The following is a 144179-nucleotide window of genomic DNA, read 5'->3' as shown; positions in this document are numbered from 1 at the left end:
GTTTTTAATAATCTTATGGTTATTGTTATTCCAAAACAACTGCATATATAACAGATAAATCAAGTAAGCAGCTAAAAAAATCTGAATAACAAAACTTTGAAAAAATTTCTGTCTTTTAAAAAGATCTGGAGGGGCGCCTGGGTGGCTCAGTGGGTTAAAGCCTCTGCCTTTGGCTCAGGTCATTATCCCAGGGTCCTGGGATGGAGCCCTGCATGGCATGGGGCTTTCTGCTCAGCAGGGAGCCTGCTTCCCCCTCTCTCTCTGCCTGCCTCTCTGCCTACTTGTGATCTCTGTCAAATAAATAAATAAAATCTTAAAAAAAAAAAAAAAAGATCTGGAAACAATTTCCAGTCTAGAAACATGACTATCTGGAGCCCTGAGATTGTGGCCTAAACCTATGGCTTCCCACGTCAAAATGGGCTTCTTGGACAAATAGCTGATTCCAAGCTGAACCTTGAAAGTTGTCAGATGAACCTGAAACATCATGCAGTACCAGAAAACAAGGACTCTAACAAAAACAGCTGGGGTTGTGTCACAAGGACTCAGGACCCTGGAAAAGTCTTGCACTAGACAAAAAGGGGACAATTTAAGGTATTAATGAGAATAATAACTACAACAAAATATCCTCCCTCCTATGAAATTTGAAAGTAAAATATTACCACCTCCTAAAACAAAAATCAAACTGACAGGTCAAGTCCCTAGATTTATCTACCAGTTTACAGAGAATTCAAAGGCAGAGGAATACACTAAATGACATCACAGGGAAGGAATCGGTAAATTCTAGAATGAAGGCAACCCTATAGTTGCCTACCTTTTTGTCCCTCCCTACCCTTTTGTCCTACAAGACAAAAGACTAAGATTCTTAAAAAAATAAATTGAAGGGGCGCCTGGGTGGCTGAGTGGGTTAAGCCTCTGCCTTCGGCTCGGGTCATGATCTCAGGGTCCTGGGATCGAGCCCTGTGTGGGGCTCTCTGCTCGACGAGGAGCCTGCTTCCTCTCTCTCTGCCTTTCTCTCTGCCTGCTTGTGATCTCTCTCTGTCAAATAAATAAATAAAAATCTTAAAAATAAATAAATAAATTGGAAAAAAAAGGCTGGAGAGTAAAATGGATTTAGGAATACATACCAATGAAGTGAAAATTGTGGACCTTGTTTGAATTCCAGTTTGAACAAAGCAACTGTGAAAATAATATGTAACGGGCAAACTTGGATGAAGTTGGAACACCGACTGCATATTTAATGTCAATAAGGAGTTATGGGGGATTTTTTTGGTGTAGATAATGGTATTGTGATTGTTTAAGAAAGTTAATAATGAAATCTGAAATATATATGAATGAAATGACGCATCTGAGATTTGCTTCAAGATCATCGAGTGAAGGGAGAAATGGGAAGTTACAGATGAAATGAAAGTTGATTGCTAGAGCTCGGGGATAGAAACGAGGGGATTATTGCACTGTTCTCTCTACCTTTGTATAAGTTGAAATCATCCATAACAAAATGTTAAAAAAGAGAGACAGTACCATTAAAATGCTCCTTTTCCTCATGCTGCCAGATTATGTAAATCTGATGACTGTATTTTAGGATTATTCCAAATACACTAGCAGACCACAAAGTGACAGGATGGCTTGAAGCTCAAACTGACTTAAATGCTACAAAATGATAAGATGGTTCAAATGTCTGTGAAGCTTCAAATGTTACTGGATTTTGTAGAAGCATCTTCAGTGTCTTTTATGAGCCCTGTTTAACATGACAAGTCAATGTGATATAATTTACAAGAATTTGAGAATTCTTGCCACTGGGTCTCTGCTATCAAGACAAAGGGGACAGGGCACCTGGGTGGCTCAGTGGGTTAAGCCGCTGCCTTCGGCTCAGGTCATGATCTCAGGGTCCTGGGATCGAGCCCCGCATCGGGCTCTCTGCTCAGCAGGGAGCCTGCTTCCTCCTCTCTCTACCTGCCTCTCTGCCTGCTTGTGATCTCTCTCTGTCAAATAAATAAATAAAATCTTAAAAAAAAAAAAAGACAAAGGGGACAGGTGACACTCACCCAGTGAGATTAATAATAAAAATACTAATAATACCATTAGTTAATTAATTATTGATTCAGGGAAGTACCATGATGGTGTGGTTAAGAGCAAAGGCTTTGGAGTTTGGTTATCCACCATTCATCATTCACTACGGCTATTCAATATCTAGGTGAGTTCCCTATCAGGTTCCTCACCCCAAAATTATGGCTAATATTGCTTACCTCATAGGGGGGATGTGAGGACAATGATGGAGCTTACCCAGCACCTGGTAAATATGAAGGTGCTCAATTGCTGCAATAATTAATTTCATTGGTGGATGACGATTATTGTTTGAGAAGCTGAAGCAGAATCCCAAGCTCAACAAAAGAAAGCAGAGGAAGATTGAACATTCTCTATGGAAGGCATGTAAGTTTTGGGTTATCAATAACAAATGAAGTTTGTTTTTTTTTTTTTTGTGCCCATCTGGAGAAACTCCAAATTTCTTCTCTTCCAAGCGGCTTGTACGTCCCAGGTAGGACATCTTGGAACCTGAGCAGATGACTGTCTGAGGAAGACATAATTTTGATGAAAATAGACAGCTTGCAGGGCAGCAGGTCTTAAATATTGGCCGTGAAAGGCCTCTCCTATTGCCAAAACTCTAACCATGTATTCTTTGATTAAAGATGTCACTGGTAAGGAAATCTGACAACCCAGTATTTGTGAAACTTCCCTTGCTTTATACATAGGGACATAGGGATACATAAAACATATTTTAAGTATATATAAAGAAAGAGAAGACAATATTAGCAGATGGGATCAGGGGTCATTTCACAAAAGAGATAATCTAGAAGGATGAGAGTCATGATTATAGTAGTGATTTAGAGAGATTCCTGATGGCCATCTGGGTAAAGGATGCACATGAATTCTAAAAGAATAAAATCAGGGAGGCAAATTAGATGATGTTTACAACATTCCAGAAGAGAAATTTTATGTATTTTATATATAAAATATATATACATATATTATATATAAAATATATCTTATATATTATATATATAATTTATATATATATAATTTTATGTATTTATATATATATAATTTTTATATATTTTATATATAACTGGTAGCTGTGGTGAGATAGATAGTGACCAATTCAAATTGAAGAGATACTTGGGAGTACAGATAGGACTTGGGTATAATTCATATAATTATACTCTCTAAAAATTATATTGTCTGAAAGTAATATGTATTTAACAGAGACTTAGATTTATTTCTGCTTTACTCTTTTGAGCTTGGGATTCTGCTTCAGTTTCTCAGACAAGAATTGATAAGACTTGAATATAATTCATAAAAGTGAAAAAACTTATAATTTGAAGTGAGTGAACATTATATCGAGATGGAGCAGGAGTGGGAAAGCAGATACTTTGATAGTAGACGTGTTGATTTTGATGTACACATACGTTCCTTATTGCCCTAAGTGTCATGACCTCACTCACTGGTAGGCTGGACATTGGAAACAGAGTGGGAAAGGGTTAGGTTGGAGACTGACCTATCGTGTGCAAGTGGGGGTTAGAGGAAACAAACCAAGAAATTGCAAGGAGTGGCACAGAAGGGTGGGATTTGAAATGCACAGAATGCCATATCCAAGAGCACAAATCATGATTACATGGATCAAACTTATTCCTAATCATGGCTGCAGTAATAAGTATTCTGGGAAAGGCATGTTTGCTATTATTAGGTACTATCTGAATTCATAGAAAGCATCTATATGAGGAAATATAAGAGATTCTTAGTAGAAAATCAAGGTCAAGTTAGAGGCACTGAGGCTATGAGCCAAGGAGGCCCAAGTCTACTTCCTGAAGTTCCTTTTTGTATTCCATTCTTTAGAAGTGCTGATGGAAACACTGAGTTCAATGATTGGAAGACAGGCCAATGTTCACCCGATCTCACCCAAAGGGAGTCAGGTAGGGGCACATACTCACCAGTTCACAGACCTCACCATACTGCATTCACAATCGAGGAGACACAGGCATAGGCTAATTCCCAACCTTGCTGGTTAGTGTGTGAGAACCACTAATATATCCTGACAGGCTCAGGTCTGACTTGTTTTTATTATTATTACAGCGACTAAGTAACTCAGATGGATTGAAGGGGAGAGTTGGCAGAAGGAAGAAATTGGAATCACAACAGAAATCAGGTGGTTTCCAGGTTCTGAAGAATCTCTTATTCTACCCTAAGGAGCTCTGATGATATATTTTAGTCAATGGACCTTGTTGAAGATTTTGGTCATGAGTATTCTGGTATTTCTTAGAGCATATGTTTAATAAATTATTGCTGAAGTAATATGAGATTGCAGATAGTGCTAGCTAAACTCTCCAAAGAAGATTCTGAAGTAATGCAACACACCTATGGACTGTTGAGAGATCTGCGCAGCTGCAAATCAAGCTAGCAACAAAAGGTCTGAGCAAAGCTGTTTGTAGAGCCAAGGGCAAAATTGCAATCAATGACAAGTCCTATAAGCAGAGGCCAAGGCGAGGAAATGACTACAGGTTATAGACTGATATCTTGAGCTCATTGAAAGAAATTGCCTGGAGCCTGTATATGCAACATGACCTTGGGGCATGTACCATGAGACCATTTTTGGTAAAACTGACTTATAAGGAGATCTTTGGTATTTAATTAATTGCATCATCTTCTTGGAACTAGTCCAGGCTTGCAGAGGAATTTTTCAGGAGTGGGCAGTGTTATAGTGAGGTTCTAGAAATGTGTCTCTTTCAAAAAAAAAAAAAATGTGTACTAAATATATCCTTTGTGTGTTCTAATGTTGAGAAGACCTTGACCATAGAGCATACAGCACTGACTGCCTCAGATCATGAAGAATAGGAAAACTGAAGGTGTAAATAATCCCCAGGTTTTATTTTCCTTCAATATTTTCAGCATTATAGAACTTTGCTAGAACACCAATATTATTTATAATAGAGTTTCTTACCCTCTCTGGGAATACTAACAATCAGAGAAACAGAGGAAGAGGCAGGCAAGATGAAGAACAGAAGCAGGTTAGGAACTAGAGCATAAACTGAATGACCAGTACATTGCTCCAGAATGAAAACACATGGAAGGAGGTACTTTAATCTGTAACTCACTGTTGTCAGATCATTTACTCTTCTGTAGACTTGGCTTCTGTCCATGCAATAGACAAGTCCAAGTGTAAAAGTGACGTAGTAATGAGCAAGGAGATGGGTGCCAGGAACTCTTAGGCTGATGTTAGGGTCACCCTTTTGACTTGAATGTCCTAGCCTCTATATAAAATTCTAATAAGGTATTGAGACCTAAACACATTTTCAGACTACTTGAGGCAAATGACTCAATGATGAGAATCTATAACAGAGAAAGTAAGAAGCACATACTCTAAGAAACCATTAGAGTGAAAATGCAAGGGAGCAACAGGCATTTGTCCAATGTTGTGTTATAGACAAAATGACTACAAGATATTTAGGGTTATAAAAATTAGAGAATTACTGTTCATGGAGGAAGAATACTATACAGTCAATAAATAATTGTAACTGTAGTTCCTCTTGGCTTCTATTGACCTTTCAGTCAGGGAAATGAAAGTACTTTAACTAAACTTAAGATCTTCATCAGTTTGTTTAATTCTTTTGGAAGAGTTATTTGGCTAATATATCTAGAACTCCCATTGTCATTTGTGGCAGATCTGCCACTTTAAGGACAGAAAGAATAGAAAAAACACATAATTAGAGACAACCTATCCTGTTGGAAATCATTGCAAAAGTACAGTCATTACTTTAAGGCTTTATATACAATGATAGGCCTTAAAATCCACCTGCCAAGGGTTCAAAAACAGGCGAAACTTACTTGATTTTTCAGAGCCTCTATTAGCTCATCTGTAAAAAGGAGATGATGTTGCCTCTTAGGATGGCTTCGAGGATGAAGAAAATACACGTGACATGTTTAGAAGCATGCCTGGCATGTGGGGAGATCCCCATATGTGTTAACTATTATAATTGTTGTATGATAATAGTAATTCTAAGTTAGGGTGGGCATGGTTTAGAGAACGGATGAGAAGCACAGATAAGGTGTATTTGCCAATGCTATGGTGCAATACTGGCCAATGAGCCATTTTTCTCATGTATACAAGTAACCAAAGAATGATTTGATTTCATCAAATTCATTAAGCAGAGATTTTCCAATGTTACAACAGTGAAGATAAAAAAGTATGTGAGTCTGGAAGGAATGTAAGACAAATGTAAGACCAGGCTGAATCAGACACCCCCTAAAGAAGACTTCTGTGGGATGGCTCAAGCAGCATCTCATAGGAGTGAGAAAACTTTCATCTGCGCCCTCTAGGCTAGATGATCTCTGATATTAGGCATCATGTCTTACTCCAGAAAGAATCTTCCATGTCTACTGCAGTGTCCAATTCATACTAAGCACTCAATAATTGATAAACAACAAATAAGCAAACCAGACATTTAATCTTATGCAAATCCCAATTTATATGAATCCTGGTTTGGATATTCTTTCTCTTATTCTTGAAATAATGGGGTTGTACTAGCAATCTTTAAAGTTCCACAAGCTCTTCCATAGTAAATATCTTAAATAGAAAAAAAAAATGAGAAATTTCCTGAGAAAACTAGAGTCCTTGTATAGAGCAATGTGTCTCAAACTTTAATATTTCTACAACTCGCTTGGTGGTCTTGTGAAACACAGTCTCATTTGGTAGGTCTGGGAGAGACTTGAAATTCTGAGTTCCTAAAAAACTCCCATGTAATGCTAATGCTTTAGTTTTATGGACCACACAAATAAAATAGCAAAACTTTAGATGATTGTCGTGGATCTCCTCTCTTAGGTTACCAGAGAGAAGAAAGAACGTCTTTAGACAGGTACAAAGACATTACTATTTGGGTTCAGAGGAGAAACAGAGGATCCGTGTTATTTAAAAGGCTTTGTGAAAGACATGATATTTGGCCTTCAGCTGGAGGTTTGTGTAGGATTCGTGACATTACTTTACAATTTGCAAATGACTTTTCAATGCATACTTCAATGATTATTTACAGAAGTCTTCTAGACTCTTTGAAATCTCACAGTGATCCAAAGAGAAGTGGACATGGATTTTGAGTTCCATTTTACAGAACAGGAATAAAGACTCAGAGAGGCTGGTGATTTTCCTAGCTGGCGAATAGCAATTCTGAGGCTAATGCGGGCCTCCTGAATCATACTCATTGTTTTCGTTCAAGCACATCACATTTTCTAAGTAGATGAGGCTTACGACCATGATCCTATGAACTTGGCACTCACGAAATTTGACATTGCTCACCAGGACCTGAATAGTGAGGAAGCCCTAATGAACAGCATCACCATATGATACAATGAAGCTAGGGGAAAAAAAAGAGCTATTTCTCTTCTCACTTACCAGCTATTTTCAAGATTCAAAGCCTCAGCTCAGAAATTCTCATTAGGATTAAAAGGGACACAATCAACAACAAGGCTTTGATAACATCAATTTTTTTTCCTATGGAATAGGATCCACAGAAATATTGAGGTATATAACCAAGATCTACGCAACCCAGAGTTTGTGAACCGATTTGGTCTCTAGTCCTTATTCTCTTAGTCTATACTAATTCTCAGGCCGTTGTTTTAAAACTTCAAAGAGGTTTTGAATTGCACTATCAGATGTTTTTCCCTCTGAGTATTCATGAAGGTCAAAGGTATAAAGATAAATATGTCTGAGAAAACATCAAACATTAACAACATATTAGTAAACCATCATAGCTCAAGTATTTAGGCGTTACTTAAATTTTAGTAAATGCTTTCTTCAAAATCCTTTGTTCAGCTCTGATTGATCTTAAACAGCTTTGTCTCCGTAGAGATTTACCAGTAGAGTGAGGAAAATGTAAATTTATGTTTTAATTTTTCCCTGTGGTTCCAGGTAATATTTTCTTCGACCATGAGAACAATTGCATTTGCTCTTACAGAGGCAAAACAATTCCCACGTCCTTCGCCTAGTCCTAATTTTGGTTCATCGAGTTGCCCATAGAAGCTGTCTCTGAAAAATAGCATATTCAGCAAGACCTACCCATTAAAAATTGCCAGGGTGGAAGTGACAGGATTCTGTGTTCTTGGTATAGTGGCCCATACCACTCAAACACATGTTCTCCATCCTAACTTCTAATTGTCTGGTACTTTTCATTTGTACCACTTCCACTTTTGTGGGCTTGCCTGTAAAAAATAATGCAAGCAGCTTCTTCAGAAGTTGAGAAAAATCTCCTATCCTTACAAATGCTCTCTCAAGCAACAGGGATGGTACCACAGGCTTTGAGACAGATGGTAGCCAATCCAAATTCAGTATGGTAAGCAGGCGCCCCTCAATAAAACTTTAATTGCTGCATATGGTATCTGCTAACTTGTTTAGAAAATGGATATGCGGCATTAGCTCAAAGCATTTAAATGGCCTCATAGCACTGGACAGCATGTTGGGCTGCCACCTGGAAGACCCAAATTTCATAGCAGATGTAACAGTAGAAGAATAAAGCTGGTGGTTGATAGTCCTGGAATGGAGATGACATAGTCAGCACCCAGCTGTTCCCCCCACCCGCGCGGACTCCTATTGCTTTGGTGTCACCTCCACCACTTCTTGAAATCACTCATGTATTGTATTCTCCTCCCAAGGAGAGACACAGAGAGAAAAAAGACAAAAACAAAAACAAAAACACGCACTAAGCTATACCATAAGGCTGAAATGGGAAGGGGTCCGTGTCCCTGCTACACCCTGGGAAACATGGAAGATGCTTTAGAATGCAGTTCAGGGAGGGAAAAAAAAAAAAAAAAAGGATAAAGATCTGGATGGAGAATGCCCGACATATGTGCAAATTTGTGCCAAAAGATGGGAGCCAAGACAGAAGAGAAGGTTCCTTCTGAGAGTGCTGAAGAGATCTTTGCAATTTATCATTTGCATTTGTCTTGCCTGGCAAACAATAAATAACACTTCACACTTGCTGAGGAGGTCAGCTTATCGGACTGCTGACTTCAGAGACTGATAAGGAGTGAAACTTATCATTTCTCAAAACCGGGTCTCCTTAATCCCCTCCCCAGTCAGGTAACAGTAATGAGTATAAAAGAATAAGAATCTCAAGATCTCAGTCTATTTAAAGACAAGGATATTAAAGGAAGGAACAAAACTAATTGTTTTTCAGAAAGATCACAGAGCAATATTCACTTTTGAACATTAGTGCTTTGCGCCACCCCACCCTAATCTAAATTAAGAAAACCCACAAATGCACTTCCCAGACACACTATTGATTTCTGACCTGTAAATTACTCTCCATCAAAAAGGTTTTGGTGCAGACTAGGGGTTTGGAGTAGCCTGGGTACTTCTCAGCTGCAATCTGCATAATGTTTAGTATTCAGTGAGTTAAAGCAGGCAATGAAAGGGAACTGTCAACGCAATCTAGAAGATATAAAGAAATGAAGGGGGGGGGGAGCCGTATGCTAATAATCCACTCAGTAATTAAGTGAAGATCGCTGCCAAGCGCCACTGCCACTTTCAAAGGGTAATTTGTACAGGAAATCATAGAGTCATTGTCAAATCATTTCAGGATAAAAGGAAAGTCATCAACTGAGATAAGATAAATGCTGGGTGTCTGGCAGCATGTGCCCTAGGAAATGCCTTTGCTTTTTAAATCCCCCCCCCCCCAAAAAAAAAACCCAGGAAAAAAAACCTTGTAGAAGTGGGGCTAGAAAAACTTGACAGGTTGAAATGTACATTTACTATTAATAATAGGGGCAATCTATGCATGGATGAGTTTTTAAATAGGTTACTTGAACAAAAAATGGTAAAATAAATCAGTTAAGAGGACTTAACTTGTAACTAGTATCCTGCCTGTGATTTTTCCTCTTCCTCTCCCTTCTTTTACCATGCAGAAGTTTTCAATCATTTCCCCTTTGTTTCCCTATTTTAGCTAAATTATAGTATTTCAAAAGTGGTATTAAGCATCCCATTCTCTAAGGAAGACAACACTTTCATCTCTGGAAAACTAAAAAAAAAAAAAATTTTTTTTCAAGGAAATCTGAGGTTGGAAAAAAATCATGTTGCTCCTACTGCTTCCCTTTTATGCTGTTTGGATCTTGCTTTATCTCACAAGAAATCCTGCAGAATTAATGCATGAAGTTTGTGAGGCAGCTATAGTCTTTGTGTAGAAGTGGAGATTGTTTTTCTAAATATTGTTTTTCTAAATATTATCCTTCTGGAAAAATCTCAACAAAATGAGACATGTATTCTGTTTGTCATTCAAATTTACATGCTCCCTCATTGACTTATTCTGACTTAACCTGTGTTAGACAAATGTCTCCAAAAAGAATAAATGGATGCATGCATTTGCGGGTAGTTATTTCTACACAGCTAAATTGATTCCTTGGATGAAATGTTTCACCCAAATATTTCCTTAAAACTGATGTCTTCTGTCATCCTGAAAGAAAAGTTTGTTTGCTCTGGGGAGCAAAATGTCGCAATGTTTGAGACTCGCTCCTAAAGGACTTCCCCATTCTGGCGCTGCTCCATCCACAGAAGCATGGACGGGGAATTCAAGATAACAGAGCTTCATGGGGTCCTAAAGCATCAGCCATATGTGAAGTTTGTTCTTTACATAAGAACTGTGTCAAATGTTTTTTTAGATTGCTTGACAAACCTTTTTCAGATGAAACCATACGTTTTATAATACGTGCTTAATAAAGTTATCTTTTGAACGAACATATGAAGAGTAACTTCCTTCATGCCAGGCGTTATATGAAGACGTTGACCCCACTAGCAAAGAGTTTCTAATGAGAGAAGCAAACAAACAAATAACTAATTAATGTGTGTATCTTTCGTTCTTATTTATCATCACAGGATTTTGTGTTTGGTTCTTAACTTAAAAGGACTTTTGGTTAATTTTGTGTAGACTTGTACATGATTCTTTAGAACAATTATGAACGTGTACATTTGTCCTTTCTCCTCCTTTCCTTTCTCTTTCTCTCTTTCTTCTTGCTTTCCTTCCTTTCTCTGCCCCTCTTTCTCTTCCTTCTGTTTATCTACCATTCACCAGCTACTGTTACCCATCTCTCTTTCCAATTCTACAGCAGCTCCTCTGTGATACGTATTATGATATATGACGGAATACAAAAGCATTTGTGCCTTTGCAGTTACAAATTAATGATTGAGCGGTGGGAAAGAGAATATAAAATTAAAGTAAACAACTGTCATAAAACATCAGGATTTTGTTCTGTGGGTTAGACAACTACGGCCTGGGCAGAATTTATAGAAGTATTTTGAGGATAAAATTGAAGTTACTGATTTAACAAAATTGATCATTGGATTCCCCTGTAAATCTTGTCTCTTTACTTAAATTTTAGTAATTCCAGGAAGCAACTGAAGAGGAAGCCCATCTATCTGTATATCTATATGTCTAACTATATCTTCTGCGTTAAAGTGAGATATATAGGTACAGATATAGATATAGATATACCTCAACTATTAAAGCATAGTAGTCTGGGACCTATTAGTCTAAGAGCATACAGTTCTACACAGTGCATTAAAATTTGTTAGAAGAATACAAGAATTGATGTTCTAAGCAATGACCACGAGTTCTTATGAACCTCTTAAAATATATAAGATTTCATTGGTAATTTAGTATAAGCTTAAGTTTATTGGGTATCTCCAAATTGAACTGTTACTGTTAAGCAAAATCAAACTGTCCTCAAAGCGCAGAGACCATCCAGGCATACCTCATTTTACTGTACTTCACTTTACTGGGCTTTACATGAAATGCATTTTTTTTTTTTTTTTTTTTTTTTTACAAATTCAAGGTTTGTGGAAACCCTGTGTAGAATGAGTCTGTGGGCACCATTTTTCCAACAACATTTGCTCCCTACCTGTCTCTATGCCACATTTTGGTAATTCTCACAATATTTCAATGTTTTTCATGATTATTGTATTTGTTAGGGCGGTCTGCGACCAGTGCTCTTTGATGTTGCTATTGCAATTGTTTTTGGGGTACCATGAGCTGTGCCCATACAATATGGTGAACTTAATTAATGTGTGTGTCCTGACTGCTCCACGGACTGGCTATTTTCCTGTGTTAGGCCTTCTCTTCCCTCTCTATGGGCCTCCCTATTCCCTAAGGTACAATTTTGAAATAAGGCAGTTGGGAACCATACAATGTCCCCTGAGTGTTCGTGTGAAAGAAAGAGTCTCCTATCTCTCGTTTTAAATCAAAAGCTGGAAAAGATTAAGCTTACTGAGGAAGACATGTAGAAAGTTGAGAGAGGCTGAAATCTAGGCCTCTTGCATGAAACTGTTGGGCAACTTGGGAATGCAAAGGAAGAGTTCCTGAAGGAAACTAAAAGTGCTACTCAAGGAACACATACGTGATAAGAAAGAGAAACAGCCTATTTTGCTGACAGGGAGAAAGAGTGGTCTAGATAGAAGTCAAACCAGCCACAACACTCCATTAAGCCAAAGCCTAATCTGGAGCAAGACCCTAACCCTCTTCAATTCTCTGGAGGCTGACAGAGGTGAGGAAGCTGCAGAAGGAAAGTGTGAAGCTAGCAGAGGTTGGTTCATGAGGACTTAAGGAGAGAAGCCATCTCCACAACAGAAAGTACAAGGTAATCAGCAAGTGCTGATACAGAAGCTGCAACAAGTTCTTCAGAAGGTCTATGATCATTAATGAAGAGGACTACACTTAACAACGGATTTTTGATGTAGATGAAACAGTTATATATTGGAAAAAGATGTCATCTAGGACTTTCATAGCTAAAGAGAAGTCAATGCCTGGCTTCGAAAGGTGGGCTGACTCTCTTGTTAGGGTCTAATGCAGTTAGTGACTTGAACTTAAAGCCAGCGCTCATTGTCCATTCCAAAAAATCCTAGGGCTGAAAATCCTTATGAATTATGCTAAATCTACTCTGCCTGTACTTTATAAATGGAATAACAAGGCCTGGATGACAGCACATCTATTTGCAACATGGTTTACTGAATATTTTAAACCCATTTTTCAGACCCACTGCTCAGAAAAAAAGATTCCTTTCAAAATGTGGTTGTACCTGGTCACCCAAGAACTCTGATGGAGAAGCATCATGAGGTTAATGCTGTTTTTATGCCTACTTATATAGCATCCATTCTGCAACATGTGGATCCAGGAGTAATTTTGACTTTCAAGTCTTATTATTTAAGAAATATATTTTGTAAGGCTATCACTGCCTTACTGTATATAGTGATTCTTCTGGAGTATCTGGACAAAGTAAATGAAAACCTGGAAAGGATTCATCACTCTAGATGTCATCAAGAGCATTCATGATTTATAGGAAGAAGTCGATATAGCAACATGAACAGGAATTTGGAAGAAGTAGATTCTAGCCTTAATGGATGACTTTGAGAGTTTCAAGACTTCCATGTAGGAAGTATCTGCAGACATAGGAAATAGCAAGAGAACTAGAATCAGAAGTGGAGCCTGAAGATGGCCATGAATCACCTCCCTCTGATGATACAACTTTAATGGATTGGGAATTGCTTCTTACCGGTGAACAAAGCAAGTGGTTTCTTGGGATAGAATCTACTCCTGATAAAGATGCTGTGAAGTTCATTGAAATGATAACAAAGGATTTAGAATATTATATAAACTTAGTTGGTAAAACAATGGCAGGGTTTGAGAGGACTGACTTGAATTTTGAGAGAAGTTCTACTGTGGGTAAAATTCTATCAAATAGCATCACATACTACAGAGAAATGGTTTATGGAAGAAAAAGTCAATCTATGTGGCAAACTTCACTGTTCTCTTATTTTGAGAAATTGCCACAGCTGCCCAAACCTTCAGCAACCACCACCCTGATCAGTCAGCAGCCATCAACCTCGAAGCAAGAACCTCCACCAGCAAAAAGATTATGACTTGCTGAAAGCTCAAATGATGGTTAGCATTTTTTAGCAATAAAATACTTTATAATTAAGGTATGTATATTTTTTAGACATAATGCTATTGCACAATTAATAGACAATAGTGTAGTGTACACATAACTTATATGCACTGGGAAACCAAAAAGTTCATTTAACTCACATTATTGCAAAATTTGCTTTATTGTGCTGGTCTGGAGCTGAAGCTACAATATATCTGAGGTAATATCTCCGTGTACAGTGGGTTGATAATTTTCAATCTCATGATTTGGTTAAACTATTATATATTTAGATTTTACAAAAGGTTGTAGTAATGGTGAATTAAAAAGCTTAAGGATATTTTCAATTTTACATGAAATATTCTGTATCCTTTCATATATATTATTATTCTCTAAGAGACACTTAGGAGCATATAATATTTCTCAAGTATATTTGATCATAATACCTTTTTATTTTTTTAAAGATTTATTTATTTGAGAGAGATAGAGAGAGAGAGAGAGCTCATGCTTATGTGAACACGAGCAGTGGGAAGTGCAGGGGGGGGAATCTTCAAGCAAACTCCCCACTGAGCATGAAGCCCAACTGGGGGTGGGGGAGTGAGTTCATGATCTGAGCCAAAAGCAAGAGCTTTGGCTCTTGAATGAGCCACCCAGGCACCCCAATAATAACCCCTTTGGGGAGACCTGTGATCAGGAACATATCCATTCCAATGAAAAATAAAATTTATCAAAGCTCTTATTTTCTTGAGGTTCAGAAAAGTTGAAACAATCATCTTTTAAAGATCCACATATTTGACAAGCAAACCAATTAAAAATAGGTCATTTTTTTCAAAACTCTTGACTTGAAAGAGTTTAATATTAAAAGCTACCACTAGGTGAGGGTTATGTCTACTGACTGAGCTAAGAATTTCACAGATACCATCTTTTGATCCTTCCCACATGCCTGCATAGTAGGTGAGCACATCTTCATTCTAAAAATGAAAAAAAAACCATTAACCTTATAACTGGTCAAAGGAAAATTTAAACACAAATCAGTCTAGTGTCAAAGAAATACTCTCTTCTATGGTTGCATTTATTTGAAGAAGCACCAAAAATTGTTTCAGAGGAGAACTTGTAAACAAATCATTTATTTATTAATGTATTTAGAAAATGTATTTTGAACCTAACCTGTGTAATATGTTCTGAGATTTCACTGACTAGACCTAATGCTAGAATAATAAGTTTCAAATCTGTATTTTTGAGAAATAATGAGAACAGGATGAGGTCAAGTATGTTTTTAGAAAACAAATGCACTCTGGTCTTATCAACCCACACAATGAACAGTCTTAGAGAAGAATGTGTTTTGCAACATGAAACATCTTGTAAAGTTGATAATTTAAAAAAGCCATTAAGAAATATAGATAGAGGGGCGCCTGGGTGGCTCAGTGGGTTAAGCCGCTGCCTTCGGCTCAGGTCATGATCTCGGGGTCCTGGGATCAGGTCCCGCATCGGGCTCTCTGCTCGGCAGGGAGCCTGCTTCCCTCCCTCTCTCTGCCTGCCTCTCCGTCTACTTGTGATCTTTCTCTGTCAAATAGATAAATAAAATCTTTAAAAAAAAATTAAAAAAAAAGGAAATATAGATAGATATGTATAAAGGGACCAAAATTTACTAAATAAAGCAGATTTTTTTTTAGCTCATCTTTCTCTGTGACAGGTAACTAATGAAATTAAGGAAATCAGTTTTATTTTGTGTGGCTGAAATATTTTCTCATCTTGATCAAATTAACAATGGTTTCTTAGGAGGTGTGGAGATGATTTCTAAAGTTGTCTTCCATTAATTTGTCCCTTCCCTATATGTGCAGGCCGTGCTTCTCATTTGGGTAGAATATTTCTCCTCTTGAATCAGGGATGGCTTTTAGAATTGCTTTGCTAAACAGAATGTACCAAAAGTGACGCTGGGGCAGGTCTGGGTCTAACCTCTAAGAGGACTGACAACATCTTTCTGGGGAATTCAACCACCATGATACAAAGAAAGTTGAGGGGCACCTGGGTGGCTCAGTGGGTTAAAGCCTCTGCCTTCGGCTCAGGTCATGGTCCCAGGGTCCTGGGATAGAGCCCCACATCGGGCTCTCTGCTCAGCGGGCTTGGCGGGGAGCCTGCTTCCCCCTCTCTCCCTGCCTGCCTCTCTGCCTACTTGTGATCTCTGTCAAATAAATAAATGAAATCTTAAAAAAAAAAAAAAAGAAGAGCAAAACTACTGAATGAAGAAATATTACACAGGGTGGGGGGACAAGTAAGTGAGCAATGAAATGCCAGTGTGAGTGAAGCCTTCTTAGATGTTTCAACTCAGCCCAGTGGCAGCTAAAAGCCAGCTGAGTGAGTGACCTCAGTTAATGGCAGATAGAGCAGAAGAACTGAGTCCTGCCCAAATTCTGGACCCACAGAATCACAAGAAAGAATCCATTGTTATTGTCTAAAGCCTCTAGGTTTTGGCATGAATTACAAAGTCATAGATAATTGGGGGGGGAAAAAAGGCCAAATTAAAAGAATTAAAGAATATAGAATGATTTAAATTCTTAACTACATTCTGCAGATCTGTATATGTATTTAAGATCCTCAAAGAGATTAAAATACAATTTATCAAAATTCAGGTTACCAAAGGTGTTACCTGCTTCTCAAATTAGTTTTTAATTCCCTGCTTTTATCCAAAAATGGAAGTTTAGATTAAAAAAAAATTATAGGAAAAGACTGGACTTTAATAGAAAGTAAAGAGTGAAATCTGAGAAAACATTAGAAATACTTATTAAAATGTTAATTTTTTTTTGCAACATTTAAAAAATAGACTATGAACTTTAACGTTCAGGGCAAAATAATCAGGTTTTAGATTGAGTTTGTAAAATGTTATCCTTGGTATAAAAATGTTTACTTAATTCATAATTCATTAAGAGAATTTCCATTAAAAAAATCTCTGCACTCTATTATTTCAAAAAGATTTTCCAAAAGTCTTAAAGGAAGAAATTTAATTTGAATTTATTATGACCAATTTGCTTATTCAACTGAATGGATAAGCAGTCAGCTCTTTGAAGAATGGGTGTTTAGAGGATGACAAGCATATTTGAGAAGAGTGATTTTTAGGAAGCAAAAAATCCCAAGTAACTGCGCTATTTAGAACCAATTGCCATAGTGTTCCTGAGCAATAACCAGTTTTCCCAGCAGAGAATTTTATTTAGTATGGATGGTTTGTAATAGCTGGAAGTTCAACTTGCAATGTGACTTGCATTTTTCCATAGGCAGGTCATGACCCAAATCACGGACGGGGAAAAAAAAAAAAGAAAGAAAAAAGAAAAGACTCTCTATTTTTCTAAACTTCCTGAGACTCACAGACTTCTTAATACATGGAAATAGCTTGGAAAGCCTGACTGTATGAGTGGTCCAATCACAGCCTCTCATTTTCTCCTTTGGAAATGAAGGTGATATTCACAACCCTATTGGAAAATCTCAAACACAAGCTAGTCCTGAACATATTAGAAAATATTAGTTAGTCCAGCATTTTCCTTTGTTTAAGTAATAATTGGTGTGAAAATTATTTGGCTTAACACTAATTAATATTAAATAGGAGTGGGTTTAAAATAGCACCTTTTTCTCCTCAAGGTATCACAGAAGAGATTTACAAAGTAATGAGTTAAAATACTGGGAGCAGCGTGACTCTGCTGGCAAATGGATCAGCCATTATGTGCCCAACAATAGCTCACACACGTATAAGTAATTAATGTCCTTCAGATGTACTTTATCATACTTACTTTTCACAGTGTTAAATTATTACCCTAATTTTTATTCCAAAGACTTTCTTATTTATCTGGTATTGAATTATTTTATTGAGCATATTACCATTTATTTTAAAAAATCACTATCATTTCTATTATTTTTGAAGGAGCTTTCTGGTTCATTGCTTTGCATATAATCTCATGTGCCACTTCTTGGGTATAATAAAAAATTAAAAATAAGAATGGTATAAAAATTAAAAACCCAGCTAGACGGAAACCTATTAATTTCTTTGTTTCTCTATGTGTAGCTACAAAGGTAAAATGAATAGATCTCGCTTTTCAAGTTTGTTTAGGGCAAATGTATATAATTTTGCGTGGATGTGAAATATGTTTGTGATTCTTTTTACTATTCTTTTATTAAGCAAAAATAGATAAGTCTATTTTATTACATTAAGTATTGGATAAACAGTATTTTGTAAAAGATATGTAAATCAAATAGTGTGTTTTGTTCAAGTATTTTTCATGAATGAAATATCAGACTAGTTTGGAGGTTAGCCACTGATGTTAATGATTCATCTTTCAAAATGAATGCCATGGTTTTATGCAATCAGTGAATGGCCAAGATTCCACAAAGGGTGATCACTGAATGCACAAAGTTGAAAACAAACCCCAATACACAGAACAATAAATGCTGTGGCAGTGAATAATTATTGGTCTTATAAATCCTAATCGTTTTATGGTTTATCTTAATAGCAGCTAAATATGTTCTTTGAATTCCTTTATCTGTAACAATATTTAGATTTTTTTTTTTCAGGCTTCTGTTGGTGATATTTTCCAAATCAAGTAAAGGAAAAGAAAACTCAGTCATTATAAAACATAAAGCAATCTGTAAAATTATAAAGCTTTTTCCTTCCTCTCCCCCATTCTCCTTCCCACATCAAATGTAGACCATATGCCAAGGCTACTCCTTAACTATAACTGACTGTTGTTACTGTAGTAATCAGTCTCTGTCAGAGCAATTACTTAAAATCATCCGTCCTGGTTGTTTTTCACAATCCACAGCACACTGAGCAGAACAATGCAGCTGACAATCCCAATGGCACAGATGGAATTATCATACCTCACACCCCGCCTGACTGACAGTTACCTGCAGGAAGGGGGAAGGACCCTATCATCTGGAGGGGCAGCTTTCTTGTTGCCAAAGAAGGAGAGAGAAAGCCCTTGCTGCACCTTTGTCATCTAGGGAATCAGCAGAGACTTCCTCCTGGCATGTGCAAAACAAACAATGACATTATTCTTCTGGAGAGCGGCGGGGCAGGCATTATCCGTGTTGAGGCACTGGCTTTAAGATATTAAACAGGTTAATCGATAGGTGTTCCAGCCTTCACAAGACCCTAATTAGCAGACCATATGGATTGAAATTCATTAGCCTCTCCAGCCTTTTGCCAGATCAATATTTCCGGGAACTGTCCCAAAGTACATTGTTTAGAAATATGTTCGTTTCTTAGATCTCCGGACCAATGGTTGTTGGGGTGTCTGTGTGCGTGTGCGCCTGTGTGACAAAGACAGTTTCAGGGCAAGGACTGGGAACCTTGATAGAGTCTGACCCAATTGCTTCAAGTGGTACAACCACCATTATATTGGGAGGAGCAAGTTTTTGAACAAAGATCCTTTTAACTAAGCAAATAGTATCCTTTCTCATCCTGCCTTTTGTTCCAAACAAAAAAACAGACACAAAGATAAAAAGGAAAGTCTTCAGAGCTGGGGGGTGGAGGGGGTGGGAGAGGCGGAGGTGGGATTTTACTAGGATAGAAAAGTGAATTAAACAAAACAATTTTTGCTGAACTGCTGATCCCCAAAAGACCTGAGTCTCTCCGAGTGGGGCCAGCTTCAATCAGGTGGCTTGGAAGCTGCAGAGTCGAGCTGCTAGGGTGAGAGCCTCTGCCCTAATGAAAGTCCTGGCGAGACGAGCTGTAGGCGCCTTCATAATACAACACGCTGGAAAGGAATTCCTATTCCATCTTGGTGGACAGCTCCAAATAATTAGAGGAAGAAAGAGGGGGAGAACTTCTGGGTTTCCCTCTTTTAGTCTTGAACCATCTATGCCTAAGGAAACATGGGTCACGGGAGCATAAGGGGGGTACATTTGCGTGATATAGACATTAAGAATGTACATGGACCCATAGACGTGTATATTCTTTCTCTGACATTTTTGGACTGGTACTATTCAAAACACTAACAGGGAAGGAATTCATTTAATTCAGTAAGGAAAAATGGAAGAGCTGAATCCTTATAGTGTGCTGATGAAGAGACCTAGATTAATCATAAACCTCGCTGGGCCACCAACAGGCTTTATTGAATCATGCTGAACCCATTGTGTGACTCTGTGACTACCCTTCTGCTAGACTTATTGAAAGTCTGGCTTTATTTGGAGTTGGAATGTTGAAGTTATAGGATACTCCTGGGTAACCAGAATTGATTACATTGCCATTAAGAAAATTGCCCAAGATAGAGATTGCAAGAGAGGCACCACCAAATACAGGCCTTGTGGTGTTATTTGTTTCTAGGACATCAGGGGATTTTGATGGTAAGCAGGTACGGCTATTTTAATTTTGCTTTCAGTTAAATGTGGGCACTCTGGTCTGGGAAGTGCTTCATCCATAAAATCTGGGAAGACCTGTTCTACAAGGGCTGGGGGCTACTCTCCAACTGTAGGTTTGGGAAGGGGGTATGTGACAATGAAGACTCTCCACATTGACTAGGAGTCAATGGCTTTTTTGAAAATGGAAGGAAAGGAGAGGAGGTAACCTGAACTCCGTCCTTCCACCTGAGCTAACCAAGACAGTGGCCACCAGTCACGTGTGGCTAGCACCTAAAACATGGCTTTTTTGAACTGAGAAATGCTGTAATTGCAAAGTACATACTATATTTTGAAAACTTAAATAGAAAAAACAATACAGAATATCTCATGAATAATTTTTGATATTAATGATATGTTGAAATGATAACATTTTTGATATATTGGGCTAAATACACTGTGCTATGGGTTGGGTCTCTGCCTTCGGCTCGGGTCATGGTCTCAGAGTCCTGGGATCGAGCCCTGCATGAGGCTCTTTGCTCAGTGGGGAGCCTGCTTCCCCCTCTCTCTCTCTGCCTGCCTCTCTGCCTACTTGTGACCTCTCTTTCTCTGTCAAATGAATAAATAAAAAATAAAATCTTTAAAATAATTGTTACTTGTTTCTTTCTCCTTTTTTTAAATGTAATCACTGGACAATTTAAAATTATCTATGTGCCTCACATTATATTTCTACGGGATAGCGTGAGCCTACCCAATCCATACCCTATGTTAGTCCTTTCACAAGTGTTTTTTCTTTATATTTTTATAGCAACTTGATGAGGTAGTTAGGACTATTCCCTCTTTATTGACAAGAGCCACGCATCACACACATCAGGGAACTTGCTTAATACATACAGGTACCAGGGAGAAAAACTGTACATAGAGCAGATTGGTTTCATTCCAAAGGCCCTCTTCCCAGAAGATCTTATGTCTTCCATGTCCTATTACTGATCCCTATGAAGTGGAATGAAAATAAGGGTTTTTTTTTTTTTTTTTTTAAAGATCCTATTTATTTGACAGAGAGAAATCACAAGTAGGCAGAGAGGCAGGCAGAGAGAGAGGAGGAAGCAGGCTCCCTGCTGAGCAGAAAGCCCGATGTGGGGCTCGAACCCAGGACCTGGGATCATGACCTGAGCCGAAGGCAGCGGCCCAACCCACTGAGCCACCCAGGCGCCCCGAAAATAAGGGTTTTGACTTTGAATGCCCCTGTGGTCACCTCTGCCTAATCTAGTGTTTCTTGAGGGAGATGCTATTGTCATTAGGGTGGGGAAAATTCTAGCTCAGGTGAGGCTGTCCCAGGATCTGCACAGGATCTTCAGGGTCCCTGGCCAGAATCTACTAATTGCCAGTAGCTCTTTCTGAGCTCCTACGACTGTAATAATCAAAAACGCTCCCCTCCATTTTCAAATAACCCCTTGGGAGATGGCACCAGGCTGTGTTTGGAGACATTGATCTATAGACTAGGAGGTCTGCAAACGAGAACCCCAAAGCCACATCCTGTTTTTGTAAATAAAGTTTTCTTGTAACATCGCCATGCCCATTTGTTTACATATTGTTCATGGCTGCTTTTGCACTGCAAAAACAGAGTTGAACAGTTAAGATGGAGACTGTACTGGGTGCAAAGCTGAAAATATTTACAATCTGGTTCTTTACAGAAAAAGACTGTGGGCCCATCTCCATCCATCTTCATATATCATTCTGCCTATCAATTAACACTCTTGCTTTAGGATTTGCGTTTTAGGGCTCGTTTCTTTTTGATTCGGATTTCTTGCATTTCCCACCTCTTGGGTGCGCTATTCCCACTTCGCCATACACATAAGTTCTAAAATTTGGTTTGCTACTTCCAGCTCTTTCTGTAGTGGTATTGTGGTTAGAACGCCGAAATTCCATTCTGGGTCCTGCCACCTACTAATTGTGTGGCCTTGAGCCAGACTGTCCTTAACTTTTTTGAGGCTCCTTTTGCCCATCTGTTTCGGAAGGCTAATCATTCTTCCTTCTTAAGATTTAGAGTGACTTGGGGCACCTGAGTGGCTCAGTGGGTTAGGCCTCTGCCTTCAGCTCAGGTCACGATCCCAGGGTCCTGGGATGGAGCCCCGCGTCGGGCTCTCTGCTTAGCAGGGAGCCTACTTCCCCCTCTCTCTCTGGCTGCCTCTCTGCCCACTTGTGATCTCTCTCTGTCAAAAAAAAAAAAAAAAAAAAAAAAAAAAAGACTTGTAGTGACTAGCAAAGGATCTAAATGGTAATAGGGCACCTATAATAATACCTGGAAAGTAACAGGTGTCTCTTCTTTCCCTCAGCAGGGTCCAGCACCAAGACTGCCTGGTTCTCTTCTCATACTCGTGGATGACCACACCACCACAGCAGGTTTCCCCTCATGGGTTCTAGCTTTACTTCAAATGTTGCTTCTACAAGCCTCAACACCTTCATGTTGAGAGGATTTCTCTCACTAGCGCTTGTTTTTCAAGCAAGCCGGTCAATGAACCACTCATACCAGGATCTAATGAGAAGGGTCGCCAAAATAGACTGTTGAAGCAAAGAAGAGGGCACTGAATTCAATTTGTAGTTGACCAGATGCTTAGAAATCAAAGAGGTGTCATGTTGTCTTAATGCTTAAAGCAAGTAAATAACCTTGCAAAGAAGTTCAGAATTAATTGGAGTTGAAATAATTATAGCCGATGATAAGCCAACTACCAGAGAAATGCAATAGTCAAGCTGTGTGGTAACAAATGCATTGATTAACATATGTCAGGACAGCACTGAGTGTAGCTGAGAAACACAGAATTATGAAGGTGAAAAAAAAATCACCGGCTTCCACAACAGTTTTTAGTGATCGCTCAGTTCTCTACTTGTGAGATCAGAGAGACTTCATTCTTTAAAAAAAAAGAAAAAGAAAAAGAAAAAAAAAAAAGCCATTCCAGTGAGAGAGACGATTAGTCTGGAAGGCCAGCCTGCCATATGACGAGCAAAGCCACGGATTTAGCATAAGCAAATGTATGTTAAGATGCATTTTGTGATCCACCGATGAGTGGATCGTCCCCTACTCCTGCAGTTTGAACAAGGCTCGAGAGGGTCATCTCCCCGCCAACGAGGACCTCCGTGCCACTTGAAGCAAAAAGTGACCTATTAAAAAGCTGAAATGTCTTTGGCTGGAGAACTTCAGAGAAACCACTTCACCTAAAACGAGACTGGTGAATACAAAGGGACTGGCGTATGACCCATTTCTAGCCCGCAAACTGAAAAGGAATCCTGGAATAACGCATTATTGGTGCGGCTCTGGAATTTTCAAAGCGCTTTTATGTCCATGAACCCGTATGTGAAATGACCAGGTCGACTAACTTACCGAGAGAAAACAAGATTGCTCTTTGCAGATAGAAACCTCCTCCCACCCTCCTGATTTTTTTTTTTTTTTCACAGAATTTAGGACATGACTCAGTTTCTTAACACATTGGGGGAAAATTTCTTCAAAGAATGGAGTGATGTGTGAAATTAAGAAACAGAAGGAGCATAAGGAAGACAATATGGTAACACACAGTTAAGTTTCCAAGACTTGAGAATATATCTCTTGCAAAATATCCCTGTATGCTAAAGTGCATTCTGTTTATTCTAGCTCAGAGGCTCAGCTGGTCATGTAATATGTTAGCAACTGGCAGACTGAAAATGTAGAGCGAGGTTGGACGATCAGGGCTTTCATCAAGAGGAAACTCTGGGGCTTGGTGTTAGTTTGAAGAGTTGAGGGGGGCTTCGCAGAATGATGAAAAAACGCTAGATGGGGAGAAAAGGAAATGAAAAATAAAGAGAATGATCTAAGAGATTAAGTCCCCTCAGACTCAGGCAATGGCTGGCATCCACAGCCCCTCACAGACTCTTCCATATTAGCAAAACATAAATATATCCTCAGGATTGCAGCTTAATTGGGGCTCCTATTATCGGAGCCAATACGGGCTCACCCTAGAAGAGAAGTGTCACAGTAATTGAACCTTTTTCGTTTGGTTTCAGACTCTGCTAGTTGAAGGGAGGATGCTGTTCAACACACAGTGTTTTCAGGGAAGAGAATACCACTTGGCCGGAGAGCTTTCCCCAGAACTGAGCAAGCCACATCATTTTATAGCAAGTGAGTCCTTGCTAGGGAAGTGGTTACCAACATTTTATATTTTGCAAAAAGCCTTATAAGCATTTGAGGGAAGGTGCCCTCATCCACACTCCTGTTGTTTTTAACCTTCATTTATAGATTAGGAAACTGAGGTTCAGTGGCTTGGAGAGGCTTGCCAGGGTCACCTGGTAATTCAACAGCTAGGTCTCATAATATCGCACAATCATAATAACAGAAGATTTTATTTTATTTTATTTTTTTTATTTTTTTTAAGATTTTATTTATTTATTTGACAGAGAGAGATCACAAGTAGACGGAGAGGCAGGCAGAGAGAGAGAGAGAGAGAGGGAAGCAGGCTCCCTGCTGAGCAGAGAGCCCGATGCGGGACTCGATCCCAGGACCCTGAGATTATGACCTGAGCCGAAGGCAGCGGCTTAACCCACTGAGCCACCCAGGCGCCCGTAACAGAAGATTTTAAAAATAACATTTCATTTACAGAATGAATTGTACCTACTGGCTTCTTTTTGGCTTGAAAATAGACATGTCTCCCTACCTCCTTTATGCTGATCTCTTTATACTTTAAAGATGATAGACTTTTCAGGGAAAAATATTTCATGCTATTCACAAAGAGGCAATTTCCATTACGCAACCCCATAGAAACAAGCAGAGCATATTGTATATATTTTAATTAATATTCTTATGTCCATAAATATTTTACTTTCCTTTTTCTGTTTAGGTACATTGGCCAGGGTTTATTTTCAGAATTGTCATAAAAGGTCACATTCACCTACCACATCCTCTGTATCAGAAAGAGAAGACTGTGGGGACACCTGGGTGGTGTGGTCGGTTAAGCGGCCAATTCTTGGTTTTGGCTCAGGCCCTGATCTCAGGGTCATGAGGTCGAGTCCCACAGCCCAGCAAGGAGACTGCTTCAGATTCTCCCTCTCCCTTTGCCTTCCTGCTTATGCTCTCTCTTTCCTTAAAATAAATACATAATCTTTAGAAAAAGATGATTGATTGCTAATTGTTTCCTTCAGATCCGCAAAGACAAATGCTCCATAGTCTCCTGGAACTCTCTCTCCATTGGATGTGTTTTTTTTTTTTTAAAAGATTTTATTTATTTATTTAATAGACAGAGATCACAAGTAGGCAGAGAGGCAAGCAGAGACAGAGAGAGGAGGAAGCTGTCTCCCCGCTGAGCAGAGAGCCCCATGTGGGGCTCGATCCCAGGACCCTGGGATCATGACCTGAGCCGAAGGCAGAGGCTTTAACCCAGTAAGCCACCCAGGTGCCCCAAGGATGTGTTTTAATACCATGAGATATGTTTCAAATTTCCCAAGGACTTTTGAAAAATCAAAATCAACCTCCAACATCTTAGCATTGTGGATCATCTGCTAACCAAATAGACTCTGTTTATCTAACTCCCCCTAATTTTGACAAGCCTAGAAAGAACTCTTATAACTCTAGACTCAGTGTATTTGTGCCAATAACTACTGAACCACAAATCATCTGATGTGATGAACCATACCAGATATCTATTGTTAGATATCTGAATTCTTAAATTACACATGTCAAGACCCTTAAGTTCTTATTCTTTCTTGGTAGAAGGGGTCTTCACTTATATGAAGAGTTAATCAAGTTTTTGGAACTCTACTCTCAACAAAAACAATAAAATTTAAAACTAAACTCAACTGACTAGGCCAGGCAAGGTTATTTCTATGTTTCAGTTCACAAAGAGAAAAAAGAATTACTGGAAAGGAAGAGTATGAATTACCAGATCTCTATTAGTATGCAATATCCTAGAATTTTTTTTTTTGGGGGGGGGGACAATTTTAATACCCTCATGATGAAGTTTTTTATTTTTTTAATCTCTGATATCTCCCAATATAAATCATCTTGAAAACTGGGGATGGACTAGTCTCTCATTTTGCTCTCATTTGTCCTTCTCTGAATCCTCAGTAGTTTCCAGGTTCTTACAGGCAATCAAATTTCTGAGGAGGTTACTACTTAAGACCCTTCACTTCCTGGTTCCTTTCTAGAAGAACCATTTTTATGATAGCTTGACTGTTCCCAGAACTGTTCCCAGAATATATCAACAGCTTCTCAACTTATCTTTTGTGTAAAAGGCTCCTCCACTCTTCTGCCAAGTCCTCCCTCTTCTTGGAAGTACTGCATGGGTCCTACCTTTTCTCTGAGACCACTCACTGAACACTCTACTTTAATAATTGCTTCCTCCATGGCAGTCCTGTAATTTCCTTTACCTCTAATAATCATTTCTTACCTAGTACATGCCGTACCATATTATTATATGCCTTAACCACTGGGCTTCCATGTTCTTTGTATGTCACATATGTTGTGTCCCTAGAACCCTATACACTGTAACGTCAGGTGGCATTGATGATGATTGCTAACACCGAATGCCATGTGCCAGGTAAACAAAGTGGTCTAAGCACCTTATAATTATTAACTCATTTAATTCTCACAGTAATCTGAGAGGTAGGGGCCATTATTATATCTGTTTAAAAGATGACAAAACTGAGGCAGAGAGCAGTAAGTGACTCACCTTGTGCCACCCACATCATAAATGTTGGAGTTGAGATTTGAACCCAGGTGATTTGACTCCCTTCCATTTAAGTAATACACAATGCTGATGATTACTGAAGAAAAGGGCATACAATTTTATAATTATGAGCTGAATATTTTTTGCAGGATGAGAAGATGAGCCACTCTAAAATAGGTCAGACTTAAGTCAAAAAAGGCATTTCTTCATGGATAAAATTTTAGGGATGAGAATCATTTTGTTTTCTTAAAAGAATAAAGATGCATCTATTTGTATAAAATTTTATCTGGACTTGAACCAATATCCAGATGACTCCAGTACCTAAGCATCACTGCTTACCTTAGCCCTCCAACCCCTCCATAAAAGTGCACTCTTGTTTTGTCCTCCATGCTCAGCTCTGTGCTGCTTGAGGAGAAACACAAGAAAACTGAAGTTTTTTTTTTTTTACATCTTGAAACAATTGACTTTATTGAATGTGTCTAATATATCTCTCCAAAATGATAAGTATGCCTTCATAGAAATACAACAGTTTAATGATGAGATATGGCAAGTCTTTGTTCTTTATTTTTTTCTAATCTTTCAAGGGACTCCAAGCAACCAACTTATTGGACATATTGTATGTATTGGACATATTATATTAACCTGGGCCATCCATGGGTATGAGATCTCTTATTTAAGATGAAAGCTGTCACTCACGAGGTATTTTATTGGGATGCAAATTGGAGGACTATTTGAAATTTTCTGTAAATTTGGTATCTAGGGATTCCTTACTGCACAAACTACTAAATTACATCTGTTAACATTTACTATTTATTATATTTAGTATAGATTTTATAATCAATATTTTCATTAAAATTTAATCATGTAAATTAGTAGCTACCACAGTTTGTTTGAAAAGGCTTAAAACATTTATACCTTATGACCATTAATTCCACTTATAGGAATCTATCATTAGGAAATAATAAGAATTGCAAAAGAAAAAATTGGAAGCAAGATTGTTTATTGCAGAATTATTTATGCAGTGAAAAATAAAATCTCCTTAAATATCCTGAATTGGAGGAAGTAAATTATGGTACAGTTGCACAATGGAATATTTATGTAGTAATTAAAAATGAAGAGTGCTTTAATGACATGAAAATGCTTTTAATAATCAGTAACGTTAAGCAACATGCAGCACACAAGATTGTATGTACAGTGTGATTATAAATATTAAAAGAAGAATAGATGGGAAAGAAATCAGAAGACATGCTGCCATATAAATAGCAAAAGAAGAAACCTGGAGAAAAAAGACAAGAAGTAATTATGAAACAACATTTATAAGGGTATCGCTATGCAGTGCTATTGTGGGTGACCCATTCTTTCTTCTTTATGCATTTTTACAATTTACAAATTTTTAAATGTGGGTTTACTCCTTTTATCATCATAAAAAACCTTTAGTGTAAATAAGTGAATTGCAATTTCAATAAATGGTTAGAGAAAGATGATAAAATATGAGTTCTGACATTTTATTTTTTGAAATGATTACTGGTGTTATTGATGGTCACAACAATAGTATTCAGATATATGGCCAAGCAAAACCCTGAAAGATGAATCCATTCAATGGAAAATAGAAGCTATATGTAGGTAACCTCTGGGTCTTTTGGGTGTCCTGCTTATTATAACCTTCTTCAAGGAGATTTCTAGTATATATTTACCAACAATTAGGAATTGTGTAAAAGTTCCTTCTTAACATGTGTTTATTACTTTGTGCAATTGTTTTGTGAATAAATGTCATCAGATCCTTTCTGAATATTAACTATGAAGCAGGGACATACATATTTAACCACTTATAAAAATACACTTGAGCCTCTGTAGTATTTGCTTCCAGCCTAATTTAATTTACTCAGGGTATTTATTCAGTGGATATGGATATAAATATATATATATATATATAAATATATATATTTATATATATGTATGTATATTCAAAAACTATTTTCACATAGTTATAGAATCCAATGTATTTGTCATCGGCTCTGCTCAGAACACAATTCTTTCCAAATATTATGTTTTGGTCCAAGACTTATTTTGTCATCTTGAAAAATCCAGAGAGAGTAAAACAGACAAGGGGACGGGCTGGCTTCTATCCTTCGGGCATCTGAGTGAGCACAGGCTGAGATAAAATATGTCTTACATGTGATAGGTCCTCCTCTAAATAATTATTATACATGAAATCTACTTGTAATTCATACTGTCTTTTTCCATTTCTAATATGTTTTTAATAATATTCATTCCAAAGAGTAGTAGTGAAAATAGATTTTTTACATAAGACTTTGTAACTGCCCCTCATGCTTGTCATTACATGGAAATATATGGAAATGCAAGCTAAAAATTTGTGGGAAAGATGTTCTTTGCTGTATTGTTTATAAGATTTAAAAAGAAGAATCATTCTAAATACTCAGAGTTGGAAAAGGGAGAGTCCATAAAGACTTTAAGTCATCGTTAGAAAATATTATGAAGATATTTTGTTGACATGGGAGAGTAATTTTAGTAAGTAGAAATGTAAAGACCCAAACCAGCATATAAAATTATTGGGAGTGGTTAATTAATAAGTGAATTCTCAGATCTCCCAGTCTCTCATTATTCTTTAATAGAAAAGCAGATTTAACTTTGTTTAAAGGAAACAGTCTTAACTCTGGTTGCACTCCAAAGTCTTAATGGCTGATATGTTTCAGACTACATTTCTCAATATTGAAATGACCCAAAGTAATAATCTCATAGAAGAATTTGTTACAAATCAAAATTATGGTTCCAACTGAGGCTAACTAAAAATCCTTATATGTAGACTCATAGCATTTAGAAAGTATAGGGAATTTGTGATTGTCTACATAACTCCTTTTACCGATGAGGAAACAACCCCAGCTACTTGTAAATTGAGCTGAAAAGAGAAGCAGATTTCCTCTCCTCCCAGTGTGCAGGGTTCACTCTCTGAGACAAACCAGTCTCTCTTCTCTGGAGAAACCTTAACCTTTCTTAACCTGAGAGTGTTCCTTTAAATTCACAATTCCTCCAACACTGAATTAAAAACAAGAACAAAACAAAACAAAATTGAACCCCAAACACCATGTAAAGGGAAATTACAAATGTAACACTTGATTGTTTTGATTTATTTGTAATTATCCTTTCTACCTTTTGTTTTAATTGGGCAAAAGCAGTAAAATTTGTTCTACACAATTAAGAGTAGTTATGTGCAAAGAAAATGGAGTCCTATTTTAAATCTTATTTGAACTGGCTCATAGTTCAGTATGTTGCATAGAAATTAGAACAAGTATAATATTTTGAAAGCTAATGAGTTTTAGTAAAATATCCTCCCAGAGCGAAGTGCTGGGAAATTTTATATACTGAATTGGGAGTCTAAGGTTTTGCTTCCCCCACCCCTTCACACAAAGCAGAGTTTGGGAAAAGATTAGAGTATTTTGAAATCAATACTCTATGAGCTGTCATCTCAAAGATTTACTTTTAAATAATCTATGGCAGAATTCTACGGGGGTTTTCTTAGAAGGAACTAAAGACTATGACAAAGTACTATGACAATAGTAATTTTCTAGGAACTCAGAGAAATCAGATCATGCTTAATGAAATTAGGCATCAGCCCTGAAGTCCACCGGAATGTTCTGGCTCTTTTTTCTTATTTTATTTTTGTGGGAATCAAGAGTTTTTGAGATTCCTCTGGGTGTTTTCATTATTAGCTTCTGATTTCTAATACAAAATATATTACAGATCCAATTCATCCTGGGTGCAAGTATTATCTCATTTAATATAAATAGGGGAGGAGTTGCTCCAGCAACTCAAACGATACACAAGGCAAATGTAAGACAGTAAATTCAATGTTGGTGGCAAGGGTCCCAGCCCCTCGATCCTCCTCTGTGTCTCCCAGTTATGTAATGGTCCCATTTGGAAGGTTAGATCTGTTTTTCTGAATATAAACTGTATATTTTCCATGTGAGTTTGGGATGGGTTGGAGGGGGGAAAGAAGAGAACCAGTATTTAACGAGTCACCCATTTTCATTTATTCACTGGATATCTATTGAACACTTACTCTATGCCAGGCACTGTTGTAGGCACTAGGGATAGAGCAGTGGAAAGACGCAGTCATTGTTCTCATGGAATATCTGCTCAGATGATGCACATGTTAAACAGATAAGTCAGCAAAGATAATAAATAGTAATAGTAATAAATTGTAATAAATGCTCAGTAAAGACTTGAAGCAGAATGATTTATACAGAGTGGCTAGCCATCTACTGCAGATGGGATAGGGAGGGATAGTTTCCCTATGGAGATGACAGTGTACAACCTTTTATTTTATCTTTGCCATACCCCTGGAGGTAATGAGGGCCTTATTTCACACAGCTGTGTGAGGTTAAGCACCTGTCAAAGGTCACATAGCTATTACCTTTTCTTCCCAAATTCATGTTGGACTTCAAGATGTTTTAGTACACTTTGATAGTGGCGATTTCTCTTTTTTCTTTTCAAGATTCTGAGGTTTTAAAGAAATCACAGCTTATGGAGAGCAAGGTGGGACCCCTCCTATAATCATAGGAAAATGCCGGGACAGCATGGTGGGTTTTCTCTTTTAATCTGACACAATAATTAATGGGAGAAATGATGCTTATCGCTACTCTCAAACTTTTCAGCAGACATCTTCCCTGTGGTAAACACTTAAAACAAAGATCCATTTTCTGGCTGGCTGATTTGTTTGTTTGTTTTTAAAAATCTTTGCCTCTCTGGAAAGCATGTTTGTCCTAGAATGTAGTATTTTTGCCAAAGTCCCACACTGAGGACTGCTCCTCAGGATGGCCTCGTACAGAATGTGTGAATTTCCATCATCAGCTAAAATGTGAACTTGAACAATAGACAGTTGGCTCCCCTCCAGTCCTAAATAAAGCTGTGTAAGAGCTATGTAGAATTCTCCCTGCATTCACGGTGGGGGGGGGCAGACAGCTTGTGGTTCTTCTGGTGCTATTTAGAGACTCCCTTCTTAAGAAGAATTCACCCCTTTCACCTGTTCCCGGGAGCTGCGAAGGCTCCTGTGTTCCCAAAGTGACCTCTCCTCAACCTCTACTCATGGGTCCCAAGCAGCCAGGTGGTGAATGGGACGTGTCCTCTGTGGACCCAGGTGTAGCTTCTATACTTGTAAGTTTCCATTTCCTCTGGGAATTCCTGTCCGCTTGGTTCTTTTCTAAAATGAATTTAGCCTAATTTTGTGAAATGTCTAGACTACCTTGTGATTGTTCCTTTGGTTTTCTGTTTCTACTTCTACCAAAGTTCAGGATTCCCCCCGCCCCCACTTCTCTTCCTCACAGTAAGCACCAGCTCGTGGTGGGATTTCTTCTGATTCATTTGGCAGTCATTTATTGTAGAGTTTCAGTTACTATGCTCAGGGTGGGATTTTATTTCAAGTGAATCAGACCAGATGTTCACCCTGTCTTCTGGTCTCTAACTAGCTCCTAAACTTCCATCCTGCCCCTTCACCTGCAGCAGGCATCTCCACCTCCACTTCCTAGAATTTTCTCGTATTACCATTACTGTCATCCTCACCATTCCCTAAGCTGATTCTTTCCACTGGTTTTCTGGCTTCGTGTCAGTGATGCCACCGTCCTTTCAGTCAACCATCCCTGTTGGCAAGTCTTTAAACTTGGCCATGGTTTGGGGTGCCTGGGTGGCTCAGTGGTTAAAGTCTCTGCCTTCGGCTCAGGTCACGGGATGGAGCCTCACATGGGGCTCTCTGCTCAGCAGGGAGCCTGCCTCCTCCTCCTCCTCTCTCTCTGCCTGCCTCTCTGCCTACTTGTGATCTGTCTGTCAAATAAATAAAAATCTTAAAAAAACAAAACAAAACAAAACTTGGCCATGGTCCTCTAGTAATGGAAGAGGCTCTCTTTCCACTCCTGGGGCAGGACCTTAGTCTCAGAATTTAGCAGCTCATCACTGGGTTACTGTAATAATCTCTTAATTTGTCTCCCTGCCTCTTGAGTATCTTCTCATCCATTCACCCTGGACGCATGCCCCTGCCATCTTCAACTTTCCAAAGCACCTTGCCATCTAACCTGGCACGATTCCCAAAACTCTGGATGCCCATTAGATCGACTTTCAAGGTCTTCCATATTCAGACCACCTCACCCCCAAAGTTTCCTGTCCAATCACCCTGCACTGATGTTCCGTGCCAGCTGACTGGCTTTATGCACGTTCTTACTTTTGCTTTTTCTCTTCATGATCCCTCCTGTCCCCCACTCCAGTTGTTTGTACTTTCACTCCTATGCACATAGCTTAGTTCCTTCTTAGAAAGGTTGGCTCAAATCTGACTTGTTCTCTGAAATCTTCCCAATCGTGTCAGCTCTGTGCGATTCCTCTACTACCTAGACTCCTGGAGCACTTGCCTTTCTTTGCATTGCTGCATGTTATAGATGAAATGTCTCTGTCCCTGCCTTGCCTCCAGTTTCATAGGCTGAAACCCTAGCTTCAGTGTGATGGTATTTGGAGCAAGGATCTTCGGAAGGTAATTGTGTTTAGATTAAGTCATGACAGTGAGTCTATAAAAGATTAATGCCCTTATAAGGAGGGACGGTGGTGGGGGAGAGAGAGAGATCTTCTTCTCTCCACTTGCATGCATAGAAGAAAGTCTGTGTGAGGACACAGAGGAAAGTGGTTGTCTGCAAGCCCAGAAGTGGCTGTCACCAGGAACTGAATTTGCCAGCGCCTTAATTTTGAACCTCCACCCTCCAGAACTGTGGGAAATAAATGTCTGCCATTTAAGCCACCCAGTCTATGGTATGTTGTTGTAGCCACCAGAGCTGACTAAGTTACTGTAGTTATAGCTTATCTATTTGACTATCGATTCTACCACCTTCCTCTCTGCTCAGCTCTTCTAGCCACCCCAGTGTCCTGGCTGTTACTGGAACATATGGAGGAACTTCCTGCAGAAGGGAGGGCTTTCACCCTCATGGGGCCCTCTACCTGGTGTGTTCCTCCTGGGGGTCTGCGTGTAATTCACTCCCATACTGCCTTCAGGTTTTTGCCCAGCTTTCATCCCTCACCATTTTAGCTAAAATAGCAAGCTCTACTAATATCTCTCCCTTTATATTGCTTCCTTTTTCTTTATAGCACTTAGAGCATCTGACAGTAGATTATCTATTTGTTTCTCTGTTGACCATCTCCCACACTGGAATGGGGGCTCCATGCAGGCAAGGATTTTGCCTACTTTGCATATTATTCTGTTCCTAGTGTTCTAATAATGTCTGGCACATGGCGATGCTCAATTAATATTTGTGAGGGAGTGAATGACTCTTCCTGCATGCCTAGTGTCTCCAGATTCAGAAACCCTCTTAAAAATGTGGATGTCTTACCACTCTTTCTATGACCAGCACCAAGTGGGGATCCCGTTACAAGGATCCCGTTACACTGGCTGCTGTTACTTCAATAGAAACCACACCCACAAAGTTTGCTATGGTAGAAGAGACACATTTGAATCTCATTTTCTGGCCTTATCATACAGTTTGTAGCCCTGTATATTGTTGAACACATCCTACTTCTCAAGTCTCTTCTCCTACCTGGTCTCTAAAACTTTGGAGACCCTCTCTACCTGTTCCTGGGCATTCATCACCTAGTCCCCCTCCCCGTCCTTCAGGGTTCTCTGCTTACACTTCTGGCTTTCTTACACTCTTGGGTGACTTAAAGTACAATTGATTATTCACCAATTTCATATTTGCGAATTTACCTTCTTGCTAAAATTTATTTATACTCCCCCCACACCGAATACATGCTTGTGGTGCTTTCAGGGTTAATGACAGACTTGCATGGTGGAGTGGCAAAAAATGTGTCACCCGCATGCCTGCCTATGTTTCCAGCTGAGGTGGAACAAAGCAATGCTCTCTCTTCCTGTTTTCGGTTCTCAAACCGTGTGCAAGTGTCCTTTCCACAGTCTATTTAGTGTTGCTTTTTGTATTTTTGTGCCTTCTGTTGGCAAGTTCTCTGTTTATAATGGTCCCAAGCACAGTGCTGAGTGCTGAAGTTCTGTCTAGTATTTCTAGACAGGAAGGCTGTCATGTGCCTCACAGAGAAATTACGTGTGTTAGATAAGCTTCATTCAGGCATGAGGCATACTGCTGTTGGCTGCTCAATGTTAATAAATCATCAGGATATATTAAATAAGGTATCTCTACTAGAAACACACATAAAACAAGGTTATGTATTGATTGGTTGACAAAAATGTTATAACAAGAGGCTCGAAGGAACCTAACCACATGTTTCCCCTAGGAGCAACGTCTTGGTATTTGCTAATTTTGTGTTCACATTGACTTTATAGACCACAATAAGTAACCAGGGAAAATGACTAGCACCTTCTTTCTTTATTTATTCCATGACAACTGCCAAAGCTGTATCTCCCATCAAAGTAGTTTCTCTATTTCCATCTTCCTCGTTTCTATCTTTTCTTTGCCTCCTTCTCTCATTGGGTTGTAGCTCTGGAACAATGCGTCTGATTGTGGCACCTCTCTGTTATAACCTTTGTGTGGCTCTCTGTTTTGCCTAGGATTGTCCAGCCTTCATGGCACAGAACATAACCTCCAGGTGATTCATCTGACCTAATCTGCCAGAATCTGCCCCCATCCCCCAGGACCTTTGCTCCATCAGACTTCTCACCCTGCCTCAAACACTAGGTTCCTCTGTGTCTCTGCACCTTTGTACAAACTCTTTTCTATCCTTGGAGATCCTTTGACTTTTCTTAGTGTGCAGAACTTTTAACCACCCCTTAAAAAGTCATTCGGGTCTTACCTCCTCTGTGAAGCTTTCCCTATTGCATGGGCAGCTGGTTCCTTCCACTTCTGGCCTCTGACACTTTGTTGGAATATTTACAGGGTGTGTGTCCCAGTTTTCTTGCCTGTCTGTCTCTTATTCTAGTCCAGTATGTTTTCCAACACCACCGTTGTGATTCTCAGCAGATACTGACGAGGTGTCCTACCACTTAGCTCAGATCTGACACTGTCTCCCCGCAGATAAGAGTCAGATATCACAGGTAAGGACTCACTCCAACAAGACTGCCCCCTGTCCCCACTAAATTAATTAAATAAAGAGGCCTAATGCTGTTGTGGCCTGTAAGCAAATTAACATCTAAGCCTGTAAATGCCTCAAGGTTATGAAATTGAAACCTACAGGCAACCAATCATCAGCAGCCAACTAAGATTTAAACTATAGCCAATCAAATAATTTCCTTTCTTTTTTTCCACACCTTCTCTGTGTAAGTCTTCCCTCTATCTCCTGTTCATGAGTGCTTCTAACCACTTCTGGTTTGGTACTGCCCAGCTGGGATAGATTTTTGTCCAATAAACTCTTAAATATTTGAATATTTTGTCCAATAAACTCTTAAACCTGAGTTAGATAACTCAGGTTATCTAACACCTCCCCATTTCAGATGCCAACTGCAAGTTGTCACCTGTGTATCTGACCAACACATATCACCTCAGGGACAAGTAATTTGCTAGAGCAACTCACAGAACTCAGGAAAGAAATTTCCTTACTAGGGGCGTCTGGGTAGCTCAATTAGTTGAACGTCCCACTGTTGATTTCAGGCCATGATCTCAGTGTCTTGGGATTGAGCCCTACGTTGGGCTCTGTGTTTGGCAAGAGTCTGCTTTAGGATTTTCTCTCCTCTTGCCCCCCTCCCCCTGCTCACTGTCTTCCTCTTCTCTCCCTCTCTCTCAGATAAATAAATCTTAAAAAAAAAAAAACCAAAAAACAAAAAAACCTTACTTACTAGATTAGGGATTTACTATAAAGGGATATACTTCAGGAATAACAGATGGAAGAAATGTATGGGACAAGGAATATGGGGAGAGGCACACAGCTTCCATGCCGTCTATGGGCACACTATTTTCCTAGAACCTCCACATGTTCACCAACCCATAAACTCTCCAAACTCCTTCCTTTTGGGTTCTTATGGAGGCCTCATTACATAGATATGGTTAATTAAATCACTGGTCATTGGCAACTGACTGGATCTCCAGCTCCTCTTCCCTCCCTCTGAGCTGGGAAGGCTGGGATGAGAGGCAGTAGGAAGGTATGGGGGTTGGGGTGGGACTGAGAGTCCCAGTCTTCTAATCATGGTTGGTTCCCCTGGCGAAGTAGCCCCCATCCTTAGGAGATTTGCAAAAGTTGCCTTATTAACATAAACTCAGGTGTGTTTGAAAGGGGTTTGGTGTGAATAACAAGACGTTCCTTTCACCTTGCTGGCTCTGTAGCTATTTCAGGAACTGATGACAAAAGACCAAATATTATAACAAAAGATGCCTTTATGGTTCTTACATATGAAATGGCTAGGGCTTTAGGAGCTAATGTGCCAGAAACAGTGGATGAAGACTCAATCTATATTTGTTATTATCACAATTCAACTCCAACAAGTCCTCATAGACAAGGGCCAGATAATTCTGTTTCTCATACGGTCATCTAGAACCACCATCAAACACCTGTTAAGCACTTAAAAATGCTTATTGAATGCACTGAAAGAAAGAATATTTGTGAGCTATTTCTAAATGATCATTAAATGATGTATTGCTATTTTTTCTCTTCATCTTTGCCCTCAAAATTGGTCACACATAAAATATTCTGAGAATTCACCTATTGCGATCACAACTATCAGAAAGCCTCACTGTGAAATTTGATTTTATTAATGTCATTCTATGGGATATGTTTGTTGAATGAATAGACATATGAATAAAAAAGAAACAAGTTATTGAAAGTGTATGGCTTCAATTTAAAAATAGTAAATTAGGGGCACTGTGTGGCTCAGTCCATTAAGTGCCTACCTTTGGCTCAGGTCATGATCCCAGGGTCCTGGGATAGAGCCCTGCTCAGCAGGGAGCCTGCTTCTCCCTCTCCTTCTGCCTGCCCCTGCCCCTGCTTGTGCTCATGCTCTCTCTCTCTGTCAAGTAAATAAACAAAATCTTTTAAGAAAAAAAATAAAAATAGTGAATTATGTATTTGGATTTAGAATATCTTAATTACAGACTCATTCTCTTACCCACCTCCCACAAGACCTCAGTTTCTTCAACAGTAAAGTGGGATAATAATGCCCAGAACTAAAGGTTAGAATGAGAGTGTAATGAGGCAATGTTTAAGAATTCTCTCTGTGGGATGCCTGGGTGGCTCAGTTAGTTGGACGACTGCCTTCGGCTCAGGTCATGATTCTGGAGTCTCGGGATCGAGTACCGCATCTGGCTCCCGGCTCCGCGGGGAGTCTGCTTCTCTCTCTGACCTTCTCCTCGATCATGCTCTCTCTCACTGTCTCTCTTTCAAATAAATAAATAAAATCTTAAAAAAAAAAAGAATTCTCTCTGTGAGTAACAACAACGACGACAAGCTAGAAATAATTATTTCCGCATTTAGGTTTATTTACAAAGAACATCTCTACGCTGGGTGAGATCAAGATACCCATCTCCGCCCTAATATCATGGTAGTTGCTTCACAACTTGGCTCAGAAAAATGATTCCACCAAAAAGGCATAGTCTGTGTTTTGTTTTGCAGAAATCTCTAAAAGCAGAACCGTCTCATAGATGTTTTACACAATGACAAATAGTTATTCACAGACAGATGCTGGCCATGTGTTTTCCAAGATCAATGAAAAATGCCAGCAAATGGGAAATTGGAGGGAGGGTAGAACAGATATTTCCTGAAGCAGCACACCTCCCAGTTGGAAACCTCAGAATCTTTGTGAGTTTCTACAGCAGGCCCGCGGAGCGTGCCAAGGCTGTGGGTGTGGTTCCGCGCAGCTGACTGCAGCATAACTCAATTAGGGAATTCTCAGTGGCTGGGCATCTGGGTTCTAAAATGGTTGTTTATGTTCTCCAGATGGTCATGGACAGCAGAAAGGATACATTTAAAAGGAAGGAATACAGAGAGGGATCAGAAAAGAGTTAGAAAAGTAGCTAAGCTGCTTTTGTCTTTTCTTCATTAAAATCTGATTTTGTGGGTAGAGTAATACAGTAACTGTTCCAGAGAAGAATGCTTTCCACTCTTTTTTTTTTAAGATTTTATTTATTTATTTGACAGAGAGATCACAAGCAGGCAGAGAGGCAGGCAGAGAGAGAGGAGGAAGCAGGCTCCCCGCTGAGCGGAGAGCCCGACGCGGGGCTCGATCCCAAGACTCTGAGATCATGACCTGAGCCGAAGGTAGCGGCCTAACCCACTGAGCCACCCAGGTGCCCTGCTTTCCACTCTTTTAAAGGTGCCTAAACATCTTGAATGGTTTCCTCGTCAAAAAGGATGCTTTCCTGGCACAGACACCTGCCGCAGGAGGAGGAAACACAGGGACACGGGGCCTGTTAGAGTGACAACATGCTTGGCTTGCATAATTGTATAAGTCAATGTGTATCTTAACATTGATGCTGAGAAAAAAAAATGTATCAAGGATAAGAAACATCTTACTAATAAGAGAGGATTGTCATTAAAGATTGTGAAAACTGCATCGGAGGGCAAAGGGGACAGATCTGAAAAACAGAACACCAGGACATGTGGGGACATGATTGAGATGGCGGTTTGGTGAGCTCTTCATTTTGCCTCAGCCCCTACCATGCTGTAAGTCAGAGGCCCTCAAAGTTGGAATGTTCGCAATGAGTTGCTTTATAATCGGACAAGGCATTTCTCTGCAGATAACTAGTGTGATTCTTGGAGGAAAATTGATTCCCCCCAAACGGTGTTTACCTAGGATGCTGTATTAGATGGCGGAGCTGTGTGTCCACTGTCCAACAATGCTGTTCCTTTGGAAACAATAGTTCATCCACTCATTGAGCCAATACTCACTGTCTTGCAACTATGTGCCAGGCTCTGTACTAGGTCCTGGAGAACAAAACAGACAAAACTGTCTATCTCGGGGAGCTTTCATTCTGGTTGAACCTGAGTGATAACAGCTCACCAACCCCAAATTCTTGCTCTACACCAAGGTGTTTTCACAGATTTTCTCCTTTAGAACATCCTGCCAGGCAGGGGCTATTATTCTCATTCCAAAGTTGAGAAAATGAGCAAAAAGAGGTTGAATGGCTTTCCCATGATGATGCAGGTCTGTCTTGCTTCAAAGCTCCATTCCTTCCCATTCATTCTATGGCCCTAGAGAAATCTAGGGCATGTCTTCACACACACTGTGGTTTCTAATAGTGTGATGATGGGCAGGACACATAAAGCTGGTCAGCGTTAGGATGATATGCACTCCGGCCCCTGCCATGACTGTGATGACTTCTTACCTCTCTACTAAAGTGGCTGTTTCTAGAGCCTCGGAAACTCGAGGCGGGGAAGGAAGGGGTTCAGCTCTACTCAGCGGTCCTGATGGTTCTGAGAGGAGGTGGCTACAACTCTGCCATTTTCTGTCAATTTTTCTCCATGGGATTCATTTCTTCTGATGAAGACTCCTTCAGAATAGGACTGGGACTTGTCCTTGTTTTCATTTTCAGCAAATACTTAGGAAAGTACTGGGTGCTGGAGTTACAATGGTGATTAAGCTAAACATTAAATGATTTAAAACATTCTCATCCGCATAATGTATACCCATGGCTTAAAAAGCTAACTAATACTTCAAGGTTCCCAATAAAGTACAGGGGTTCCCCACCCACCGTGCCTTATTATCACCCAGACCCCTTCTGACCGGCAGCTGGTTTTGTCTTTTTCAACTGTTTCTGTTGGCATTTACACAGCCTTGTATTTCTAAATAACGTGTGTCTATTGCTATCTTTGTTCCACATATTTTCTATGGAATCCTAGATTTAATTTTCTCAGACTAGCTACCCTGCAACCCCATCCTCCCCATATAGTAATGTTATAATTTTGATTACATCATTATCCATTGTTTATTATTCATTATTATGTCTATGCAAATATTATTCACAAATGAGCATGGTGACATGACTATGTTTCCTTTCTAAATTTTTTTATTTTTACTAAGGTTAATAATTTCTCCATTTGCAATTAGTCTTTCCCTACTTTTTATTAGCCTCTAAGCATCATTTCCTTTAATGTTAGGACACTTAGAGTTACATTTTTTTCTTTTATAGAAATCCTTCTTTAAGAGATTCTTTCTGGGCGCCTGGGTGGCTCAGTGGGTTAAGCCGCTGCCTTCGGCTCAGGTCATGATCTCAGAGTCCTGGGATCGAGCCCCGCATCCGGCTCTCTGCTCAGCAGGGAGCCTGCTTCCTCCTCTCTCTCTGCCTGCCTCTCTGCCTGCTGTGATCTCTCTCTGTCAAATAAATAAATAAAATCTTAAAAAAAAAAAGAGATTCTTTCATCTGAACTACCCACATAATATTTTGAATTTTTTTTTCTCTATTTTTCTTTGATACTTGGAACTCCCTTTACTTTCCTTCTAAGTTTCTTGGCCTATTTCTTGACTTAGGCCTTTCACCTTCTTGGTTTTACTCCCTTGTTCAAAATAGCACATCATTCAGTAGTTCAGTCAGATTAAAAAGATAGCAGGATGATAAAAGTATGGTGCCAGCCCCCAAATCCTCTTGAATTACACTATGGTGGCACGAATGAGTGGTTTCTGTGGTTTCTCCCTTCCCTACAGATAATCTTTTTTAACATCCAGTTTTGGATTCTTTCTCTCTCTCTGTTTCTGATTTCTTTTTCTTCCCAGATTTGGTGACAGTTTTCACTCTTTGCAAGGGGGGTACATTTTTTTTTCCTGTATTGCATGTCTAAAAATGTCTTTATTCTACCCTGAGACTTGACTGAATGGTTGGCTAGGCATAGAATTTTAGGTTAGAAATCACTTTACTTCAGACTTTTGAATGTATTGCTCTACTGTTTTCTTACTTCCAGTATGCCAACCAGTTTACCAGTCCTTTATATGTGTCCTGATTTTTCTTTTGATAGTTTGGAGAACTGTCTCTTTGTTCCCAAAGTTCTGCAATTTTACAGTGATTTGTCTTGATATGGATCTATTTTCATTTTATTTTTTTGAGCCCTTCATGGGCCTTCTCACTCCGGAGGTATATGGTTTACAGTTGTGGAAAAATTTTCCAGCATTTTCTCTTTGATGCTCTTTCTCCCCAGTTTTCATTGTACTTCGTTCTGAAAACCAATTATTTGAAGACTAGACCTCTTAAAATAATATTCATAGCTTTTGTCTACTGTTTTCAATCTCTTTGAAGCTTTCAATTTACTTTTATGACAATTACTCCAACATTTTCTTTCAGGCCCCTATTAAGTTTCTTGTTCTGTTTTGTTTTTGCTGTGATGTTGTTAAATTCTAACAGTTCCCCCCCATCCCAGTGCTTTCTTATAACATCCACTTCTTGTTTCAAGATATATTCTCTTATCTCTCAAAGGGTATTAATAATAGTCGTTATTGTTATTGTTGGCATTTTTCTCCCTGCATAGTCTCTTTTTACTCCAAGTAGCTTTTTTGTTTGTTTACTTTTCTTTTTGTTTGTTTTAGTTTTATGTTTCTTTCAACTATCTAGTTATTCTTGATTGTCTGCTCATGATTAAGAATGGAGCATTAATGAGCTGTCTGGAAGCCCTGAGGACATGAGGAGAGCTTTCTGTTTTTCAGCTTTATTGTCAGATAATGCGAGTAAGACACCACTTGAAGAATTCACAGCTTCAATATCTTTCGTTCTGTGGGGTCGGAGGGGAGGTGGTTAGAATCTCCAAAGAAGTAACCTCTTTCTTGCTTAGAGAGTGAAAGTCTAGATGCAAATGATCTAGCAACCGAGCAGAGGAAGAGGGCTTCATTTAGTGTCCAACATTTATCTGGGCACTTAATTTCTCTTTTTTCAGTATGGCCGCCATCTGCTGTACTCTGATAGAGATACTCTACTCCCTCAGAGAGTAAAATTCCAGTATTTTGGGGGTGGCCATCTTGTAAGAAGGATCTAACAATTTCTCTAAAACTTTTGGCAATCTTCAAAAGGAGGGACAGGTTTTTTTGGTCTTTCTGGCTCCTTTTCCTTTCCATTTCCAGGCCCTAGGCAAGGAGTTGGTCCAATGGGACTGGTTCAGCTCACTAAAGAACAGTGAGCCCTCAGGCAGCTTCAGTGGTGACTCTGGAAGCTGCAAGCTACCCTCCAGGGCCAGGACGCTTCTTTGCTCCATAGGAAAAGAGATGTCTTCTCTCTCTCATAAGCCTTGGATTTGTGTGTTCATGCCCCATTTGAAAGATCAATGTCAGTTGCCCACTCTCAGGTTAGGGCTTGGCTATCTGTCTCTTAGGTCACAGACTGCTGGTCCACATTCTTCCTGGCTTCCCACTTTGTACTGCTCATTTCTTCTCTCTAGGTCCCTGCATTTTTGTGACTTACGTCTGTTTATAGAAAAGACTCCTTGCTATGGTTTGAGTGAGACTGGAGACATGCATTTTTCAAACTGCCTTCACAACCTAGACCTGGGGATTTTTCCTCTGAACTCTGCATCTCCAGCACCTAGCGTGGTGCCTGGTACATAGCTGGCTCTTGATAAAGGTTTTGTTGACTCCAACCCACATTCCCTATAATACTATCATCACCTCCGCTACGTAGCTACGGAGTGTTGTTATTAGCCTCAAATGCAGTGACGTATCATATCTTCAAGTGCCTTGCAATTTGGATACACAATGAATGACGAAGGTGGAGGTGATGGCAATACCCATTCTCTCTTCTCTCCTAAACTAAAACTTATGTGCCTGGTTCTATAATCTTGGCTTGCTAGACATCATCTCTAATATTTGTTAAAATATTCCCATTTTATTTTCTTTCCCCCTCATTCTCTATCCCCATTGTTGCTCTTGCCAATCTCAAGCACAAGCTTTGTTTTTGTTTTGTTTTTTTCTTAGAACAAGCACATAAAGGTCTTGATTTTTTCTAACACACATAACTTTCCAGTGAGTAGATATGGGTATTGAGGTAAAGTCAGCTGTTAAATAACTAGAGCTATACATACTCTAATTGTATTTCTTCACTAAAAAAAAATAATAAACAAATAAAAACACAATATCTCTTGTATGCCTGAAGCATTTAAGAAATGCTTGAGGCATGGGGCCACAGTAGGAAGCAGGACATATTAATCAAAATATTAAGTTCTCATTTGGGACACAAACTTACATTGATTCAACTTCTATTTTAAAAGAAACCTAGCCCTAAACCAAATTGTATGTGCAAAAAATACATGGGTATTCACAAGGTTTCTGGCAGACTAAATAGGGAAAAGTAGAAAGGAGAACACCGAGTTCACGAAAACCCACACTATAAAATGAACCCACACGTGTATCTGTATGGAGCATCTGTGGGGTTCTAGAACAGAGCAAACAGCACAGCCCTTCCCCGCTCTGCCTGGCTTGGTCGCAGCTGACAGGGTGGAATTTCTGGTTTCGGGCGGGGGGAAGTGTCTGCCTTGTTTGGAAGCTTTCCTCCCCCAATGCAGCTGCACTGGCATTCATTTCTTAAGTTCCCAGGTGAATAGTGTCTTGGTAATTACATTTTTGTGTAATCTTAGCAAAACTGAAAGAGCAATATACTCAGCTCAAATACAATGGGAAAATGCGAGGCTTTGTGATTGCACAGGTCTTTGTTCCTCTTCAGAGGCACTTTCATCCCCTGCATCAGAAGAGGGAGGTGAGATCCCAGCACAGTACATCTGCTGCTCCTAGAGGTGTCTGAGAAGGGGTCATGCTCTTACTGTATGAGTCCCTCTTCAAACCCAAGCAATAGCACCTCCACGCTTCCTCCATGCACCATCCCTAAATTACTCTGCTCCAGTTGTGCAGATGGATATTGTTGTGTGGATTCCGTGTAAGATCAAAAGGAAACTCAGACCAACCCAAGCAGGTTGCCTCTGCCCTTTAATATGTAAAAAGCAAAACCCAACAAAACAGGTGCCTGTGTTAATTGCTACTCCCAAGGGGGTGAGCTGGGGGCAAGAAAATGAGCTGAGCTTTAAAACTGTAGACAGAGCAAAGACCTTGAGAGACAAGGTTAGCCAAGAAAGAAAGAAAGAAAAAAAAATCATCTAGTTAAAAACCTCACCAGTTGAATGGAATGACAGATGAATGATGGATGCAGGTGGGAAAATGGGATTCCCTTCAAAGAAAAGAGTGTGATATGCAAGGCAATGAGGAAACTCGGGTTCTCCGGGCATGCGCGCAGGGAGCAGATAATGCCTGTCTCGTGTGCTCATTGCATTGTCAGAAGCTGCTGGAATAAACCCTCTTGGAAGCTGCTATGAAAGAAGGCAAAACCAAGAGTGGTTTCCCATTTTGGTATAAATTTAGAGGAATTGTAATTGCGATTGTGCTTAAGGTCAAGTTTTTATGAAAGGGAAGAGCAAAATAGGGAAAACTCTCAAGAATGTGTTGAGTCCTACCTCTTAAGACCCTGCACCGCAGTTAACCAGTGAGGGAGGGATTGTTAATCTCACTGAGCCTCAATTTTTAAATCTGTCAAATGGGAATAACAATAATCCCTTTTTTATTCTGTTATAAGGAGTGATGATCCTGGCTTTAAAGTACCTACTGGCTAGGACAGTCAGGAACAGAATAGGCCTCCAGCAATGGTAGATATCATTTGGGTGCTAGAAATAACAACAGAAGCATAAAATCCTTGATGAGTTCTTCAAAATAGGTATTACCTTGAACAACCAAAGACTCAAATGAGTTCTATTGATCTTTAAGTTGAAAGGATGAGTCTCCGTATATGGATAGGTGAACGTCATCAACCATACCCGAAAAACAAAGAAACAAACAAAAACGCAGAGAGACAACAGCAAAGATGGAAACCACTTTAATAAGCCCAAACTAAAGCCAGGATCAAAGCAAACACACACACACACACACACACAAACTCTTTCTGATATAGACAAATACATTTATAGGAATGAGGAAGGTTGTAGAGCCATTCTTCTGGTTCAAATGTTCACTCTTGCAAAACAAATTACTCAAATAGTCTCCTAATCCATTCCTTAATTGAGTGCTTGACACTCTATATATTTGTGAATATATATTTGTGAATGAATGAAGGAATATGAGAATATGAATATGAGAATGAATGAATGAATGGACTCCAAAAATTCCTCATGCTAGGAGATTCATTTTCCTCATTATTATTATCCCACGGCCATGCCCTTTCTCTAGAACCACGTGCTGTCTCTCTCCAGAGAGACCCAGGTGTCCCCTGTCATCACAGTTGGCCAGGTGGGGCTTGGCCCCTGGAGCAGAGTGAAGGAACCGACCCGAGTTGCAGTGTTAGAGAAAATACTTTCACAACATTTAGAAAAGAGGTCAAATTGTGTCATTAGCATCATTGTTTCTTTTTTCTTTTCTATCATCCTTCTTAAATGATTTCTAAATTTGCAGCTACGCACTTCATAACCACTTGGCAGCTCGCTAAGTTTTCTCCTCTCGAGCCGGTGTTTCGTCCTCCTTCTCCTTCATGTGCAAACTTGACTGTCAGTAGAACCAGCTGAATAAGAAGCTGTCAGGAATTTCTACAAATAATTAAAGCACAAAAATAAATAATAAATGACTAGTGTAAGAGAATGCTCCTTTTCTTTTTGTAATACTCTTGGTGAAGAAAGAATCCTGGAGACCCAAGATAATCAAAGCCCACTGCTGGTTTTCACATTTATATTGCTACAGCTGCTGCTTCTTTTTCTCCTTCCTCCTTCTCTTCTTCTTCTACCTCCTCTTCTCCTTCTTCCTCTCTTCCTCCTCCTCCCCCTCCCACTCCCCTTCCTTCTCCTCCTCTTCCTTCTTCTCTTTCTTCTTCTTTTCTGCTGAAATATTTATTGTCTTAAAAACAGTAACATTTTTATTCCACCAGTGCATCTGTAGAGACATTGTAGTTTGACTTGATTTCCTTTAAAGGAAAAATGAGGTCTATATGTTAAGGTAATTAAAATGCAGTTTTATTCAGAATTTAAAACAAATCTATGCCGTGGATATTCTGGCTCAACTCTGGACAGCTTCTCTCTCTTTCTTTCTGTCATTCTCCCTGTCTCTCTCAGAAACATCTTTCCATCCTTCTCTCCTGTCTTCCATGTATTTGTTGTTTATAAAAATAGAGAAAAAAAATACGTGGGGTAGAAAAGGTAGGACAGGGTAGCATTAGCTTAGCTTCCAAATAGAACTTGGAAAATATCTGCCAGCTTTTCAGAGTCATTTCTAATTCTGAGCTCCAGACTGGGGGCCAGAATACCTTTGAGGGAGGTCCCCTCTGGTTGCCAGCTCAGATACTCCCATAGGAGGTGGAGGAGGAAGGCGGTCATATGATGTCTAGAGAAACGAAATAGCTCCCCAACTAAAACAAAGACAAAAACAAAAACCAAAACTAATAATTTATTCAGGAATATATTTTGCTTGTTTGTTTCTTTGCCTTGTTCTTTTATACTGGCAACTTCATGATGATAGCAATCATGTTCACTTCATTCATTTGTGTTTTCCTAGTTCCTACCAAGTAGAGGGTGCTTAGTATGTATTTGCTGAATGGCTGATGATAGTTCACATCTCTCCATCAATGATTCCCTGTCGGGTGTGGCTGTAGGAACTTGGCACACAGGAGCCTGTTCAGTCCTTATTTTGTCTCCACGGCTGCTATTCATGATCTCCATGAGAGATCAGAATCCAGCCATGAGGCACAGAGTGGGGTGACTTACCGAGATCACTTGCTGGAGAACGGTGGTGTTGGAATTCGTACTCAGGCAGGCTGGCTCCAGAGCCTATTAATAAATATCTGTTGGCTGAGTCGAATATTAATATAAAAGTGGAAAGTCACTTCCTATATCTTGGGTAGTCAAGCAGGGAGGGAGGGAGGGCCTCGGGATTTTTTGGTTCCATTGACAGAATCAACAACCTAGATCAATCCACAGTTCAGATCACAAGAGTAATGTTTGGTCCTAAAGTGACTTAGTCCATTTCATTCTACCTACATGAGATTTGTTTAATCATATCTTGGGAATTCTTGCCCAAGTTTTGGAGCTGTGCTCTGAACTATGAGCTAATAGACCTATTAGACTGTAAATACTTTGAAGATATAATAATGAATGAATTCACTTAGTTTTTGTTAGGTACCTACAGTACATTCTTAGGTGAAGGGAAGTGTGTATTGTGCGTCTTTATTTCTTCAATAGTCTAGCAAAATACTCTGAGGATGTACTTAAAATATAAGACTCCATAAGTTTATTAATGAACAAGTCCAATGCCAGAGGGTGTATAGGAAGAGGGAGAAGATTGGAGGTGGAAAATAATGAGTTCCTATGGTACAAAGATAAAATCTGAGGCTCAAAAAAATTTAAGGAGAGTGGAGGAGGCTGAGAAAAAAAAATGACTGGATTAGGAGGAAGAACACCAAGGAAGTCTGATATTTTATTAGCATAATTTTATTTGCATTTCTCTGATTACTACTGGTGATCAACCTTTTTACAAGTGTTTGTTAACTGGGGTGCCTGGGTGGTACACTTGGTTAAGTCGCTGACTCTTGGTTTTGGCTCAGGTCATGATCTCAGGGTCCTGAGATGGAGTCCTGGGTCTCTGTGTCCAACTTTGCACTCAGTGGGGAGTCTGCTTAAGACTCTCTCTCTCTTTCTTCCTCTCTGGCTCCCCCATTCACACATTCTCTCTCTCTCTAAAATAAATCAATCAATCTTTAAAAAAAACCCACAAGTGTTTATTAACTATAATATATTCTCTTTTGTTTACAGAGTTTAATAAATGATGGTGTGGTTAGTGGCCAAGAGCACCAATTTTTGCAGGAGATCTTAAAAATTGTGAAATATGACAGGTACACAGAAATGTACAAAACACAGCATATAAAATTTGCTAAGGTATTATAAAGTGAACAGCCATGTAGCCACTGGCCAGGTCAGCTATGGCACTGAGAACATTCCAGAAGGTCCTTGAGAGCTCTTCTAGTCACATCACACACCTTCCACTCCTGGATGCATCCCCTATCCCAACTTTTATGATAATTGCTCCTTTACTTTTCATTACATTTTTAAATGCCAAAATATGCATCTTTAAACACTATAATTTAGTTTTGCCTGTTTTTAAACCCTATAGAAATAGAATAATATGATCTTATGTGTTTGGCTTCTCCTGCTCACTATCATTTTTATGAGATTCACCCATGCTGTTCCATGTTGCTGTAGTTAATTTTCTGTGCTGGGCAGTATTCCGTTGCACCAGTAGAGCACCGTTATATTGCTGATGGACATGTAACTATTATGAATAAGGCCAACAGGAACATTTCTGTAAATTCCTCTTGGTTCACATGTGCGCACGTTCCTTTATATAACTACTTAGGGTAGAACCACTGGTTCATAAGGTTTGCATAAATTCAACTTTAGCAGATAATGTCAGACTCTTTTCCAAAGAAGTTGTAGTTCCAGCAATTTATACTTCCACCTGTAAGGTATAAAAACTCCTGTAACTGCAGGTTTTCTCCAACACTTTTTTTTTTTAAGATTTTATTTATTTATTTGACACAGAGAGAGATCACAAGTAGGCAGAGAGGCAGGCAGAGAGAGAGGGGGAAGCAGGCTCCCTGCTGAGCAGAGAGCCCGATGCGGAGCTTGATCCCAGGACTGTGGGATGATGACCTGAGCCGAAGGCAGAGGCTTAACCCACTGAGCCATGCAGGTGCCCCTCTCCAACACTTTTTATGATTAGTTTTTTTGTTTTCTTTTTCAGGGTTAGCTTTCCTGGTGGATATATCATGGTATCTCATAGCACTTTGTTTGCATTTCAATGGTTATCAGTGAAGTTCAGCACCTTCACATATTTTGATCAACCCTATGGATTTCCAGTGTCCTGTTTATCTTCAAACAGAAATGCCTTTTTCTTGAAAATGATTTAAAGAAAATCTTACTTTGTTGAACAAGTTGCTTGTGAAAGCTTTATGTTGCATATACCCTTTTCCACTCTTCAGCTGGCCTTTCCATTCTTTCAATGATGCTTTAGATGAACAGACATTTTTAACTTCAATGTAATCGAGCTTATCAATTTTTATAATTATAATTTTTTAAAAAGTTCCTGACCTTGAAATCATGAAAATACTCTTTTATGCTGTTTTGTAAAACTTTATTGTTTTGTTTTTTCACATTTAGATCTAGTCCTCTTGGAGTTGAGCTATAAGTATGTTCAATTTCATCATCTCCATATGAATACAAAATTATCTAGTATCATTTCTTGGGGAAAAATAAAACCAACTCAGGAGCAACTCTCTTTCCTCCATGACTCTGCAGTGGCATTTCATCATAAATCAAGTGTCTGTTCCTTGGATATCTGTTCTGTTATATCTGGATATCTTGGTTCTGTTCCATTGGTTGATAAAGGATGCGCACACAAATACACATATCTTAAATATTATACCGTTATAATAAGTTGATATTTTTTAGAGAAAGTCTTCTCATCTTTTTATTCTTTTTCTAAAATACCTTAGTTATTCTTGGACCTTTGCATTTTCTTGTATATTTTAGAAACAGCTTGTCAAATTTCAAAAAGAAACAAACCTATTGGGATTCTTTGGGATTGTATATTTATTTATCAAATTGCAGAGATTTGACATTTTCCCAATATTGAGTTCAGGCTCTGAATATGATGTTCTCTTCTCCCTCACTTGAATCTCTTTAATTAATCTCAATAATGCTTTATAGACTATTCTAGTTCAAGATGGTGACATAGAAATATCCTGAACTCACCTCCTCCTATGGATACAATGAATCTCTAGGTACATATGGAAAATTTTTCTGCTTAAAAAGCCTGAAACAACTACAAATTGAGCAAATGAGAAAAAAGTAACACATCAGAGTGGTAAAAGAGGACATAATATCACCATAAAGTCCACCCTGGGCACAGTGTCCCACAGTCAGGCTGGAACTTGAAACCCGGAGCTTCTTCCTGAGGAGAAATGTGTTTGAATCCCACACCGGGTATCCCACGTTTTAACACATAGAGATGAGTCCCCCAAACATCTAACTTTGAAAACCAACAGGGCTCATGTCCCAAGACCCACAAGACTGTTGTGATCTGAGAAACCACTTTAAAAATATGTTTGGGGGGCGCCTGGGTGGCTCAGTGGGTTAAGCTGCTGCCTTCAGCTTGGGTCATGATCTCAGGGTCCTGGAATCGAGTCCCGCATCGGGCTCTCTGCTCAGCGGGAAGCCTGCTTCCCTTCCTCTCTCTCTGCCTGCCTCTCTGCCTACTTGTGATCTCTCTCTGTCAAATAAATAAATAAAATCTTAAAAAAAAAATATGTTTGGATGAACCTGACTCAGGGCCCAGCTCAGAGGCAGCTGATCAGGCCTAAACTTAGAGTGAAGGGGACTCACCTGCTTATACAAAGTGTGGTCCTGAGGGACAGGCCCCTAATGTAATATACGCATATAGGAGACTGCTGGAACACTCTTCTGGGGAACAGACACTGCAGGTGCAAATTTTGAGCTCTTTCTCTCCTATACTCCAGAGCACCAGTATCCTCCAGAAGGGATCTTTTACTGCGCTTTGGTGCCCTAATTTTTATGGCTACCACCTAGGGTATGTTTCTTGATCACCTGGTTCTGGAGACCAGGAGAATTTGCATTACTGGTCTCAAGGGACTGTAATTATCAGTATCACCTAGAAAGGAGCTCATATCCTTGTCTGGCACCCCAAATTTTGCAATTGCTTCCAGGGGACACCTCTACATTGCCCAGCTCTGGGTCAGTAAGTCTTATGCTTGCAGGTCCCATAGGACTGTAACCAATGGAGAAAAAGTTTTAAACAGCTACCACCACCCCACCCCACCCCTGAGTACAATAAGAGGAAATAGACCCAAAGCCCAGTTTTTCAGTGAAGGAGGACTGTTAGCTAATCATTGTGAATGCAGCCTGAGGGTCAGACTCCTAATTAAATGTACATCTTGGTGCCAACTGTAATCTTTTCCAGAAACTTGGAGGGCAGGTGCTATCTTTGTGATATATGAGAGAAAGGAGCAGAAATCTTATTTGAAGAAATATTTGCTAAACTCTTCCTTAACGTGCGGAAGGACACAGACATCTAGATTCAGGAAGCCCAGAGAGTTCCAAATAAGAGGAACCCAAAGACCCAGGCCAAGGCACATTATAATGAAAATTTCAAAAGTTAAAGACAAGGAAAGAATATTAAAAGCAGCAATAAAAAGAACAGCTTGTATAAAGGAACCCCTATAAGACTATCAGCACATTTTTCAGCAGAAACTTTGCAGGCCAGAAGAGTGGCATGATATATTCAAAGTGCTTGGGAAAAAAATACCAAGAGTACTCTACTCAGCAAAGTTATCATTCAGAAGGGGAGACAAAGAGTTTTCCCAACAAGCAGAAGCTAAAGGAGTTCATCACCACTAAGCTGGCCTTAACAGAAATGTTAAAGAGACATTTTTTTTTTTTTTTTTTAGCTGAAAAGAAAGGGCAGTCATTAATTACAAGAACTCATAAGAAAGAATAAATCTCACTGTGAAGGTGCATATATGGTAGAAGGATTGGGTTGATTATTTATAAAGTTAGGATGAAGATTAAAAGACAAAAGTAGTAAAAATAACTATGATTACAATAATTAGTTAAGGGCTACACAAGGTAAAAAGATATAAAATGTAACATCCAAAAAATAAAACATGGTGGGGAGAGAATAATAATGTTGACCTTTACGATGGACTCAAATTTAAGTTGTTATCCATTTAAAATTGACTGTGATGTATCTGTTACTATATTTAGGCCTTGTGATAACCACAAGGCAGATAGCTATAGTAAATACACAAAAGATAAAGGAATATAGCGTACCATTGAAAGAAATTACCAAACTACAAAGGAAGAGAGAAAGAGAAGAAAAGAAAGGAACAGAGAAGAGTTATAAAAACAGCCAGAAAATAAATAACAAAATACCTATTAATAATTATTTTAAATGTGAATGGACTAAACTCTCCAATTGAAAGACATAGAATGACTACATGGTTAAAAAGCAAGACCCATCTACATGCTGCCTACAAGAAACTTGTTTTAGATGGAAGGACATAAACATACAGAAAGTGAAGGGACAGAAATTTCATGCAAATAGAAATAGCAACAAAAAAATGCTGAAGTAACTGTATTTACATCAGAAAATAGGCTTTAAGGCAAAGACTACAATAAAAGAAAGAGTGTCACATAATAATAAAGGGGTCAACCTAACCTAAGAAGATATAGCATATGTAAATATTTATGCACCTAACATATGGAGACCTAAATATATAAAACAAATGTTAAAAGACCTAAAGAGAAAAATAGACAGAAATACAATAATCATAGGGAACTTTAATACCACACATACATCAATGGATGGATCATCCAGGCAAAAATATCAATAAGGAAACATTGGTCTTCAATGACATGTTAAGCCAGATAGACTTAACAGATATTTACAGAACATTTTATTCAAAAGCAATGGAATACACAGTCTTCTCAAGGGCACGTAGAACATTTTCCAGAGTAGATTTCTATGGTAAGCCCCTGAACAAGTCTTAAACACTTAAGAGGATTGAATTCATATCAAGCATCTTTCTGACCAAAATGGTATGAAACTAGAAACTAATTGCACAAAAAACTGGAAAATTCATATATATATTGAGATTAAACAATACACTACTGAACAATCAATGAATCAAAGAAGAAATAAAAAAATAAATAAAAAAATACCTGGAGACAAATGAAAACAGAAATGTAATACACCATAATTTATGGGGTTCAGGAAAAGTAGTTCTTAGAGGGAGGTACTTGAGTCTAACTCAAGAAACAAGAAATGTTTCAAATAAACAACCTAACTTTACCTCTAAAGGAACTAGAAAATCCATGCTCATGGATTAGAAGAATTAAGATTATAAAAATGTCCATACCACCCAAAGCAATATACAGATTCAATGCAATCCCTATCAAAATTCCAATGCCATTTTTCACAGAAATAGAACAAAGAATCCTAAAAGTTATATGGAACTGTAAGAAACCCTGAGTAGTCAAAGCAATCTTGAGAAAGAAGAACAAAGGTGGAGAATCATGGTCCTTAATTTCAAACTATATTACAGAGCTATAGTAATTAAAATAATATGGTATTGGCATAAAAATAAACAGATCAATGAAACAGAATAGAGACCCAAGAAATAAACTCACACATATATGATCAATTAACGTACACCAAAGGAGACAAGAGTATACAATGGAAAAAGAACAGTTATTTCAATAAACGATGTTGAGAAAATTGGACTGCCCACATGTAAAAGAATGAAAATGGACCACCGTGTTATACCATCCACAAAAATTAACTCAAAATGGATTAAAGACTTGAATATAAGACTTGAAACCAAAATACTCCTAGAAAAAAACATAGGTAATCTTCTTGACATGGGTCTTGGTGATAATTCTTTGAATCCAACATCAAAAGCAAAACCAACAAAAGTAAAAATAAGCAAGTGGGACTATACCAAACAAAAAACTTGTACACAACAAAGAAAATCATCTACAAAATGAAAAGGCAAACTACTAAATGAGAGAAAATATTTGCAGTCGTATATCTGATAAGGGGCCAATATACAAAATATACAAAGATTGTGTACAACTCAATAAGAAAAAATAACAAATCCAACTAAAAAATGGGCAGAAGATCTGAATAGACATTTTCCAAAGAAGGCATACAGATGGCCAATGCTCACATGAAAACATGTTTCAAATCATTAATCATCAGGAAATGTAAATTAAAACCACAGTGAGATATCACTTCACACCTATTGGCATGGCTATTCAAAGAATCAAGAAATAAAAATTGTTGGCAAGGCTGTGGAGATAGGGAGCCCTTGAGCACTGTTGTGAATGTAAATTGGTGCAACCACTGTGGAAATGGAGGTTCCTCAAAGAATTAAAAAAACAACTACCATATGATCCAGCAATTCCTCTTCTAGGTATTTATTTGAAGAAAATGAAAACACTAACTCCAAATGATACACACAGCCTCATATTGATTGCAGCATTATTTTACAGTAGCCAAGATACAGAAACAACCTAAGTGTCCACTGATGAAATTGAGATATATACATAGATATAGATATATATAGATATAATTCAGCCATAAAACATAATGAATCTTGCTATTTATGACATTTTATATGTAAAATTGAGATATATATATGTATGTGTGCGTGTGAAATCTTGCCATTTGTGACACCATGGGTAGACCTTGGAGGCCTTACACTAAGAGAAATAAGTCAGACAGAGAAAGACAAATACAGTATGATCTCTGTTATATGTAGAATGAATATATAATGTGTATTTATGTGTGTGTATACACACACACACACACACACACACACATATATATATATATATAATCTACAAACTCAATGGATGCAGAGAACAGATAGTGTTGCCAAAAGCATGTGGTGTGGGGGGTCAGAGAAATAAGTTAGATGTTTTTGCATTTGTTTAAATAAATTGAACAAGTTTTTAAAATAGCCAAAAAGAGGGGCACCTGGGGAGCTGAGTTGGTTAAGTGTCCACCTGTTGATTTTGGCTCAGGTCATGATCTCAGAGTCATAAGATAGAGCCCCATGTAGGACCCCCACTTAACAGGGAGTCTGCCTGAGATTCTTCTCTCCCTCTCCTTCTGTCCCTCCCTCCCTCCACCTCTCTCTCTCTCTGTGTGTCTCTAAAATAAATAAATAAATCGTAAAAATAAAAATAGGCAAAAAGAAATAATACTTTAAGTGTTTTTTTCAAATCCTTGGTAGATTTATTCCTTGGTATTTGGTATTTGACATTTTTGGTGCTCTTTAATTTATAATTTTCAAAAATCTCATATTCTAACCCTCTTGGCTAGTATATAGAAATACTATTGGTTTTTTATACTAAACTGTGTCTAGTAATTTTACTAAATTCAGATAATTGTTTTAATAATTTACCCGTAAATTCTTTTGTATTCTTCAGGTGCACAATCTGCCTCTCCTTTCCTTGTCATACACACAGAATTTGGCCGCTGGCTAACTTACACCATGCATTCAATGCCTAATAGTAAATATTAAATATAAAACCATTCCTGTGTCTCACCTGATCCAAAAGTTTGGACTAGGGCTTGAGCACTTTTATTCTGAAGGATTTTCCAAATAATTCTGATGGAAAAGCCTGGCTTGAACCATTGTTCTATACCAGTGAAATGATGTGAAATACAAATCAAGTTTTTGTATAAATCAAGCCCTAAATGTGTTTTGCTCTTAACTGTCTGAGAGGAACTGAGGCAAAAACATTCCTTGCTCCAATTTCCCTTTTACCCTTGATTTGAGAAAGGTACGCTTGAAACAACAACAACAACAACAAACTTTGAAAGAAATTTAAATGGCAGGTTTGCTTGTAAGGAAAAAATAGAACTAACTTATTTTCTTTCTTTCTTTCTTTCTTTCTTTCTTTCTTTCTTTCTTTCTTTCTTTCTTTCTTTCTTCCTTTCTTCCTTCCTTCCTTCCTTCCTTCCTTCCTTCCTTCCTTCCTTTCTTTCAATGATTTCTACTTATTTATTCGACATAGAGATACAGAGAGAGCACAAGTAGACAGAGCAGCAGACAGAGGAAGAGGGAGAAGCAGGCTCTCTGTTGAGCTGGGAGGCTGATGTGGGGCTCGATCTTAGGACCCTGGGATCATGACCTGAGCTGAAGGCAGGTGCTTAACCGACTGAGCCACCCAGGGCGCCCCAAGAAATAGAATTTAAAGTTGAGATCCCTGAATTTTTTTGTTTAAAGGATTGTGGTAGAGCAAACTAAGAAATAGATGTCTGGAGAAGAGGTGGCTGAATGTTTTCTCACTTGGCCAAGCTCTCAACAAACAACAAGCTACAATGAGTAAATCATTTATAAATGGATGAGACTCAGAATCCAGATGTTTGGAAGCAAGATACTAGCTGGTAATGTAGCCCATCATCCAGGCCCTTCCTGAGGGAAATGATAGCAAAGTCAGACTCTCTGCTTTCTAAATATCCTCTAGAAACCAATCTTGTTGTCACCAACATCACAACTTCGTTTCAGCGGGCAATTTACCAACATCTGCTTGGCAAAGACTTTTCTCCCTTCAACTCACAAATATGTATTTTCCCATTTGGAAGAGCTGAACCCAACACGCAGCAAGAAAAGAGTATTGAAAATCACAAAGGCTATATTCCAATCCATTTTCAGAAACACCTCCAATCTTCTTATTCTAAGTATTATTTTTACCTTCAAAATCTTGGCAGCATAAATGATCACTGAGTACATCACTGTTTGGAGTAATGCAAAGGAGTGAAAACATATATGCGTGGACAGCTAGGCAAGTAGTCCTTCACAGTTATTTGGAGTCTTGTAAAGAAAAGGAGTCCAATGCAGCAGTTTTAAATTACAGAATATTAAAAGCTGCATTTCACTAGCATTTCAACCTCAAGGGTTTGTTAATTTTAAAAATGAAATGACTGGCAAGGGAAATATTTACTAAGCATAAAAAATCATCAATAACATCCATTGCGTTTTGGCTGGAACAGGGTTAAGCACACCTTTTTGGTTTTTTGACTACTTTCATGATTGCCAGAATCATCTGATCGTTTGTTGAGTGCATAAGCTGTATTTATTAGAAGAGGAGACAGAATGTTTCTTGGGCTGCTCAGAGGCCAAATTGGACAGATAGATCACTTCAGTATTGTACAAGCCAGCTGAGAGATAATTAAGTCATTTGAATGTGAGCTTTCCTGGCTTCTCTCTCCCATTTTTTCCCTTGTCTCTTTTTGGAAGCAAAAACCATGGCTCTTGTCCCGTGTCCTTCCCCCAACCCTTTTTAACATTCTCTTCTCCTGCCTGTGGTAAGCACACAGTTCTCTTCTTATTGAGGGAAAAGTACTCAAGAAAAATGATTAGCAAAGATTCATAAAAGAAACCTTGGGTTCCTATAGAGCTTTGTGAATGTTTCCCGTAGCCTTGTATTATCTAACAATGATTTATGTACTTATGTATTTATGTATCGCTTCCCTTTTAGACTATAAATTCCTCCCGGACCAGACTAGGTCTCACCCATCTTTGTACCCTTAGTGCCTCATCTAATAAGTGGTGGAGAAATGCTCCTAGAACCCAAGGAGATGATCTGACTCCACTTCTGTATTTTTCTAGAGAAGGAAACAGACCCAGAGGGTAAAGTGATTTGCCCAAGTTTTCCAAGATAGTCAGTGATAGTGTCCTTCTCCTCTGCAGAAGAATTTTAAAAAACAGCTTTTATTTTTTTTTCTACCACAGACTATTTGCTCACTCAGTGCTATGCACACTCAGCCAGAGAGGAACACATTAACCATATGAGGCCACTTGGAGACATCACAGGAGATTTTGGGCAGTGGGACCATCATTTGGCTGGTGATCCTTGGCTCTCCACACTTTGTTCTCCTAGTCCCAGATGGTAGTATGATTTCACATGCCCAGTGCCTGGCTCTGTCATTTTGTCCAAACTCAGTATCACGAAGATAAAGTGATGCAATTTGGGTGGGACAAATAATTTGGAACTTTCAACATAAATAATCCTGGCTCCTTTAATTAATGAAATATATTTGTGTCTTGCTATACAAAGGCTCAGTGCAGATCAACTTTGTACTTTTATATCTTCAAATCTAAGTAACTTTTTAACAATTTAAAACCTTTGGGTATTTAACAGTATTCAAAACCTTTTTTCTTTCTCCAGTAAAATTCTGTCCGTTCTGTTTGTACATAGTAAATACATACACACACACACACACATACAAAAATTTAATTGTTTTAATAATGCTAACTGTCTTAAAAGCAATGTGATCATTTAGAGGTTCCTCATACATATATTGGAATGCCACTATTTTGTTAATCTTAGTCTTAAAGGTGACACTATCCTCTAAGAAATTATTTTGGGGTTATTTCATTACAAGTTTACTCCCCTTGAATATGTAAAATGGTTTTCCTCATAACTAAAGGTTTGATTTACTTTCTATAAAAACAGAGTGTATTATTCAAAATAAAAGACGTTGGTTGTTTTCCAAAAAATTGGTATCAACTCTTTAGCTCACATCCAAGCTATAATACAGCATTGTTCCTGTTTTGACTGCTGTTTTGACTTCAACAGAATCATTCCCTATTTAATGGCCAACAAATGTTGAATTTGGAGATAGAATTACATACATTGGATTAAATGCAGCATACAAATAAATACAGTATGCTGCTGTTTAAGGACTGCTGGTGCAGTCTGCTGCCAATTCTTGAAACATGAAATCCTACTACTTCTCTACTAGATAATAACATAGGCCAGAGGTGCGCGGGAGAACAGGAGGTGATGCAGTTATTGAAATCAACAGAGTCAGGCATCCAGTCACCAATTTGGGCTGGAACCTTGCCAAGGTAGGTTTATTTTTATTTCTTTAACTACTGTTAAAGCTGGCAGAATTAAAATGCATGCACACACCCGCACACATGCACCCTACCGGTTGGGACAAAAATGAACGCCATTCAGGGGGGTTATGATCTTTTGCATTTCAGTTTTTTTCTCCTATAATCCGTCCTCAACTACCCTTTGGATCATTTCTCTGTCTTCATATGAAGATACCCATTTGAAGGCGATGGAAGGAACTACTTTTAAAGATTTTATGCAATGTTTCTTTTCCGGGCTAAAGGTCATTATATATGTTCAGGTCTGTAGTGCAGTTTCCCAGTTGGTAAAGCTCCACTTGAAATTTGAACAATTTAAAACCAGGAGAATTCTTTCTAGAAATACAAAATGTTGGGGTGCCTGGGCGGCTCAGTCAGTTGAGGAGCTGACTCTTGACTTCTGCCCAGGTTATGATCTCAGGGTCAGGAGATTAAGCCCTGCATTGGGCTTCGAACTCAGTGGGGAGTCTGCTTGAGATTCTCTCTCCCTCTCTCTCTCCTTCTACCCCACGCCCTGCCGCTTGTGCACGCGCTGTTCTCACTCTCTCAAATAAATAAAATCAATCTTTTAGGAAAAGGAAAGAAAAAATGTTGCAAAAATATGCCCATTCCCCCTGCCCCTTAATAAGCAGGATATAACAGATTCAAAATGTGTATCACCTTGGTGCTTTGTGGTATTTGGGTAGGATTTAGCACAAACAGAGATTCTTGGCCTTTCCATGCGCTTTTATTTCTATTATCTCCAATACTTTCAGATTTCAAAGACAGTTTTGGTGCTAATTACCAGATTTTGACTTTTATGAAAACCCCACACCACATGTCCTGATTTTATAGTTGCATGTGGAATCTGAAATGTGGTTTTATCAAAATAAACTCACACTTTGGTGTGTGGAATTTCACTTGTAAAGTAGAGATCATAATTTCAAAAACAAACACAATTTGCACTTGGTTTTGCTTGAAAAAATAAAACGCTTGGCTGTGATCAGATGAAAAATGTTTTACTCCAGTACTGGCTTTTCTCTGGAAAGCATCTCCAGGCAGAGCCAAGTGGTCGTGAACAGTATCATCTTCCGTGCAAGCACCTTGGCATCTCCCTATTTAATCAGTATTTTAAAACAGAAATTCCGCGCCCCCCAGCTCCTTACCATTATTTTATTCTTCTTTGGAAACTTAAACATCCATTATAACACTTTTTACTTGTTTGGGTCAAGAGCAGTGTTTGTAAGAACCCATTACAGGAATAAAAGAAGATTATTAAATAATTAATCAAGTCCAAGAAAAGAGTTGAATACACTATTGTCCAGGGCAGAAATACCCAGTTATTTCCCCAGGAGGCAGGTGGTATAGGGGAGGACAAATCTGTATTTGAATTCTAGCTCTGCCACTTACTAACTCTTTTACCTTGAACCAGTTACACAGCCCTTCCGTGCCTGAGCTTCCTTATCTGGGAAGTGGTAATAATTAAAAGAACAATTCTGAAAACAAAATGAGAAACAAGACCTACAGAATCTCTCGTTAAGTACCTGGAATAACAGACACTCGATGGAGCTGCGGGTGCTTGTGGTAGCATTTTAAGTTCACAGAAAAAGAACACAAAACAAATGTCATCAAAACACTTGAGTTACTCAGAGGAGCAAGTTTATCTACGTGAAATCTGAAAGCAGGTTGCGCTAGACATACCTATTATCAACTCTATAAAAAATTTTTGATTGTGTGTGCACTGAAGCTATTGCTAAAGAATTAGCCCTCATGACCAAGCAGGCCCATGCCCACGAAGAGAAGAATGTAAGGAAAATTCCTACAAGAAAGGGACAATGCATTTGGGATTTGTATTGTAGTCTGTAAGATGCACACATTGCTGGAGGCCTTGGAGGGTGGTACAGAGAGCAGAGAGGTAGATGGTGCGGTCCTGTTGTCAGCAGGCTTGGGTTGAGAGCCACTTCTACCACTTACTGCTATAAAGCTTTCAGCAGACCAATTAACCTCCCAAAGATGAATAGTAGCATTTATCTCAGAGAGTTATTTTGAGAATCCAATGAGATTACACGTGGACATTCTTAGCAAGGTCCCTGGCAGGTGATAAACACTCAAGAGATGGTTTGACTCTCAACATGATTATTAGTCCTTTTTTCCCTTTATTGGGCTCCTTCCTGGAGGCAACGACTTGCTTTTCTGGAGGGAACACCAATGGAATAGAATATACAATTATGCTTTTTAAAGTTTCTCTTTCCATCTGAGACCTTCGTCATTTTACACTAATATTGTTCTAGAGAGCTCATGGCTATATAGAGAGCAACTTCCATTCTGAGAGGAATTATTGGGTCTCAACTTATCAAATGACTTCAACATTATAATCAACCTCATCAGTTTCTTTATTTCTTCATCTTCAATATCCTAGAGCAGCGTGAACTAGTAGCTGTAGGTCTTTGGACTTTATCATAAGCGACCTTTTTATGAGTCTGTTGTTAAACTCTTTATCTATGAGATTTATCAAAGTGAGTAACACTGCTAGTTCTGTAAGAGTCTCTTACTCCATGAATGATTTATAACAAAGAGGAGGTACTTTATTAAAAGGTTCTCATGCTCCAGAGGCTCTTGTAAGCTCAAAGAGCTAAGAGTTGCCATTACTGCATTAGAAAAAATGCATGTTTATTCATGAGAACTAAAGAAGACATAGGAAGTTTATCAATTGGTTGGGTCGTTCCTTTCCTTTTGTTTCTTTTCTTTAATCAATTTCATTTATTCATTCAATGAGTATTTCTTGAATGTTATAATGTCCTAGGTCTTGCTAGAGAGGTCAATAAAACTGGGAAAGTCTCTGCCCTTTACATGCTATTAATGGTTCTCAAAGTGGGCCAAACATTAGAATCACTGGGGATATGTTTATTAAAGGCACACACCCGGCAATTACATCAGAATCATCTGGGTGAAGATGAAGACCCTGATACAGAAAGAGCTGACTACTTTGGAGGGTCTGAAAAGGAGATCAGGAGGTTGGGCTATAGTGGTCAAGAGGGAGAGAGTAAGATATGGGCACAGTAGAGAAGCAGGGGCCTGATTTCAGGCCAATTTTCCCACATTCAGAACTGCTACTTAAAATAAAACTGAGTTTAACAAGGCATTTATTCAGATTATTGAGTGCAATCCTTTTTCAATTTTATAATGAGTGGGATATTAAAAAGAGATTTTTGAAGGACTCGTGCCTCATTTCAAATAAATGCCATAATTTGAAATTTGCATAATGTGGTCTTCACATTAATTTTTCAGCATAAAGAAAAGGGGTCTCAAATATCCAGAGTGAAATTTTTTTAATCACTTGAACTATAGATGCCAATCCTTTTATCACCCTTCCCTTGAAACATTTTGCTAGTAGAATATTTCTGGTATCTGCCATCAATTATTAACTAAGGGCTATGAACTCACACTTCCCTTTTACTTGACTCTTTATACATAGTTTTCCAAGTCCATTGGTTAATTTATCATATGGCTTCAATGTCATCACTTAGTTACTACAAAGATAAGATGATAAAGTAGAGTAACATGACTGTGCTAAAAGCGTGGGATTTGGGGGATTTGTCAGTATCATTTTGGTATGTACATTTCCTGGATGTTACTTAAAACTATATCTGGATAAAGTTACGAGTTGTGATGCTTTTAATCTGCAGCCATGATGTGGATCCGACTTTATTTGATTGCATGTTTAGAAGGATGGATGCATGCATGAAAAAATCATCTAATGGTCTATTAGAACATTGATTTGCTTGATTCATTAATACATAATGAAATCTACATTGCAAGGAACTACTGAAATGTATTTCTTTGGCTATAATTCAAGAATGCTTATACGATTGGAAGGATTATTTTTCCAGGAGAATAAAGTTTAATACTAATCAGATTTCATTCTGGAAATACAGGGACAGAAATGATATTGTTGGAAATGATATTTAAATGTTTACCTCAGCCTGTTGTTTTTCCTGATGCAGAACCACACCACTGTCCAGAATATTTGGAAGAGCATGTCTTGTTTTTCTGTCTTTCTACTTAAACTTCTTCCTGGGGTTCTGAAAAGCCAGAGTTACATTTAATAGAGAAGCTCAAGCAAGTCATGATAATACCTACTTACTGTTCTAACAACCTGAACTTAATTGTGGGCTGTTGCATCATATAGCTCCAATGAACTGTGTTTGAATTATGCTCCCATTTCTGCCACACAATGGTGTTACTTATGCTAAAACATTTGATTTCTATGATATATTCCAATCTGTGAGATTTTCACCCTCCTGCTGAGTGGGTTTTAATGTATTTTTAAATGTTGTACTGTACTCAATTGGCTGTCAGGTAAATCTATGAACCATATTTCCTCTGTTTAACTGGAGAAAGTGTAAAAGAGACATACTTGATAATAGAGAGGCTGGTAGGTTTTAGAAAAATAAATGGAAAAGAAAGTCAAGGGAAAAGAATGTTTTGTGCTGGAAACTGACAACAGGAAGAAGACTGAATTAAGCCTTATCAATTCTATCTCCTTAAATCTCTTGATTCTGTGTGTTTCCTCTCATATCTCCTGCTGCCACTACTTTAGTTCTTCCATATTTTTATCGATTGTATAATTGTTCTTGCAGATTCCAGCATTAAATCAATCTTATTTGCCCCACACTCTAATTCCAGAGTGATCCTCTAGGATAAAATCCCAATACATTAGGTGTGCACGGAGGTTCCTTTATGATCTGGGTCTGGTTACCTTTATAACTTCTTTTGCTCCTGGCATTGCAGGCTTCAGGAGTACTTATTTGGACTTTTTCCTAACACTGATAATCCTCCTTCTTCCCAGTCTTGCAGACTCCTTATCCTTAGTATGACTAGAACGTCAAGACGTGGTTTTGACCTCACTTCTTCCAGGAAGTGTTCCCATTCCTCCAATAAGAGCTCTGTACAACCTTAGTGTAATATTTGCTAATGGATGTTTTAGTCATCTATTCACTGGTGTGTCATACCTTACAAGATTTAATCTCTTGAAGACTTGGATTGTGTTTTTTTCATCTTATATTACCAGGATCTCACATAGAGCTTGACATCTATTAATTGCTTTGAAGTCATGTGTAGAATGAATGAGCAGGTGAATGAATAAATAAATAAATAAATAAACAAATAAATAAATAAATGATTGAAGAGTGGATGAAGAACCAGACAGGAATAGGAAGGTTCTGGAAGGTGTGAGAGAAGTGGGGGAGAGAGAGAAAGAGAGCAGGAGAGAGCACACATGTTTGAAGGAATAGGTTTATTTTTAAGATTTAATTTTCCCCTCAAGTTCTTCTCTTTCATTTTTAATATTTTATTTATTTATTTAAGAGAGAAAGAGAGAGAAAGCACAGAGGAAGAGTTAGAGGGAGAAGCAGATTCCCCCTCGAACAAGGAGCCTGAGATCATGACTTGAGCCAAAGGCAGAGATGCTTAACTGACTGAGCTACCCAGGCGCCCCTCCCCTAAATTTCTTAGGTTGGAATTTCTTAATAATTTTTATTCTGCCATGCCAATTACAATATCCTTCTCCCGGTTTCAAGCTGGTAAAAAACATAGTAAACCCTATATATTGTCTACATGTCCTTTACCAGTTTGAGATTACCAAAACTAGCCCTTTTCCCCCTTCTTTGCTTTCTATACTATATTTTATATAATATACATATATTTGTTATCAGAGACTTATTCTATGAGTATGATAACAGTCACATTGATTCATTGTTTTCTTCCGAAATAATTGTTCTGATTCATATTAATATTCTAGGACTTCCCTTATGTCTTAGCTCAGGATGAAGTGTATAGTCAAGTTTCCAGATTATTTCAAAACAGAAAATACAGGACCTTGTAATAAACCAGTATACCACTGTGTCATGTCTGTGGGTGGGCTGATCCAGATATGGGGCTCAAACTATCATTGAGGTAATTAAAGAGGTAGCAATCAGTATTCCTTACTTTTATCTTCTGTCAGCATTCTACAATACCTACACATCACTTTGTTGGTCTACATGAATCTTAGTATAAAATTATTTTTCAGGGGCGCCTGGGTGGCTCAGTGGGTTAAAGCCTCTGCCTTTGGCTCAGGTCATGATCCCAGGGTTCTGGGATCGAGCCCCGCATCGGGCTCTCTGCTCAGCGGGGAGCCTGCTTCCCTTCCTCTCTCTCTCTGCGTGCCTCTCTGCCTACTTGTCTATCAAATAAATTAAAAAAAAATTATTTTTCAAATTATTAAATCTTTCCTGGGAGAATTCTATCGTGGAGTCAGCTGGCTGTGAAAAAGTAGACAGAGGGGCCAAAAAGAGAGAGATCACTGAAAGGTAAGTGACAGTACTATGCACATGTTCACCAAAGATTGTTCTCTAAAAAGCAGGCTGTTGAAAAGCTAGGATCAAGAAAGATCTTGCTGATAAGAACGTGCAACAGATCTGTTTATTAGAAGTCACATGACTTGAATATGCTTGTGTGATGTACTATGAAAGCTCCACAAATGGTGGATTCATGCTTTGGGGTAGAACCATGACTGGTTTCAACGCTGATGAGGGTCATCTGGCCGTTTTATTGTGATACTTTGCATGTGCTAGACAGACCAGAAAGGATGGTCCTAATATCAAGGTTGACAAGAGTAGACTCAGACTCAGACAAACACTGTTTCACTTCAGTTTATTGCTAACCTAGTAAACAAGCAGACTGAAGGGGGAAGAAAAGATACACGAGAATGGACATAGCTTTTCCTCTCCTCTTGAAAGAGCACCTAAAATTCAGTGATCAGTGTATTTAGCAGAGAGGAATTTGCTCTGGTGCTGGGGATCAAAGCACCAGATCAAAGCATGTCTGACTTGACTCCCTGTAGACTGGGGGTACAGCCGTGTCAGTCCACAAGGGGCTCAAGTCAGTACTCTAGAAGATAATTGTTACCGCATGCTGCTATAGACTTCTGGGGTCAGTTCTCACTCTACTGCTTGTGCTGAGGTAGACTGCACTATGGCTATACACCTGTCCAGATCTTTCATTAATATATTTTATTAACGTATTTTAATATATATACACATATATTTAATATATTTTACTGCTCCAAAATTATTCCTGAGCCAGTGAATAGGACAGATAAATAGAAACCGACCTCAGTTCCTAAGGTAAAACTAGCCAAGGGTCACTGTACTGTTATATTTTTATTTCAGCTGGGTTGTCCCAATTTTTATGGGGGGGTGTCATCCTCCTCACTCCTAGTCTTGCCCCCAGCTCTGTGGTGATTGCTTCAGGAAAAAAAATCCATGCCCTGTGCTCCTGCTGGGACTTCAAGGCCCAATCTCAGAGCTTTGGTGGCGGTCTCTTACTCACTCTTCCTTGCTGGGGGGGCGAGGAGGGTGTATGCGAGGCTGGAGCGGCCTCTGCCAACTTGTCAAGGGGACTCGAGCTTTTTTGAGAACAAAGCCAGCGCATCAGAAGAAAGTCCCATGGTGGAAATGGTATCCCTGTGACCCCATTTAAATCTGCATGTAGCCAGTTCTACCCCTGTGCTTGTTCTTATGTGGGTTGATAAATCCTGTTGACTTAAAGTTCGGGTTGAGTTTTTTGTCCCAAGGAGTCTGCTTGTAGAGGTGCCGATTGCCCAACTGAAGGAGAATCGTGGGTCTGGTTCTTGCCTGAAAGTGTCGTGTGCATGCATTAAGAATTTGCTGTCTCAACTGGGACCTTCTCCGTGTTCTTCCACCTATGGCAGTGATAATCCCCTCCCCCCAACCATAATCAGATACACCAACTTCCCAAATGAAGATGTTTCATGGACTGTATGACTCACTGGTCTTGCTGGTCTGCTGCTTGGAGGCTTTTAGAGCCTCAGGTGGCTCTCCTTCCTAGGACAGCTGCCACCGCCAGCCACCGAGACCTCATCGACGCCCCCTACACAGGCAGCGGAAGTACCGGTGTGCGGAAGCTGCCGCAGTCACGCTCCGGGAGAGCCAGAGAGATGATCCGAGTCATCCCAACAGTCCTCCAGTGCATCTGTCTCATATGCTGCCTACGATTTGTGAGAAGTAGCCCTCCAGTTTTCCTATAAAACTAACATCAGTGTTTACCTATAAACAGACACAGAAGTCACTGCCGACTGTACTCTGCTTTGTATACAATCCTATTATATAAAGAGCTCAAGCAGCACGTCTGTCTGCCTCGATGTGTGCGTTCTCCTTCTCCAGCTGCCAACCACCTAAATTATTCAGCAAGCCCTGATCATGCCAAGTTTTTAGTCAACAATGGAGATCCTGCCAAAGAGCTAATAATGTTTAAAAAAAAAAAAAAGAAAAAAAAAAAAGCAATGTTTGTGACAATTAACAGAGCCTGCAGCCTGCAATGCGCGTTGGACTCATTTGTAAAGGAAAATTTAAATGATATGCTTCATTATAAATGGTCCCATGCAGCACATTGCTAATCAACCAAAGCAGCTTCTTCTCTCCCCCACCCCCCCGCACTGCCCCACCCCCGCCCTTTTTTCCTATCTGATAAAACCAAATGGCAGCACTGTGTCAAGGCTCTTGGCCACTGCTTGCTGTAGCTATAAACGTGGTGTGGTTATCTATCAGTATTCTAATCAGCTTAGATCAAACTGAGTAATTAGCTCTAACGTGGATGAATAGAGCACCAGCCTCTTATCTTGTCTATTAATAATCACAAGTATAACTTCACAGCCAAATCAAGAGGTATGTTACTGTTCCCCTGAGAGCCTGTTTGGGTAAACCCCCCTGTGACTGCACCAATCTAAGCAGTGCAGATGGGACAGTGAGCCCGTAATGACGGGCTGACAGCTGCCAAACCAAGCAATTCCTCCCCCACTCTTGGCAGAGGGAGAGAGAGAGAAAGAGATTGATTGGGGAAGTGGGGCTGATTCTCCATGCTAAATAACTATTATTTCCCAAATAATGGTTTGAGATAAAGGGAGAGGGAAAGGGAGGAGAGGGGGCAGAGGACTGTTGCTGGATCTCCAAATTCCAGGCTCAGGGAAGGAGATGGAACAGTACAGCCCAGCGTGGCTCCTGCCCTGCCCGCCGGGGGCACCCGGCGCCTTTGCATTCACAGCACCCCGCAGTCCGCTGCTGAGCCTCCGCGCCTAACTCGCTTTCTCAGGCCACCAACAGGTCTCATTTATAGAAGTCACCCCTCTCTAAGTTTTCCTTTTGAACATAAAGGGTCAAAGTAGTTTATAAGAAAGAGCGTATATTTTTAACCTCTTTTACTTTTTAAAAACAAATTCTCGTGTTCACTGTGGTATCTCTCTGATCTTGCTTTCATTCGTATATGTCTGGGCGCCTGAGTGTCTCTGTTGGTGAAGCATCTGCCTTTGGCTCAGGTCATGATCTAGGGTTCTGGGATCGGGTGCTGCTTCCCGCTCCTTGCTCCGCGGGGAGCCTGCTTCTTCCTCTCCCTCTGTCTGCCACTCCCCTTGCTTGTGGTCTCCCACTCCCTGTCAAGTAAATAAATAAAATCTTAAAAGAATAATTCATAAAAATCATTTTTTTGAAACCTGTAGGTCTTCTTCCCAGAAAAATAACACTTTTATGTAAATTTATACAAAAGTTTGCATAAGACTTCATGGGGCGTGGTGCTGGTGTTCACAGTCTTAAGACCATCTGTGAATTTTTAAGGGTTCTATAGCTTAAGAACATCTGGCTTAAACACAGAAACAAACAACAAAAATTTCAAGAATAGGAGATGAGTTCTTAATTGTGGCACGAACTGGATTTCATGAAGCATTGGGTCCACATAGCACTATTAGAGCGCTGTTCTGTGGGGTGATGAAAAGAGGGCTTGGACTTCCTACTCTGCCATCTAGTTGGTGCCACTCCTAGTCAGTTGTGTTTCAAATGCCTACGTGCAATATGAGTTTTGGAAATCGGGAAAATATTTTCTATCGAAACAATAGTGATGAAATTCCATTGATTCATTCATTCGTTCGTTCGTTCATTCACCTTTATTTTACTGTCCCCTCTTTCACCGCTCCCCGCTTTGGGTTCCTACTTGAACTGTATGCTGGGAGTACGGTGCTTAAAGTGTGGGTGCTTAGGAACCTCACAATTCAGCGGAGTTCAGCAACATGTTTAAAGGGGATCACTCTGCTAGTGTCCACCTAGTGTCATGCAAAGGAGAACGTAATTAATTAATTCTGCTCAACCACTGGTGAGGAGAAGCAGTAGAAGAGAGAGGTTACCATGTAGGGATTTCCAAAAAAGAGCTAACATTCAAGTTTCCTTTTAAAGGATGAGCAGAAGTTTTCCAGGCAGACCAAGGGCATTCCACGCAGAGGGAACTTAAAGATATGCACAAAGATGTGGAGACGTGACACAGCCTGATGTGCTCACAGAACTGTAGGGAGCCTGGTGCTGCCAAGGTGTGTGACGAGGTGCAGAGTGTTGAACAATGACACAATTAGGTAGCAAGGCTTAGATTGCAAAAGATCCCGTGTGCTTTGTTATCTCAGTATGCCATTGAAAATTTGCTAACGAGTTTTAAGCACATGAATGACAAAGCTAAGTTTGTGTTGGAAAGATTATTTTAAAACCCCATAGGAAACATTTTGGAGGCTGTGGGTCTTTAAAGAGGCTATTACCCCAGGTTATTCCCAGACAAGTCTCTTTATTCTAATAAATCTAAAATAAGGTATAAATCCTATGGACTCTACAGTCATGTTTGTTAGGTATAAGGGCATAGTGTAAGCAACCAATGATTGTATTTGGCAAAATGAAGGTGGTTAAGGGCATTAACAGTTCAGTGGCTTGGGGTATGGGGGAGAAAAACCTAACTTAAGTGGGTTGAGGAGAGAAAAGGAGTGAGAAAGTAAATACAGATGGGAAAAATGATTGTGTTCTAACGATGGTGAGATAAATGAACAGAAAAGGAAAGGTGGTAATGCAGGAAAATATTCTCTTTGTAGGAGCACAAACCTTGCATATAAGGGAGGCAGGTCTAGAATCTGGAGAGAGAAAAATAAAGCATGACAAGAAGGTCATCTAGAAACAAGCAGCGACTCTGACTTCCCCAGTGCCTGGCTAACCCTTCAAACTCTCCTAGTCTCCCCTCTCTACTGCTGGGGCCACCCTCAGATCAGACTAGGAGAACTGCCATCAGCTGCTGAAATTATACTTGCTCTGAAAACTTAAAGGCATGGTCCCACTCACTACCAGAAACGTGTTACGGAAAAACCCAAAGCGAACCTGAATTTCTACCTCTATAGATGACTTGACCTTTTAGCGAAGATCCTTAAGGGGCTCTCTCTTTATATTTGAAATCCAGTAGCTTTATCAGACAATGACCATTTGTATCACATTTCCCCGCCCTGTCTGGAGTATAGTTTGCCTTTTCTATCTGAAAATTCAAACCCTTTTTTTCTGGAACATTTTCTTGTTTTAAACTTTTGACATGTTTTTTTCTATTTCATTTGTTCAGATTTTATTTTTAGGAATTATTCATATATTGAACCCCTTTTGTCAAATTTCATTTCTATTATTATTATCTCTTTAATCATTTTAAAATCCAAGTTCATTTCTACTTACTTCAATTTTCTCATTTCTGAGATCTGTGTATCTAACTGTACCATCATCAGTGTTTGCTTTCTCTTGAGTTGCTTATCATTGTGCATTGGTGCAGTGTGCATTGGTTCTAGTTCTTTGTTCCATTTCTTATCTTAACCTTTGTTTCATTGTTTATATATCCTTAAGTTATTGTTTTATCCTATCTTTCTTAAGTTCTACTGAGTTCATGTAGTTGAACTAAATGTATGAGTATATTTAGTTATGGTTTAGATCTGTTCAATGGTATATACATATTTTTTTTTCTGACTGTTCTTTGTCATTTGTTTATCCTTTTACTTGTAGTATTTTTTTTAAAGACTTTATTTATTTATTTGACAGACAGAGGTCACAGGTAGGCAGAGAGGCAAGCAGAGAGAGGAGGAAGCAGGCTCCCTGCAGAGCAGAGAGCTCGATGCAGGACTCAATCCCAAGACCCCCGGATCATGACCGGAGCCAAAGGCAGAGGCCTTAACCCACTGAGCCACCCAGGCACCCCTGTAGTATTCTTATATAGATACTGTTCTGATCATTTTAGATAGTCACTTTTGAATTGCAAGAATTCTACCTGAACCTTTTATTTATAGGAGCATGATGAAGGGGCTGGGCTTTGGCGTGTTCTGAGCTAATGTTCTTGGCTTGTGCTGAAGATTCTGGTGTATATGTGTGTGTGTGTGTCTGTGTGTTGGGGGTAGGGGCTGTCTTATACTTTATTCCCAGCCAACAAGAACACATAACTCCAGGGCTGTTTGTACTTTGGAATCATAATCTTCTAGAAGACTCATGTATAGAGTGCTTCCTAAAAAATAGGCTGACCATGCATTTCCTCATTCTGTACACCTAGCTACTTTTCAATACCAGCTGGATGTTAACAAGTTACTGGTTGCAATCTATTCAGGCTATATGGCTGGTCCAATAAACACTTTTATTTCCTTGGGTTCATCTTCAGAGTGCATTGACTCTTTTGGAGAACTGGGTTCTCCTTTTCTTCATTTGAAACCAGAGGTTCCCAGGGTCTTTCTGTACCTCTACTTAAGCTTTACCTTTCTCACTTACTGTATTTGGGGACAACACATAACACTTAATTTTGAGGTCTTTCTGTTCCCACTCCAGAGAACCTTAATCTTATGGAAATAAAAATCTCTTTGTATATGCATATTTTAAAAAAGCCGTCTAATTATTTAGGAGGATTTCCAAGAGGAGAAGATAGCATTGTATTTACTCCCACGTCATCAAACCAGAAGTCAGAAATCCTTTCCTAGTATTTGTTCACTATAGGAGACATTTATACTTGAATTGGAATCTCAGAGTTTTCCCAGTATCATGGAAAACAGAGGGAAGAAGACATTTGGGGCAGGGACTCTTTTAATCTTTTTAGCTTGACATCTGGCGGACAGTTGCCATTATATTTCTTCATCCATTGACTGTACCGTATTGTTCAGAATGTGAGGGAATTGTTGCCTCAAATGACCAGATTATGGGACACTGAGAAGTCAAGTGGGCCTTATGAACAAATGATAGCGGAGACTTGATGCCATCGAGCTTTCATTTGCTTCACCTCTCATCCTTGTTCCTTTATGTGTCAGTTTCAATTTCCCAGACCCGCCAAAACCACTAAAGGGATTCAGTGATTGGTACTCCAAACTTGCATCTTTATGGTGTCTTGAACAACAACAAAAAACTATTTTTTTCTGTCAAAACAAGTGTGAAAACTCCCCTGGGGAACCATCAAGCTGAATGGATTCTGGTGCCCATGTCTTGGAGCTCTGACTATGGCCAGACTTTGCCTTATCTATGTGTCCAACCTACATTCCAGAGTGGCAGTGTCTATTAGTGGAAGAAGGTAGTAAGGAGGAAGGGCTGAGAAGGCCACAGACAATAGTCACTGCACCAATCTAATTATGGTTGTAAGGTGCTGTTGAGTTGTTTTTTTTTGTTTTGTTTTTTTAATGTAGCTTTTCCAAGAACCATGTTGTATTACTTATAAAATTTCATACCCAAGTTTCCTCTGCATACTTACACGACCACTTGCAGGAGCATACGTTATCATTATCTCACATAAATGTGACAAAGCTATTTTTCTTTGAGCTGATAGAAAAAGCATAAACACATAAATATGCATTCATTTGATGACTACTTTATTCCTTTTAAAACCACTTAGGGTTGTTCCTGGCTGGACCGACCGTTCATTAATTGAGACAAATGCTGAAAGGGCCCCTCCAAAAGTATTGCTTGGTCTCTAGAAACTTAGAAAAGTCCTTTATTAAATACACACACTTTAGTTTATCTCAGTAGATAAGAATTGAGGAGGAGTAAAATGATTATACCACTGCAAGGGTGGGGTGGAGGGAGAACACTAATGCAAAAACCCACCCTGTTTAATTGTCCAAGATGGTTTCATTTCACTGAGAGATCAGAGTGTGTCTTTATTTTTTATGCTATAAAAGCAAAAGGTGACCCATGAAATTTATAAAACATTTTCTCTTTTTAAAATCTTTTTAAATACATTTCCAAAGTATTGATGCTTATATGCAATACTCTAATTTCAAAGTGTGTGACAAATCAGCTGCTAAAAGAAGGCAAAATGATTGCTAGCTCTCAAAAAAAAGAAAAACAAATATTTGAATTTTATTTTATTTTATATTGCTCCTTTGAATAGCAATGTAACTTCTTCCCAATCAGTCATGAAGTAGTTTCATTCTATTTATCAGGATAATGGAAGTCTCAAAATTCCTTCTTTCAGGGAAAAGCAGCTGGAAAGAAGTAAAGTGAGCAATGTTTTCTTGTTCTTTTGTGAATTTTATAGAGATAGTAACTTGGCACAGGCCCATGTTTCCAACATCTTACCCCTAAGGAGCTAGTTAGTATAAAAAAGAGAAAAAGAAAAAGAAAAAAAACCCACTTGGGCAAATGCAAGCACCAATTCCCTCTCTCAAAAACAAGGGAAGGGGAAAATAATCCATTTTTTATGGTATATTACCTACAAGTGCAGACATGACTTTGGTAATCACGCTTTTGTTGCACACAGACTGTAAAATATTTATGGAGACAATGTGATTTGGGTCAAGACATTAAATAAAGTAAAAGTTGCTTTATTCAATATGTGATGAACAGTATCCATATTAAAAACCATTGGGAAAAGTGTTCAAATGAAAAAATATGCTTAAAACAAATTCATCTGTTCAATGTTCATAAATGTTTTAAGAAATGCAGACAAACAAGTCTTGAAATCTATATTTACTGTACACAGTTGAGAAACTAATAGTATTTATTTAATCCAGAGGGGGAAGTGACTCAAAATTTGGCTTTTAATGATCAACAGGAAATACTTTTCCTAAGAAATTACCAAAGTGTTTGTTGTCAACCAAGCTACAATAGGGTTATCACTCTTGTCCTGGCAAATTGCTAATGTTATTAGACTAGCATTGACTTACAAAAGAAAGGTTTCTTCCAGACCTGCAGAAAATATTAAGTCCTTACTAAAAATACTGTCTAGAAAGAAGGAATGTGTGTGTGAGGAATGCAAAGCTCAGTGTTTACTTGAGATTTGGGTATTGCTCAATGGCTATTATGTAGCAAATTAAGTAATATATTCACTCAGGGATACTATCTAGAACAGATTAGGGTCAAACTGTGGGGTCTTGTTCTGCTGGGTCATTCTCTATGTGTGTTCAGGATGAAAAAGAAAGCAGCTTGATAATTTAAAGAGAGAAGTAAAACGTAGCTACCCAGCTTAACTGTCTATGAAATCTGCCCTCTGGAGCCTGTGCTCTGGTTTAGCTGGTGAATTGAAGGTAGTTGATTGTGACAGTTTCACTCATTCACTCATTCTATGTTTTCTAATTATTTGTGAATTCCTTCCTAGAGAAAAAATAGTTATCCATTTCCATCACAGCAAACTTCACATAGGTGCGAATCCAAATTCAGCTTTAAGCATTATGCAAATTACTGCATGCTTTACTTTCTTGCTTGGGTAAATAAATAAAAGATGTGGAAAAGCCTAGATGACTTGGTTCAGGCAAGCTTGAGTCAAACTTTGAGAAATACTATCAATAATGGCCAACATTATTAATAGCCAACATTTATTAATAACAAACCTATCTGACATTGTTCTAAGTGTTTTTTAAGTTAACAAGGTGGTTCAAAAAATTTTTGTCTTGAGTGAATCATAAAATTTAATATGATATAAGATAACAAAGAAATCGTCCATTGTTGGAATACTATGCAGCCGTCAAAAAACCACAAAATCTTGCCATTTGCCACGACATGGATGGAACTAGAGGGTATTATGCTAAGCAAAATAAGTTAATTAGAGAAAGACAATTATCATATGGTCTCTCTGATATAAGGAATTTGAGAGGTGGGGTGGGGGACCGTGGGAGCTAGGGAGGGAAAAATGAAGCAAGATGGGACCGGGGAGGGAGGTAAGTCATAAAAGTCTCTTAATCTCAGGAAACAAACTGAGGGTTGTTGGGGGGTGGGGGGTTAGGGATAGAGTGGCTGGGTGATGGACATTGGGAAGGGTATATGCTATGGTGAGTGCTGCGAAATGTGTAAGCCTGACGATTCACAGACCTGTACCTCTGAGGCAAATAATACATTATATGTTAATTAAAAAAAACAAATTGTCCATTGTTTAATCTACTCCTTATGCGTACCAACCTTTGTGAGACATTACCAACTAATCTTAGGTATGATGTTTCTCTGCGAGAGGGTTTCATGGAAGAATAAGAAGAAAAGAAGTGCAAAGAATCTATGCAAAAATAAGTAAAATTACTGATACTCAAAGGAAATCTAAATATTAATTTCTAGCAACTGTCCCTTAGCACTCTAGATGACAAGACAGGCAAACTGAACACCATAAGGATCTGAGGTTGAAAAGTGAGGAGTGAAGACACAGAAAATTTTTATATTCTGCTTAAAAAAGATTTCCTGTCCCAAATCCTCCATGTGCCTATGGTTCCCCTAGAAGAATTAGAACAAAGATAACAAAAGGTAAACTAATATCTTTAATTTTCCTTTTTGCAATTTTTTTTTTCTATTCCAGAGTGGCAAACTATGGTTCACAAAGGAAATCCAGCCTGAGGCCAACTTTTATATAGCCTATAACTAGATGTGGTTTAAATTTTTTTTTTAAAGATTTTATTTATTTGACAGACAGAGATCACAAGTAGGCAGAGAGGCAGGCAGAGAGACAGAGAGGAGGAAGCGGGCTCTCCACTGAGCAGAGAGCCCGATGTGAGGCTCTATCCCAGGATGCTGAGATCATGACTTGAGCCGAAGGCAAAGGCTTAACCCACTGAGCCACCCAGGTGCTCCTAATTTTTTTTTTTTAATTTAAAAAATGATTGGAAAAATTAAAGAAAAATAATATTTGATTACATGTAAAATTAAAGAAAGTTCAAGATCCATTATTCATAAATAAAGCTTTATAGGAACACAGCCATGCTTGCTCATTTATATATTGTCTATGGTGCTTTGCTCTAGAACAGCAGAGGTAAGCAGCAGCAAAAGACACTGTCAGGCTTGCAAAGCCTGAAATATTTTTCCTCTCTGGCCCTCTAAGAAAACATTGGCCAACCCCTGGTCTTAACCCCATCAAGTGATAGGTTCATTCCTCACTTGTACTAAATCAAACTAGTTGTTTGGGATTCATGCTCAATGGGACACATTTGGTTGTCAAGAACAGTCAAGTGTTGGCTATTTCACTCCACTTGTAAACTCATCAGTTTGCCCAACACATTTCATTAATGCAGATAGAAGCCATGAAACTCCTGGGTCAGGAGAAAAAGACAGTTTATTCCTCACAACTTTAGCAGTAACCAGCATCTCAGCATTTCTGAGCTGGTTCTCCCAGCCCCCAAGGGTCGCGTGAGATCCGCCTGCACAGTGAGTCGGTAGCATTGCAGGGAAAGAACTCTGAGCTTAAGAACCAGAATCTTTTACATCATTGGTGGTAAGCATGCCTGAAGTTTACTTCAGAGTAGGATGGTATTTCTGTCTTCCTAGGCTGTTCATGCCACAGCCTTCCTTGAAAACAAAAGACAAAGGGAAGTCAGTGCTTTACTTGCCAGAGATGGAGAAATACAAGAGTTCTGCTGCATCCTGTCTGACACGGATTCTTTCTATTACCTTTAGAGATGAGACCAAATAAACATTACAAAATTGCTTAAGAAAATATCTAAAAAATTAGAATTGTACTTGACAAATTCCAACAATGCAAATACTTCTAATTTTTTTTTCCATTTAAGTATTAGCCAATATATAGTACATTCTTAGTTTCAGATGTAGGGCTCAATAATTTTTTCTATACATGTTTACTACCGAAATGGTAGGTAAAGCAAAATGGGAAATGGATGTTTTTATCAGTATAATTTGAGGATACCCATTCAGGATAATAGTGCTCATAATCAAATGCCTCACTATTTCTAATAGATGTTGAGCTTTACAGTTTACATTATAGTGAAATTGTTTATCCTCCCTGTGGTTTTGTTTTCAGATGGAATTTTATTGTTAGAATTTAGCAGTCCCCAAAAATGCAGATTACTCCTACTATTGTATTTCCCTGTGGCTATTAGAATCCTCATAGAAATATTTTAGACCCTTACCTCCAAAGTAGAAATTCATTGTTAGCTCATTGTTAAACAGTGTGCGAGGGCACTACACTACAGCTCCAGACTGGAATCCAGGAACAGAGGAGTGAGGCTGGCAAGGTGGCTGCATCAAAATCAGAAAATTACAGGAGAATTGTCTTTCAAAAGTACAAATTCAGCCCATCACAAACACCAGTTTCTGTCTTAGAAGGAAAACAATCTTAAACCCAGACAGGTAAATGATATTAAGGGTTTGACAAATAAAATAACTCTGGAGATTCAAGTCCACTTAAAGGAAGTAATTATTATTTCCTAAATATGTTGAAAAATAATTTAATAACTTAAAATATAATAGAAAGTGACTTTGCTAAACATGTTATCTTTTTATTGCCTAAGGAGCAGTCCTTTCTGGATGAACCAGTCAATACATTTTATGTGCCTTTCCATTGGGCTGTCCTAAGACTCTGAAAGACTGACTGCCTTAGGATTTGTTTTTCTTGAACAGAAGCCATCAGGGTAGAACCCCAAACTTTCTGTATATATTTTCTTCTTTGTCTTCTTTTTTAAAAAACATTTTCTTTTATGGTTAATTATTATTAAAAGTTAATAAAATAATTTTCAAGACAACTTAGCCCCCATTATGAATATTATGTCATCAAAACTGTCCTTTCAAAATGGTGGTTTTATTTCATTTTTACTGCAGGTTTAAAAAAAAATGTTAAGAACTAAAACTGCCTGAAGTCTGAAGCCTGAAATAATTGGTGATACAAATGTATTTTCTTTCTTATCACTCTTACTGGGTGGAAGGCAAGTTTTGAGATGCTTTAAATCACAAAGCATTCAAGATATGCTGAATTGAATTTTGGATCACCTTGGTGACAGTGTTCTGAAAGGAGTTTTGTATCATTAGTTCTAAGAAATGTAGTGGTAGGAATGGTTTCTGACCAGTTCTTTCAACAGTGACTGGTGAGGGGTGGAAGTGAGAAGTTTGGGACATCATAGAATGCATTTGGGGTGTTTTTCTTAATCTTGAATTTGAAGAATGTCATTTATACATAGCATCTTGTATTTTGTGGTAATGAGAATTTGTGGGAGTATTTTCCAGTTAGGTACATTGACCTCCTTCAAACCCCAGCACTCCTGCTCCATCTGGCTGGCAGAGAGCAGAAGCTATTCTACCTGAAGCTAGCCGACAGCATTTGAAACTCCTTCACCTATGTTATACTGGAGGAGCGTCATCTTGAAGGTAGTGGTGATAGGGAGAGGGTCTCACCAATGTTATGGGATCAGAATTGTTTGGTTTGATACACACTTTGGCTTGGGTGTTGAGTACTACCCATTATTTTCACCCAGAAGACACGACACTGGTAGAGTGTGATATATGGGAGTTTAACCATTCCAAATGGATTCCATTCTAGTCTTAAAAATTGTGCTATTAACTGAAGTTTAAAAAGTACTTACAGGGCACCTGGGTGGCTGAGTCGGTTAAGAGTCTGCCTTCAGCTAAAGTAATGATCCCAGGGTCCTGGGATGGAGCCCTGCATTGGGTTTCCTGATCAGTGGAGAGCCTGTTTCTTCTTCTCCCTCTGCTGCTCCCCCTGCCTGTGCATGCATGCTCTCTCTCTATCAAATAAGTAAATAAAAATCTTTAAAATAAATATAGATTACAAATAAATAAATAAATGACTTACAGTCTCAGTTTTCAGCTTCACATAGAGAACCCTAAGATAAAAAATGATTATAAAATATTTGGAGTTTACAGAGATAAAGACATTTTTCTTATTAAAAAATGAGTTGGTGGATTTCCCTTCCACTCCTAGTTGAATTTTCAAAAGAAGTCAAGCTACCTTCCAAGACCTAGCTAAAACTGTATAATTATCTTTGTAATATTCCACAGCCAGAGATTTGACATAGAGATGTTTGAGAATTGAGACAAGAAAGAGAAAATGAAATAGTAAGCAAGTATATTAAAGAACTATTCTCTTTATAACTCTTGATTTCTTCTGATTTCATATTGCCGAATTTATTTCCATAAAGTTGAACTGAATTTTAAAATATTGTATTTTTAACTATTTATTCCTACTGTGTGGTTAGTTTCTGCAATATAAAGAATAATCAGAACTAGATCTTGCCATAGGGGACCTGGGTGGCTCAGTTGGCTAAGCATCTGACTCTTGATTTCAGTTCAGGTCACTATCTCAGGGTCGTGAAATCGAGGCCCCCACAGAGCTCCATGCTGGATGTGGAGCCTGCTTAAAATTCTCTTTCTTCCTTTCTCTCTGCCCCTCTTCCCACCCCACTCATGCACATGCTCTCTCTTGCTCTCTCTCTTTCAAAATCAGAAGAAGAAGAAGAAGGAGGAGGAGGAGAAAAAGAAATGGTACTTGCCATTGATGGGCTTATAGACTAGGAGAGTAGACAGATACACATAAGAATAATTGCAATATATTAAATTTGTGTGTTAGCAGATGAAGTCCCCTTCCTATATTTTTAATATCATAGTAGACACTCAAAAACAGTTGTTGAGGGACTGTTTAGTAACATGCTAAGGATGTTGCCTAATTTAGCATGGGGAAGGAAGTGCAGCCAAATCTTCTTCATAGAGGAGGTGCTGATTTGAAGCCATTCTTTTTTTTTTTTTAAGATTTTATTTATTTATTTGAGAGAGAGACTGAGTGAGAGAGAGCTCAAGCTGGGGAGAGAGGCAATGGGAGAAGGAGAAGCAGACTCCAGCTATGCTAGGAGCTTAGAGTTAAAAGGGGCTCGATCCCAGGACCTCGATATCATGACCTGAGCCAAAGACAGATGCTTAACTGACTGAGACACTCAGGCATGTCTGATTGAAGCCATTTCTGAAGGCTGAGTATAAGCTAGAAAATATATAGATTTTGATGGGGACTGAGCTAGGAGAGCGCTCTAAGTAATGAGAAAAACAAAGAAAGAGGAACAAAATAAGAAATAGTAGCTTAAATTCCTCCAAGAAGTATAGTATAGTTAGAGCACAGAGTCTATGTGTGAAAGACAAATAAAGCCTGAAAGGTAGCAAGAGACAATAGCTTAAAGGACCTTGTATCCCATTTAAATGTTTGGACTTAATCTTGACTGAAAAAGGAAAACATTGAATTATTTCGGGTTGAGAAGGGATATGATCAGCTTTATGTTCTAGAAAGCTTAATCGTGCTGTTGTCATGTGAAGGACAAATTGAAGGAGCGGCAAACTGAAAAGCTAGAAACTAACTGGGAAGGGTTTATAAAAACTCTGGCATGAACCAACGTAGCACCAGCCACAATGGAATATATAGGTTATATGAAGATGTTTAGGAGCTAGGGTGAATGGGTTCCATGATGGATTAGATGTGAGTGCAATAGAGAAGGACTGAGATGAATCCTAGGGCAGTTGCACCATTAACAAATTTGGAGGACCAGAGGATGATCAATTTTGAGGGGAAGATTGTATTATACTTTGGGAAGTTTCAAAGTGCAGATATCCAGGCTGAAAACAAAATTGGAACTTAGACAGTATCGGTCGGACAGTTTAGGTTATGCTTCAGATATAACCTGTATGTTATGGGATGTATGTAACAGACATCCCTGAAATCTTAATGACTAGAAAACAACAGTTTTATTTTCTGCTCATGTTACATATCCCTTTGGTCCTCACTCCAAGAGTACTCATCCATTGGAAAGTTGCTGGTCCTTGAGGCAGAGAGAGCTTTATAAAATTGCACACTGTCTTTTAGAGACTTCTCTCTAGAAGTCACACATGTCTCTTCTAGCTAATGTTCTCCTGGCCAAAGACTCCACCACACAGCTAGATGGAGCTTCAAGAGAGTGCAAAAAATACAATCCCAATCATGTACATATACACCTAGAAGAAAAGAGCTGAAGAGAGCACAGATGGACAGTGACATAAATTGGAAAACCAGTAATGATAAATGTCATTTGAAGATATTATAGTAGGTAAAATCATCTCCAGAAATATATATAGTGTGAAAATAAAGCCAAAAACAGAATTTTGGGGAGCATGGACATTTAAGTACAAGAAGAAACCTTAGTAAAGGCGACTAAAAAGGAGACACCAGAGAGCTAGATGAAAAATCAACCACAAAAACTCAAGTAAAACCATCAATTAGAATCAACAAAGCAATTTTTATATACAACAGTATTTTTAAAGATTTTATTTATTTATTTGACAGATAGAGATCACAAGTAGGCAGAAAGGCAGGCAGAGAGAGCAGGGAGGCAGGCTCTCTGATGAGCAGAGAGCCTGACGTCGGTGAGGCTTGATCCCAGGACCCTGGGATCATGACCTGAGCTGAAGGCAGAGGCTTCAACCCACTGAGCCACCCAGGCGCCCCTACAACAGTATTTTTAAATCCCCATTAAGTAGTTGAGACTCTAAGAGCTTGAATAATTAAATTTTATTCTATGGAACTGAACTTGTGTGTTTTGATATTATCCAAGTGACTTGTTCTTCCCAAGACTATGAAAAGTAGGTATCATTAATAGACAATGAAGCATTTTTTCCCCTAAGAAACATAAAGAGCAGGTTTATCAGGGTATGAATGCATTGTTAAATGTATCAAAAACAAACAAACTGGGCACCTGGGTGGCTCAGTGGGTTAAGCCTCTACCTTCGGCTCAGGTCATGATCTCAGGGTCCTGGGATCGAGTCCCGCATCGGGCTCCCCACTCAGCGGAGAACCTGCTTCCTCCTCTATCTCTCTCTCTGCCTGCCTCTCTGCCTACTTGTGACCTCTTTCTGTGAAATAAATAAATAAAATCTTAAAACAAAAAAACCAAAAAAACAAACTCCAGGTAAATAAAGAAATAGGCACAAGAAATAATAGGTTCTGCCATCTTGTTCCTTATATATCATTTGTTTGGCTGCTCAAGAGTAGCCAGGGAGTCACTCCATGGGTATATAGGTAGAATTTTACAATGGCAGTGAACTTCCAGTATTAGTTCCTTAGGATCACTACCCAGAAGTGACATTGAAAGGTAAAAGAATTGTGTGTTTTTAATACACTTGATATCTATATTTGGGAAGCTTCCAAGAAGATTATATTCATCCTATTCTGATGTCAGTGGTATATGGAAGCGTCTATTCTTGAATGGTTGTGACACTGATTTTCATGTCTTAAAAGTATAAATAGTGATATACAATGTTTTGTATAATATTTTACTTGGCATTTCTAGTGAGGTAGAACTTTTATATATATATGCTTTTGTTTGCCTGTATTTCTTTTTTTATGAGTACAATTGCTTGTACATTTTCTTCTCTGATTGTCTCTTGAGTTTCCGTCGTTTTTCTTATTGATTTTTAAAAACTTTGATAAATATGTAATATATGTGGCAAATATACATATATATTCTCTATATATGAATATCACCTATTTGTCTAATAATAGGAAATATTAAAAATAATATGGTATAAATATTCATACATTTAAACAAAATATGTTTAGTTCACAGTGCATTCATTTGAGCTAGATATTGGGGATATAATGGTAAATAAAACAGACACAGCCCCTGTTCTCATTGATTTGATGACCAAGAAAGGTAGATAGATAAGAAACAAAAAAGCAATTAAAAGAAGTGATGGTAGGGCACCCGGGTGGCTCACTTGGTTAAGTGTCTTTCTTCGGTTCAGGTCATGATCCCAGGTCCTGGGATCAAGCCCCATGTCAGGCTCTCTGCTTAGCGGGAACCTGCTTCTCCCTCTCTCTGCTGCTCCCCCTGCTTGCACTCTCTCTCTGTCAAATAAATAAAATCTTAAAAAAAAAAAAGTGATTGTAATCGTAATGAGTGCTAAGAGAGAAATAACAAACTATGTGAAGATGAGAATAACTGGGGGGTTGAGGGACCCTTCTATAGATAGTATGGTCAAGAAAGCTTTTTTGAGTAAAAGATATTTAAAATCAGAGCTGTAGGATGAGCAGTAACATACAAAGAACATTCCAGATTGAAAGAATACCCTGTTCATAAGTTCGAAAGTGGAAAAGAGAGGCTTAAAAACATTCAGTGTGACTGGAGTGTGTGACATGAGGGGGAAGAGCCAAGAAGTAAGTCTGGATACATGGCAACAGTCACATATCCAGGGTTTATAGGCCGTGCTGAGTTAATTGAATTTTATTCCAAAACAACAAGGAAGCCATTAAAATGTTTTTCACGGGAAAATAACATGATTTGATTTCCGTTTTAAGGAGATTGTTTTTGATAGGTAGAAGATACGAAGGGTCAAGAATTTATTTCACATGCGCATGCCTGTGCATGTGTTTGTATCTCTCTATCACAGAATGTTATATTTGTTTACTACCGCTGCATAGTCAGCTACCCTGAAATCTGTTTGCTTAAAACAACCACCATCTCTCAAGGTTTGTGAAGAGGTCTGCTGGGAGATTCTATTGAGTTGGGTCTGTTTGTTTCAAGTTCGCTATAGTCTAGGGGCCTAAGCTAGTGACCCAGCCCAGCCCAGAGTCAGTGCATGAAGGTGAAACAGAAGAGCACAAATCCTGGATGCCACAAAAAATTTGGGCCATTTGGGCCATATATTCAATTTACCACACATAGCTTTAAATGAAAAGGTACATTAATAAAGCAATATGTGTAAAGTGGTAGTTTAAAAGGAACTTTAAAAAAACTACTGGAAAGATACATATCAATATGTTTACTGTGATTATCTTTTGGTGGTGGGATGTAGGGCGGTTTGAGTACTTTACATTTATTTTTCTGACAAATTTTCCACATCAACTTTGTATTAATTTTGTAATAAAATGCTACTTTGAAATTCTAAAAAAAATTGTTTTATCATAACAAGTGCAAATTCAGGAATAAAAAGGAAAAAAAAAAGAGAGCAATTGAGTTCATTTCTCACGTTGGTCTCAGAGGTCAGCTTTATCCAGATCACACCCAAATTTCCTTATCTGTCAAATAGAGCTACCCAAGTTTAGGTATTGCTTTATTATGTTAGCTTCTTATGTTTTGCAGGCGGCCCTACAAAAATCTGCTCAACCAATACCTTCCCTGTGTAGCAGAAGAAGCCCTCCAACCTGCAAGCCATCTTCTATTTTGCTGTCTCCTTCTGGCAGAACCACAGGGTTTGCTGCTTTCATATTTCAGTGTAATAAAATGACTCTTGAATAGATGCACCATGGGTACTATCAGTATACAATTTTTCACTGTGTGCACATCAATTTGTCCATTATTTTTTTCTAGAGACCTCCCCCTCCCGGGCCCTGTGCCTCATCCACTAGTATCCAGAAGTGGGCGGTATTCATTGGAGGGGAGACTGGTACAGAAAAGTATGGTCTGTGGGGCAAGAAGGTCTGTGTTTAAACTATTTGATCACGTAGACAATTATTTTTATCTCTGGGATCTCAGTATTTTTATTTGGAAAAAGGGGGATAAAGGAATAATAAAAAAAACCATCTACATATGACTACCCAAAGGAACAAACGTGATCCCATATGTAAAAACTCTTTTAAGTTAATGCTTTCAATATCCTTAGTCTCTTTTGGTACCACCTAGAATTGAACATTCATCTTTTTGTTGTCTTCTTTTTAAAGTCAAACAACCATGAGAGGAGTAAGATCTTATGACGAATGTTACATAATATGTAATACATATACATAATAATAAAGTCCTTGCTATCAGAGAAGGAAAAATGTGCCATAACACGCTGAATTCAAAAGCTGAGAAGACAGTGAAGCCAAATTTTTCCTGCTCTAAAGTTTGCTGGAGGCAGACTTTCACTTTCTGGATCAAACCTTGGGGTGTTGGTTAGGAGTACATTCAGTAGAGAAGGTCAATGAATTTTACACAGTTTTTGAGAAATATGTTCTTGTTCAAGGCTCTCTTGCCTTAGAGTTACAAGATGATGTCAATGTCAATGGGTTTATCAACAAATGAATAATCTTCAGAAGTGACAATTAGATTCCGATGAGAGAGTACAATGCATTTTGAAGCTTGATCAATGCAAACAGAAATGGTATGAGGTAAACGCTGCACTATTAAATATATTTGAAGGCAGTTCAGTCAAACAAGTACACTTTTTATTTTGACCTTGTTGTAGGTATAAAGGAAACCAGGAGCCCTGCTATTCCCCATCAGCTCAGACGAAATGATTGATTTCTTTTCAGTTGAAATGAAAGCTTGTTTTAATTATTTTGAAAATTGTCCAGACAATCATAACTTTCAAGCTATCAGAGAAAGCAGAACTTTGACAAGAAAAATAATACTTAATTCAGGTGTTCTATTGTAGGTAATAAGCGTGTGTACTTTGTTTTCATGTGATAGAAGGGAGAACAGAAGTAATATTGATGATGAAACACATGAACTCCTAATCTAATCCCAGATGAAAACTTCTCAGTGAGGTTGCCAGGAAGCAGACCTTCGGCAACAATGAAATGCCCACTTGAGAGGTTCACCGTGGAAGACCTGCCCGGAATGAATGTAGCAGGAGCACATGGTCCCTTGCTGCTAGTTATAGGCTCATGTTTCTTTTTGGCCCTGTAATTTACTAGCTTTGTGACGTAGGTCAAGTATTTAATCTCTGAAAAACTTCATTTTCTCTTCTGCAGAAATCTACTTACGGCATTACAAACATACAGAGTGCTTATGTACCAGGCTTTTGATACACATTATTTCCTCTGATTCTCACAATAGTCCGAGGAGTACTGAAGCTGAGGCAGAATAGAAAATAAACTTGCCTGAGATCACAGAGCTGACAGGTGGCTAAATTGGATCAACCTTAATCTAAATCCTATAGCACTCTACTACATTGCTCTGCCCATCCGGACATGGCATAAAATAAATACTTTTCAAATGTTAAATCTCTCTTTGCTCTCTCTAACAAAGTACACTGTTACTGAGGTGATTTTCTCAACAGGATTCTCTGAGGAGAAAACCTGAGAGGGTGAGGAAAGAACTTGCTGGGAGTCTCTGTGGGCTTCGTTCCAGAATAAACAATGAGAGGATGGTGGTCAGAGAAGTGACCAGATACTTTAAATATCTGAGAGTGGCCTCCCAGGGCCCGCTGGTGGGTGAAAAACAACCAACCCTGTAGAGATGGTAAGGCATGAGAGAAGAGGTGGGAGAAGTGAAGGGGCAAAGAGAGAGACAACATGAAAAGTATGAGGGTGGAGGGAGAGAGTCAGGGATAAAAGAAGGTTTTAGCAGAAACTGAGTTTAAAACTCTGAGGGGAGCAGAGTAGTGTCTGAGGAGAAGATCTCAGAAATTTTCTGTGTGCAAAACTGTGTAAAACCCTTACAACTCCAGTTAAGGAAACTCAAAACAAAAATCTGCCTTCTTGTCAGAGGATATGGATTGGAATTGCTGGGTGGTGGTGGTGTTGTTGAGTGAGCTTTTGTACAGACACTATTTATAGAGACGCTATTTACGCAAACTTCCTGCTTCATAAAGGGGAGGGGTCCCGCACATGGTCAGGACCGCAGTCTGCGCAGTCTGCGTTACCTGAAGAGATAAAACCCTGGAAGGCCCGCAAGGTGGTGGAAGAGCAGTGAAGAGAAAGGCCGAGTTCAAATCCTGGACTTAATTGCCAGAGCTAAGTAATACAGTCCTTTGTAAATGGGGGTCATGATATCTGTCTCAAAGAGATGGGAGGCTCAGGTGAGGTGACAGTGTTTTATACATAGGAATGGCTCCACGAATATCAGTTCCGATGACTATGTGGCACCTAAATTTGTTAGCTTTCAAACAGTTCTATGGTGGGCAAGGACCATCTTACTTAATGGTACAGTTGGATTTTCCTCTGTCTCGAAAATTAGTGGCTTTCTATAAATTACCAGGTGTTCTATGTGTCTCTCTTATATGAGGCTTGGAGAGGAAGCAAGTGGAGGGAATTGCCCTCTGGGAGTATATTCTGATGATAAGTCAGATGGCAATGATCATATTTTCTGAACCCAAATTAAAGACATATGGTCAGACAACAGGACAGAATATTTGGAATAGGGTGTATATCTGGAAGAATCTAGGATCATTGGTCACCAGAACTATAAGCTGGCATTGCCAGCAAGGACTCTACAAGCCCTTCATTTTCAAGGTTTCTGCTGGAGGGCAAAATTCCAAGTTTACAAAGGAGTGCACTACAAGGCTTTCAATTTCCCCTTCTGCACCCAGGGGGACAAATAATTACTGCTTTCATAGGTCTAAAGAGGAGCCCAGAGCCCAGAAATTCTGCTATCAATGCTTGCTTACTAGGAAGAGACATGCTTGTGCCATGCATCACTAAGGATTATAACAGATTAGCAACTAAATTTGAGTTAATTAAAAATAATCAACTATAATAAGAAGAGAGTTTCCAGAAAATTACCATATTGATCAAGTTGCTGTCTAAACAACTTGGAAAAGACAGTACAAATTTTGGAGGCCCAATGCCAAGTATCTGAAGAAGCTCATTAAAATTTACTTAAAAATACTACAAAACTCAATTTTATTAATAATGATCACAAAAATACATAACAGATAAATAGTTGGGGGAAGTTTAAGCTTAAAAGTCTACATAATTATGCAAAAGTTAAAACATAAAATGCAACATGACTTTAAGAACTTAGAATCTAGGGGACGCCTGGGTGGTTCAGTTGGTTAAGCAGCTGCCTTCGGCTCAGGTCATGATCCCAGAGTCCTGGGATCGAGTCCCACATCGGGCTCCTTGCTCAGCGGGGAGCCTGCTTCTCCCTCTGCCTCTACCTACCACTCTGTCTGCCTGTGCTCATGCTCGCTCCCTCTCTCTCTTTCTAACAAATAAATAAATAAAATCTTAAAAAAAAAAAAGAACTTAGAATCTAGTGTGAAAAGGTGAAGATTTTTTTTAAAATGAAAATGACAGTGTTTGACAATAAATAATGCCGTATGATGTGTTATGAAATACTTGAATGGTGACCTACACTTTGAAGTAGACCATACTGCAATTTTGGAAAATAAATTCTCTTACATTAAGGGGCCATGTAGTTTATCATTAGATTATTTAGAGGGGAAAACCTACAAAAATGCATCTTAAGTGTTTTGATTATTAGTTGCGATCTAGTTACAGATTTTTTAAAAGTCTTTTCTTAAAACAAAGTCACTTGAGAAACTCCTAATTTGTCACAGTGAATGTCTTCTCAGTGAAATAATATGTTTGCTACGTGAGGCTTTCAGCATCTTTAGATGCATGAAAGTAGATCTGGTGAAATGAATTTCCTGGTTTAGTTTCAAAATTGTTGTAAAACACATTGGATGACACAGATTGACCGAAGTTAAAATGTTTCTGCTGGTGTGAAATCTATTAATCTGTGTTTCATTTATTGGATTTACTCATATTCATCTATTTCCCCAAAGGATTTGTGATGACTGTTTGCTTCCTTTATAGGTATGTCCTGAATATTGTTGTCTGCTCCCTTGTTTTATTTTTGTGACTCTAGTTCTCCTATTCAGTAAAAATATACATGGACAAAGTTGATTGAGAAAACAACTTATGTAGGAGAGAAAGGCAGAATCCAGACTTGGAGGAAAACCTCTACCAAAAGTTACAAGCAAACTTTTCTTCTGCCCCAGTGGCTCTGAGCTCACTCATAACCCATAAAGTGAAGATATCCATCACTCAGCTAGGCAGTACCTGCACCAGCGGGAGGATGAGAGCCTGTGATTGCAACTGCTGGCTGATGAGCTCCGGCAATAATCTCATAACTATAATGGGAGTTAGGTGCCCAAAGGAGGAAAAGACAAACACAGGCCCAGGACACCTTAGTAAGTTATTTCAGAAATAGGATGAAGACTGATACAGAAATTAGAACTCGATATCATGAACAGATAAACAGTTCTCATTCCTTCCAAGTTGTCTAGGTGATTTGCAGAAGACTGGGGAATTACTTGATTCCCCTTTACTTTCAGAAAGAGATGAAGTAATTAAAAATCTTCCCCAAGAGAAAGTTCTTGGCCCTGGCGGAGCTACAGGAGATTTCTATAAAACCTTTGGCTTAGCCCTCTCTGTACGTTTGCTTGACGAGCTCAATCACTTGAGGGACTCAGGTGGATTCATCCTTGCCAACCCTTACATCCAGATTATCTTAATTGCTAAAAGGGATAAAGATACAGAAAACTGTACCACATTTAAGTTCAGACCCCTGATTAAAGTGGATATCAACTCTTGGAAAGGATCCTGACAGTTCTCATCATTATTTGGAATCTGGGGCACAGTGATCATGCAATTGTTTAGAGATAGGTCATTCTTTGAATATGATGATTTTAGGTCATTCTTTGAATATGATGATTTTTTTTTTTTTTACCTGGGTCTCTGTTCTGTTAAAATCACATGGCACTGGACATTCTACCTATTGTTTTTCTACTAAAGGACAATTTTTATTTTTTGGCAGAGCAGTGAGTGTCAGGTATGTACTATGGGCTCACAAATCTAAGGCCATTATTTAATAGTAGCTTTTCTTTTTAGTGTTCCAAATGAGCAGGAAATTCTAAATTTCTCTATTTCTCAATGTCCTTAGGGCTGAAGTGTGGAAGCTGACATTACATTATGCCATCATCACCTTGTTGATACACACACACACACACACACACAAGGGTGGGGAGAAATAAATAAAAATACATCTTGTAGTATGATTCCATTTATATGACATGCTGGGAAAGGCAAAATTATGGATATAGTAAAAAGGTCAGAGGTTGCCAGGTGGTAGGGAGAGAGAGGAATTAATGGGTAGAACACAGAGCAATTTTAGGGAAGTGAAACTATTCTGTATGATACTATAATTGTGGATTCATGTCATTATAAATTTGTACAAACCTACAGAATGTCTTACACCAAAAGTGAACTCTTGGTTCTTAAAATTATGGAATTCGAGTAATTATGATGTGTCAGTGTAAGTTCATCAATTGTAACAAATGTGTCATTCTGATGGGGAATATTGATGTTGGAGTAGGCTATGCATTCTTGGGGGAGGGGGTGTATGGAAAATCTTTGTACCTTCTGCTCTAAACTGCTATGAAACTAAAACTTCTCTGAAAAATAAAGTCTATTAGAAATGCCTCACAAAATGTCGCTGTCGTTCTTAAAAGTAAAATAGAACGCCCAGGAAACTTTATGGGTAATGAATATCAAAGTATGCGTTTGCCAAGACTATCCAGATGATTGAGGCTAGAACTTTTTTACATGAAATATCCATGTAATTGCATTTTTTTTTCAACAAGATGCCCTGGCCAAGTATTCTAAAAATACTTCCTTTACTAAAGAGGTGTCTCTAGATGCCTGCCATACCTACAGTCCTCTCCTCAGACGAGTTGCCCCATCTTCTCATGAGGGAAGCTATGCCAAGCAATTCCTTACATATGGTTGTCATCTTCCATGCCAAGTGACCCCCACCCCATGCTGACTACATGTCATTTGAACAAGGAATGGTAACTGACCCAAGGACATTCAATGGCCAGTGGTCTTTAAAGAATCCTGGCATGAAGGCTTTACCAAACAAGGAAAATAGGGAAATCTGAATGTAAGAAATTAAAGAGAAAGTGAGATGGTTATAATGGAAACAGAAGACATGTAGAGAAGGAGACACAGAAGAATAGTTGAGTCAACTTAACAGCTGACATTGAGATCACTGAATTTCAGCTGCTAATGGGATGACAAAATAACTAAGTTGCTAGTTGAGTAGATTCTCGATGATCTCCAAAAATATGTCTAGGTTTTCATAAAATAAAACAAAACAGAGAAAAACAACAAAAACAATTCCTATTCTTTTTAAGGTCTTTCTGGGTGTCTGTCCTGAGCTCCTATGTAGAATGGTTATTCATTAAGTCATATATTCAACAAATAATTATTGAGCAGGTACCACATCCCAGGCACTTTGCTAGCAGCCAGAGGAACAATAAAGAACAAAGCAGGCATGATTCCTTCCTCATGGAGATTATAGTCTAGTAAGCTTAATAAGAAACAATATTAATTAGTAGATTTAGGATGGTGCTAGGAAGAAGAACTGTATGCTATGAGGCTTTTGGTGGAATGCACTAGCATAACTGTGAGGTAAAGAGTTCCTGGGGTTGAGATTCTTGTCTCTCTTATGTCAGTGAGATCCTTAGAATAAGATCTTTTTTCCTTGAGTACAGACAAACCAAAACCATTATATTTGTCGATAAAATCATCAATAAATATAAAAAAGTACAAATTGGCATTTAGGATGACATGGTGGGAATACCTCTATCTTCCAAAGATAACTGATATAGAAACACGAGAAGAGTCTTTCTATTGGACATCTACTTTTGTGGCTCTTCAAAGTCTACATGAGATTATCTTAAATGAGATAATCACCTTTCCCATAAAAAACATTTCAGCTCCTGTTTCATTAAATGTTTCACTAGCATTGCCATCTCCTTGTATTTCAAACATGGCATTACCATACTCATCCTAGACCCTGTCCTCTCACTCTCACTAACCAGATAGATTCCCACTCAGCAGTGGACCTCACAATCAGCCTCTTTTCTCTATCCTTGCTATTATTTTATTTTATTTTATTTATTTTATTTTTTTTAAGATTTTTTTTTTTTTATTTGACAGAGAGAGATCACAAGTAGACGGAGAGGAAGGCAGAGAGAGAGAGAGGGAAGCAGGCTTCCTGCTGAGCAGAGAGCCCGATGTGGGACTCGATCCCAGGACCCTGAGATCATGACCTGAGCCGAAGGCAGCGGCTTAACCCACTGAGCCACCCAGGTGCCCCTCCTTGCTATTATTTTAATCTAGACCAGAGGTTGATAAACTATAACCAGGCCAAATCTGACCCAATGCCTGTTTTTGTAAATAAAGTTTTATTAGAACATAGCCATGTCCATTTAAGTATTGTTTCTGGCGATCTTCATACTACTCTTCATACTACAACAGCAGAGCTGAGTAGTTGAGACAGAGGCCATGAGGTCAACAAAGCCTAAAATATTTACTATCTGGCTCTTTACAGAAAAGTTTCTGGACCCCAAGTCTAGATACATCATCTTTGCTTCAACTATTAAAAGATCTCCATACTTTTCTCCCATAAGCATCTTTTCTCACTACACTCTGTGTCCTACCCTACGGGTTCTAAAATACTAATGGGATTGTCACTTACCTGCTTCCAGTTCAACATGAGCACACTCTTGCCACAGGAAAAACAACCTAAGAGGCATGTAGGCCTTCACAAGAAGCTTCAGCTGACAACCCAGCAGTTTCCCACCACTGTGCTCCCAGCACAAGGAACACTTGATACTCCTTCATGACTCTTCACACGTGCTATTCATACTGCTGAATGGCCACTCCTCTCTCCATCTCCACCCAGCCCTTGAAACTTATCAGCAAATGTCATATTGTTTCTTAAAAATCAGCTCAGCTGCCATTTCCCATGTGAAACCTTTACATCGGTCCCCTCAGCTCCCTCCAGAGGATCCCTTTGTCTTCTGGGCTTCTATGGGGCTGAGTTCCCATCTATCATAGCACTTACTATGCTCTATTACTAAATAATGATCTGTTTACATGCTGCCTCCGTGCATGGATCTCGTCTCACTTAGTTTTGCATCAAGAGCATTTAACATAGTCCTTAGCACCCCTTTGGCATTCAGTAAATCATTTCCACTCTTGCGTGTTACTCATAGTACATCTAGACAGTGTTCAGATTCATGCTTTTCTTAGAATTGTGGAAAACCTGGATGGATCAAAAGATTTATAGATATTTTCTATTTATTTCTCCCAGTCTCAATTACTGAGATATAATAACTCTCTTCAAGAAGTTAGTGATCTGTTTGCAAAAATTAAATGGATCTAGATGTAAACAGAAAATAATGTAAGAGAGGACTCCAGTAAGAGGTAGAGGGAATTTTGAAGTGTGGGGGTTTCAATGAGGACTGAATCAGACAAAATAGTTTTGCAGAGGAAATATGACTAGTTTTTCAGTGCTTAATATGATGGAGAGCTTTGGACAAGAACTCACTTTAGAAACTGTTTCACCATTGATTCATTTGTTCATTCATTCATTCACTTCACTGTGTCCTCCTTGAAGATCTTCTTGCTTTCCACACCTAAAAACTATATTTTTCTCCTAGCCTAAACCATGAGTGTCTTTCTCTTCACCTGGCTTATCTTATCATGTTCTTATTATCTTTCGATTCCAATGAACCCAAGTTTGGGCTCAGTGCACTTTTCTCTTTGTAGGAAGATACAAATGCTTGTATGTTTTGATTATCATCTCTCCCAACTGTTAAATGTGGCCAGGACCATATTTTTCTAGTTTACCTAGAGTGACTGACTTATAGTGTACACATTTGATTCTTTGCCTTTCATTCTTTTGACAGATACTTATTGGGTACCACCTTTAGGCAAAGGTACTAGAGTTAATGTAGGTAAAGCTTTAGGGTAGGAACCACGAGGATCTGCAGTTGCAGGAAAACTAGTTGGAAAACAGTTAAATAGGTAAGATGTCTATATGACTGCAATCTAATTCCCCTTAAGCCAAGAAGAGTAACACCTTGCAATCATAAAATCTTGTTTATCTTTATGTCCTCTATGGGGGAACGGAATAGGAAGAACCAGTGCAGGGAGGTGGTGGTTATATGAATGAATTAATATGTGAGGGTAGCTTCTCAGTCTTCAAAATTCCTGCTTCTCATGTGATATTCAGAGCCCCACTTTTTACATCCACTCTGGAACAGCTGACAGCTAGTAGAATTCTATCTCTGTATCTGAGGTTTTAAAGTTCTTACCCAAACTAGGATGGTTAGACAAGTTGGTAGGGAAGGCCTACTGCTAGCCAGTTCTGTGTACCAAGTGATCAAATGTTCTCAACTGTGTTTTAAAAGTTTCTGTGTTTTGTTTTGAAGTTAAAGTTAAAACACTGGCATAGAAATATGAGTGGAACGGGGAAAGAATAAGCTAATGACAAGAAAAGCCCCCTGCCACGAGCAAAACTGTTAACTGTATGTAATTCTTTACAAAATTTGGAAAATGTCAATAGCTGCTGAATCACCTGGGGTGAAGACTTGACAGATTTTAGTAACTAAAAACAGTCTCATTTTATAAGTATTTAGGGGGGAAATTCTCTAAAGAGAAGCATGAAACACAAGAGGTGAAGTCTTGCTTAAAGAATCTTTCCTTAGAAATTTGGACTGTGAGCTACATGATTTTTTTTTTTTTTTTAGAGAAACTACCTCTTAGATTGACATCAAATGGGTGTCAAGAAGGTGCATGTGGAGATAACCTCAATCTCCTGTGTGGTTACCAAGCTTTCCAGGCTGTAGTTTGCAAAGAGATTATTTCAGGCCCTGCTCTGAATTCCAAAACTGGATGGCATTGTCCAAGACTCTGTGGTTTAATAAATTTGCTTCCAGAAATAGCATAAGTCTTTTCTAGTTAGAGTCTCTTATAAGATGCTAGTATAATCAATAAAATGTTTTTTAAAGGAGTGATTTGTTAGCACAGTCTAGATGCCCCTTTTGCTGTCATATTCTGATTTTAATTATTTGTATGAAGCCAATTGGATAAAAGATATAATTGGGCACAGAACAGACAAAGACTCAAATTTCAGGGATGTATGGTGTTCAGAAGTTGAGGCTAGATTCCACCTAGGGGAAAGGCTCTAAGTAAAGAGTTGGGGATATAAGATAAAAATTAGAGCACGAACCCAGAGACCCAGTAAGGGAGTGAGAGCCAACATAAAAACTCAAAATGAGGGTGAGGTATGGGAGAGTCCCACAAAATGGAGGGAAGGTTTTGGGAAATCAAGAACTTACTGTAACTGGATAAGATAGCAGACCAGATGAATTTTGGAAGTTCAGGACTTCACTGGAATGTTGGGCTCATTGAAAGATCCAAAGTGGGCTAAAAAGTAAGCTTTTCATATGTTGTAAGTATTGTGAGGATACTCAAGGTTGGGAATGGATCTGTTTACTCTCCTTGCAGTTTCCTTATATTCTGCTGTGATCACTGGTATGTGATTCCTTTTATGGACTAGTCTGAATGTATGGGAACCTTGGGATCTTGTCCATTTATATATGAGCAAGTACGGACTGCCTTGTCCTTATGCCTTTTATATTTAATCTCTTTCTACTGGACTCTATTTTGTATATTGCTGCCAGGAGCTCTTCCACCACAGGGCTGCTCAGCTCATGAACTTATAATGGCTCCTATTGCTTCAAAGCCAATATTCACATATTCGGGATTTCTGTGAACTCCAATGACTCTTTCCTGCCTCAATTTTCACTCCTAATTCATAAGCTCTTCCATCCTAACAAGGAAGGTCATTTTCTTTCCTCCAGTTCCTACCCAGTCTCACAATCCTTTCCCATGTGCTCTCCTTCAACCCCAAACCTCCATTTCTTTCAATACTCATATCAAGTTTCATAAGGTCCAAGGAACTTTCACTGATTATGTTTACTTTACTTAAATTTGGATGTTTTATTTTTCCACAGTACTAGTAGTACTAGTCTCTTAAACTTTCATGTAGAATATGATTTATTTCCAAGTGGATATATGTATATATACATTTTTGTCCTGATACAGTCAAAATTCCTGAGAAACATCCTTCATTCCTTTTATATTCATTTTGAGCCTCAAATAGAAGTTTGAATACATAGGAGGCACTCAAGTAATGCTTATAGCAGAAATGAAGACATCTCCCTACACTACTGTTACTTCCTAATATAGAGTGCTAAAAATTGGTTTGTAATAGAGCAAATGCTCAATTTTTATGGTTCTGAATAGGGAATATATAATTCTATAAATTTGTAGTACTTGAAGTTCTAGTGTACTTTTTCTTAGTATGGGAATTTTAAATTATTTCAACTTTGCCAACATTTCTGCCCTAAATATCTGACTACCCATTTTTGGGGGAGTGACAAATAGGTAGTTGTTTTGGCAGCAGGAGGATACCCCAGATTTTAATGAAATTGGACTACATATCAGCATGAATGCACTTTAGATTAATTCAGTGGAGCATCATTTTCCAAAGCTAAGTCTGTGGATAGAAGAAGCAGTGTTAATCAATGGAGTTCTATTATAGGGGTATAGATAGATATATAGATAGACAGATGGACATGGAATATAAATTCTTGTAGATGTAGATGTCTATTGTAGACGTAGATGTCTGTGAGTGGAACTTTTTTTTTTTTTTCATATGCAGCTGTCTTATTTGTTGTCAAATCTTTGTTAGGCAAAAGGTTGTTATGTGGTCTTTTATCAATGTCACTGGGAGTCCAATAACTTTTTAAGGATGACTTGCTTCTATGCCCTAGATCTTATTTCCTTGTGTTTCAACCCAACACTGAGTATTCTATTAATGACTGTTCTGCATATTGAATAGAGAGTGTTTTGTTGAGAAAGACCTATTTTTTTTTAAACCAGTAAGGATATCATGTGCCAGATGGTTAATTCCCATGGGTTAATGAGTGTACCCACACACTTCATGATTTGAAATATCCTGCAGACATTTCCTTTGGTGAAAGGATTGCTAGATTTTAATTTACATTTGTATGAAGTACACATTTGCTTTTTTCTGTTGGTACCTAGAAAAATAGATTTTTATTCTTCTGATGTCTGGGACTTAAATAATTTACAGAAATATAAGTTCTGGTCAAAGTTTAATATTACATTTTAATTATCAATTGCATTTAAATTAGAGAGAACACAGCTCTCTGATGTGCATGTAAGGAGCAATAGTTGGCAGTATTCAAATGAATCATTCCTGTATTCCTGTTTCAATAAGATTTATATTTTTAACTGATGGGAGTCCTTTACATTGTCATGTCCAATTAATAGGATAATAATTTATAGCCATTTAAGAGGAAGGAGATTCTTATAAAGCAATAATGCTAAAATGTCCAAAGGTTGACATAGGCAGAAAATCACATTTGAATCTGCTTTGAGAAAATCCCCAAATAAAATCCATTGTAATTTTATATATTTTTCAATTGGTTGGGTAATGATAGTTCATCCATAGAGCTGAGTTTATATAATAATTTATGCTTCAGGGATTGTAAGATATAAAGGGTAACCACAGAAACCAAATAAAGTCATAACACAAATTATTAGTACCAACAATAGATTTATAGGTTTTTAAACATAAATAACAAAATGATATTTTTATAACACTCTATAAACATCTATAATTTGTGTATGCAACAAAATCATATGGGCCATTAGCAGCCCTTTCATGACCTCTGTTGCTGAGCAAGTTACTCAAAAGTTGCAGAGTCTCAGGCGCCTGGGGGGCTCGGTTGATTAAACATCCAAATCATGGTTTCAGCTCAGGTCATGATCTCAGGGTCGTGGGGTGGAGCTCCTGGTGGGCTCCACGCTCAGTGCAGTCTGCTGGAGATTCTCCCTCTCCCTCTGCCCCTGCCCCTCCCCCAATAAAAAATTAAATCGTATTTATTTTTATTTTTTAAAGATTTTATGTATTTATTTGACAGAGGGAGAGAGAGAGATAGCAAGAGCAGGAACACAAGCAGGAGGGATGGGATAGGGAGAAGCGAGAAGCCTGATGTGGGGGCTCGATCCCAGGACCCTGGGATCATGACCTGAGCCAAAGGTCGACGCTTAAGTACTGAACCACCCAGGCACCCCATAAATAAATAAATCTTTAAAAACAAACAAAAAAAAAATTGCAGAGTTTCAAGGCCAGAGTTATCTCTGGAAATCACTTCAGGTGTTACATCCAGAATCAATTCATGGTATTTGGACTGGGGTAACTCCTTCTTTTGTTAGAGGAGAATGAAGAGGTGTCATCTTCTCATTAGGTGGGGATGGAGTGATTAATCCACTTAAATTTATTTGGGGCATTGACAAAGCTGTCCAGATTGCTGCTAGTAGGAGGATTTCAGGTAACCAGCAACTGGTAGGGGTCAATTAAAGATACAGCTGAAGATAGATGAACAGAAAAAAAATCTGGGGTATTTCTTGGGTAAATAGTCAAGATGTAAAATTCCTCCATCATTTTGCATATATTGTACAAACTCAAAAGAAACCATAACATTGTATCCTGTGTCTTATGTATCAGAAAGTAAAGGATAGGAAAGGGAGAATTTGGGGATAAAGTTTGAGTGAGAAACTAAATATAATGTAACAGAACTAGTTCAAGAAAAAGAGAGAGCTTAATGAAGAAATCAAGTGGTTCTCCTAAACATTTTCATATATACATGTTAAGGGGTGTACTAAAGGTATTTAAGAAGATAAAGTAAAATTGAGTAACATTTAGAGTAAAGTATAAGAAAAATACTTCATATTAGAGAACTTCAAAGTTATGAAATGTCATTCAGAGCAAAATGAATGAAACAGGATTTTTTGGTATCCATTTAATGCTGGACTTTATTTATTTTTTTTTAAAGATTTTATTTATTTATTTGACAGAGAGAGATCACAAGTAGACGGAGAGGAAGGCAGAGAGAGAGAGAGAGAGAGAGAGGGAAGCAGGCTTCTTGCTGAGCAGAGAGCCCGATGTGGGACTCGATCCCAGGACCCTGAGATCATGACCTGAGCCGAAGGCAGCGGCTTAACCCACTGAGCCACCCAGGCGCCCCTAATGCTAGACTTTAAAAAAGATTGGTTAATAACTGGCTGGGGAGATAGAACTAGAAGACACATGGGTTTTTTTGACTTACCCATATCTCACATATCATGTAAGAATCAATTCACATATCTGCAAAGAGAACACATTATGATATCAAAGCTTTTTTTCATATTTTTACTTTGCATTTAAAACCAAAATCAGATTATAGATATATCACATTAAAGAATCCATTTCCCACTAGAGTCTGGCTATTTCACTCTAATATTTTCAACTACTTTATTCCTCCTGTATTACATTTTACTTTTCTTTCATCTTTCCCACTGCCCCCCCATCTGTACATTTCTTTACTTCATCCAGTTCAATTTACTCTGCTAATGTTTAGAAAGAATATTCTAACTCAACCTCCATGTAATGGTTTATAACCTCTTGATTTTGTGATCTTTTTAAGAGCTGTTAGATTGACAAGTAAATTATACTTACTTCAGCCAATTGTAGGTACTTATGTCACTTTAAATTTAACTTTATCACTATTTGTCAAATTCTCCCCTGTGGCCCTTTTAATGTTATGATGTATTTGGCACTATATTTTTTTATTGACATTTCAATTTTGTTTTGTAGTGTGCTAAAATGACAAGAAAACAAATGACTAAGAGTTAAACCTGAGCCAATCCAGGCTCAAGTTAAGTTTGAGGATTCTTTGGGAGGTGGTTGCTTTTGCTGAATTCACTGATCTCTGGACCCATGAGGACCCAGAACCATCCAGTCAAGATCTGGAAGGTGAACCCTATGTGGTAGGGTATAAGAACAGGGAAAGAGATCCTCACAAAATAAGTCCAAGATTTAGATATCCTTACTAGCTTTATGTTTTTATTGCTTGTGTTGTGGTCAGTGAAAGAAACCCCAAGTCATTTAAACATTTAGGTTTGTTGGTCTTTAGCATTTTCCTTGAATATGCTAATTATTATTTTGCTTTATTTACTATGTTTCTTATTCCTTGATCAATTGATACCAGATGCTATTGATTGTTTGTACAACCTTGTCTGTCTTGATCTCTGTTATTTTCTCCTGCTCGTGATACTACAGTGCTTACTAGATACTTGATACATGTTTGATGACCTATGGTTACCATGTCTCTGACACAGACAACCCACACGTAAGCATGACTATAAACAGAAATATGAATTGCACACTGTAGGTTATGATTGGTATGTTTTTTTGTTTTTGTTTTTTTTAAAGATTTTATTTATTTATTTGACAGATGGAGATCACAGAGAAGCAGGCAGAGAGAGGGGAGGAAGCAGGCTCCCTGCTGAGCAGAGAGCCGGATGCGGGGCTCGATCCCAGGACCCTGAGATCATGACCTGAGCTGAAGGCAGAGGCTTTAACCCACTGAGCCACCCAGGCGCCCCCGATTGGTATGTTTTTCCCTTAGTTTTATTGATTTGGGGAAAAAAAGCAATGAACCCTTTTGATTTGATACTTGACTTGGCTAACTGTACTGTAAACTCCTTAGATCTTCACTAATACAGTAGCCACTATCCACATGTGGCTATATAAATTTAAATTTAATTAAAGTTAAATGACATTTAAAATTCATTCTTTCTACTACATCTGACACATTTCGAATACTTGATTGCTACATGTGACTAGTAATTACCATGTACTGAAGAATGCATATTATGTGAGACTTTCATTATTGTAGAAACTTCTTTTGGACAGTGTTGCCCTATACGGCTCTCTTAGAAGAGCACCCCAAGTAGGTTACTACTACAATTCTTTCCTTTATGATTTCATATTGCTTTAGGAAATGTCTGCTAACTTGGATCTACAACAATATAGGCAGGACCATTCCTGGTGCTAAGTGGATCAAAATGACATTAAATGGACTGTTACCAAAAATCACAAAGTAAGATTAAAATGCCGGGAGCTATACTTGTTACACGACTTTGTAGTGACTTTCTTGGTTCTTTTCCTAGCACTCTGATACATGTACCAATGTCTTTTAGCAATTGGTTTGGCCTGTCTCTGTAAGGGATTGCTGTTGGACAATGGAGAACTTCATACATAGGGCATGTTTTCTGGATAGTCTGTCCTCAAATAGAGACAAAACTCACTGGGAATATTGGTAGATACCTCATCGTTCACTCTACCTCTCTTAGCTGCTGCAGGCAAGTGTTCCAAAGGAAGTGTTCTGGTATCCATGTCTCTGCCTACAGAGAGGCTCATTTTCCAGTTGAGATCTGTATCAGGAAGTTATGTTTCCTGCCAGAAGGAGATTTAAGGACTGTACCCTCCCTGTATCACCAAAAGAAAACAGATCACCCACAACCCAGACAGAGATAACCAGATCGCTCTAATTAGGGGGAAAAAAAGATGCAGCATTCTACAGACAGAGCCCAAACGTTTCTGGGCTGTAAAAAAAGAGTGAACCTTTAAGAGGCTTCTGGTGGAAGCCCTTAAAATGAGTTTTTAATAAATTATACATGATGACTAAGATTAAGGTCTTCACAGGTAAAAATGACTTCCGATGACAGGCCAGAAAAGGCCTAGAAAGGTGTGAGATGTTGAAAAATAAAAAGTAGAAAAAGATCCAGATGGAACCAGAACATCAACCCTTCTTTTTGCCTTCCTAGATGCCAGGATATCACCAGTTCTCAGTGAATAGGAGCTAGAGGTTGAGATCAGAATCCCACTGTTCCATCACTGATGTTTATGCTGCTAGATCTAAAGTGTGTTCTGCAGAACTGCTAACTGACTACAGGAGAAAGCTTCCATGGAAATGAGTTTAGGAAATACTGAGTTAAAAAAGATTAAATATGTTTTAACAGCAATCATAAGACTTTGAAAGACTTTTACCATGTTAATGTGTGTTGTGATTCTCTAAAAGTGTTGTGCGAGGGATAAAGAATTTGTTAAGCTTCTTTAATAAGCACTTGGGATTTTAGGTAAACCCCAAGGCAGAAAAAAAAATTGGTGTAAGTAGCTTTATATTATAAAGCGTCACTACTTACCACGTTGCCGTAGGACTTAAGGGATGGCAAAATGATGATGATGCTGTGGGCATTTGATGAGTGGATACTTACAAAACTCTTAGAACAATGCCTTGCACATGGTTAGTGCCCAAAATGTGATAGCTATTGTATTATTTTGGGACTTGGTGGGCTATTAGTTGTAGAGTTTCTCTTCACCACTCTGTTAGTGGTAGAAGATACTGAGACACTCTTGGTATCCTTGCTTCTGTCAAGCAGAAGCAAGGATACTGTCTAGGCCCTAGTGATGCAAAGTCCAAGATTGCAGAGTGTCCTCACAGGGCCGGAGGACTGGCTCAGTCCTGCTCTGGTGGTGATCAAAATGTCTCCTCCTACACGTGAGCCTGAGTGATGGTCCAGATCACTTAAGGAGCCAAGTGTGGAAGAGTGGTTGGTGGTAATTTGGGGGTGGAAGAAGCTGATCGGTGAGGAAATAAGGCAGAGGCTATAAATCGAGATGAGTTTAAAGCCAATGAAAGTGATAAACCTGAACAATAAAACTGAACTCATATCTTAGAAGGAGTGACAAGCTATCACTTAGCAATTTTAATATTCGAACAAAATAAGCATGCCCAAATTTGGTATCTATTTATCCCCATGTTGAAAGAACAGGGCAAGAAAATCCGATATCATCTCCACAATTTTCTACTCTGGTATCTCAGTTACAATTGCACTTGATAAGAAGTCTGACCCAATCTTTCAGTCCTGGGTCTCCCTCACGGGGCCTCTCTATGTAGAATGATGAGGGAACCAAGCTTTGGTTGAGATGAACTTTACTGGAGAGGAGTCAGCCAGCCTCTATGACAGAATCAGGTTCTGGAAGATAAAAGCAAGTGAGAACGTGTGCATTATCATATGTTTCTTAAGTGTAACAGAAGATTTTTAATTTAACGTACTTTCAGGTTAAGCAGAATTTGGAAAACAGTGAGCGTCACAAAGGTGTTTGTAAACTTGCCTGTTCGTGAACGTTGTGAGATTGTGTTTCTTCAAGGAAAAACACGAACTTTGGCATCATTTAAACTCAATAACATTATAAAAGCCCCCGAAACAGACATTGAATTTAGTTGTATTTTGATCTAGTAACTTTGAAAAGCAGAAATATCAGGTATGGCACCTACTACTTATACATTAGATTCATATTCTTGTCCTAAAGGCAATTCCTACAATCAATTAGTGTTGTATAAAGACATGGAAATTTCATCAATTTCTAGCCCGAAGATTAATTGTATGTGCGGGTTAGCCAATTTCATAGCATTTCCTTGGGAAGCCTACCTATAAGAATTCCTATTTTAGGGGGTTATGAAAATATTACATAAGGTAGGATATGGAGAAAAAGCTTAAAAAATAGGTTTTCTTAAAATACATTTTATAATAAAATCTGTACCAAAGTATCAATCACTTGTTTATTTTTCGTTCAGAAGCATTTAGTTAAGTGGGTGCTTGTTTAAAATCTGTAAATCTTTTCTCCATATTTAGACCCTTAATAACTATCTATTTAATGAGAGAATGATGTGATGTCAGACCCATTTCCTGCAAAATATGCAGCTGTTTTCATGGCATTCTGAGCCTTATTAAAGTGATATTTTGAGAGTTATTTCATATTGCTATTCAATTACTATATAGTTTTAGAAAATACACTTTTGCTTTATCAGTATGTTGTTAATTTATTTTTATCATGACAGTAGCAACATTAAAAAATATCTATCCCATTAGGATTTAACATCAAATTGATAAACTTATAGTTACTCTTTTAATACGTGTATATAGATGCTCACCATCATTAAAATTTCAGTTCTTAAAATATCCCTGTTTATGTTGCATTTTGTTTTTTTATGGGTGCTTCTTTCTCCCTTACTTCTGCCATATTTTCCCCAGGCCAAAGCTGAAGGAGGTCCGAAGGTCTGATGTCCGAGACATCAGACAGAAGGACTCTGTCTAATGAGGAATCAGACAGAGTTGGTCTATCTGGACTGGATATTTTCCTACCCTGTACACATTCCCCAGGTGCACCGTGGGAGAGGAAAGGGAGGGTAAAGAGTCATGGGGAGGAAGGGGACAAGGTTACAACTTCCACATGCCTCCCACTCTGCCTGGTTCCCTTCCTGGTTGAAGGGAGCTGTGTTCTGGCCTCAACTGTCTGGATGAGGAAGGGAGGAAGCTATCAGGCAATGTCCATTCTTCCCTCTTCCTGGGGAATCACTAGACATGGGACCCGACCCACAACCCCATCACTGCTGGCCTCTGGATCAAAAAGGAAGTGCCAGAGTCATTGGAGCAGGTATCTTGGTTCTAATCTGTACAAGATTGAGAGAAAAAGAAGGAAATGAACCAGGTATCGATGTTCTGCTATTGAATATGTTTGCCATTTCAGGGACTGTCATGATACTAAGTCCAAATTATGTTTTGTTTTCTTTTTTTAAATAGTCAAGGATTATCAAGCCTTTTCCCTCCCCTACAACCAGTGAATATTGTACAGTATGTTACCTAAGTATCCCCCCCAACCCATGCTCTCTCCAAAAAGAATTACTCGCCATTCATTGTATTGCTAGGAATAAATTCAATTTCAAAACCTGCTCCAGTGTAGACACTTCTTTGGTTTCCAGTCTCCTGATTTCCATGCATTCCTCTAGTTAGCAATGTGTACTTAAAGATTAATACAAAGCAAGAATTGCATTTATGAAAAGGAAGAAAATATTTCATCTTCCATGTATTTAAGTTCTACACAAAGAATATGCAGTGTATAGGGTTATATAATTTAGTTAGACCATATTTAGGGCTGACCCTTGGGGAAATTATGAAGGGATGAAACTTAGGTTTCAACATTCTCAGCTCCCACTTTCCAAATTCTTCGTTGTGTCCTAGATCAGATATTTTTAATGACCGCACATTGAAGCAGCCAAATGAATGGATCTCTACTTGTGAAATGCATCAAACAGAAGGGGATATGATTAATTTGTTCTGAAATGACAGCCTGGAGGTAGGATTTGTAACAAAGAGTTATCCCTCAGCATTTGCCTCACACCATCCTAGAGGTAAGATCCCACATTTAAGCGAGTAAACAGATACTAGGGAGAGAACACTGAAACAACTCTTTGGAAATGGAACCAGGCTAATAGGATGACTGGTGTTCATTTTTTCACTTCCAGCAGAGCTGGAGACAAAGACCCCTCCCATGTTGGTTCTGTTGGTCAAGACACCCAAAGTTATCTATTCACAGTCGCTGTCAAAAATGCATGAGAAGAAACTCTGCTCTTCTCCAAAAAATTTTTCTTCTTATCCAGTAAGAGCAGAAATCTTACTTCAAGGTCTTCTATTAATATTCCAGAATAAGCAGGCAGAATTGTGAAAGGTTCTACAAAACTTTAAATTGCCATTAGCTAATCAGAAGCATTGTTCAGTGATCATTATCTTTTATTAAATGACCACTGAATCAGAATGTTCATACTGCTTTTCAATTAAAATGTAGAATAGCCAGAATGGACTCAGTAGCATACAGAGCAGCAGCAACACGACCCAAGGAAGCAGCCATTACCCAGAGGTAATTGACCACTTAAGAACTTAAGTTAACTTCTTGATGCAGCCAGTGATTTCTGCTAATGTCATTTCTAAAGGCTTTTCCTACAGAAAGAGCACTCGTATAAACAATATGCCCTGTAATAGGGTGTTCAGGATCAAAACTGCTCATGGTTTTTAAAATTCCATCAAAGCATGATCCTGTGTTTTGCCTTGTCAGTTGTTAGGGACTTGTGCAATATCCTAGAGGGACCAAATGAAGAAATGTGACACCAAAATAAAGGTGACATAGATATGATCGGTAAAGGATGTTATTGTGAATTAAAATGCATTTACACACAGGCTCACACACAGACATGCACAACTCTGAAAGATCAAAGCAACTGATGGCAAAATGAAAAATTCAGCCCACCAACGCAACAAACGCAAACAGGACAGTAGATAACATTTGACTCTTTCTTTTTCTCTTCACGCAATTAACAATTTCCATGAAAAGTAGAAAGAGCCTAAAGACAAGATAAGATGGACTAGTTAAGGAAGAGTTAAGTTTTCCATAAGAAAGAGAAACACAGTTAAATACTACATCACAAATTACCATTTTTATGTCACTACCCCACCATGACTTTAGCACTAAGCCTGCTGCATCTTCACACTCTCATTAAGATATAATGCATATTCATGGTCCTGATTATATAGCCACTTTCTTGACTTGTTTTAATTGTGCATAAAGACACTGTGACAGGAGACCTGACCTTTTCAAGATCATTTTCTCTCCATTGCTTTTCACAAAGCTATTAACTTGTCTCCTTCCCAAAGATTGCAATAATTTATTTCCCATTAATAAAAAATTCCTGGTGCCATGCAAATTAAAATTTATTCAGCAAATAGAATTCTTTGGATTATTTTCTAATGGCTTTAAATACTTCCAGCTTAGGAAGAAAAATAATATTAATGGGTATAGGCTGAGTGGATAATTACATACATTGGAGAAAAACGAATATACAGCCAATGCTGTAGCTTACCTCACATCAATTACCCAGAAGAGTTGCTTTACTTCTTTTTTCAAAAAATATATTAAATAATTTATTTCAGGGGGTATCATTATGGTCTTGAAATGATCCCTATTATATGAAAAGCTCAGCAACTTCCATGTATAAACAACACATGTTGGTATAAGAAAACGAGACCAAGTTAAAAAAAGGGTGTAGGTGTAAGCGACATTATTTAAGGGGGTCACTTAGCTAAAGTGGCAATGAGTTACAATATAACATGAGCAGAGAATAAATGAAATGCAAGGAATTAGATTTCTTTTCTTACTAAATGGTACCTGTCTTTCTCTTTGTAATCCGTACTCTAGGAGAGAACCAAATTTCCAGAGGATGCTGCTTTTGAACTTCATTATTCTGACGGAAGTTAAGAATATCTTCTCCATGCCATGTGCTTTTCCCCCCTTTTCTTTGCATTTTATGTTAATTGATGAAACTCTGGTGTTAAAATGTTTATGTACAAAAATGTTGCAGACCCAAAGCTCTGAGGGTAGCACATAATAATATCTGTCAACCTACTTACTCCATATAAAAATAATACCAGTGCCTAAAGGTTGACATTTTAACTTTGAGCCATCATAAACATAACTCTTTCTGGTTCTTGACATAGTAAGTGCATTGGACAGGAGGGATTAGAACACCCAAGAGAACTTTGTGGGTTTGAAATTTTCCAATGGAAACAAAGCTCTTTGAGTGTTTTCTTCATAGTCTAGGAAATTAGAAAAGGAAGGAGTGGGTGGACAATCTAGTTAACCTGCCAAATGGGGCAATTTTTCCCCTTAAATAGAAGACTTCATTGTCTGTTTCAATCTAATTTTAAAGACTTCTTTTCCTGTCCTCTCTCATAATCCAAAAGGGAACAAAAATCGGAGAAAGAACTTCTATTTTGAGGTTATATAGTATACAGTGAGATTTTTACACACATTACTTCACTGAACCCTCAGATGATTTTTTGAGCCGGGTAGGGTAATTTTTCATACCTTGTCTTACAGAAAAGGAAACTGAAGGCCCATAGAAATGAAACTATGTACTCGAAGTTATAGACTAATAAATCAAGAAGCCAGGACTCAATCCAAGATCCTGTGGCTCTTTCTAAGTGCCTACCAATCAGCTCAAATTAGCTAGACTTATCAACCTCTGTAGTAGTGGTTGTCAATTGGGGTCAATATTGCCCTCCAGGAAACATTAACAATGTCTGAAAATGTTTTCAGTTGTCACAACTTATGTGTGTGTGTGGGAGTGTACTATTGGCAGCTAGTGGATTGGGGTCATGGTAAACACCTTACAATGCGCAGAACAGTCTTTCACAGGTTGGAATTATATGGCTCAAAATGTAATGGTACCGTTGTTAAGAAATTCTGGTCTATTAACCTATAATTTAAAAAAATAAAACAGAAGTAAACAACTTTATATATACTTGAATTTTGAGCTTGAAAGGATTGAGATGTCATTCGACAACAATGGAAAGAAAAAGAAGAGAATACCAAAAGCAAACAGAACCAGAAAGTAAAGTAAAAGCAGTCCTCAAGGGATGGCAACAATTAAAATAATTAAATAATTATTAAAAGATTAATTATTTAATGAAATGATTATTAAGTGATTAATCATTTGATTAAGTAATTAAAATAAAATAGTAAAAAGAGAAAGTTTAGATTAAGGTTGGAGGAAGGTCCTAGAAGGACAGGGTAGTTGAGAAAACTCTGAAATTCATCCAGAAATAAAGAAAAGATGATGTGGATCTCGGGATGTCTAGAAAAGGACACTGTCCTGAAAATACCAATACTTGATACTTGCCAGGAGATGCCCTGTAACAGGAGGTACTATTAGCAAGCCAATCAGAGAAATGCACAGAAGGAGGGGAGAGAAACCCTAGGAAGTGCTCTAATGTAGGAATAGAATCAGTGTTTAAAGTGTGAAAAGCTTGGCAAATAAGTGAAAGAAAGAAGTTCACTGGACTATCAAAGGTAAGCGTGGAAAATCAAAACAGGCCTTTATTACTTGTTTATCTTTAATTTAAAAAAATTTTTAATTTTTTTGTCATGTTATGTTAGTCACCATGCAGTACATCATTAGTTTTTGATGTAATGTTCCAAGATTCATTGTTAAAATAGGACTTTAAATAGGAGTTTAAACTCAGCACAGAGCATTCTTTCTGTGGGAATTTATCTTCCTTGTTCTGAAATCTTCTTATACTATGTATTGTAATCAACTTAGTAGGAGGAGTATATTTTACCCTATTCAGTCATTTTAATAAAATGAAGCATTACAGAACATTCTGGTGTTTTGTGAAATTTAAGGCAGTCCTGGGATTTCCAAACTTACTAGGAAATTAAAATTAACAAGGCTCAATGAAATTATGATGTGTGTGTGTGTGTGTGCATGTGTATGTGTGTGTGTGTGTGTGTTTTAAACAAGACAGTCAGCTTTGTCGAAAATAGATTCTCAACAGTGTATATAGCTCTTTTGGGTTCCTGGACCCAATTTCAACATGTGGGAAGGGGGCTTCCCCACACTAACAAGCAATTCTTCATCACCAGCAGGAAGATAGCATCACTACACTGCTCGAAGATAGCATCGGACTCCACCGGTCTAACAAGACTGGCACCCACCAGCCCCGTTTCAGATGCCAATCACAAGACCAAGCTGTTGCTTGTGCTTCTGACCAACTGGCTGTAAACTGGAGGATCCGACAACCCTCCGACTCAGCAGGCCAGTCTCAAGTCTAAGTGTCCAAGTTGTTACCTGCAGGTCTGACCCACTTGCTATATGTCAGCAGCACAATCACAGCCTCCTCCTTGGGTTCGATTCATTTGCTAGAGCAGCTCACAGAATTCAGAGAAACATTTTACTTCCTGGATCGCTGGTTTATTAAAAAAGAATATAACCCAGGAACAGCTGGGTGGAAGAGATGCATAGGGCCCTTCACAGAGCTTCCACGCCCCGTCCAGGTGTACCATTTTCCCAGTACCTCCACGTGTTCACTCACCCAGAACACCTCTGAACCCTGTTCTTTTGGGGGGTTTTATGGAGGATTCATTAAATAGATTCAATTGTTTAAATCATTGGCCCGTGGTGCTTGAACTCAATCTCCAGCCCCTTCCCCTTTCCAAGAGGTTGGGAGGTGGGACTGGAAGTTCTAACCCTCGAATCACAAGCCAGACTCTCCTGACAACTAGGCTTCACTCTTTGGTGCTTTCCAAATCGGGGTGGGGCCGGGGGACCAAAGGTATATTTCTCGTAAATCACAATATCACAACAGCCTCAGATAAACCTTTTTGTCTCTTAGCAATCTTGTTGAAAACTATGAGAAGAGGCTGATGAAAGACGAATAGTTTAGGAGTCAGACACTCTGAGAAGAGGATATGAAGCCCATCTCTAGCTCTTACTGGCTTATATAGTGCAAAAATTCCCAAACTTGGCAAACATCAGTTTCCTATTTGTGTGGTTTTAAAAATATTTCACAACTAGTGTACAATGACTCCTGATGAAACAGAATGGGTGTACTGACCATTCAGAATGGACACTGGCTATAAACAGCCAAGATGACCACACAGGTCACAGAGGGTCATCCCTGCCTTGCTCACAGAATAGCATAATTTTATTTGTTTATTTATTTATTCCTCTATTTATTACACATGTACCAGGATCTAGATGCCTGCCATATTAGGCCCTGGAAATATAGAAATGGGAAACATAATTTCATGCCTTTGAAAGACTTAAAGTCTAGCAAGACAAATAAACATGTAATTAATACCATTGCATAAGTGTCAAGGATTATTAATATTGAGCTTTGTTCAGTTATCTTGTACTTTGAGGTTCCACCCACTAGCAAGTCTCTGGCTTTAACCTTTCCTTGGGGTTAATGTCTTGGTCCTTCACTTCAGCCATCTGCTGGGTATCTCTGGCTCCATGCAGGTATCTCAAACAAAATAACATCCAAGACCAAATTCACCATTTTCTGTGCCAAACAATTTTCTCTACCTCGTATTTCAGAATGATGCTATTATTTGCCTTTGTTGCCAGGCCTCAAAACTGTGAAGTCATCATTGAGAATTTCCTATCATTCAGGGCCCATATCTAATTCCCAGACAGTCCTGTGGACACGTCCTGATCCCATTTTCCCTCATTCCTTTCCCAGGCTCAGACTAATTCAAAACTTAGTACCTCCTACATGGCTTCCTTTCTAGGCTCTCTGCTTTTGCTCCTATTATGTATACCCCCAATTCCTAACCTTTTTTTCCTACTACCAATGACTGTATTCCATGTACTCTTTAAGACCTGTCACATTCCCATGTGCTGTTTTTTGTGGATTATTACTTTCTGAAATGAACTCGTTCATGTATTTTCTTACATGGTCATGTCTTCTTGTCCTCCCCCACCCCATTCCACCATGACTATTAGTGACATGACAGCAACAACCAGGCTCAGAATAGATGTACAGTATGGAGAGGGTGGTTGGGTTATGGACACTGGGGAGGGTATATGCGATGGTGAGTTCTGTGGCACGTGTAAGCCTGATGATTCACAGACCCATACCCCTGGGGCAAATAATATATTATATGTTAATAAAAAAAAAAAGAAAGAAAGAACAGATGCACAGTAAATATGTGTCGAATGAAAGGAAAGCCCAGCTCTGGATTCTCACAGGGTCGTGCTTCCAGTGTCTTGCCAGTCATTGCTTTTAAGAACAACCGAGAACCGTGCTCAAATGTCAATAGCAAAAGTAGTTCTCCGCATAACTAAAAGTTATGTTGTGTCACCATGATTTTTTTTTTTCTATCCGTACCTACCTATACCACTTCAACATAGCTGCTAAAACAAAACTGTGTAACTTTGAAAATTGTGTGGCTTCAACATTAAAAAGAAACTTTAGCTTTATTAGGACAACCTACCAAAACCTCATTTCTTCTGCACCTAGATGAAAGTAAATTAAAGAATGTAGATTAAAACAAAAGTATGTAAACCCTGCTGTTTCTCATTTGCTGTGTTAATCAAGGCTGCGGGAAGAAGTTTCTGCCTCCATTAGCCTATGTTTTCATTTTCTGTTTCTCTCTCCTTCCTCTCTGTTCCTGTATTCTATGCCACCCATCTGAGCCTTTGATACCTTTCCAGGATGAAAATGGATCTTATTCAAACATAAACTATTCAAAACACTTGTGTTCATTGTAGTACAGTAACAGAGAATTATTGCAAGTCAGGGAGTAAACTGTTTTATTTTTATTAACTTTTTTCCCTGACTGAAAAAAAATACATGTTTATTTTTAGCAAATCTGAAGACTACAAACAAGGGACCACTTTAGACGGTACATCTGAAGTGCAGATTCGTGATGCTGACAAGGACTGGTTTGGCAGTACCCTAATGACTGATTTCCAAATAAATCCACCATGACTTGATGCTGAGAAGTTTAGAGGAAAGGGAATCTGACCTGTGCTATCCAGGAAAAGACACCTCTGCCCTCACAAATCTTAATTTACCTACCTTTAAATCACATTTCAAAAGGATTCCCTATTTGGCTCCCTTTCTTACTCCTCACTTTCCCATAGCTTTTGACTCATTGAAAAATTTTCTAGTAGTGTTAAACCAAATGCTCCTTATCACGGAAACTGAGATGCAAGATGCTGCTGTGACTTACAGAGCTGTCTGGGAAATTTATTTCTGCAAAGGCAGAGCAACCATGGACCATTTTTGCTGAAAGTGATTTTGCAATCATTATTCAGGAGATAGTCATGGAATTATTTTTTTTTTTCCCCCAGCAAAGCTCTTATGGTGCTCTAATTTATGTGGCCATTTAAAAGTATTGATCATTGCCTAGTGGCACTGGAGATACGCCTCCTGAAATCAGGACTGAGTTATGGATTAGTTAGCTGAAAATTTATGCTGTGGATGCATATCTGCTTAATTAAATAGAAGTCATATCCTCTTAAGTGAGACACTCTTTAAAATGCCTATCAAAACAAGAGTACAAAGCAAAAATGTCTGTTTATGTGGAGGAAAGGCAACTTATGATAACAAGACGGTGGCTGTCAGTCAGCTTCAAGCACAGAAACCCCATGTCATCTGATGCCCCCAGCTGAGTCACTGTTGTTTGAGCTCCCCTTTTACCTCTGCTAGGAATTGTCTTAGCATTTCCTCAGGTACCTGAATAATGAGGTTGTTGCACCTGTGAAATAATCATCATACAACCCACCACCACCCATGGGAGGCTCGGCACGGCAGATGTTCTAGGTCGTCATCTACTGGTGGGCTGTCTTCCTCCTCAGACCATGGCCCACTTCTCTTCAGTGTGAACATGCTATTTAAACAAATGGAGACTAACGAGGCAAACGGTGTAACATTCAACTGCACTGTCCTCAAACCAACACTAAATTCAAATATCCTCGTCTCCAATTCAGTTTAAGACAGAGTGATATGGAAGTTTCTCTTCAGTTCCCATGAAAACTTTCTGCGCACAAATGTGTGTGTGTGTATTGTGCTGTTTTTGAACTCCAGAACATGAAAAACGCAATTGTAAACTTAATTTCCACATGTATACATGTAGAGAATAGTGATGTCTTATGTTCACAGTGAGGGCTTTAGTCCTTTTACAGTAACTGGAATAAATGCATGCAGTAGAGTCTATTTGAATGTGAACCCATTCTGAATTTCTGAAAATTGACTTGTAATAATAATAATAATACTTATGTGATAGCTCTGGGGATTGAGTATCTGGATTAGCTCCCTCATCCTCCATTACACATTATAGCCTTCTAGTTGGTGGGGTGGTTAGAATGTTGAAAACTACATTTCTTATGCTGCCTCACAATTATGGGTCCAGTTGCAAATCATCTTCTGCCCCTTACATTCAGTAAGAGATGTGGAAGGTAGTCTTGAGGGGATGACCACCTTCTGATGCCTCCAAGCCAGTGTTTCTCTGAGTGTGGTTCCTGGACCAGCAGCAGTACTAGAACTGGGGAACTTAGTAGAAATACAAATTCTTGAGCCCACTTTTAACCTACTGAATCACAGATTGTTGAGGTGGGTTCAGCATCTGTGTTTTCATACACCTTTCATTTGATTCTGAAGCACACTCCAGTTTGAAAATCACTAACAGGCTCCTGGCTGCCGATTAACAAGATCATGGACACAAGAGGCTTCCTTGAACAGCACTTCATTCTCCAGTTTCCTGGCTGTTGAGATGCTGTTGTGGGGGCAATGACATCTTGAGTCTGACCTTCTTGACTTCCCAGATGAAAAGATGGGTGTCTTTCCTCTGGTTTTGCTGGATGTGAGATGGTTATGCCCCTTGCATTGATGTCTTATGTTCAGCACAGTTCTAGAGGCAGACTCCCAAATAGGAGTTGCCTTAGTAGATTGCCTGGATTATTCTGGAAGTTGTTTGAGAAAGACTTGCTCCTTCTGTCCTTCCTATAATTTCATGAGCATCTGCCTATATTCAACACTTTCTGCTTCAAATATATAGAGCAGGATCTATTTCTTACACTAAACCATGACTGAGACATTCTCAGAGGCAGTGTTGAGACATGACCCCAAATTCTTTGAACCTCCTCTCACTGACAGGGGGGATATCTGTGCCCTTCCCTTAAATTTGGGCTCTATGACTGCTTGACCAATAGCATACAGTACAAGTGATCAGGTTAAGAAATTGGCAACCTCTATTCCCTGTCTCCAGGGACACTTGCTCTTAGGGCCCAGACACTAGTCTGTGAGGAAGCCAGAAAATAGCCAGCAACCAACTAACAGACCATATAAGGGAGCCATTTTGGATGTGGCTTCTTTACCCCCAGGCAAGCTGCCCCAGTTTGGGGCACAAATACCAGAGATGAGTCTTTCCTGCTGAGCTCTGCCCAAATAGCAGACTCATGAACTAGAAAGGGAAAAAAAAATCGTTCAGTTTATAACAAACTTATCTTTCCTAAAGAAGTCTGATATTCTTTGATTTGCCTAATTCCAGGATTTCGTAATGCGTGTTACATTTAAATAAGGTGAAACTAACTAAATGTGAACAATTGGTTCCTCTTCTTCAGATAAAGACATCAGAAGACCCTGCTGTTGTTTTAAGCCACTGGTTTTGCCATGATCTGTTATGCAGCAATAGATACCTAGAACAGTCTCTAAGCCAAAATATTTATAGAATCAGAAAAAAGATGTCAAAGCTAGGCCCACGTGTTGTCATAGTTTGCATCTCCCTAAAACAGACCCAGGTGTGAGATGGTTGGGGTACGATGTGAAGACCAGGATAGGAGGGAATTTTGAATTTGAAGACATGAGGCTCTCCTGAGGATTGCACATCACATCACAGAGCTAATACAGTATTTTCTCTGTTTAAGTTTGGTGATGTAGGGCGCCTGGGTGGCTCAGTGGGTTTAGCCTCTGCCTTCAGCTCGGGTCATGATCCAGGGGTCTTGGGATTGAGTCCTGCATCGGGCTCTCTGCTCAGCAAAGAGCCTCCTTCCTCCTCTCTCTCTGCCTGCCTCTCTGCCTACTTGTGATCTCTCTCTGTCAAATAAATAAATAAATAAAATTTTTAAAAAAGTTTGGTGATGTAAAATAGGTTTTCCGCTTGGAGGCACCTATATAAAAGAAAGAACTTATGATTATATATAATATATGTTTATACATATTATGTTTCAATTTATTTTAAGTGTGAATGTATATTACAAAGCACTGGAATTACGGACAATAAAAGGCAAATCAAGGAATGTCACCTTCTCTGCCAAGAAGATGTTTGCTCTCTCTCTCTATATATGTATTTGCTATAACCACACATCTCAGCTGTAATGTCCTACACTGTCACATTTCCCTATGTAGGGCCTAATGTCTTACTAGATTCTTCTTTATAGACAAACATCTCACATATTTTCATGCAGGGATGTTTATTCTCTTTTTTAGATGAAGAAGTAGAAGTGCAGTAAAGTTAGGTAACTCTCACAACATCATCTATTCAATCAGTGAGTGAGTTAGGCACCCTCCTCACATCCCAAGTAAAATTCCATCATACAGAACACAGTGAGGTAGAGACTTGACCATTCTTACTGAAACTGTAGATTTTCTTGGGGTGATCAGGTAAAGTAGAAAATTCAGGATTATATTAACTAAAACAAATTATTTATATTTATAAAGTATTATCATTTTAAATAGTTCACACGTATTTTATTTGATCCTCACAAAAACTTTATGAGATGGATAGGGCAGAGATTGGGCTTCATGTAACTTTTTTTTTTTTGGTAGTCTAGAATAAGACGACTCAGAATGTATAAGTGATTTGTCCAAGTCAATGTTTGACCTGTGTCATCTATTCTGATTATGAACATGGAGCAAATTTCCTGGGTAATTTCTAATTTTCCACCATCAAGGCATAACAAATAGGTCATTTTAGAATGCTTTGTTAACAATTCATTGTTCTGTGTTTTAATGACCTTTTCCTTTGAAACTTTTTGCTTAATTCACTGAAGTGAAGGATGAAGTATAATGGCAATTTGGAACTCTTAATTTCTACAATTAAAAAAAAATCCAAGAACCTTAGAATTTTAGATTTGGAAAAGACTTTCAAGAAAATTTTTGAAAATCTTCCTTGTTACAAATGAAGAAATTAAGTCTCTGTGAAGTGAAGTGACATTTCAATGGTCACAGCTAGTTTATGTCAAGTTGGGTCTAGAACCCACACTTTCTGACTGTTTACCTCAAGACGGTAACTGCCCAGTGCTGGTCCTTAACTGGTATGTGCCATACACCTGTCACAGTGTGGGCGTCTGTGATGTTTACTGAATAAAAACACAGTATCAGAACTGAATTTGTTTCTATCATAAGCCACTTCAAGGCAAGGATTAGGTTTTATTTACTTTGTTATTTCCTACAATGGGTAAGATGGATTTTAAGTTCAAATCAAATACCCAAGAAGATGGGTGGAATCTGGTTTGGAAACAAGGATGATGGCATGAGATGTATGGTATACAATAGTAAGCCATTATTCTCTCTTTCTTCCCTCAAGAAATTTATCTTTTCATGTTATGTTCTCTCCTCAAGCACTTGCAGTTGTCACAAAATAGTAGCAATGAATGTTTGTATGTCTCCTGCCCAAGTCCTCTGGCACACATGTTCTTTCTGATTCTATTGCAACAACATGAAGGTTTATATGTAAAGGGAGCACATTTTGGAGAGGTCCACGGATTTGTTCAAAACCACACAGGGAATATATTTAAAGCAGGGGTTTGGAAATTGGGCTTCCCGTTCTAGAAGTCATGCTTTTTTCAGGTCCTGTCTTCATCCAATGGACCACCTAGAAGATCATTCAATAAGGACAGAGAAACAAGAGAAACAAGAAGTCAGTTTGGAAAATAGTTTTGCCAAACATATTCTGTAACCTCAGGTGATCTTTGATGTTCCTAATTTGTTCACAGACGAACATCTTTTCAGACAATCCCAGGAGGAACAAAAGCAAGTGTGGAATAAACAGACACTTTCCCCCTTTTTATGTAGTAAATATCACCCTCTGTCTCTAAACACTCCAGTGCAAGATGGAAAATCCTCAGTCCCCTGAAGTGCCTAGACATTTCAAACTATTATCAAACACAGATATTCAATTCAATTTGAAACAGGAAATAATATTTTATGTGGGCATTCAATTTCAGCCAGATACTTTTTTTTTAACAAAATAAAAACCTGAGAATACTAGTTCACAGTTTGTGTTGCAAGAATATTGCTTTCAGTTCTTCCAGAGGATAAATAGGTACACGCCTGCATTCCATCTCCTCTGCTGTTATCACTTTATTTGCAGTATGTAATAAAACCCAAGGAGACATCTCTTTTGTTCACAGTGTGACTCTGCAAAAGATAGAACGTATCTGTTGGCCAGTCTGATATTCCAATGGAGAAGGGCTGTCATTAAAATCTTGCATACTATCAAGTGGGAAAGCAGACTTATATTGCAATTACTTTCCTATTAGCTGCTGCCCATTGCTCCTGACAGGTATAAATTAGATCTCGCTAGGTTGCCTACAGATTAATGAGTTCCAGAATTGGCATTCAATTGTTTGGGAGTGAAAGGCAGAAAAGGGAGGTAGATGCCAAATCTTTATACACCTGTGATTAGAGGATATTTTCTTTCATTGCATATTTTCCTTCCTTCCTCAGCATCGCTTGGGTGATAACTGACACTTCTAGCCGAGGACTGCTTTCCGCGCGGCAGAAACTTGCAGCTGAGGCGAGGCCAGAATTAATAATTTGCGTGAGCAAACACACAGCTGCTGTTTGTGGAGAGAGATTCTATTAACGAACAGTGAATTCTCATAATTAGCCAAGCGGTTTCTGCAGCTGCCCGCCTGACCCCCAGACTACACAAATTGTGGGTGGTGTTCGGCCTCGAAATCAATCTTACCTAATTACTATAAGCATGTTCTTCCAGTCCTAATGACTGCAAAAAAATTAGACATTTCTTACTCATTCAAATGCTCTTCTTATTAGATTTCCCTTTGTACCTAAATTTATATTTGTCTACTAGCATTTCTAAGAGTGTACAGGTGTAGTTACAAATCAGACGCAGAGAAGTCGAATTCGTGTTCCTGCAAGCATGTCCCCGCAAACGTCGGCTCTACGAACAGGGGCGAGATCTGCGCTCGCTGAAAGCATCAGTTCCCAGACAGCATGTAGACGACACTCTGTGGGTTGGTAGTCACTCAAAGCCCTGCTCCCCCTCTGTGCCTAGGCCCCCTTTCAGTCATCTGTCACTGCTCTCGTCCCCAGCCTGACTCCCCAAAACTCTATTCAATTAAAATACAGGAAACTGTGCGTGCCACCTAAGCCCTGATCTCATGGGAGTGGGGTTTCTGTTTGCTGTTCTGCCACCCTGGACTCAAACCGACTTTCTGACATTGAGTTGCTTGCCAAGGCCGTGGCCAAAGATTCCCTGCTCTGTCTTGCCCACCCACACTGCAACAATTTATGAGACATGTCTAGTACTTGTTTGCATTTTTCTCCACAGACGCAGACTTTGAACAAAGTCTGTTGTCCACAATAATGGCGCCAAGAATGAGGGGTTTGCTGTTACAGTGGGGGCATGTGTCCATAGCCTGGGTACATTTCAGTTACACTAATTTTCCCTGAACTTTCAGAAGTGTAACAGTGCTATTTTGAAGTAAGGAGACTATACCCAGGCAGTCTAGGGCAGTTTGAGTCATATCTCCCAATTTACACTTAGAAAATGGGGTTTGAGTTTTTTCCTCCAAGAACAATATCATCCAGGTCTGAGATTAATGAGACTAGTGCTCATCTACCAAATCATTCAGTATTGACTTAGTTGTTTTTTTCCTTCCCCTCCCTCATTTTCTTCCTTCCTTCTTTACCTCCTTTCTTCCTTCCTTCCCTCTTCCTTTCCTCCCTTTTCCCCTTCCTTCCTTCCTTTCTTCATTAAATTCCTATTAATTGCCAAATATTGTGTTAGGTAAGAGGTATACAATGGACAGAATCAATAAAATCCCTCACCTTATGGTACTCCTACTCAAGAGGAGACAGACAGTGAACAAGTAAACAAGTGCTACATATGTAATTACCAATTGCAAGAGACCTAGTGTTATTTGAAGTACATGGTTTTAAAATCAGACTCTGTGGGTTCAAATTGTGACTCTAAAACTTATTTTCTGTTTGGTTGTGAACAAGTTATTAAACCTTTCATTCCTCAATTTCTTCATTTTTAACATAATAAAAGTAGGTATACTCTTCTGGTTAAAACTAGAATTAAATTAACTGATATCTGTAAAAACTTAGAATCTTGTTCTGGAATATAGGAAGGACACACAACATGTTACCTATTATAGCAACTATCAAGGAAGAACAAAATAATCTCCAATGAGAAGTAATGGGGGAAGCTGTTTTAAACTGGATGGGAAGGGAAGCCACATAGGCAAAGGCTCTGAGGTAGGACATGCTTGGTGTGTTCCCAGAATAAATTGAAGGCCAATGTGTCAAGGGATCCAACATGGGGGTAGATTACAATAGTCAAAAGCCCAAATGCTCCAAAGAATAGGCATAAGGAATGCTTTGGAATATCCTTTTGAGAAACCAGTCACAATTCTATAGTTACTAAAAACACTATTAGAATCTTTGGTCTAAAGATGATAGACAACAGAATCCTCCAAAATGGCACCCTGAGAAGAATGGATGTGATCTGATAAAGCAGTTAGTCAAATTATCTTTTCTCTTCTTCATTAAGCCCTAAGTCCATTTGCCTTAATGGCAGCTACATAAAAAGAAAAGTCTGTGTGATAAGCCTTTACTGAAGTCAAGAGCTGAAAATCACATCAGAACCCAAAGGGAAGGAACAGAAGGAATTTTGCAAGTCAGATCTAGTGAACTCTGGGATGTGGAAGGCAGAACATCCCCTTTCCCCAACCCAAGTCAAAAGCTAGCACTCACATCTGAGCCTGAATCTTCAGAGCAACCTTGACATACATAGGCATAAGTGGATGTAGGAAGGGCCACCTCACCCATCTCAGTTAAGGAGGACTTTCATATTTTACACGAAGGACCAGAAATGAAGGAGCATTGGCTTCCAATTACTAAATTTGGAAACAGTCAGAGGCTAACAAATTGCTGTGCAAGGGGAAGGCCATGGTACCATAACAATTTCATGCATCTCCCTCCTGGACTCAGGGATCTGGGGCAGCAGGTAAGGTTAATTCCTGTGTCCTTATAAGTAGAAAAAAGGTATATTTTGAAACAGGCTGCTGTCATCCACCTAAGGTAATTAATTTACCCTTAAGTATGTAGGCAGGATTATGTAATGTTTTAAAGTATATGAACATTCTGAAATCATCCACTCATATTTGGTCATAAGCCAAAACCAGCTCTTTAAAGCAGAATTTAATTAACTGCTCAGTAAACAGTGGTAAGATAAAGAAAAGTAGGCCAGAGACTTCCTCTGTTGGAGGTGATCTAGGAACTAAGTGACATCACAGTCTGGCTCCCTTCTACTAGAAATCTCCAAGAGACTGAAAGTCAAAGGCAATCAGGGCTATGACGGGATGCCGGGACATATATTCTTGTAGGAGAAGTCATTTAAGTGGTTTTTACTGCCAGCTGTTGTACCTGGAATTTATGGCTAGGGTCTGAGGTTCCAAGGATGATTCTTAAAGTGTGATTTCTGCACTTGCATTGCAATAACTTGAAATGCACACAGTTAAAATGCAGATTTATAGGCCTAGGACTCACTGCCTGAACCATCATCTGAGGGCAGTGGGGAAGAAGCCTGGCCCAGGAATTGCTAGAGATTTTGATTCTCACTACTGTTGGAAGATGTTGCTTAAGGTTAGAATATTGGGTTCATGTAATTTACTCCAGAGAAATGAAAGAAGCTCAATTCTAAATTTAAGAGTCACTTTGTATGTGACAGAAGTTTAAAATTCTTATTTTAAAAAGAAAATATTGCAATATATAATTTTTTAAGTTCACATTTTAAACTCACCTTGCATGAGAGATTCATGGAGTAATCACCAGTCTGGATGAAAATCACTGAGCCATCTGGAGCACTGACAACACCAAATGCTGGTGAGGATGTAGAGAACCAGGAACTCTCCTTTGTTGGTGATGGGATTGCAAAATGGTACAACCACTTTGGAAGACAGTTTGGGGGTTTCTTACAGAACTAATCATACTCTTATCATATGAGCCAGCTATCGCAGTCCTTGGCATTTACCCAAAGAAGTTGAAAACTTATGTCCGAGAAACCTGTGCGTGGATATTTAGAACAGCTTTATCCATAATTGCCAAACTTGGAAGCCACCAAGATGTCTCTTGGTAGGTGAATGAATAAATAAACTGTGATGCCTCCAGACTATGCTAAAAGGAAATAGGCAATGAAACCATGGAAAAACATGAAGAAACCATAAATGCACATTGCTAAGTTAAAGAAGTCAATTTCAAAAGGCTACATATTGTGTAATTCCAACTACATAACATTCTGGAAAAGGCAAAACTATGGAGACAGTAAAAAGATCCGTGGTTGCCAGGAGTTGTGGGGAGGGGATTTTGGGGAGGAGGGATGACTAGGTGGAGCACAGAGGCTCTTTTGGGCCATGAAGCTACTCTATATGATATTATAATGGTGGATACATGTCACTATGCATTTATGCAAACCTGTACATTGTACTATTCCAAGAGTGAACCCTAATGTATACTATGAACTCTAGGTGACAATGATGTGTCAGGTTCATTGATACTAAGAAAAGTCCCACTCTGGTAGAGGCAGTTGATAAGGGGAGAGGCCGTGTATGTGTGGGGGCAGGGATAAATGGGACATTTTTCTGTCTCGTGCTCAATTTTGTAATGAACATAAAACCTCTCTAAAAATAAAAACAAATAAAAAAATTAAAAATCTAGAAAAGAGCTACTCAGAAGGAGTTACTGAGTCTTTGCTATTTGTTAATAACAAACCTATCATGTTAGGTGTTAATACTATGAGCTCTCAGATGCCAGTCCCTATTACAATATCTTGCATGAAGTGATCATCAGCAGTTATTGATTAAATTGAAGTTTAGTGCTCAAATCTGTGATGCTGTGACATCTGAATTAGAAACTGGATATTTCATGGCTTCATCTATTTTTTTTTTAATTTGGGAAAGAACTGTGTAAGTTGGGATAATTTCCTGCAAAATGAATATATTCTTGGTCAAGCCAGTCAGCCAGTTCTGAGATTGAATTTCTCTATTTTAAATGAAAGGCAGTGATAATCCTGACATGCCCTGAGAACAAGAAATGAAATGATTTTTGTAAATTGTTTGGCTGAACATACACAAATTCCTCAAATACATAGATAATAAGCTTTGTACATATTTTATGGTTGACCATTTTATAAGTGCCAGCTTGATTTTATTAGGAGCAGAAGTATGTGTTCATAATTTTTAGTACTTTTCCCAATTGGTGTAAGTTTTTGGAAGATGGCTTAGGCTTCCCATATCTAAAATTGAGGGGGGTTTGTGAACCCCTTGAGGTTTCTTCTACAAAGTACTTAACTATTAAGGGGGAAGAGGGAAAACTTGTAAAAAGCTAAGAGCCTTTTTTTTTTTTTTTTAGATTTTATTTATTTATTTGACAGAGAGAGATCACAAGCAGGCAGAGAGGCAGGCAGAGAGAGAGGAGGAAGCAGGCTCCCTGCTGAGCAGAGAGCCCGATGCGGGGCTCGATCCCAGGACCCTGAGATCATGACCTGAGCCAAAGGCAGCGGCTTAACCCACTGAGCCACCCAGGCGCCCCAAGAGCCTTCTTTTTAAAGGAAATGCATGCATACTTTTTGGGTGGCTTACATCTAGACTCCCCCTAAAGTCCATTCAGGGAGCACAGGTGAAAAACACTTGGATTAAAATGTAACTATATACACAGGGTTGGATAAGGAGAATGTGGTATGTTTTGTTATATATACAGAAGGAGGGGAGATATTCTGCAGCCATAAAAAAGGATGGGATCTTTCCATTTGCAACGACATACGTGGACCTAGAGGATATTATGCTAAGTGAAATAAGTCAGAATGGAGAAAGACAAATACCATATGAATTCGCTTATATGTGGAATCTGAAAAACAAAACAAATGAATACACAGAGAAACAAAAAGATGGAATCAGACCTATATATACAGAGAATAAATAGATGCTTGCCAGAGGGGATGGGGATAAGCTAATGGACAAAAGGGAAAGAAAAGACACAGGCTCTCTACTATGGAATGAATAAGTCACAGGAATAAAAGACATGGCATAGGGAATACAGTCAATGATATTGTAATAGCATTGTATGGTGGCAGACAGTACTACACTTGTGGTGAGCATACCAGAATGTATAGACTTACCCAATCGCTATGTGGTACACCTGAAATTAATGTAACATTGTGTGTTAACTATACTCAAAAAACAAACAAAAGAAATGTAAAAATGTCACTCTGCTTCTTGAAAAGGAGTGCTTTTATTCATCAATTCATTCATTCATTCGACCAACATTTATTAAAGCTTAGTACAAGGAAGGCTAAATTCTTCCAAGACAATAGGTCATGGCCCCACTTTCCTGGAATTTACACCTTGGTGGTGAAGAAAGATAATGTCTCAGAGAATGGAAAAGTGCTGGGACAGAGGAAAAGGTAAGAGGAAATGAGGTCCTGACAAATCAAAGAGGGCTTCTAGAGAGGTTAATTCATGGAGGTGTTTGGTGGAGAAACAGAAATTGGCCAGAGGAGTTTTGGGGGAAGGTTAGGATGAAGCACAGGAGAAGAAGGACATTCCAGGGAGATGAAGGCAAATAAGCAGAGAGCATGGTCAAGATTATATTGGGCAAAAAGGGTGGGTAAGCAGAAGGGTTGGCCAGGCTGGAGAAATTGATGGGCTGTTTGCTATACCAAGAAATCCAGATGTTGCTTAGAAGGCTTGAGAAGACACCCAGGAGGGTTTTAAGCAGGAAGCAACTTAAATTTGCATTTAACTGTGGGGGCTAGCATCTTTGTGAAAAGTGGACAGAAAAGAGCAAGATGAGGAGTAAGGCAACCAGTTTAGAGGATATTACAAACTATCCAAGAGAAAGATGATGGAGGTTGGAACCAAGGCTGTGGGTGTGAGGTTGGAGAGAAGGGGGTGGGTTCAAGATATGTTAACAAGGTTGAATCCAGCAGTCTAGAGCAGTGATTGGGTGCAAACTCAGACTGCTATAAGCATTTAGAAGTACTCAAGTTTCAAGATTGGCTTGGGGGAAACAGGGTGAATGGGTCAACTGTTCATTGAGATTAGAAAACGGAGGAGGAGCTGCAGGTTGGAATGGGATGGGGTGAGATCGTAAGTGAAAGTGTCTCTAAGAACCCCAAGGGGAGATGCGTACTTAGATATCCCGAGGGTTCAGAGCAAGATAGAGGCTAAAAATAGATAATTAAGGGACATTAGCAAACAGGTGAAAATGGAAGCAATGAGAGAGGCTAAGTAATATGCAAATGGAGAGGCTATGATGAGAGAAAAGGATCAAAGACAGAAACCTGGGGAATAGCTTCATTTCTGGCCAGAGATATAAAAAGAACAGCAATTTCCATGGTAGACAGAAAAGAAGGTTCAAGAAGGAGGGTGTGGTTGATGGAACAAGCCTTTCAGAGATGTAACAGAAGACAGAGACTAATGGGTGTTGCCCATTTTCAAAAAAAAGTGATAAGTGAGGAGAAAAATATTCGGACAGCTTTCAGGGCACTGAGAATCAGTGTCAGGTACATGACATGTGACAACATCAGTATCTGATGTACAGTAAGTGCCTTTACACTAGGATACTATTCTAAGAAATTTTACATCTCTGACATTTCTTGAAGCACTTTAATTTAATTGTTATTTCTGGAGAGTCATTATTTTATTTTAGTAATGATCATATCTGTCTGATTTTAATAATTAGATATTTTAGACCCAGCTCTTTGGAAAAAATGGTGCATTTTTTAAACACACTAATGACCTTTAGTGACAGATGATTTTTAAAAGTTTGCTCATGTGTTTTTATTACATTGGTATGAGAAATATTTTTTTTTCAAAATCATGTAACTAAAATCTTTAATTAGGAAGTACAAGAACCTAAATTATGGGGTAAATGATTTTTGAAATGTCCCTTTTTTAAGTGATATTTTCAAATATTAGTATTTAAAATGTCTTCACTGGAGAGTAAAGGACAGTGACATTTGCTTCATAAATTTCATGTTTTGGACACCAAAAAACCAAGCTTCTCTCTGACTCCAAATTGTCATAAAGAATGATATTCAAGTTTGAGGAATTACTGCCAAGTTTAGAGAGATTTACTCAGGACACTGAAACCTAAATGCCTCTTTATTTCAGATTTTACAAAAGGTGGTAAATACAAGACTTACAATGAAAAGGGATTGCAAATACCATTTTGTTTCACAGCATTAATGGAAAGGTCCCGGCAACTCAACAATGTTTTCCCCTTGAAGTGTGCTTCAAATATTGCCAAGAGTAAACTCAGTTTTAAAATCCTATTTATTGGGATTTACATCTTTTATTATAGAATGTGTGTGCCTTGTTGGTGGGGTGCAGACATCACTGTCTACACAGAGTAGGTGAAGCTATTCTGGGCCCATCAGCAGCAGCCCCCCACCATCATTCCCTGGAGCTGATGGACCAAGGAAATACGAAATTCTCAGAAAGTAAACTCTTAAGCCTGGCTGTACATTATAAATACCTGGGGAGTTTTTAAAATACTGAGGTAGGGGCCCCAATCCTAGAAATTCCAAAACATTTTGTCTAGGATAGGACTTGGGCATTGAAATTTTTAAACGCTCTCTAGATATAGAGATTCTGATATGTAATGGGATTAAGAACCATTGTGCTAGGGCGCCTGGGTGGCTCAGTGGGTTAAGCCGCTGCCTTCAGCTCAGGTCATGATCTCAGGGTCCTGGGATCGAGTCCCGCATCGGGCTCTCTGCTCAGCAGGGAGCCTGCTTCCCTCCCCTCTCTCTCTGCCTGCCTCTCTGTCTACTTGTGATCTCTTTCTGTCAAATAAACAAATAAAATCTTTAAAAAAAAAAAAGAACCATTGTGCTAGAAGTAGTTTGCAGCTGTTCCTCAAAGAGAAGGATTCATCCCATAGTGCCATCAGTTAGACTGAGACATGAATGAGGCTGTTGGGTGAATTTGATACTTTCTGATAATGCGGCAGACATACTCACTGCAGAGTTATGTAATCGTTTTCTCATGTTTAGCTTAAAAAACTCTTTCAATTTCGAAACACAAAATAAGAAAAGCAGGCTACCTAGATGAGCTTTTGTTCTCACTTTAAAAATTATTAGTACTAATGTATTAAAAATCTTTAAGTAAGGGTTCTTGTTCAATATTAAAATCCTAGAGTGTGCGTGTATGTTTTGCATATTCTTATAGAGATTATTTTGATACAAGTTTTTTTCTGCATTGTTCCTACAAAGTAATTTTGATAAGTGAATTTAATAACAAGCAGTTAATATTAAGCTATTGTTTCATAGAGTGAAATATTCTGTTTTTGAGACTTTTTCACTCTTGAGATAATGCCATGACAAAGATGCAGTAAGAAAAAATGAATATCCAATGGAGGTTGGCTTGTGTCCATTTGAAAGAATGAGTTTGGAAACAACTATTGCTGTTGGGTTTTTTTTTTTTTGGGGGGGGGGGTTGTTTGTTTGTTTGTTTTTCTTACCTGAACAGGAAGAGTGTTAATCATCATTCTCTTTCCAAGAGTTTTCTCCCACAGAAGAATGGGCATCGTTTACACCTGGGCTGGCAAGCACGGTTTCTCTGGGCATATCAGCCAGTTGATGCAGGGAGAAGAAATATTTCCTTCATCTTTATGTTTCAGTGTGAACTGAAATCCTAGCATGTCCCTACTTTTCACATTGGAGGCTGAGTGCCACATGTTTTAGGAATCCTTTAAGGGCTCCAGTTTGAGGGTGTATTATTCATAGTAAAAACATCTGTAAAGCAAACATCCACCGATTAACCTAAGAGTAATTCGTTGGGATAGTTGTGGATGTTTGCTTTGCAGATTTGTACACTGGGCAGACATCTGTGCATGAAAATCAGTTCTCTGTGATGTTTCCTGGCAAGTAAAGGAACGTATTTTCCCTGACCATGAGAAGATGGATGCTAGCTTTTATGTGCATATGCTTTAGGCTTCAGGGCAGTCTAGGATTTCACAAGATCTGTGAAATCCTTTTTTCCTCACCCTCTCTTTATTCATGGGAAATAATTCATTGAGGCCTCATCTGATAGCCTTTCTTTCAGCAGAGGTGTTAAAACCAATGGTATTTGATGATGGGACACATTGCCCTGGGCCAGAGTATTTTAATCATGTGGGCAGACCAACATTTATCAGTCATTTCCTTCCATTTCAATTCCAGGGAAAAAAGGCAAAGCAAGGTAGGCGATTTCCCCTATGTATATCTCAGTCTCCAAAACTGCTGGTTTCCTTTGTTCTAAATGGTATAACAAGAACTATAAAGACTTGTTTAAAACCACCCAAACAAGCTATGAGTCTGTCTCATTTGGGGTCTATCGGATGAGCAGTAGAATTTTTATTAGTATCATGGCAATGTAATTTTTTCTCTCCTTTCATCTTCAATATGACATACCCTCCCTCCATGACATGTTTCAACAAAAGTTGTGTGGATTTTTATCTCCTCCTTCAATGAAATCAGATATAATTTTTAAAAAATTGTTTTAGATTTCATAAAATGTATCTATAGCATAATTAAGGTGGGATTTGAGAAGAAAGTCATATAAATAAAAACTGGTCTGGGAAGTCTGAGCTATTATGCATGTCAGAATCCTCCCTGGATGACTGAAATGCGTATGAATGAGTTAGCACCCGCTCAAATCCTTGGTACGTGGAGCATGAATCTTTGAGACCCACGTATGTTTACACATGAAAAAACAAAATACTATTTCAGAGGGAAAAATCACAACCATCAAAAAGCTTTTAGACATCAAATAGATTTTAAAAATCAACAATTTGATGAGTTAACTCAAAATGAATCAGAAACATATGGATTAAATTTCTCTTACCAAACACATGGGTTTAAAAGGGAAAGAGAACTTGGAAAATGTGTTTTGAGTTTACTCAAAACCAAAATGTTTGAAAAATAATTTGAAGCAATCGGTGGAATCAAATGTGCTTGACTTCTCCCAATCTTGAATATACCCACTTACTGAGTCTACAGTGATAACATTTCATTTTTAAAATGAATAACAATTACTAAAGGCAATTCAGATTCTTCTGGATTTTCCCACAACATATGAACAATGGGGTTGAAAATTGTCTAGCCAGTCTTCTTTTATAATTACTAAGAGTTATTTTGAAATGTCTATAGAATATAATCTAGTTTTTCTTTTGAACACATTTTATTTTCAATATGGATTTGCAGAAAAGGAGGAATTAAATTTTGTTGATGGTAGTATATGCAGTTTACAGTGCTGTGGGCTGATAACCAACTTTTTCAAAGATCCTGGACTCGGAGTGTTTCTGTAAGCACTCAAGGTGATATACATACTTTAACATGCTTGGATATACTATATATCACATTAAACATGAAACTCTTGAGTTATAATCACATTTTTATGTCATTTTGAGAATTCTTTGGTTTATGAATTAGTACTAAAATAACCACACAAAATTATCAAAATTTTATTTGGTACTTGCTCACATTTGAGGTCTGTATTGAACTAAGGCAGAGATTAATTTTTTTTGTCTTCTTATAACAACACTACAGAATTCGTTGACCCACTGAATGCTTCACACTGTTGGCCTTTATAATAATGATAAATGCTATCGATGGCTTTATGAGAGTCAAGGGGAATTTTGTATTCAGATTATGTGTCTTATTATAGAAGAACCACAGGGTTGTCTTTACCCAAAATGAAGACAAGTGTGGCTGAACTTCTTTTCAAAAGTTTCTGTTACTTTGGTACAAACTTTGTGCTGACACAAACCACCAATACACAATGGAGGCCACACGGTGATGTGGTCTGCCGAGCAGTTTTTCAGAGCATGAGGGTTGGGGCCAGCTCCCTTTTTTCAAATCCCAATTTCATCACTTAAAAGCTGTGTGCTCTCGAGTGAGATTGCTAAGCTTTTCAAGCTCTGGTATTTTTCATCTATAAAATGGGGATGAGAATAACATTGATCTCATGGTGATGGTTGTGAGTACCAAATAAGATAATGCATGAAAAAAGCTTGGACTGGTGCTTTTTAGGTAGCTATGGAATCATAGCTTTTAATATTATTAATAAAGAAAAGAACCTGGATTGGAGGAATTAAGTGAGCTAATATACATGAGAAAAGTAGGTTTAATTTCTAAATTATAACACAAAATAATAACAAATATTTTCCGTGAATTAACTGGAAGTTTGGTTGCGTGTTGGGGGAGCAGAAGAGAATGAATATAAGAAGGAACAAATAAGAGATTTCTGATGTTATTGAACCAGTTCACGCATCCCTTCTAAACCACTTAATACAAGACACTTATCTGTAGAAAGGGTAATGAATTCTGGTGTAAATTTTAATAATTGCAGCAGTGATTACCTTTAGATCCTGTGAGTTCATTATTGGCTGAACAATTCCAGAGGCTCTCGTTAAATGGCCCATGGAATGAATCAGGCATGGAATTAACCTATCTTTAGTTCCCTAAAGCTTATGTCCCATGAAGGAGTGCTCATATTGCTTTGTGCCTATACATTCTATACCCTTGATCCTTTTGAAAACGAAATTATTTAAAGGGGTTAAACCCAGAATTCTAGGTGAACTGACCCTTAAGTGATTAAAAGTGAAAAGGAAAAAATTCCAGTGGCAGAAATTATTTTAAATGACTACCATCTTTCCCTTGCAGCTACTTTAACTGCAAATCATTATTGGCTATGCCCTGTGGTTTGGATGCCAATTGCAAGGCGGCTGCCCTGTCCCAGCCTGGGAATTCTCTGCAGGGGATTCTTCAGGAAAAGAGGCATTTTGTGCAATGGAAGGATAAGTACTGGGTTAATAACCACTAAATATATCTTTTTCCAAAGCTCCAGTGAAATTCAAATAGCATTTTAGTTGCTTAAAGTGTTGCTGTTTAATGGGAACACTGAATTGGGTTCACTGAATTTGTAAGAATATTCCTTTGCCATATACTTTTTTTTTCTTTCTTTTTACCACGGAAGAAGTGGGCCTTCCTACTTTAGAAGTGCTGTCCTGGAAGCATCTTTAAATAAATTTCTCTTAGAGAGTTGCACTTATATGTTCTAGAATTTTCTTAGTCCCTCTTTGGGGGCTCTAAAAGGTTGTAGACTCACTGAATCTGAGTGTTTGCAGGTCCTCTCATCCAAATTTTTGAGCTATGCTTGAATTTTCCAACAAACCAAATCACTTTATAATCTCTACTTCCCATATTAGAGACGTCACTCTATCTCGACGTAGCCTATTTAATCATCACATACCTATACTTGTTAGAAAGCTTTTTCCATGTTCAGGTGAAGTTGATTCCTTTCTAACACTCATCTACTAGCCTCATTCTATTAATTGCTACCGCACAGCTCCGTCGAATCCTCTTTCACATCTCCAGTACCTGTCCCTAAGTCAGTTTAATTCAGGTACCGAGCCTGTATGCTGGCAGTCATTGCTCATTTGAGATTATATAAGTTCTCTTACTTTCTGATTTCATTTTGGGATGTCCTAGTTAATCCCCATCCTACCTAAAGGGTAGTGCTTTACATACACAATGATATGCCAGGAGTAGTGTGGCAAATTCATTATTTAAGTCTGATTATTATCAACATTGGGCTAGCATCTATATGGACCAGTAAAAAATAAGTTTATATTAACCTTATGAGAAGTCTTGATAGAGCTGACTCACACTGAGCTTGAAGCCATTCCAGCACAACACGGAGAAGCAAAGAACAGACCCGGTGTTGCCAACCTCCACCACACCCCTCTCTTCTAGCATGAACCTCCCTCATAGACACAAGAATGTACAAAGGCTGGGGGAAATTCAGTGATCCCCAAGCCTCACTGGGCGGCATCTTCCTCTGCATTTACCCCTTCTGTCTTTTCCCAGCCCTGTATTTCTTTAGGATAGTCTCCAGAGAATCAAATGGAAGATTGTACACTTATGTATAATGACCATTGTCATCTTGCTAGATTTAGATCATTGTTCTACTTACCAGAACTTTGGGAATCTTTATTTTGTCATTGCATTTATGCATTATACTTTCTAGGGTTTTTTTTTTTTTTCTTTTACCAATTTGATCTGCTTATTCTCAGTTAGCAACTTAGGTTGTACATACCCGGCATTTCACAATACTAAATTATTGGCTCACATTCCACCTTCTGGGTCTGTCATCTATTTGATGTCTTCAGAAAGAACAATTTTCTTAAGATAATTAGTCCAATTCTTTGAAGCTACAGTCTCCAAAAGACATCAACTCCTGGCTTTGTCGATATTTCTTATAAATAATTTAAAGGCATTCACACAAGTCAAACTGGTGTAAAGCAAACAAACAAACAAATGCCCTTGTGATGATGACATGGTACACCTACCGGTAAACTAATACACCTCTTTCCTCTACTTGGAAGACTTGGCCAGACATCCTTTATCTTAATTGCCATGAATTGTTATTTCTCATAAGCTTGAAGTAGGTAAAAACAGGACAACAAATTAGCTCACAGTTTGAAGGACCTCATGCATAATTTCATATTAGATTGATTTTATGGAGGATAAGTATGGACCACAGTATCAACATAATTTATCTCCTTTGAGAAACAGGATCAAATAAGCAGTAATGGAATTTAAAAAACTTAAAAGCTTCAGAGGATTGATTAAGTTTCCCCCATACCTGGTGTAGAACTATTGAACCCAAAAAGACTCACACACCCCCTCATCACTAATCTTCTCCAGGCATTGATTTATTGGATTCTTTCTACCAGCTGTTTAGAGGTTACAGAAAACACACCAGGCTTTGCTGGTGACCCCAAGTGCTTTAATTCCTATGCATGCATATTTTAACATTATTACAGAAAGGTTTCATTTGCAATTTACAGGCTGAGTAGCAATGAGTCCGTTTCAAAGAGGTCAGTGCTTTCACCATTCCTCCCAGTGATGGAATTATAGTTTAAACAGCTGGAGCACTGTCCCAGGAGGGACACTGGGGTATGGCTCCTTAACGGCAGAATAAATCCATCAGACATATTTCATGTGTCTGATAACATTAATAGATACCAGGGCTGTTTAAATATTTAATGAACTCACTCAGAGGCTGTTTACCAGGGTGGGGAAAAAGAGCTATCAGAAAGGATGAACCCATCCTTTTGATCTACAATGACAACAACAAAACCGAAATCTCAGCCAATCATTTTGCTTTCTTGCTGCAGACTCCATCAAGGGAACCCGTTTGCTACATGACATGTTTCATTTCCACAGTGCGCACAAGAGTGTTTTCAGTTTTGCAGTTCAAAAGTTAATCATTTCCATGTGGCTCACTACTTAATAGAGATGCCAGAAGTCATAGAATAGCGTTGGGTTGGGATGGAGAAAACAGGAGAGGAAAGACAATCAGAGACACATAGAGAAGGCAAATGGTGTGCAGTGCACAGAGCCCCAGAGGCCCTGGGGTGCTAACGAGAGGGCATCCTCTAGAAAGAGGGAGCAATCGGAAGGTAAGTGAGTTGTGGCTCCGGGTTACCTTTACTAACAGTCCTTAGGAGGATTGTTTGCTGCATAGTCCTTGTTTCTGGGGATGAATAATGGTCATTAAAACAAACAAACAAACAAATAAAACAACATCGCAGATTTGACCTAAGTTTATTTTTGTCTGAGAGCAATTTTGTTTTGGTTTACAAAATTTCACTAAGATCGGTTTGGCTTGGAAGAATAAAAATGGTTTTACTCTGTGGTTTCAGATGTCTGTTTGGTCATGCAAAAACAAAACAATAGCTAAGTTTCAAATGGTGGGAAATTGCTGGCTGTAGGTCCTCGTCAGTTGGCACCAACAAATATTCACGTTGAAAAATGACCTATTGCACACATCCCAGGGCATTTTCTTTTTTTCTCCATTACATTGCCTATAACCCTAATCCAGTTCTCTTTATGGCATTAAGGCTATGCTTCGGCCTTGTGTATACCCTCTTGGTCTGTTCTGACATCTGAAAAACTCAGCCTAGATTAGAATGAATTAAGGGTGCTTCCTAAACCCGGATGAATATTTCTGGCCATTTGGCAACTTAAGTCAAAACACAAGTGAATATAGCAAAAGTAGTGCCCATTTTCTGATGTTTTTGAACATCTCAAATGAACACCATTAGCATTATTTATACTTTGTTTTCTTTCGATTCTGTTGTGCTATAGGTTTGTAATTTGTAATAAGAGTGTAAGAAAGCAGATGGTGGATTTCCTGAGTGCATAGTGTTGTACTACTTTTTTGAAGGGCTGTCATTCTCAGAAATGAAAGACTTACCCTAGACCGTACCTTTTCAAACAAATCATTTTCAAGTATATAAATAGCATAATTAATCACAATGGAAGTATAAAATGTTTAATCAGTAGCAGATGGACTGAAACAAAGAGATCTTATGTACAAGACTATTTGAAATTTTCAATGTTGCAGACTTTTAATATGTTTGTAAAGATGGATTTGGGGAACCACATTTTTATTTCAACTCTATTGTTAAAACTTTGTTCCTTTATTTTTTTTCCCAAAAAAGATTAATCAGTCTATCCAGCTGTTGTTTTAGGAAAGCATCTGAGTCACTACCTGGCATGAGGGAAAAGCTGGCTAAAATATACGTTTATAGAAAAGCAGTTGAAATTCTCCAAATTCTTCCTTTTATAGTAACTGATGATAGAATTTCTTCATGTCTTCAAAAAGAAGGAACCTGGGTGAAGCCCTCTGTGGGAAAATGTAGTTGGTATACGAAAGGCACAGATCTTTGATCTTGATTATCATTTTAAATCCTTTAAGTGAGTGCATTTTAAAAAAGAGAAAATTCTGACAGGAAAGGAGTAGGGTCCTCCATTTGGAAATTGGGTCTGGTTTGGACTAAATTCTGCACTAATAAAAGCTGAAACTAATTTCCAGATGGAATAAATTGGTTCCAGGGTTTCTGAAATTTTGGTCAACATGTTGCACAGCTGAAGTTTGATCCTTGTTCAGAACTGTTACCAAAGAGGATGGCAAGGGAGGGGGCAAGTATTCTATGGGGATTAGTTTCCCAAGCGATCACAGGGTTGGGCAGTTAGTGTGGTCCTGCTTACTTCCTCCATTTGCTTCTTTGTGTCTCAAAGGGCAGTGGTTCAGATCAAGCCTCTGAGACAGATACAGTCTGTCAGGGTTATTCTCCCAGTAAGGGAAAGTCTAACATTTTACATATATGCACCCGCCATGCACTGGGTCACTTTCTGTCTCTCCTGAGGTGGGACAATGATGTATGAGGGCTTGAGAATGGACAGGTCCCTGCTTCCTAGATAAAAGATAGAAGATACATTGCTAGACACCTCAGAAAATAGTTTTGAAATATCCTCGAGTAGATGCAGGCAGGACTTCCCTAGAGCTGTGGTCTTCTCCACCCCGTGCCATCATGGTGTGAAGGCTTAGAAGAGCATCTGATGCTCCCTGTCACAACCAGGCCATTAGGGAGAGGGCGCCATAACGTCCTATGGTCAGTATCATGCCTTTTACCTCCCACACAAATAAGCCCCCTAAAGTGAAACCCTGATTAGCAAAATTTAAGCATATTCCTGTTTGGAAAATTCTCAAGATCTAGGTGACCTGAGGATTTTTTAAAAAACATTCTAAATGTTCTTTATAGTCCTCAGTGGTTTTATTTCTGTACTTTTTCTATCAACCTTCTTCTATGGTTTTGGATGGTCAAATCTCTGCCTCTGTTTTCCTTTCCACTCACTGTGAAAAATCCTGAAATCTGAATTTCTTTTACATAGTTCTACAGAATCCCCTCACCTGGAATATTACAACATTTTCTCTTTATTTATTATGATGCTTAATAGTTCTGCTCTGGAGGCAGTTTTAGGCGTAGGTGGGGGTATGATGGGAAAGATTATATAAAGACCTCTCTCCGAGACTGGTGCCACCAGGCACTCCCTGGCACAAATCAGACACCTGAAACTCATCCTGTCTCTCAGCTCTGATGTCATGCTGGCACCCAGGTTCAGAATATTGCCCTCCAGAGTATCACACGGATCTGCTCCTTCTTTTTTTTTTTTTCTTTTTAACATTGCCTTGACCTTATTTCAGGCTTTTATCCTTTCTCATCTGGAGTATCACACTTGTCTCTTGACCGGTCTCCTTACCTCCATGCTTTCTTTTCTTCGATATATCATCCACAAGATGGCCAAATTAATTTTTGGAAAGCACACATCGAAAACCATTGTGCTTATCATCTACAGCGTCAAGCTCAAATTCCTAGCTAGTAAAGCAAATAAATCATTTCCAATCTCAGTTTCAACCATGTCCCATCCTAGTATATGATCCCCCCTAAAAATTCCTTAGAGTCTCCACCTATAATCACTCTTCACTCTCACACCTCCTCAAGTATTATTTCATCTCACTGCCTTTTGGCCAATCAAGTAGTCCTGTAACAAATCAGATGGATCGTGCTCATTCGTGCCACAGTGACATTTGAGCCACCTAGCAAAATTGTTGCAAATGTGAGTTTGCAGCCCTCTAAACTTTCATTTCTTTATCTAGAAGTTGGGAGGAACAGTGAGGACTAATTGAGGTAGGATAGGTAAACTTTTTAACACCGTGCCTGAAATAAAATAAACACCCAGAACATTTGTTGCTTTTACCTTGTGTGTAGTTTTATTGATAGGGTTGATTGTACATTTTGTTTGTTTTATTTTGTTTTTGTTTTGTTAGCGGGTGGGGAGGATTGGGGATTGTTTGCCTCACCTGTCTCCCCTACAATAGGAGCCCTGCTGTCCACCACACGATGAACGTTAAATACGCGTTGTGTGACTATAGAAATTCTCTCTAGGACATACACCACCTCTGAGCAGTCTCTGCATTCTCCTGATAGACCTGTCATCCATCAAACATGTTTCACTTTAATTTAGTAGATTATGTCCTGCCTTCTGTCTTCGAAATGTGGGCATTTCCAAAATCTTCGCTTTTAGCTCTCTCCTTCCTCCAGAGTTGACCTCTTATTTGTCCTTTCTACCTGGTATCTTACCTCTAAGCCCCAAACCATTCCTCAATCACCCAAAGGTTAACATCCTTAAAATACTGGTTCATTATGTTGATTACTTCATCAAAGGCCATTAATTGACTCCGTGCCTTCCCCATTGCCTACTGAAAAAGTTCCATTTTTTTTTTTTTTTTTTACACAAGCATTCAGGGTCCTGTCTCCCAGGGTCCCCGCATCCAATTGTTCACAAGGTTTTGCTGATTTAACTGTCATTCAGGTCCCCATCATTTCTTTTGTCCTTCTATCCACTTTTGACTCCCTCGATCTACTCTCTGTTAGTAGAGTTGTGTTTCTGATCACATGAACACTTAATCTATTGTTCACAGGATGTAAAATCAAACACCATAGCATGACCCTCAAGGTTTGTTATGATCTTAGGACTGTTCATTGCTCCAGCTTCATCTCCAACTACTTCACCCTATTGGAAACAACTGCAGAGACTGCCACTCAGCCAACCTTCTTCTCACTGTTTCTGGGCCTTTGTATTAAGCTGGAGTCTTGTCCTCCTCTCTTTTACCACCTATTTGGCTGGCAAACTCCCTCATATCCTTCTGGTCTTAACTTCCAACAAGAAGCTTTCCTAACCCACCAAACATGAGTTAGGTACCCTCTAGTACTTTCATATTACTATGACCTCAATATCATGTTAGCCAAACACCGTACTTTTCTTGTCTCCCTCATCCTGAAAAGATGGGAAGTTTTGTGAAGTTGGGGATGGTGTCTTTGTGTCTTTCTCTTTCTTTCTTTCTTTCTTTCATTTGATTTGTTTTGTTTTAGGAGTTGTGTTCATAGTTCCGAGCTCAGTGACTAGTGGCAGTCAAGTAAATATTTATTGAATGGATAAATTCCAATCCCTTCAGAATTTGTCTTCATCCATATTTCTTACCATGAGCTATGGTTATATTAGTCTTTTTCTATTCCCCAAGTATGCCTTGCTTCTTCTTGTCTCTATGACTTTGCTTGTTTTAGTCCTAAATGTGGAGTCCTTATCTCTTCTCTCATCCTGTCTGGCAACACACTTATGTGTGTTCTAACCAGTAAGCCAGGAAATCCTCAGGTTTTTCTTTACCATGGAGCTTTCTCTGAGACTCTTGTGACTATATCCTCCACAAACTCTCCATTTTATTATAATTCACTATCACTTCATCAAATAATGCCTTGCTATGGGTTTTAACATTGCTTTGGATGGGGAAAAGACTTCAGATACAGAATGTTGAATTGATCATACTCTGTATGAATTTCCAGTTTACCTCTCAGTGAAATAACAAGGTTCTTAAAGGCAAGAATCATTTGTTTATTGCTAGCAATCACAGCCCCAAGCACCATATTAGGCATATAGGACACAAGAAATATTTTTATATGCATAAAATTATTCAATTTTGAATCTATCATTAAAATGTACTACATAATAGGGAAAAATAGATAAAATAAACAGATATGATTGAAACCTTGCCAGTTGATAACAAAATACTTGATTTAGGTTTGAACTAATGGCCAAGTTGTGGTTGAGACCAAATGACATATGAGTCTAGATCCTAAAGTGAAAAATACTATTTGCACTTTAAAGAGGGCATTAACCTCTTTGAAACCACTGGCACCAGGGCCAAGAATTTGCTACACAGGGTTATAACATACTGAGTTGTATACAAGAAATCTTAAATAATTGATATTCCTCAATGCGGTTTATTTAAACCAAACAAGTAAATTATTCACCTGAAGGATATAGAATGATTCACTTCTTTCTTGCTCCCTCCTCCCTCCATCTTCCACAAACACTGATGAATGATTACGTTGGACAAAGAGGTAAGTGCATGTCTATATTTATGCCCAGTGGCTTCTTGCAGACAGAGTTGCATTTCTGTGCCATGAATAAAAATAGTAAGAGTAATTTGGAGAAATGAATTATTTGCCATTGGTGATGTTTTCCAATGTATGTATGACTTCTTCCATTTGCAATTGTCATTAATAAAGGAACGTGTTCTAAGTTTAGTAAGAGTGATTCTGTAGAAAAGACAATAGTCTAAGGGAGAGTGTGAGTTCTTCACTCAGCACCTCCCAATTGTGCTCAAATAAGATGGTAAATTTTTATCTTGAAATGAAATTTTATATACATATCCATATTATTTGATGTCTACATACAGATACATACAAACATGGTACAACTTGCCTCTCATGTTTAACAAATATGATGTACTGCCTATGTTCTCCCTTCATTACAGAACCTTATGTCTCTCTCTGCTCAGAGATTACTGCTTAGTGTATACATCTCGAGTGGTCTCTATATAAACAGTCAAATTAGTGAGAGCCCTCACCCCAACTCATTAACTTTAGCTGCATTACTGGACAAAGCCATACTATGAACTGGAGACTGTCATGTTAGCGTTCTAAATAATGATGATAAACTTGTCATGCTGTTTGTTATAACGGGTAATGATATCACTGTACATGAAGCTGAGTTAGTGGAATTACATCTATTAATTCTATTTACATGAGTATTTTGATTTTTGACAGTGAAGGTAAGAGTGACAATATTAATACAAACATGTTGTTTTATTATTTGTTATTCTGCTTGGAAGTAAATTTTATTTGTATTTCTCTTTACCCACCGATGAAGCTCTTACACTCAGTATCTTCTCTGATTTAAAGACAGAAAAACAAACACACAAACTGACATAAGACAAAAATATTCTGAAGTCACCTAAGTTATTAAATGTACTGGAGCAATAAGCCTTATGACTTCAGTTACTCCCATGAATGTATCTCTCTTCATCGCAATTGTCCTCAATTTTGTGATTCAAACTCACATCATGGGTCCAATTTGTGAAATCAATATATAATGACAATAGATTGTGTCATGGCACTAAATCAGCAGCAATGCTAGACTTCTTCAGGATCTGAAACCAAGTTTTGAAGAAAAGAAATGAACACACTGAGAAGACAGCATATAGGGTTTCCATCGCAGACACAGAGGTCAGAAATCACGTGATTTCTTCTTTCAGCCAACTCTGGAGTAGGACAAGAAAGAGCAGAGGGGCGTATTTGTAAAAGTCTCTGTAACAGCACACACACCATGCAAGCAGGAAAAAAGACCCAGCCAGGAAAACTTCATCCTGGGAGAGGTAGTAGAGCACTGAGGTTAAGGGTGCAAGCCCTAGAACCACTTTGCCTGGCTTCTAATCTTACCTCTATAACCTAGTAACTGCTGATCTTGAGCGAGTTCTTTAATATCATTTACATCTCAGTTGCATTTATAAAATGGGTAAGAGTAGATGACATGGAATTCTAGTGACGTTTGAATGAGTAAATACTTTATCTCATAGAACATAACTCATTCTGTTAACCAGATAAACTATACCCAATAAGCTGTGACTTCCTAGAGATTGTTAGACACATCCCAGGTTTAGAGATATTAAATGTAATAGACAATGAGAAATGATAAAAAAAATTATGGCCCATATGAACTTCTGGAGCAGTGTCTGCCATATTGCATATTGTTTATTAGATGGTAGCTGTTATTACTTGTAACGCTCAAGTAATAAGCATACTGAGAATCATCATCAAGATGCATCTATATTGCTTCCCTTTTTCAGCTTCTGGAGAAGGAGCAGTTGTGTTCTTCCATAAACCAGGTCACTGGAAAGGTAAATGTTTCATCTTGCAACATTCGCTGACACTGTGATTTATGGAGAACTCAAAGGAATGCTGGTTGAATAGGGTCACACCTCCTAAAGCCATGAAAACTGAGGATAGAGACTTCCCTGGTGGACAAAGGAACTCTCAGTCAAAGTTAAGATGAAGCCCTACACTTCTTGCTAGGAACTCCAAAATATTCTCAGGGCTTTTATCTAAAAAATCCAAGATAGATAATACAAAGATCATTAACATCTCCACAAGAATAATAGTTTAGAAATAAACGGTAAAAATAGCCAAGCAGTTATGAGTCTATATCTATATCTACATCTATACCTATATCTATCTATCTATTTCCTCAGCCATATAGTCTCAGACTAAAACTTGGATGACTAACAAAAAATAAATAAGCACCTGATACAATAAGTTCCTAAGTCCTTTTCATAAGTAGGATGCAATCAATGTTGTCTAGTGAATGAATGAATGAAAAATAAATGAATGAGGCAGTAAGCTCCAGTGGAATGGCCGAAAGAGAGATGTCACATTTCAGCCCAAGTGCTGGCTTTGTCATCTCACCCAGAGCTAAGGCCATAAGACTTTTTGGACAGGAAAGCATCATGTCTACCAGAGTAAGTCAGGAAAAAAGGGCTCAGCTAAGTCACAGAAAGGTAAAGTGAAGAGCGTCTACTAAAATGGAGAGGTTTGTTTCCCTGACTCATGGCAGCAACGTCAGGCATTTCCTTTGCTAATAGCCAGTGAACCAATGGACGGCACGCCATTAATGGATGTCTTAAGTTATAGGAAGGAATCAGGTTTCCCAAATGAATGTTCTTTCAATGCGCTAAAAGGAAATGATAGGCAACCCAGAACTGGAAGAGCTTTTCCATTAAATAGCTTCCTTTACATCTTGCAATGGACATCAAGGGTTTAGTTAAAAAGAAAATAAAGGATGACTAAACTAAAGGAAAAGAAAGTAGCATCTTCTTGGTGACTGGCAGCCTATTCCCAACTCTGGAAACAAGAAAAGTCCAAAGTCCAAAAAGTTGAAGCCAAGTGTACTACAGTAAGATAGGAAATGGCAAGTGAGAAATGATAGCATCTACTTGTGTAAGGTCAGTTATATAAGCTCTTGTATCTGTGGCTAAAAATTTACCAAGATTTGTCTACAGGAAAAAGGAAAGAATTTGGTTTCTTGGGCTTCTACATACTTAGTATTGTCCTAATGCAGCTAGACAAGAAGGGTAAAGCTGTAGAAACTCCCAGGAGTTAGAAAGGGATTTCTGACCTTCACGTAGGATTTCTCGGTTGACTAGATATGTGATACTATTGTGGGATTTTCTCTCAACCCTTAAGTACCTGTCCCTACAGTAGGCACAATGAAACTCATGAGAGCTGTAACTGGGACACAAAGTCCAATTTGTCATCCTATTTAATCACAACAGGGTTCTCATTGTGGAGAATCAAATCATGATCCCTTTGTCAATTCCCTTCACCGACAGAAAGTGAAAAATATCTTTGAGGAAGCTATTTATTGCACTATAGGCTAATGGTACTTGTCCTTCTTTGATAAAGAAACTACTTGCTTTCTGGGGTCATTGTTTCATCTTTCTCCATGTCCTGTACGACTGATGCAAGTATAGTGATACTGACTTCAAAGGGAGCTTAATAGTGCATGGAGAAAGGCAGGAAACATGGTGGGAATATTTAAGAGAGGACTTCACAAGGTCAAGTTTCCTTTCTGCAATTTCCTTATGCATATCGCTAACCGGTCTGTCTTTCTATTTTGGGAACCAACGGATGTTTGGTCCCTTTCTTATCCACATCCCTCATTAAAGTCATTAAAATGTCTCGTTTGAATTCTACATACAACACAATTAATACATGGGCTCTGCTAGCCTGTGAATGCAGTTCTATTTCCTTACTTGAAAGCTTTTTCACTAGTGCTCTGTGGATGAAATCAGAATTTTGATACGGACTTATAGCATCTTCCTCAGATGTGAATACATTTACTGAGATAATGAAAGCCAGAAACTAAAATGTTGCTTTTCTTTTTTTTTTTTTTAAATATTTATTTATTTGACAGACAGAGATCACAAGTAGGCAGAGAGGCAGGTAGAGAGAGAGAGGAGGAAGCAGGCTTCCTGCTGAGCAGAGAGCCCGATGCGGGGCTCGATCCCAGAACCCTGGGATCATGACCTGAGCCGAAAGCAGAGGCTTTAACCCACTGAGCCACCCAGGCGCCCCAATGTTGCTTTTCTTGATAGAGCATCAATTCAGTGCCACTCACATGTGTCTTTGAGTCCTCTCCTCTCCCCCCTGATTTACTAATACGATCTTGTCGATGATGGTGGAGTGAATGGATTTAAGCCCTTCTTTTCCCTTGTGCCTTAGTGTAAAATGCTTCTCCCAAAACATGTTCCATTTATATAAAATGAGTATGCATGCATCCACGATCTCTACCTATGCCAAAGGGTTTTCTTTATTATAATGAGATGCATCTTTCTGGATTTTCTGCACAATCAGACTATAATTAAGCCCAGAAAGATACAGGTAAAGTGCATGAGATGCATGTTTAATTAAAAGAGAGAATGCTGGTTAAGTATCAATTTGTATGACATTCGGTTTATAAGGAGCATTCCGAAAGCTACTTTCTCACATATTTCCTTTGATATGTATGTATGTGTTTACACACATGTATGTTTTCACACTGAAATCATATTCTCATTTCATATGCGGGAGTTGCTGCCACATGTACTGCCCCCATCCAAGAAAATGTTGATTTATATTAAAAATCCCCATGAAAAGGAAAATGCTTGCCTAAATTCATGTAGGGCAAATAAAAAAGCAGCCAGGACCCAGCAGGCTGAGTCAACGTATAGCTTGCATATGGAAACAATGACATGATTGTTTACTCACTGCTTTAATGATATTCACTTTCTCCTAATGGCAACGTGGAAAATGTGAGTGCCAGATGCTGCACCCAGAGCGGAGAAGAGAGAACAGGGGAAGGTCTAGAGTAAGGAATTTATCCTGACACCAGAATGTAGTGTAACTCTTCAGTTTATTAAACGCTATGTGTTGTGTGTGTGTGTTTTTTTTTTTTTAAGAAAAAAATACTTTGATGTCTGCAGCTTAAATTTCCATAATTTTATAACAGTTCAGCAACAAATTTACATATTTCCTGGAATCTGCAGATATAAAAGCGGTAAAACACTCCAGGCATTATTAGACAGTAGATTATAACCCATTACTATTGTTTCAATTAGCAATGTAAAAGTGACCTGCAGTGTTCGGATGACCCACTAATGGATTTAAACGCTTTCAAATATTAATGCAGGTTTTCTAAAGATGAATCCCAAACCCATTATTCCTGGAACAACTATGAGCTGAAAAGCTGGCAATGATCGTGCATTATGTGGAAAGGCTCATGGTTAATTAAATGAATACCTAGCATTACACTATTCACTTTAGTGCTACAAAATTATTTCTCATTGATTTTTACATTCTGAGTCTGTGATTCAATTTACTTCTGCAATTTGTGTTGCCGTGTCAATAAAAGGGAACTGCTTGAAGATAGGAGCATTAGAGACTGATAAATACATTAAGATCCAATGAAAACGGCAGTTTTCCTATTGTTTTCCTCCACTGAAATATCATTTGTAGCAGCACTCTGTTATGTATTATTAATACAATTTTTGTTTGCTTCCATCTGCTCTCTTCCCCCCTTTTCTATTCAGGAACTGGAATATTAGTGATTGCTTGAGGGTGAGTAGCTAATTTCTCAGTAACAAGTTCTCTCACTATCGAGAACAAAAGCACCATCAACACAAATCTGTTATTTCATGTTAAATGAACTAGAAGGCCAGATTCTTCATCAAAGACAGTGTGGGGAGTTGCTGTGCGTGCATTTTCGTCTCAAGGAGTAAATGACACTTCTGTTTGTTAAACCACGCAAGCTAAAAACTAACAAGTAGTTCGAACCCCGTCACCCAATTTATGTGGGATGAATACAATGTGATGTATTTATGAAGTGTGCTTTTTTTTCCCCAAAAAAACCTTTATTGCCTGTTTTGTGATAGAATCTACACGTCTTTTTGTGAATCGCCTGGACTCAGTTCTGTTAAAGTCTAAAGTTGTAAGCTGAACTTTGCTTTAACACTCTTCTGTACTCCAAGATGTTGCAAACTTCAGTTTCATTGTTCTTGGTGTCTAAAAAATCTTA

The sequence above is a fragment of the Lutra lutra genome, chromosome 4 (genome assembly GCF_902655055.1).
Source record: "Lutra lutra chromosome 4, mLutLut1.2, whole genome shotgun sequence".
Lineage (NCBI taxonomy): Eukaryota > Metazoa > Chordata > Mammalia > Carnivora > Mustelidae > Lutra > Lutra lutra.
Note: the sequence above shows the minus strand (reverse complement) of the source record.